This window comes from Rhinopithecus roxellana, chromosome 16 (genome assembly GCF_007565055.1).
Source record: "Rhinopithecus roxellana isolate Shanxi Qingling chromosome 16, ASM756505v1, whole genome shotgun sequence".
Lineage (NCBI taxonomy): Eukaryota > Metazoa > Chordata > Mammalia > Primates > Cercopithecidae > Rhinopithecus > Rhinopithecus roxellana.
The window spans coordinates 23127008-23248903 of record NC_044564.1 but is presented as its reverse complement, the minus strand read 5'-3'; the positions used below and the strand labels follow the sequence as shown (position 1 = coordinate 23248903).

The window sequence follows — 121896 nt, the reverse complement described above, 5'->3', positions numbered from 1 at the left end:
ACATAGATCCCCCGTTTGTAGCCTAGGATACAGGCCTTCAGCACGACCTAAGGTATCATCGTCATAGCGTATTACTTTATAGGCCTAAAAGAAATTTTATTTTTAGATTAGGGTGAGAAAGTTGGTGGCGTGAGAGAAAAACAAACCGTTTTGGGGCGTAACTTTCTAAGACTATAGGTTTCCAGGGGCATTGTGGCTAACAGAATAGCTTAATAGATAAGGAATGAGCAAATGCAGGAAAGCTGGAATGACACTATCTTATGCAAATATGGCCTGGCCCCGCCCAACGAGGAGTAGGCGCGGCCTCCCCGGGAGTCCCGCAGCGGGCCTGCTCGTGTGCGCGTGCGCATTGGGGCGGCCGGGCAACGCCGGATCGCTTAGGCGTCGCCCGCTTCATCCCTCCACCCGTGGGCCGGCAATGGCGGTCCCAGTTTCGCTTTTCGGTTTGGTGGGGCTGCTGCTTGTGTCTGCGCTGCCCGGGGTCCTAGGAGACCGCGCCAATCCCGACCTCCGGGCACACCCAGGTATCAGCGAGGGCTGCTGGAGAAGGGCCGGGCCTGCGCACGGGTCCCAGGCCCCACCCAGCTCGGCTGACTTCCCTATGTCCTCCCTCCGCAGGGAACGCAGCCCACCCCGGCTCTGGGGCCACGGAACCCCGACGGCGACCACCGCTCAAGGACCAGCGCGAGCGGGCCCGGGCCGGGTCGCTGCCTCTGGGGGCGCTTTACACCGCGGCCGTCGTGGCTTTTGTGCTGTACAAGTGTTTGCAGGTGCGGGACCGCCGGGGGTGGGGATGCCCTGAGCCCGAATCTCCCATGGGGGCGCCAGGGTACCAAGAGCAAGACACAGCTTCCCTCTCTGTAAAATAAAAACAAACAGTCTGTTGGCCTTCCAATATTATGAGGTTATGTTGAGGATCCAGGGAGGTAACGGATGTGAAGAGCGTATGGTGAATTGTAAATAAATAATGACCATCACATTTAGTTCTCCCACAATCCAGTGAAGAGTAGTCACTTGCTCGAGGTCACCCAGCGCTGGCAACTACTGGAGCTGGGATTTGAACCCAGCTAGTAGTGTCCATGCTACAAGAGTGGGGCCACCTTGGCACAGGAAGTTGATTGCTGCAGCGTGTTTCTAGAGTTCCAGATATGAAGTGGTCTTATGTTCTCCTTGAGAAGGAGGCCCTGAAATGTAAGTTGACAGTACATTTTGAAAAGTAGTACCTTCCACTGCTGTGTCTTTAGCCCTGAACCTATTACGCAGTTGCATTATAAAATAGAACCGATGGAACCAGTTTAGATGCATGAAACTAGAAGAAATAGCTAATAATGACCCCAGGTAGATGTGACAGGCTAGGATGAATGACTGAATTTAAAGATGAACTTTGAGGACAGACTAGTAAATTCTATTCTTGGACCTGAGTACAGTCTGGAAGAAACATAAAGTAGCAGCAACTCTTACGAGAGAGACTTAGGCATTCCAGTTGACTGAGTTCACTGTGGGATGTGACAAGCCACTTCCCAAATCAGTGCTGGGAACATGGCACTGTGCTTCACCTGTTGATCAGAATGCCCCTGGAGAATTATATTCGCCTCAGGGCACTGCTTTAAGAGCACTACATGTTCAGTAAACCACCAGAGAAAACCACTGTCAGTGAGCACTGACTGTAAAGACTGAAGTTACTAAACCAGAAAAGACTCAGGAAAGGGGGTGAGGGTGTGACCATTGTCTTCAAATTCGTGAGGGGCTGTCACATTGAGGAGACATTATTTTGGAAGGCTCCAGTAAGCACTATGGAAAGAAGATACATAAAGGACAAATTTTGGCTTTATGCATGAACTGTCTTAACAACCAGGGTTTTTGTTTTTTGAGACGGAGTCTCCCTGCGTCACCCAGGCTGGAGTGCAGCAGTGGGATCTCAGCTCACTGCAACCTCCGGCTCCCAGGTTCAAGCGATTCTCCTGCCTCAGCCTCTCAAGTAGCTGGGATTACAGGCACCTGCCACCACGCCGGCTAATTTTTGTATTTTTAGTAGAGACGGGTAGAGACGGGGTTTCACCATGTTGGCCAGGCTGGTCTCAAACTCCTGACCTCAGGTGATCCACCCACCTCGGCCTCCCAAAGTGCTGGGATTACAGGTGTGAGCCACCGCACCCAGCCACCAGAGCTATATTCAAACTGGAGAGAGTTGCTCATTCCTGGAGGTGTTTTTCAGCAAACTGAATGACCGTGTGTGGGACATAGGACATGTTGCTTCATGTGCTGGGTGAGGAGCTAGATAGACTACAATTGCTATTCTCTGAGCTAAAAACCCAGTCACTGTCTCCACCTCAAATTGCACTGTCTCCTGGCTGGCTCTGGAGACTGAGGTGGAGCAGAACCTTGTTGCTTCAGTACTGCCCTTTCCTTCTTCCACAACAGGGGAAAGATGAAACTGCGGTTCTCCACGAGGAGGCAAGCAAGCAGCAGCCACTGCAGTCAGGTGGGTCTAGCAGAAGTCTGTGCTGGGTAGGGGGAGATTAGGGGACAGCAGAAGATACGTAACCACTTCTGCCCCCCTTTTTTGCCTTATCCCCAGAGCAACAGCTGGCCCAGTTGACACAACAGCTGGCCCAGACAGAGCAGCACCTGAACAACCTGATGGCCCAGCTGGACCCCCTTTTTGAGCGGTGAGGAGAGCAATGATTCTGTTAATTTTTGGGGAATTTGTGGCAGGAGGGAGGAATGGGGACATAGGTTGGGAGCCACTGAGTGGACATTTCTTCAGTGTGACTACTCTGGCTGGAGCCCAGCAGGAGCTTCTGAACATGAAGCTACGGACCATCCATGAGCTGCTGCAAGACAGTAAGCCGGACAAGGGTATGGAGGCTTCAGAACCAGGTGAAGGCTTGGGAGGCGAGTCTGCTGGAGGTGGAGACAAAGTCTCTGAAACTGGAACATTCCTGATCTCTCCCCACACAGAGACCAGCAGATCTCTTCCTGAGGACTTTTGTTTAAAGGAGGACGAGGAGGAGGTTGGTGACAGTCAGGACTGGGAGGAGCCCACAAACTGGACCACAGAGACATGGAACCTATCTACTTCCCGGGAGGTGGAACGGGGGCTACGGAGAAGGTGCAGCCAGACTGTGGCAGAGGGCCCCAGTCACAGCCCTGGCTGGGAAGGAGGGACGACAGCTGAAGGTTGAGTAAAACAAAGTGTTTTTGTGATGGGGACGCTCCTATGTGTTTTTCCATCCTAGCTGGTTGTACACACCCATACTAGGTGCCTAAGGACAACTGAGCCTTCTTGAAGAGCTGTCCTTATTAGGACAAAAAGAGGCTGCCTTCCAGTGTGACAGCAGAGAAGATAGAGGGAGCTCCAGCTCTTTTCCTTGTATTCCTGAGGCCACCAGCATGCCGATGTTCAGGGCCCAAAAATCCCTTTTCTCATAGCAAAACTGAGACAGAAGGGTCTTTCCCCCCAAAAAGAAAAAAACTTTACTCAAATCCAGTGGAAAAATAAATGATAGAAACTATACACAACATAAAAATAGCCACATTTACAAAGCTGCAGCCTTGATAAATGATGGGCCATGGACACAGCATGGAGCTTATCAGTCCCAAATCCCCTCAGCTGTGATAGGGGCTGGTTCACTTGGGTCAGACTTGGTTTCCTGATTCTTCTTTTGTAATAAAATTTCTTAAATAGAGACAGGGTCTCACTCATTGTTGCCCAGGCTGGTCTTGAACTCCCGGGCTCAAATGATCCTCCCACCTCTGCTTCCCAAAGTGCTGGGATTACAGGCATGAGCCACTGTGCCTGGTCGTGATTTTTAAGAGTTGGTCAGGTGATCTTGAGTAGCTTGGTCCAGGCAAACACAAAGTGACCTTTGTCAAATCATGAAGGGTTCTATTTTGTTCAGTGCTGAAGAAGATTCCTTTGTAGTCCTGGCTGTGACCTATCCCTGAGGTATCCTGAGTTCTGGAATCTGTAAGACTCCTCTAGTTTTTCTGGCTGCTGTGGAGAGAAGACAGTCAGTTCAGGCACTGGCATGAGTGCTCTTTTCAGACAAAATCATCTGTGGGGTTGGTGGCTGGGGTGTGCCAGACCAATGTAGGGCATGAGACAGGAACTGCCTATTTCCTGCTTGTGGGCCTCATCACAGCACCCTTCCTGGGGGAAGACACAACTTACCTGATAGCCCAAGTCAGACTGTGGTACCAGCGTGACAGCTCCTCCTGGTCTGTGGACATAAGCAGTAGCTTCTCATGAGGGAAGGACAGCTAGAGAGAGACCACCTCTTAGCGCATGGCTCAGAAAGGTCCAGGCTAAAGCTGAAGCCCTTGCTGTTTCCATGGAGCTAATTCAGGGATGAGACAATTACTAGGTATAAAGCCTGAGCCCCAGCTATCCTCTCTCAATGTAGATGGCGCTGTTCCTATGAAAAGGGACCCAGACCAGGGAGATAAACCAGCCCATAAGCATCTGAGATATATTTTGGGTCTAGGGTTCCCACCTATTACTTACACTGAGCAGCCCACCACAAGGGCCTCCTGAGTGGCCAAAGACCCTGCTGAGTTGACACTGGGCCATGGGGTAGAGGGCCTTGCAGGCAAAGGTGCCACTCTGCAGCAGGTGCAGTGGAGGTCGAGGCTTGGCCATGAGGAGCACATCAGTGAAGAGGAAGAACATGCGGGGCCGAGGCTCCCCATGGGGAGGCACCACCAACAGCCAGCCCTGGCGTAGGAACCAGCGCCCTGGGGGATGGAAGCGCTGTTATTCTAGTGCAGCTTCAGGATCCATGGGAATAAGAGGAAAGGGAAGCTGAGAAAACAGGGGTTATGTGCTGGGTCAATACAGGAAGAAGGGTGAGTAAGAAAAGAGCAGCTGGTTGGCGTTTGGAGAGTTAGATAAAAATAAAAGACGGGGCAGTTGAGGTTTGAGGGGGAAGTAGGCAGGCTACCTGAGGTCAGCCCCTTTGCCTGGCGTCCACTGAGCAGAGCCTGGACACGCCGAAGGTGCTGGTCATTCTTCTGTTTCTGACCAATAGTGTGGACTCTCTGGGCAGTCTCACTTATCAGTCGGGCAGCCCCTGGAATAACATCTCCCACACCTTACTCCCCATATAACTGACTTTGGGTGGCATGGTTGTGAAAGAGGCTATTCTGGAGGGGATCAGGGTCAGGGTCTGACTTCTTGAAGAAAAGGCAGAGCAGTAGGGACACTGTATACATGTCACTGGAAGATAGGGTCATACCAGACATTGTTGGAGGTCAGAGTCAGAAAGGGATACAGGAAAGGAAGCCTCCAGCCTGCGTTGCAGAGGAGCAAGAACCTACGTGTGAGCTGTTGATGGTCAGGGCTGTTGGGACCTGTGTTTTCAGCCAAAGCAACGACGAGATTCTCATACCTGGAATTCAACAGTGGGAAGTCTGAGGGGAAGTACAGCCAGGCAAAATTCCCCCTGCCTGATGTGCAGATCACCCTCTACCCATACTTCAATTGCAAGGCCAGGAAAGATCTGCTTTTGGCTACTGTATCCCCTTCTTTCATGTAGGACTCAGAACCAGGGCTCACACCACACAGCCCTCTTCCATCCCGCACTGAAGAGTTAGTGGCAGACTAGCCATAGTTCAGGAGGCCAGACTGGAAGATGAAAGTTTATCAACCCAAGGAGGATGCTACAGACAGCCTGACTATAGCCCTTAACTCAGGCTTAACCCAGAGACAGAAATTCTAAGCCAGGCCAGCCCCTCATCTGAAACTTTTCCAGACACCGTGCCTCAGGCCCTAGTAGAGGCTCCCAATGTAAAGTTCCACAGTTCCCGCTGAGAGCCTCAGGCTGCAGACTCTCAGTACTCCAATGGGTTCACATTTACTCTTGCAAAAGGTTTTTAGAAGCAATTTGGCTCAGGGTCGAGGCAGGGCTTTGGGATCGACCCCAAGACATCCCACAAAGCTGAGGGCCGCAGTCATACAATCTCAAAGAGAGAGGTGGCTGGAATCAAGGGAAGTTCACTCACTGCTGGAGCCGCTGCAGAGGCAGAGGGAGTAGGTCCTGGAGCTGAAGGCCCCCAAACTCAGGGCGGCTTTCCTGAAGCCGCACAAACCTCCGGAAACCTTTATTTTTCTTTAGCTGCTCCTGGAGTGAGGGAGAAAGGATTGGAAGCAGGGAGACAAGCCACTCCTTATATTGCATTCATCTGTATCCACATTCCCAGCCTTCAGTAAGCTGTGCGCTCCTAAGAGAAACCCTGTCTCCCTACAGGGAACTTACCACAGAGCTGAGCACCCAGAGGGCTCTATAAATGCAGGAAATGTATAAAGTTTGGGTCTCCAGATGAAGGGGAAAAGTAAGGGGCAAGATTTGAGGTCATCTCCGGGTTACCTGCAGGGTGGTCTGGGATCTCTCTGAGTTGGCAGCAAATTGGTTATAGAGCTCCAAGTGGCGGCAGAAGCCCTCCAGCCCTTGGCCCCAGCATCCTCCTTCCAGGTAGGGAAGCAGCTCCCTGTGTGGGCGAGGACAGCAAAAGGGCAGCTATAGAGCCACTCAAGCACCACCTCATTTAGTTTTCATGAAAATTAATAGCACTAATAGTAGTGCTATTACCCCATTGTACAGATGGAGAACAAGGGCATGCTAAAGGCACTGGGCCAAGGTCACAGGTGAGGTAACTGGTGGATTCCAAATAGAACCTGATACAACATGAGTCTCTGACTCCAAGCTCTGTGCACGGCCACAGGCCAGGACTCTCCCTCCTTTCCTCTCCCTGTGCCCCTTCCACTTACTGGCTGGCGCCGCAGATGAGCTCCCAGGAGCCAAACAGGGCCTGGAGCTCAGGTGGTCGCAGGGTCCCCTTGGCTTTCAGGATCCCCAAAAAGTACTGCGGAAGGAGAGAATATGGGTTCCTAGCCTGGAGGAAGAGGAGGCTAACTAACGCCAAGCTCCCCCAGAAACCGCAGAAGTCTGCCCAGGCTCCCTACATGCAGAGGGATAGTCCAAGACCACCCTATTCCGGGTTACGGACCTCGCAGAGACCCTCCCACCCCCTGGGGTCCCTGTTCCATAATGGGAGTGTGTGCCAGGTACCGCACCGTGGTCACCAGCCCCAGCTGTTCTTGGTAGCGCCGCTCAGTCTCTAGCAGCTCCTGGGCGGTGCAAGCGCGTTTCCGCTCCCAGCGGGCACGCTGCTCTTGCACCGGGGACCGCACACCGGGGTAGTGGATCTCCATGCCTGGCTAGGGGTTCGACACTTCCGGCTGCAGCCCGCGGCAGATTCAAATCCCAACCGCTCTAGGGCGGGAGCCGCGGAGGCGGGGCCGGGGAGGGCAGCACGCAGGAAGGAGCATGCGCGGCGGCCGGCCGGACCGCGCAGGGTCGCTTTCGTCCTGCCCCACCGCCAGGGCGGCGCCTTAGGTGCGCGGCGCCGGCAGGGGCAGGGCGGGGTGGGGCAGCTGTGGGGCCCTCCTCTGAGTGGCACTATGTTGGAGCAGCAGCCTGAACTTTCAGTCAGGAGACGGGCTGCAGATGCTGGCAGGAACTTAGTGTCCTATCTGGAGAATTGGGATGGGGGGTGGGGCGCGATCATTACAGTACACATTCTGTCCTGGGCCCATGCCGAATGCCAGGGGGTCGGTTGTTCCCAGAATTGGCTAGGAAAAGGTATAGCCCTTTGAAGGAATGATATGAAAGTATTAAAAATGGTGTTGTGAAGAAGCTATTAATATGGGAAAACACACATAGTAAGTATATTGCTGAGAAGAAAAAAGCAGGCTACAAAGGTGTATAATATAATCCCCTTTGTATAAAATACATATAAAATGTTTGAAGGCGAAACAAGCAAAAGCTAACTGTGTGGCGGGCACGAGAGCTCACACCTGTAATTCCAGCACTTTGGGAGGCAGAGGCGGGAGCATCGCCTGAGCCCAGGAGTTCGAGACTTCATCTCTACAAAAAAAAAAAAGAAAGAAAAAAAAAAGTTAGCTGTGGTTTTTATCTCTGAGTAATGGAATTGAAGATAATTTGTTTAACAAATGTGTATTAAGTACCTAATCTGTATCTGTGCCAGGCACTGGATCACTGAAGCTAAAGGGATGAATGGGACAGACAGGGCGATTTTTTAAATTCCCTTATACTTCTGCCTTTCCCAAGTTTTCTACATTAAGCATGCATTACTTTGTAGTTAGAAAAAAAAATGTTATAAAAAAAAAAATGTCAGAAACTTTAGGCCCCCTCCCTACTGTTTGGGTCTCCTAGGAATCTGGACCCCAAGCCAAGAACCAGGGGATTGTCAAGGTTCTGAGGTCCCCACCACCTCCCCACCAGCTCTGACATTCTAAGAATTCTAAGAAAGAAATAATGCTGGGCTTAGACCAGGGAGGAATAACTTGAAGCGCTTGGTTGAAGGAAGGGGAGAGTTTGGATCAGACTGTACCTTGGGCTCATGTCCCAAGGAAACTGGTAGTGATACCAAATAGGTAGAGTACTGCTTACACTGTCTCAAGTGAATGTGGGACAGTCCACACACTAAGAGCTCGAACATAGAAGAGGAGAGATAATCCCGTGGTAATTGGTGTCACTGTGAGCCCAGGTAATGAGAGTAGACCACAACACCTGGGGTGCAGTTGGTGATGGGTATGTTTGTGAATGCTGCCAGTGTGTGTTAGTGCTTTGGGTGGGTGGGAGGGGGTGAAGAATAGAGCCTCCTGTAAGCATCAGTTGGGGAAGAGGGCAAAGCCAAGAGGACACACTGAAAACAGTTGGCGACAACTAATTCCCTGGGGACCAAGTCTCCCACAGAGCAAGTCAGGCATACCACACTCTACCTGGAACAGCTGCTAAACTCTTCTCCCACAGCCAAAGATAGGAGGGGCCAACAGGAGGAGGTTCAGAGGGTAGTCAGTAACCCCTTTATTCTTTATCCTCAAATTTTGCTTTCAATCCGATGGATGCTGGAGAAGCCCTAGGGATGCTTTGAACAACAATCATCAGTCATTCAACAAAATTAGGCTGAGTATGGTGCTTCACGCCTGTAATCCCAGCACTTTGGGAGGCCGAGGTAGGCAGATCACCTGAGGTCAGTAGTTACAGTTACAATGACTGTGTGCTTCTTTATGTGTTGTCGGAGACCAGCCTGACCAACATGGTGAAACTCCGTCTCTACTAAAAATACAAAATTAACCAGGCATGGTGGCACATGCCTGTAATCCCAGCTACTTGGGAGGCCGAGGCAGGAGAATCTCTTGAACCCGGGAGGCAGAGGTTGCAGTGAGCTGAGATTGTGCCATTGCACTCCAGCCTGAGTAACAAGAGCGAAACTCCATCTCAGAAAAAAAAAAAAAATGAAATGCCAATCATGTGCCAGGTCCTGTGCTAGGCATGAAGATGAAATGGTGGACAAGAGAAATATGACTCCTGCCCATAAGGAGCTTACACTCCAGCATGGCAGATACAGTAAGGAGTCACCATAAAATGAGGAAACATTACAAGGGACATGTAGGCTTCTACACAATCATGTAGTGAGGGGACTGATCCTAGTGTAGGAGTCAGGGAAGGCTTCTCAAAGGAAGTGATATGTGAACTGATGACCTGAAGGATGAATAAAACCTGGCTAGGCAGAGCTGGGCGCTGGCAGCAGGGGAAGTGGAAAAAAGAGTCAAACAGCACAGACAAAGGCCTGGACACACACATATACAAGCAAATGATGAATTTAAGGAACTGCTAGACGTTCTGTAAGATGAGAGCATAGACTGCGAGGGAGAGAGTGATGACAAAGGAGACTGGAGAGGTAGACAGAGGCCAAACTTAGAAGGAATTTATATCAGTAAAATTGTGATATAAGTAATAATAAATTCAAAGTGGCTAAACATTAAGATAATTTATTAACTCATGCAACTGAAAAGTCCAGAAGCAGGTGGGCCCTAGTGTTGGCCTAATCCAGCAGCTCAATCATGTTACCAAGGACATCTTTCCACCACTCCACCGTGCCTTCCATGGTTTTACCTTCATCTTAAGGCTGGCTTCCATTGTGGATACAAGATGGCTGCCCACAGTTACAATGACTGTGTGCTTCTTTATGTGTTGTCCACAGAGTTGGTTCCCTTAGCCATCAAATACTTCAGACAGAGAGCTTCACTGATTGGACCCCCCTAGGTCACAAGCCCGCCATGGAAACCAGGGCAATGGTGGCCCGCTGAAGGCCACGTCAGTTACTGTGAACCTTATCCTAAGAGCAATGGGAAACCATTGAAAAGCCTTAAACAGGGAGTGAGATCATGAGATGTGCCATTTTAGAAACATCACTCTGGTTAGCTGGACTCACTCAGCAAGACCTATCAGGAGGCAGTTGCAGTCATCCAGGTAAAAGCTGACGTAAGTGTGAGCAAAGATGAAAAATGTGGATGAAAAATTTAGAAGGTAGAATCTATAGGGCATGGTTACTGAATGCTAGGGTGAAGGAAAAGATGAAAGTAGAGATGGTGCCGGGCGAGGTGGCTCAAGCCTGTAATCCCAGCACTTTGGGAGGCTGAGACGGGTGGATCACGAGGTCAGGAGATCGATACCATCCTGGCTAACGCGGTGAAACCCCGTCTCTACTAAAAAACGCAAAAACTAGCTGGGCGAGGTGGCGGGCCCCTGTAGTCCCAGCTACTCGGGAGGCTGAGGCAGGAGAATGGCGTAAACCTGGGAGGCGGAGCTTGCAGTGAGCCGAGATCCGGCCACTGCACTCCAGCCTGGGTGACTGAGCCAGACTCTGTCTCAAAAAAAAAAAAAAAAAAGAAAGAAAGTAGAGATGGTACCAGGTTTCTGGCTTCTAGGCGGAGGGTCGTGCTATTCACTGAAGGAGAACGAAGAGAAGGTTTGTGGGGAAGACAAATTCAACCTGGGGCCTGTTAAACTTGAAATACTTGTGGGACATCCAAGTGGAGATGTCTTGGGTCTTGTCTATTAGGCAGATGGTTATGGGTCTGACATGGGGAGAGAGTCTAGACTGGGAATACTTGGGTGTCATCAATTTATAGGAGCCATGGGAGTGGATGGCACTGCCTTGCAAAGATAAGGAGCAGGATAAGGGCAAAAGCATGAGAGTCTTCAATATGAACTCATCCCTTCCCATCCTGTGCATCCACTTCAGTTACGCTGTACTGATGGTGGACTAAATGGTGGCCCCATAAAGACACATCCATGTCCTAATCCCCAAGACCTGCATATGTGACCTTGTTTGGAAAAAGTGTCTTTGCAGATATAATTAGTAAAGGATCTTTTTCTTTTTTTTTGAGACGGAGTCACTCTGTCGTCCAGGCTGGAGTGCAGTGGCGCAATCTCGGCTCACTGCAAGCTCCACATTCCGGGTTCGTGCCATTCTCCTCCCTCAGACTCCCAAGTAGCTGGGACTACAGGTGCCCACCACCACGCCCAGCTAATTTTTTGTATTTTTAGTAGAGACGGGGTTTCACCGTGTTAGCCAGGATGGTCTCGACCTCCTGACCTCGTGATCTGTCCACCTCGGCCTCCCAATAGTTAAGGATCTTGAGATGAGATCATTCTGGATTATGTTGGTGGGCCCTAAATACAATGACAAGTGTCTCAGTGAGAAACACCCAGTGGAGACACAGGGGCAAGAGAAGGCCATGCGAAGTTGGAGGCAGACATAGAGTAATGCAGCTACAAGTCAAGGAATGCCTGGAGACGCCAGAAGTTAAGAAAAGGTTGGCCGGGTGTGGTGGCTCAAGCCTGTAATCCCAGCACTTTGGGAGGCCAAGACGGGCGGATCACGAGGTCAGGAGATCGAGACCATCCTGGCTAACACGGTGAAACCCCGTCTCTACTAAAAAATATGAAAAATTAGCCGGGCGAGGTGGCGGGCGCCTATAGTCCCAGCTACTCGGGAGGCTGAGGCAGGAGAATGGCGTGAACCCGGGAGGCGGAGCTTGCAGTGAGCTGAGATCTGGCCACAGCACTCCAGCCTGGGCGACAAAGCGAGACTCTGTCTCAAAAAAAAAAAAAAAAAAAAAAAAGAAAAGGCAAGGAAGGATTCTTTCCCAGAGCCTTCAGAGAGAGTCCAGCCCTGCCAAAACCTTGATTTCAGACTTCTGGCCTCCACAACTGTGAGAAAATCCATTTCTGTTGTTTTAAGCCACCCAGTTGGTGGTAATTTGTTACAGCAGCCCTTGGAAATGAATAAAGATGGGGAGGTGGCCAGAACTACAAGTCAGCCTCAAGGTTCTATAAGGAATTTGATCAGTCTTTGCCCCCAAGCCATGACTTGGGAGAGGGAGCATTTTCCCTTCTACCCAACCAGTGAATAGTTTCCTCCTCTGCCATGCTGAGATAGGCAGAGACATGTTTTGGTAACATGACCCTTCAGTGTTTGAAAACACAAACCCTCATGAACAAACACTTGGCCTATAATAACCTGGATCAGAGAGGTCCTGATCAAGGTGTGGGGTGCCCTCGTCAGTCAGTCCTGAGTACACTCTGTCCCAACCTGGGGAGACTCAGGAAACAATAACTCAAACCTGTTTGAGGGTTTGGCAGGCTCCCAGCATGATCCAGGATCAGAGTCCACATTCTCCACTCAGATCAGAGACGAGAGAGACAAGGAGAGAAACGGAGCCATAGGGAATCGCATTTGGAAAATGAGTGAGCTGTAACAGAGAGCTGGATTAGTCTTTACCACATTCTGTCTTGTATAGGCCTGTCCAATTCAGATATTACCATGTACTTACATGTGTCAGGGGCCAAGCAAGGTCCAAGCTAAAGACAGAGCTGACCAAGACAATCAGCTGGCCATTCAGAGTGCACCCTGGACCACACTGCCATGGAGAGCTCTGAATTTGGCTCCAGAAATGGCACCCTAGAATCTTAGGCTGATTACATCTGAGGATGACCATTTGGAGGACAACTGTTATTCAGCCATATATATTTTGGTGTACAATATGACAGTCATCTGACCACACAGATGATTTGGAGTGCCACAAAAATGTGGTGTGAGGCCAGGCATGGCGGCTTACGCCTATAATCCCAACCTTTTGGAGGCTGAGGTGGGAGGATCACTTGAGGTCAGAGGATCACTTGAGGTCAAGAGTTCAAGACCAACCTGGGCAATATAGCAAAACCCCGTCTCTGCAAAACAAATTAAAAAATTAGCCAGGGGTGGTGGCTTGTGCCTGTGGTCCTAGCTACTCAGGAGGCTGAGGTGGGGGGATCACTTGAGCCTGGGAGATTGAGCCTGCAGTGAGCTATGATGACTCCACTGTACTCCAGTCTGGGTGACAGAGTAAGACCTTGTCTCAAAAACAATAATAATGTAAAAAGTTATGTCCTGTTTATGGGATAGCTGTGGTTTGACATGCACAGGTCATTGACAATGAGCTCCTTGAGGGCAGAGACTATATCTTAGTCAATTTGGTATTTCTCAAGCACCTGGCAAGGTAATCTACAAACAGAAAATGCTCAATAATGGCTGTTGAATAAAAGACTGACTCAATCAAGTACTGAGCCCTGCCCTTATGGAGCTGAAGGCCGTTAGAGCAGATAAAATGTCATAAATCACCCTTATATGAGTTAGATGGTGGACAAGGTTATTATTGAAGGCAGGTAAAGAACTGGGTTGGCTCAAAGATGACAGGGATCTTTTCTAGTCTAATGGTAGAGGGTTGGTTAAGGAGTTTCCTGAAGGAGGTGGCCTTTCATCTGAGTCTCAAAGAATAGAAGGGATTAGACAGGGAGAACAGTAAAACTTTTTTTTTTTTTTTTTTTTTTTTTTGAGATAGAGTCTCCCTTTGTTGTCCAGGTTGCAGTGCAGTGGTGCGATCTCGGCTCACTGCAAGCTCCGCCTCCCGGGTTCACACCATTCTCCTGCCTCAGCCACCCAAGTAGCTGGGACTACAGGTGCCCGCCACCACACCCAGCTAATTTTTTTTTTTTTTTTTTTGTATTTTCAGTAGACACGGGGTTTCACTGTGTTAGCCAGGATTTTTTAAAAAATTATTTTCTTTTTTATTTTTATTTTGAGACAGAGTCTCACTCTGTCTACCAGGCTGGATTGCAGTGGTGCGATCTCGGCTCCCTGCAAACTCCACCTCCCAGGTTCAAGTGATTCTCCTGCCTCAGCCTCCTGAGTAGCTGACATTACAGGTGCCTGCCACCATGCCCAGCTAATTTTTGTATTTTTAGTAGAGATGGGGTTTCGCCATTTTGGCCAGGCTGGTCTTGAACTCCTGACCTCATGTGATCTGCCTGCCTTGGCCTCCCAAAGTGCTGGTATTAGAGGCATAAGTCACCACACCCAGCCAGTAAAACTATTTGCAACACAGCAGCAAGTGCACAAGCACTGACCCATCAGAGTTGAAGGTGGCTGAGGCACTCAAGTGGGCTCCTGGGGACTCTGTTATGCCAGGCAATACCTCTTTAGATAAGGGATCAGGAGGTCTAGAGGCTCCCTAAGGAAGAGCTAGGGTAGCAGGGGCACCCTGGAGCTAGGGACCATGGCTATATGCCAACAGGATTAGAAATATCTTAATATATTTAATTAACCTACTCAACCATATTGGTGTGTACTTACTGAATATTAGCCCTAGATGGACCTGAAATGGCCTTATTCTCTTGTGGTTTATTGAAGCCAATGGAGCCTTACTAGAATGTGAGCTACAAAACAGTAGAGCTGTTCTCTATTCAATGCTGCATATGTAGGGCCTAGAACAGCACCTGGAGGACTAGAGGAGGCTTAATAAATTGTTAAAAGGGCAGACTAGCCAGGGGTGATGGCACGTGCCTGTAGTTCCAGCTACTTGGGAGGCTGAGGCAGGAGGATCACTTGATCCCAGGAGTTCTGGGCTGTAGTGTAGTATACCAGTCAGGTGTCTGCACTAAGTTGTGCATCAACCTGATTGCCTAAGGATAGTTGAACTGACCCAGGTGGAATTGGAGCAGGTCAAAACTCCAGTAGCAGGGTCACACCTATAAATAGGCACTGCCCTCCAGCCTGGGCAACATAGTGAGATCCCATCTCTAAAATAAATTTTATTTTATTTTATTTTATTTTATTTTATTTTTTTTTTTTTTTTTGAGATGGAGTCTGGCTCTGTCGCCCAGGCTGGAGTGCGGTGGTCGGATCTCAGCTCACTGCAAGCTCCGCCTCCCAGGTTCACGCCATTCTCCTGCCTTCGCCTCCCAAGTAGCTGGGACTACAGGCGCCCGCCTCGTCGCCCGGCTAGTTTTTTTTTTTTTTTTGTATTCTTTAGTAGAGACGGGGTTTCACCGTATTAGCCAGGATAGTCTCGATCTCCTGACCTTGTGATCCGCCCGTCTCGGCCTCCCAAAGTGCTGGGATTACAGGCTTGAGCCACCGCGCCCGGCCTAAAATAAATTTTAAAAATAATTAGAAAAAAAAAAACAGCCTGTAATCCCAGCACTTTGGGAGACCAAGGTGGGCAGTTCAAGACTAGCCTGGCCAACATGGCGAAACCCAATCTCTACCAAAAATACAAAACTTAGCTGGGCATGGTGGCAGGCACCTGTAGTCCCAGCTATTAGGGAGGCTGAGGCAGGAGAATCGCTTGAACCTGGGAGGTGGAGATTGCAGTGAGCCGAGATCACACCACTGCACTCTAGCCTGGGCAGCAGAGTAAGCAGCAGAGTGAGACTCTGTCAAAAAAAAAAAAAAAAAAAAAAAAAAAAAAAAAAAAAAAAGAAAAAAAGAAAAGAAAAGAAAAAAGGAAAGAAAAGAAAAAAACCTGCGAGGCCTAAGCCCATCCTTGGGGTCCTCACACTCTTCTACCCCATCTCCTTGCACCCAGTCTTCCCCTGCAATCTCTGCTCCATACCAGCCTTCAAGCCCTCAACATGACCTAGTATGAGAATTGGATTCTGTCACTCTCCTGCTCATAATATTTTATGCCTCCCCTTCGCCCAGAATATCATTCTCCCTATTGTTTTTACCAATTGAACTGGTATTTCTTCAAGGATATGAACAAATTTGCCTACTTCTATATTATCTTCTAAAGCAGAATTCATCTCTCTTCCCTCAATATTATGATATTGACAGGGTTTGCCCTCACTCACTAGACTGCGAGCTCCTCAGGGCAGGTAGTTAGTTTTTTGGTTTTTTTGTTTTGTTTTGTTTTTTGTTTTTTTTTGAGACAGAGTCTTGCTCTGACACCCAGGCCAGAGTGCAATGGTACAGTCTCAGCTCACTGCAGCCTCAACCGCCTCGGCTCAAGCAATCATCCCATTTCAGCCTCCTGAGTAGCTGGGACTACGGGCACATGCCATTACACCTGGCTAATTTTTTGTATTTCTAGTAGAGACAGGGTTTGGCTATGTTGCCCAGGCTGGTCCGAACTCCTGGACTCAAGCAATCCACCTACCTCAGCCTCCCAAAACGAGGGACTGTGTCTTATTCATTTCCGAGTCCCTAGTCCATAGCCCAGTGCTGGACCTGTGGTGGTACTAAATACATATTTGTTGGATGCAATAGTAAATAGCATTTCAGGGAGCAAGAACTAGATTAATAAAGGTGGTAAAAGGTTTGGAGAAAAAAAATAATAGTTTAATTTGGCTAGAGTATGAGGGAGAGTAGTAGGAGACAAGACGGAAAGGTCTCCTGGGCAAGGCTTTGAAGGGACTTGGAAGTCAGAAGTACACAATGTGCATATTGTGGTAGGTACTGGGGAGCCAATGAAGACTTTTGAGCAATTGAGTAACATGATGAAGAATAAATATAGGTTAAACCTATCAGAGCCCCTCTGACACATACACTTGCTTTTGATTCAAGCTCAAATTTGTCTCCCACATACCCATTACTTAACTCACCCTCGGGCTCCCCTAGCAGCCTGCCCTACCCCTTTACCTGCTTCCTAGTGGAGTCAGGGATGTATACATAAGCTGCTTTCCCTCTCAGCCAGAGGACATGGGGGCCCCAGCTCCCCTGCCTTTCCCCTTCTGTGCCTGGAGCTGGGAAGCAGGCCAGGGTTAGCTGAGGCTGGCTGGTAAGCAGCTGGGTGGTGCCAGGGAGAGCCTGCATAGTGCCAGGTGGTGCCTTGGGTTCCAAGCTGAGTCCATGGCCCCAATAACCTTCTGCCTGTGCACACACCTGACCCTCACTCCACCCCCATCCTGGCTTTGGTATGGGGGAGGGGGCACAGGGCCAGACAAACCTGTGAGACTTTGGCTCCATCTCTGCAAAAGGGCGCTCTGTGAGTCAGCCTGCTCCCCTCCAGGCTTGCTCCTCCCCCACCCAGCTCTTGTTTCCAATGCACGTACAGCCCGTACACACCGTGTGCTGGGACACCCCACAGTCAGCCGCATGGCTCCCCTGTGCCCCAGCCCCTGGCTCCCTCTGTTGATCCCAGCCCCTGCTCCAGGCCTCACTGTGCAACTGCTGCTGTCACTGCTGCTTCTGGTGCCTGCCCATCCCCAGAGGCTGCCCCGGATGCAGGAGGATTCCCCGCTGGGAGGAGGCTCTTCTGGGGAAGATGACCCACTATATGAGGAGGATCTGCCCAGAGAAAAGGATCCACCCAGAGAGGAGGATCCACCCAGAGAGGAGGATCTACCTGGAGGGGAAGATCTACCCGGAGACGAGGATCTACCTGAAGTTAAGCCTAAATCAGAAGAGGGCTCCCTGAAGTTAGAGGATCTACCTACTGTTGAGGCTCCTGGAGATCCTCAAGAATCCCAGAATAATGCCCACAGGGACAAAGAAGGTAAGTGGTCAACAGTCTCCAAATCCAGGTTTCAGGAGGTTCATGCCTCTCCACCCACACCCCAGCCTAGGCTCTGGTCACTTAGCGAAGGAGGGCTACTCCCTTGTGTACTCCCTTGTGTACTCCCACAGAGGCCCTTCCAGAGGTCCCATACCAATATCCCCATCCCCACTCTTGGAGGTAGAAAGGGACAGATGTGGAGAGAAAATAAAAAGGGCGCAAAAGGAGAGAAGTGAGTTGGATAAGATGGGAGAGAAGGGGGAGGCTGGAGAAGAGAAAGGGATGAGAAGTGCAGATGAGAGAAAAAATGTGCAGACAGAGAAAAAATAGGTGAAGGAGAGCCAGAGAGTTTGAGAGCAAGAGAAAAGGAGGTGAAATGGGTACCAGAGGACAAGCAAGAAGAGCTTGTAGAAGTCATCTCATCTTCAGTCTACAATGAGGAAATTGAGGCCTAGGAAAAGGACACAGCAGGTAGAGAAATGTGGCGTCTTGACTCCCAAGCCAGGAATTTGGGGAAAGGGGTTGGAGAGCAGACAAGGCAGAGGGATGAGTTGGGAGAAGAAAGAAGGGAGAAAGGAAAGATGGTGTACTCACTCATTTGGGACTCAGGACTTAAGTGCCCACTCACTTTTTTTTTTTTTTTTTTTGAGATGTACTTTCTTTTTTTTTTGAGACGGAGTCTCGCTCTGTTGCCCGGGCTGGAGTGCTGTGGCTGGATCTCAGCTCACTGCAAGCTCTGCCTCCCGGGTTTACGCCATTCTCCTGCCTCCGCCTCCCGAGTGGCTGGGACTACAGGCGCCCGCCACCTCGCCCGGCTAGTTTTTTTGTATTTTTTTAGTAGAGACGGGGTTTCACCATGTTAGCCAGGATGGTCTCGATCTCCTGACCTCGTGATCTGCCCGTCTCGGCCTCCCAAAGTGCTGGGATTACAGGCTTGAGCCACCGCGCCCGGCGAGACGAACTTTCACTTTTGTTGCCCAGGCTGGAGTGCAACGGCGCGATCTCGGCTCACTGCAACCTCCACCTCATGGGTTCAAGCGATTCTCCTGCTTCAGCCTCTTGCCAAGTAGCTGGGATTACTGGCATGCGCCACCACGCCCGGCTATTAGTAGAGACGGGGTTTCGCCATGTTGGTCAGGCTGGTCTCCAACTCCTGATCTCAGATGATCTACCCGCCCTGGCCTCCCAAAGTGCTGGGATTACAGGCGTGAGCCACAGCGCCTGGCCTGAAGCAGCCACTCAGTTTTACAGACCCTAAGACAATGACTGCAAACTGGTAGGATAGCTGTTTGGCCCACCCAGCTGCGGTGTTGAGTTTGAGTGCGGTCTCGAGCTTTGCACCTGGCCTGCTTAAGGCATTTATTACCCGTAATGCCCCTGTAGGGCATCTGAGTTTGTGACATCGTTTTGGCCGCCAGGAAGGGATTGGGCTCTAAGCTTGGGCGGTTCACCCTTTTCATTTATACAGGGGATGACCAGAGACACTGGCGCTATGGAGGTGAGACACCCACCCGCTGCACAGACCCAATCTGGGAACCCAGCTCTATGGATCTCCCGTCCCACCCCCTCACCTTTTCTACACGGGCTCCCTGAGTTCCTGACCTAGGCGTCAGACTTCCTCACTAAACTCTCCCACCCCAGGCGACCCGCCCTGGCCCCAGGTGTCCCCAGCCTGCGCGGGCCGCTTCCAGTCCCCGGTAGATATCCGCCCCCAGCTCGCCGCCTTCTGCCCCGCCCTGCGCCCCCTGGAACTCCTGGGCTTCGAGCTCCCGCTGCTTCCAGAACTGCGCCTGCGCAACAATGGCCACAGTGGTGAGGGGGTCTCCCCGCCAAGACTTGGGGATGGGGCGGGGCGCAGGGAAGGGAACCTTCGTTGCGATGCCTGCCCGGGGATTGGGCTGGCCCTCCCGGGCGGGGCCGGCTCACTTGCCTCTCCCTACGCAGTGCAACTGACCCTGCCTTCCGGGCTAGAGATGGCTCTGGGTCCCGGGCGGGAGTACCGAGCTCTGCAGCTGCATCTGCACTGGGGGGCTGCAGGTCGTCCGGGCTCGGAGCACACTGTGGAAGGCCACCGTTTCCCTGCCGAGGTGAGCGCGGAGCTGGCCGAGAAGGGGCAAAGGAGTGGGGCGGGGCGGGGCGGGGCCAGGCCAGAGACGTAGCCCTCTGCTGCCCTCGTGCCCTCTCCAGATCCACGTGGTTCACCTCAGCACCGCCTATGCCAGAGTTGACGAGGCCTTGGGGCGCCCCGGAGGCCTGGCCGTGCTGGCCGCTTTTCTGGAGGTACCAGATCCTGGACACCCCCTACTCCCCGCTTTCCCATCCCATGCTCCCTCCCGGACTCTGTATCGTGGCGCCGGAGACCCCATCACAGCATGCTCACCCTGGCCCCTGGCTGACAAACTCATTCACGCACTGTTCCTTCATTTAACACCCACTGTGAACCAGGCACCAGTCCACAACAAGGATTCTGAAGCTGTAGGTCCTTGCCTCTAAGGAGCCCACAGCCAGTGGGGGAGGCTGACATGACAGACACATAGGAAGGACATAGTAAAAATGGTGGTCACAGAGGAGGTGACACTTAAAGCCTTCACTAGTAGGAAAGAAAAGGAAGTGTTCATTGCAGAGGGAACAGAATATGCAAAGTCTCAGAATATGGCCTATTTAGAGAATGGCTCCTGCAGTGCATTAGATATCAGGAAGAGTAATTTCTCTAATACTCCAATGACCCATCATTTCCCCTTTGTGAAATGCAGTGTTTAGTGACCTCTTTGGACCCATAATAATCAAGGCTACATCCACTATGATTAGAGGAGGCCATTAAAGGGAAGGGATGGTGAGATGCCTGCTAGGTTCACTCATTCACTGATTTTTGTTTTTTGGACAGAGTCTCTCTCTGTCGCCCAGGCTGGAGTGCAGTGGTGTGATCTTGGGGCACTGCAGCCTCCGTCTCCCGGGTTTCCTCCTGCCTCAGCCTCCTGAGTAGCTGGGATTACAGGTTTGTGCCACCATGCCCAGCTAATTTTTTTTTTTTTTTTTGTATTTTTAGTAGACGGGGTTTCACCATGTTGGTCAGGCTGGTCTCAAACTCCTGGCCTCAAGTGATCCACCTGCCTCAGCCTCCCAAAGTGCTAGGATTACAAGCATGAGCCACCGTGCCCAGCCACACTCACTGATTCTTTAACGCCAGCCACACAACACAAAGTTCAGAGAAATGCCTCTGACATAGCATGTCAATATGTTCATACTCTTAGGTTTATAATGTTCTTAACATGAGGTTCATAAGCAAAATAAAAAAGAATAATAAATAAAAGAAGTGGCACGTCAGGACCTCACCTGAAAAGCCAAACACAGAATCATGAAGGTGAATGCAGAGGTGACACCAAGACAAAGGTGTATATATGGTTTCCTGTGAGGGGTATGTATGGAGGCCGCAGTGAGTGAGACTGCAAACATTAGAAGGGCCCAGGTCACTGAGAGCCTAGTATCCTTGTAAAGTGGCCTCTCTCCCTCCCTCTCCAGCTTGTCATTGAAAACCAGTCCACCAAGCTTGTTGGTTCGCACAGCAAGAGTACATAGAGTTTGAGTACTAATACATAAGATTTTAAGAGGGAGACCCTGTCTCTAAAACAACAACAACAACAAAAATCAACCACCATTACAGTTTTACGTTTCCTCAGCATTTTCAGAGCTGAGGAATGGGAGAAGATCATGGGAACCCCCATGATGTTCCGGCCTTCAGCTATGGCCCTTGATACATGCACTCATCTGTCTTACAATGTCATCCCCCAGGAGGGCCCAGAAGAAAACAGTGCCTATGAGCAGTTGCTGTCTCACTTGGAAGACATCGCTGAGGAAGGTCAGTTTGTTGGTCTGGCCACTAATCTCTGTGGCCTACTTCATAAAGAATCACCTTTGGGAGCTTCATGTCTGAGGCTGGAGATGGGCTCTCTCCAGTGCAGGAGGGATTGAAGCATGAGCCAGTGCTCATCTTGATAATAACCATGAAGCTGACAGACGCAGTTACCTGCAAACGGCTGCCTACAGATTGAAAACCAAGCAAAAACGGCCAGGTGCGGTGGCTCACGCCTGTAATCCCAGCACGTTGGGAGGCCGAGGCGGGTGGATCACGAGGTCAAGAGATCGAGACCATACTGGCCAACATGGTGAAACCCCATCTCTACTAAAAATACAAAAAAATAGTTGGGCATGGTGGCAGGTGCCTGTAGTCCCAGCTACTCAGGAGGCTGAGGCAGAAGAATGGCATGAACCCGGGAGGCAGAAGTTGCAGTGAGCCAAGATTGCGCCACTGCACTCCAGCCTGGGTGACAGAGCGAGACTCTGTCTAAAAAAATGAGACCAAAAAAACATAAAAAACAAAAAAAAAACAAGACCAAAAAATGGTGTTTGGAATTGTCAAGGTCAAGTCTGGAGAGCTAAACTTTTTCTGAGAACTGTTTATCTTTAATAAGCATCAAATGTTTTAACTTTGTAAATACTTTTGTTGGAAATCTTTCCCTTCTTAGGCCATCTTTCACTCTTGGGCCATTTTAAATCTCACTTACTCTACTAGACTTTTAGGTTTCTGCTAGACTAGGTAGAACTCTGCCTTTGCAATTCTTGTGTCTGTTTTGTATCAATATTCATATTTATTTACAAGTTATTCAGATCATTTTTTATTTTATTTTTTATTTTTTTGTATTTTTAGTAGGGACAGAGTTTCACCATATTGGCCAGGCTGGTCTCAAACTCCTGACCTTGTGATCCACATGCCTCAGCCTCTCAAAGTGCTAGGATTCATTTTTTTTCTTTTTAATTCGCTCTGGGCTTAAACTTGTGACCCAGCACTTTATGATGGTACACAGAGTTAAGAGTGTAGACTCAGATGGTCTTTCTTCTTTCCTTCTCTTCCTTCCTCCCTTCCCTCCCGCCTTCCCTTCTCTCCTTCCTTTCTTTCTCCCTCTCTTGCTCCCTCAGGCCTCTTCCAGTTGCCCCAAAGCCCAGTACTTTTTTTGAGTTATGTCTTATGGGAAGGGCCTGCACTTAGTGAAGAAGTGGTCTCAGAGAGTTGAGTTACCTTGGCTTCTGGGAGGTGAAACTGTATCTCTATACCCTGAAGCTTTAAGGGAGTGCAGTGTAGGTGAGACCCCAACATAGATCCTCTTCACAGGCTCAGAAACTCAGGTCCCAGGACTGGACGTATCTGCACTCCTGCCCTCTGACCTCAGCCGCTACTTCCGATATGAGGGGTCTCTGACTACACCGCCCTGTGCCCAGGGTGTCATCTGGACTGTGTTTAACCAGACGGTGATGCTGAGTGCTAAGCAGGTGGGCCTGGGGTGTGTGTGTGGACACAGTGGGTGTGGCAGAAAGAGGATGTAAGATAAGAAAGAGGAGAAGAAAGAAATCAAGGCTGGGCTTTGTGGCTCACGCCTATAATCCCAGCATGTTGGGAGGCTGAGGTGGGAGAATGGTTTGAGCCCAGGAGTTCAAGACAAGGCGGGGAAACATAGTGTGACCCCATCTCTACCAAAAAAACCCCAACAAAACCAAAAATAGCCGGGGATGGTGGTGTGCGCCTAGTCCCAGCTACTCAGGAGGCTGAGATGGGAAGATCGCTTGAGTCCAGGAGTTTGAGGCTGCAGTGAGCTGCGATCCCACTGCTGCCTACCATCTTTAGGATACATTAATTTACTTATAAAAGAAACCAAGGGGCCGGGTGGGGAATACAGGAGATGGAGGGTGGAGCCCTGAGGTGCTGGTTGTGAGCTGGCCTGGGACCCTTGTTTCCTGTCATGCCATGAACCCACCCACACTGTCTACTGACCTCCCTAGCTCCACACCCTCTCTGACGCCCTGTGGGGACCTGGTGACTCTCGGCTACAGCTGAACTTCCGAGCAACGCAGCCTTTGAATGGGCGAGTGATTGAGGCCTCCTTCCCTGCTGGAGTGGACAGCAGTCCTCGGGCTGCTGAGCCAGGTACAGCTTTGTCTGGTGTCCCCCCAGCCCTTATCCTCCCATGTGTGTGCCAGTGTCTGTCACTGGTTGTCACAGCCCGCCTCTCACATCTCCCTTTTTCTCTCCAGTCCAGCTGAATTCCTGCCTGGCTGCTGGTGAGTCTGTGCCCCTCCTCTTGGTCCTGATGCCAGGAGACTCCTCATCACCATTCAGCCTCAGGGCTGCTCAGGACCGCCTCTGCTCCCTCTCCTTTTCTGCAGAACACACTCTAATCCCAATATTAGAGGCAGATCATGGTGGGGATTTCCCCATTGTCCCCAGGGCCTAATTGATTAGAATGAAGCTTGAGAAATCTCCTAGTATCCCTCTCCCCAACCTCCCCCCGCTTTTTTTAAAGATAGGGTCTCACTCTTGTCCAGGCTGGGGTGTTGTGGCACGATCATAGCTCACTGCAGCCTCGAACTCCTAGGCTCAGGCAATCCTTTCACCTAAGCCTCTCAAAACACTGGGACTGTAGGCATGAGCCACTGTGCCTGGCCCCAAACAGCCCTTTTACTTGGCTTTTAGGAAGGAAAAACGGTGCTTATCTTTACCCCTTCTCGTGTATCCACCCTCATCCCTTGGCTGGCCTCTTCTGGAGACTGAGGCACTGGGGGCTGCCTGAGAACTCGGGGCAGGGGTGGTGGAGTGCACTGAGGCAGGTGTTGAGGAATTCTGCAGACCCCTCTTCCTTCCCAAAGCAGCCCTCTCCGCTCTCCATTCCAGGTGACATCCTAGCCCTGGTTTTTGGCCTCCTTTTTGCTGTCACCAGCGTCGCCTTCCTTGTGCAGATGAGAAGGCAACACAGGTATTACACTGACCCTTTCCTCAGGCACAACCTTCCCCAACCCCGTGTGGAGTCGCTTCATGCAAAGTGCATGCAAATGAGCTGCTCCTGGGCCAGTTTTCTGATTAGTCTTCCCTGTTGTGTACACACAGAAGGGGAACCAAAGGGGGTGTGAGCTACCACCCAGCAGAGGTAGCCGAGACTGGAGCCTAGAGGCTGGATCTTGGAGAATGTGAGAAGCCAGCCAGAGGCATCTGAGGGGGAGCCGGTAACTGTCCTGTCCTGCTCATTATGCCACTACTTCCTTTTAACTGCCAAGTAATTTTTTTTAAAGTAAATATTTATAATAAAATATGTGTTCGTCACCTTTTTCCCCCAAATCAGAAGGATGGTATTTGAATTTCCTATTATTATTGGCACGAACTTAGTGGTAATGCATTTATTATCTTACAGTTCGGAGGTCAGCAGTCAGATGTCAGTAGGCCTTGCTCGTCCTGGATGCTCTAAAAATAGAATGTTTCCTTGCCCTTTTCAGATTCTAGGAACCACCTGCATTCCTTGGCTCCCGGCCACTTCCACACATCACTCCAATCTCTTGCTCCCATTGTCACAACTCCTACCTCTACATTTGACCTCCTTGTCTCCTTAAGAACCCTTGGGATTATACTGGGCCTATCTAGATAACCAAGGATAATCACCCCATCTCAAAATCTTAATCACCAAGTTTCTTCCCATGTAAGGTTAAGAACAATGCACAGGATTAGAACATGGACATTTTGGAGAAGGAGAATTATTCTGCCTACCACAGATGCTATCAGGAAGAGGACAGAAATGACTGATACTGTTGGGATGGCTGTGTGTACGTGTGTGTGCAGTGTATGTGTTGAGGGGTAGGGCAGACAGCAGCCCTAGGCTTAACATCACACTCAGGCTTTTGGGTTTTCACCCTGCTCAAGGAAAATGTGTCACCTCTTGCAGTTTTTGCTTCAGGATGTGCTGTCTGGCCCAGCTGGCTGCTGGAACAGGGCGGTGCTATGGATGGCAGCTTCTCTGCCTATAGGGTACAAGGCCTACGATGTTCCCCAGTTCTGTCAGACTTTCTGCTTCACACAGCCTGTTCACAGCCCCTCCTCAATGAGCCCAGGCCCCCCATCCCAGTTTCCCCTGAAAAGGAAGTCCCAATGCAGAGCAAGAACCCAGGCCCTGCTCATTCAGGGGTCCTTCAAACTCCATTGCCAACACCAAAGAAAGGCTTAAAGGGCCTTGAGAAGCTGGTAACATCAGTTTTATTGGGTTGGGGCGGCAACCACAGCCTGGCTGGGGGTGGGGCTGGCCCTCACAGGTTGTTGAGTTCCAGCAGGGTCTGGTCCAAGGTCTGGTGAATCTCGACGTTCTCCTCCTTGGCACTGGCCAAGGTCTCTGTGAGGGGAAGCAGCAGGTGAGGAAGGAGGGAGACACAAGGGGGATACGTGGGGGGGCAGGGCCAGGGGAAGGTGACATATAGACATTGAGTGGGTCAGGAAACACAGGAAGACACATGCATTCAGGGACTTCAGGGCCCCATGGCAGGGACAAACGGATGGACTGACCAGGATGAGGGCAACAGGACGGACGTGGATGCCTCACTCAAGGCCTTAGGGTCATGGAGGTGGGGTGAGGAGGCCTGAGTCATAAATTACTTTATCCTCCTCTTTAGAAGGTTTAAGAAAATTGGAGACAGAAGGTAAGACAAAGACTGCGCCAGGAAAGGAAGGGCCAGACAGAGAGACTTGAGGTAGAAAACAGACCTGCCACTGCAGTGAAAGCCCCATGTTGCTGATATCCAACATTTTTTCCAAGCTCCATTCCAGACCTTTTGCAACCTTCTTGCCCCTGTCCTGCACCTCACCACGCTACTTCCTTTCCAGTCACTCTGTTTGATCCTGGAACCCCAGCTAAGTGCTCTGAGGTCAGTGATTGGCACCAGAGGGGGTCATGGTTTGATGGGGCTACACGTGCCCACATGCAGCGGTGAGTCAGAGAGCGACAGCCAGGGAGTGTCTGTGCAGAGGGGTTTCAGCGTGGGCCATGGTGTTTTGTGGGTGGGCTCAGTGCAGGGGCTGGGGGTGTCAGTAAGAGTCAGGGTGTCAGGAGTGAACCAGTGCTCTGTGGTGGCGATAGAGGTGCTCTCTGGAGGGCAGGAAAACAGCATGGAGACCAAGTTCAGAGTTTATTAAGCAGCAAAGGGGGGTGGAGGGGACAGGTAAGGGATGAAGCCAGTGCCAGAGTGGGTGGTGGGCATGATAGGGGCTCTCCCTAGGCTGCTCCCAGCCTGGCTGTGCAATGTTGGCAATTTCTGCTCCTCCTGCCTGCTCCCCTCCCCATAGAGAGAACAGAAAGGAGAGGAGAGAAGAGGGCTGAGGTGGCCACGCTGGCGTGGGGCTCAGAGGGAGGTGATATCATTGAGTGCGTTGTCCAGTTCCTCGCTAATGGCCTTGTACTTCATCTTCTGGGCATAGACTTCATCTGGGGGGTCCAGGGAGGGGAACAGGTGGGAGTGTGGGAAAGGGAGTGGAGGGAAAGAGGAAAGGAAGGAGAGAGGGCAATGGAAAGAAAAACAGAATCAGAGGTGCACAAAGACAGAGTGAGAGAGGGAGGCCAGGGAACAGGTTGGAGAGCTGTCGGGAACTCCTTCTCCCCATCTCTACCCCATCTCTTTTCTGTCCTTCTCTGTACCCCAAATTGGCTCAACCCACAGAAGCTCCTGTCTCCCCAGGGAGCTGTGGGCACAGTGCTCTCGACAAGCAGAAGTGCTTGCTTTGCAGGGAGAGGGAGGGTGCTGGAGCCAGAAAGGGCAAACCTCCTAAAGCTGGAGGTAAAACTGCAGCTTGCCTGAGAAGGCTGGAAGCGAAAGAAGTGGGAAAGTGAAAGGGTTATCACAGAATAAAAAGGAAAGGCAACTTTAGCCACAACACCGTTCACAATAGAAATAGCCACAGACTCACAAGTATCTGGATGTTTGCTTTTGCCAAATCTAGCTTAAAATAGTGTTTTCTATGAGTGTTGTCATGCAGACCTAGATGTTCAGTCCAATAGCTCTCTAGTTAATAAGCCAGTCTCTGAGCTAGAACTCTACTGCGTTACACTTGGGGACGCAATTGTCTATATGGGTCCACTCAGAGTGTGGCATGAGGACCAGCAGCATCGGCAGTACCAGAGAACTAGCTAGAAATGTAAATCCTCCGGCCCAAAGTCAGCAATCTCTTCGGGGCAGAGCCAAGGAATCTGTTTTTAAAAATCTCCCAGTGATTCTCATGCATGCTGAAGTTTGAGAAGCACTGGAGTTGTTGTGCCATGGGCAGCTACAATTACTTGAATTGTAGACATGGCCCACAGAGTTGGGGAGTTGGTAGGGTCCTAGGTGGTCCAATCCTAGTTTACTGGTAGCAAATAAAATGGGATGAGAAGGTACGGGACAGACTGATAATCACGGCAGGTGTGGACCTACTTATAAAGGCTTCTTTTACCTTCTAGGTCATCGATGGTTTTCTCCAACTTTGCCACAGACCTCTCAGCAAACTCTGCTCGGGTCTCAGCCTGGGGGTAAAGGCAGGGTGGGAGAAATGGCAAAGAATTAGGCCTTGCCACAGACCACTGCCTGAGTCAAGCTTCTTGCCCATCCCAACCCTCAAGTGTCCTGCCACAGGCTGTCTCTGGCAAGGACTAGGGTGGCTTGAGGGGAGACTGGGAACTGGAAGAGGACTCTCACCTCCTTCAGCTTCTCCTCCAACAGTTTGATCTCCTCTTCATATTTATCTTCTTTGGTGGAATACTTTTGGGGACACACACACGCCATCAGTACAGCACCACCACAGATCCTTCATTTCTCCATTGTACCCCGTAGGCTCCTGGCCATCTTGCCTCTGTTGAACACCCAGCCCCTCCCTGCCTTGGGCCCCTCACCTCCCTCCCCTGTGGGACCCCATCCTCACTGCCCCTCTGCTCCCCTCTACCTTGTCCGCCTGGGCCTCCAGGGATTTCAAGTTGTTGGTAACAATTTTCAGCTCCTCCTCTAGGTCCCCACATTTACTGCAGGGGGTGTGTGGCGGGGGGGGCGGGGTGTGAGGGCACAGCGAAGCCAGACAGTGGAGATGGCACAGCGGGGGATGGGTGGAGGAGAGAAGAGAAGAGCAAAGTTGTGAGAGTGACAGCAGGCAGGGCTCAGAAGCCCCAGGCCCTTCCTGATCCCCAGCAGCTGAGAAAGAGCAGTCTGCGGTGCTGAGACGGAGGGAAGGTGAGCTGAGAGAAGGTGCCATTGCCCAGAAAGGTTCAGAGGGGTTGCTACCTCCTCCTCTGAGGCCATCAGGGACTTGAGGGCCTGGTCCATGGTTCGAAGTTCCTCCTCCAGCTGTCTGGCTCGGCTAGGGGCAGCGGGCAGGGGTCAGAGAACAGGGCCTGTCCCTACAGCCCCAAGCCTAGGACGCTACCTCCCCACCATGTGGAAGGCCCCAGGGCCAATGGGCCCACTTGCCACCCCCGGGTATCTTTACCTCTCAGCCACCTCAGCTCTCTCCTCTGAGCGCTCCAGCTCTCCTTCCAGGATCACCAGCTTCCTGGCCACCTGAGGGAAGTGAGAAAGAGAGGGTAGATCAGTGGAGAAGAACTGGGCATGTTGCAGGCTGGGCAGTGAGCAGGCAGAGGGGCAAGGGTGTCACCTCTTCGTATTTGCGGTCTGAATCCTCAGCGATGTGCTTGGCCTCCTTCAGCTGCATCTCCTGCAGCTCCATCTTCTCCTCGTCCTTCATGGCCCGGTTTTCGATGACCTTCATTCCTCTGAAAGACAGGGAGAGGGTGAGCGTGGGGTCAGGACCAGCAGAGACAGGCTCCCTCCTCCTTCCCGGACCGTCCTCTCCGAGGCCCCGACCACCTCTCGCTCTCATCAGCCGCCTTCTCGGCCTCCTCCAGCTTCTGCAGGGCTGTAGCCAGGCGCTCCTGGGCCCGGTCCAGCTCCTCCTCAACCAGCTGAATGCGGCGGTTCAGAGAGGCCACATCTGCCTCAGCCTGTGGGTCAGAGGTCAGGTGTCAAAAAAGCCTTGTTAGCCTTGGATAAGGATCAGAGAGGCTCCAGAGGATGGCAAGATTCTTCTCAGAAAGAACTGAGGCTTCCTGGTTTCTAGACATTCTATGTAATTTTTTCCCAACCAATCATCTTCTGCCCAGACTCTGCTCCAGTAAAAATGTGCATTCAGGCCGGGGATGGTGGCTTACGCCTGTAATCCCCACACTCTGGGAGGCCGAGGCAGGTGGATCACCTGAGGTCAGGAGTTTGAGAGCCGCCTGGCCAACATGGTGAAACCCTGTCTTTTAAAAATAAAAAATTAGCCAGGCATGGTGGTGGGCACCTGTAATCCCAGCTACTTGGGAGGCTGAGGCACAAGAATCACTTGAATCCAGGAGGCGGAAAGAGTTGCAGTGAGCTGAGGTCATGCCACTGCACTCCAGCCTGGGTAAAAAGAACGAAACTCCATCTCAAAAAAACAAAACAAAAAAACCCTGCATTCCTTGCTTGACGAGCTCTGCTCCCCTGCTGCAGGGCCTCTCCTGCACCGTGCAGTTTCCCGAAGGCTACCTGCACATGAGTCCTCCTATTCCCTGTGAGAGCACTTCAAGCGCTGGGACCAGGTCTGATGCAGCTCTGATTCCTACACAGCAAAGCCTGGCCCAGGTAAGGGGATGGGGAAAGAATCAGGCCAACCAGACGTCACTGCTGCTAAGGAACAGCCCGTCACAGAATCAAGCTCAGTGATGCTGGGCATGGTGGTGCACGCCTGTCATCCCAGCTACTCTGGAGGCTAAGGCGGGAGTTCAGCTTGACCCTAGGAGCCCAGCCTGGGCAACATAGCAAGATCCCATCTCAAAAAAGAAAAAAAAAAAGAATCAAGCTCAGTGATGTCATCTGTTATCAGCTGCAAGGCAGACTCCCAGCAAGAAGCCCAAGAGCAGGCCTATAAGGGATACCCGTGGCTGTAGCAAGGGGCTCCCTGCCAAGGCCAGCAGAGAGCTGGGGGCAATGCAGGGGCAGTGTGAGAGATGTCTACTCAGCCCCTGGGCTTGCAGTAGGAGGCAAAACCATAGAGGTTTTGGAAAAAATTCATAAAAACTGGTCAAACACTGAGAAAAAGGGCAGAGCAAGGTGAGTGCCAATAAAGGAAAATGAGAGGAGCAGTGCAGCCTGGTGTTAAGAGCATTGGCTCTGAGTCAGACTTGTCTTTGAGCCACAGCTCAGTCACTCAACACTTGTGTAACTGTGGGCAACTTATTTAGCCTCTCTAAGCCTCAGTTTCCTCCTTCACAAGTTGGAGTTAACAATAATAGTTCCTTCTTCTTAAGGCTGTTCTGAGATAATCCAGTGTTTTTGATATTCAATTAATCAACAGGACCCCCAGTGAGGCCCATCACACTAAACAGGTTCTCTTACTCCATGCTACATTCACTGAATTGGGATGTGTAGGGTGGGGGCTTGGGAATCTTCTCTTTTTTTTAAAGCCCCCTAGTGATTCTGATGATAAACCAAGTTTGGGAAATCGTAAAATAACATGCAGAAAGCACTGAATACATTGCCTGCACAGGGTCCACATTCCATACATATTAGATTATCCCAAAAAAAAAAAAAAAAACATATTAGAGTATCCCCTTTCTCTGTCAAAAACAAGGACACAGAGACCCTGAGATTTCAGAGTGGAGAGGAGAGAGGACCTGTGTAGGGGAAGGAGGTGGAGGGAGGGGCTGGGGGCAGCACTTGGACAGAGCATAGGAAGCAGGTCCTTGGTAGGACTGTAGGGCAGGAGAAACACCACCATATATAGAGAGTAGATGGTAGCTTGTCTTCCAGGTGCTGAAGGCACCTGGAGCTTGGCCACCTAGAGTGACAAGGGCCCATCATGGGCATAGGGCCGGATGACTCAGTGTGGAAGGATTCTGGGGACAGCACTGGGGGTTGGGAAGAATCACTGTGGGGAACATTGGAGGACTACCCTAGAGAGAGGTGAGACTGTAAAAGAAAAACTCTTCATGACGGTGGAGCGACAAAAGACTGGAAAGTTTGGGAAGTCCTGAGGTCCTCATCATGGGACTGATATGTGCCATTTCCTGCCCCTCAAGCTCTTCCCAGTTACGGGGGCTGCTCTCTAGCCACAGGACAGGCACTACTGTCCCCATTAGAAAAATGGGAAGCAAGAAAGAGGGAGAAACTGAGGCACCATGTAAGTTGAGTGCTGTGTTCAAGGTCACCAATAAGCTTGGGCAGTCTTTCCTATCTGCTCCTGGTGCCGTGGCTCTGCCTCCCCAGCTCTGTCCCTGTCGCCCCCGCCCCTCCAGCCCCAACCAGCTCCTTGGGTTTCCAATCCTGCCTCCAGCTGCACTGGGCCTTGGTTATTTATAGAGTGTCAGATGCCCAGGGTCGTCTGTGCTAGCAGCTGCAGGTCAGCTCCCTCCCAAGTGCCAGGACTGGTGGATAACCAAAACTGGAGGCTGGAGGTTACAGAAGCCCAACCCTGGGGGGCTGGGAACATGAGCAGTTGACACAAACAGCAATGTCATCTCTGATGTTCAGACCATGCTTTATGTTAATCCAACCATAGGTTCATCTTAAAACAATCCTGGGTGGAAGGAAGATGGGGAAACTGAGGCAGAGAATGGGGAAACTACCATGTCCAAAGCCATATGGCCATTCTCCTACCTTAAGGAGGGGGTTGGGAATGGCAGGAAGTGAAGTCTGGTTGGGGTTGTGGGTGGGCAGAGAAATCTCAGGGTAAATAACCTGTCCAGGTAGCTGCTTTGGCATCTGTGGCCCTGTCCCTCTGCATTGTGGCCTGGCGTGGTCTCTAGGCTGACAGCTTAATGAGGGTAAATGAGGAGCCCTTAGAACCTGAGCTGCCGGGGGCCCCAGGGCACAGCAGGGCTGCTGAAGCCAGAGGTCAAGGCCAGGGAATTTCTAATGGCCCCTTAGGGTTGTAACTCAAGTGAGGCCTCATCTCTGGATCCCTCTCCCTCCTCCTGCCTGCTAGTACCTCACACCCACATCCCCCCACCCCCAAATGGCTGCAGTCTCCTCTCCAATTTCAGCTGGAGGATTAATTGAGGTAGATGGTAAATTCTTATACCTTCCACCCCCACAATGACTCACTGCTTGATCATTGTACATTCTAAAAGCTGGAACCAAACAGAATTACAGGGCTAAGTCCTCTGCGGGGAGTGGTAGGTGGTTTTGATTTATCCACTGTCTTGAATTACTTGTGTAAGGTTACCCTAACCCTGGTTACTGAGATGAAACCACTTCTTTCCTGGTGCTGGGGACATAAGGGGATAAGGTGCCCCTAATCCCCTTATTCCCATACCTGGGGGGGCCCCTCCCTTGTGCCCTAACTCCTCCCATTGTCCCCCAAGTCCACACTCACATCAGTGGCCTTCTTCTCGGCCTGCTCCAGTTTCTCCTGGGCCTCCTTCACGGATTCAGAATACTTTTCCACCTCATCCTCTGTCCCCTTCAGCTTCTTCTGGAGGGCCTGCTGCTCCTCCTCCAGCTGGGACAGAGGGGACTTGGTCAGCCAGGCTGGGAGGGGGCCCAGGCCCAGAATGGAGACGCGGTGTGTGTAGGGGCGCTACTAAGATTTGGAGGCTACTGAGATGGAAGCAGAATAACAGAAGAGGGGCAGTCCAGTCAAGGGTGCTGGTGGGACTTGTTGGGGGTACAGAGAAAAAACTTCAAGCTCCAAGGAGCAGGACCAACCACGCTCTGCAAGGGCCGGAGTGGAAATCAGGGTCCTGGGGCTTCCCTAGGCTATGGGTAGGGGAGATAAGCGGCTCTGACGAAGGCCCTGAGGGTAATGTGAAGGCCCAGCCCGCTCACTGGTGGGAGAGAGCCCTGGCGGGCAGGCCCGGGGCTGGGGGACCCATGGCAGCGGCCCACCCCTGCCCTCGGCGGCGGGGAGAGCAGGCTGCATTGGGCCCGGCCCTAACCTGCTTGCAACGGTCCTCAGCTTGCTTCTTGTCAGCTTCGGCCTGCTCGGCGCGGTCGATGGCGTTCTCCTTGTCCAGCTTCAGCATCTGCATCTTCTTCTTGATGGCGTCCATGGCTGCGGTGGGGGGTGGGCAGGCCGGCAGGCGGTGAGGACCGGACGGACTGGGCTGGCTGAGCGGACTGGGTGCACGGGTGGAAGGCGAGGAGGGCCAAGCGAGGCTGGGACGTCCCGGCCGCGCGGGCGCCTAAAAGCCGGGGAGGGACCGGGCGGGGCCGGCAACCAGGACCCTCCCCCACTTCGGCCCAAACCTTGTAGGGGCAGAAGCACTGCCCGGCCGGGGGGCGCGCCCGCCCCCTTCGCCCACCCACTGGGGACCGCCTCCCTTGGGGTCCCGCCCCCATTCCCCTCTTCCCCGCCAGCCGTCGGAGGAAAATGTAGCAGACGGTCGGTTGGAAAAACTCCGGCGCTGCGGAGGGGAGGGGACCCTTGGGCTGGGGGCTCCGTGCTTCCTCTGAGTGACAGCCGGACCCAGTGGCAGCTGCGGCTGGGGCCCCTGGGGCTATTTCGGGGCGTGAGCTCAAGGCAGCTGCCCGGGCGCAGCGACCGGCGTGCCCCCCCTCAGCTGCAGCAGCCGCTACCCTTAATTTAGAAGTTTCCTGCAAATCCCCCCGGATTAAATGTCTCTTGGGAGGCGGAGCTCCTCGACAATTTGAGTGCCTCAGTTTACCGAGTCCCCCTAAGTTTGCGTTATCGACGTGGTGGTAATAGCGGAGTCTCATCGGGGGCTTGGGGAAACTGAGGCAGGAGGCGAGCCCAGAGCCCCGGTCGCGGTGCGGAGTGTGGCCGGGCTTGCTGCCCCCAGAACCGGCCTGACCTCTCATCCCCTCGCCTCCCCTCCCAGCCCCCGTCCCTGGAGCCAGGCCCGCCCTGCGAGCGCCCGGCGACTCAGGACCCAGCTCCCCGCCCAGCCCCCCACGTGCCCCGCATATTTTCCACGCGGTTGCCCGGGCTGGTCACCGCGCGTTCCCCGCCCCCGCTACCACCCGGACGCGTCCCGAACCCCTCCGCTCCCCGCCCCCGGCTCGCCTGGCCCCACTCCCCTCCGCGCGCCCTCCCTCTCTTCCCCCACTCCCCGCGGACGCTCCCCTCTTTCCCAGTGGGCCAACTTTATGCTGAAATTTCTTTTCTGCCCTTTTTTGGGATGTTTCCCCATTGGGAGGCGGAGTCGGGCTGGGGCGGGGAATGCGGAGGGCGAGGCGAAGAGTCACTGAGCTGCGGGGCGTAGGGGGTCCAGGGCGAGGTGCCTTCTCCGACCCAGGCCGCCAAAGCAGTTCCGGAGCCGGGTCGTGGGGTCCGGGAGTCGGAGGTGCGGGGCGCAAGGGTGTTTGTTTTCGTTTTTCCCTGGGGTGGGGGTGGGGGGAGAGGAAGTGGAGAGCCGCCCAGAGGAGGGGGAAGGGGAGGAGAAAACCAGCGGAGGAAGCCGGGAGGGAGCTGCTAGCCTCGCCCCTACCCTCCAGTCGTAGAGGGGCGGGAAGCTTGGATTTTGCAGTGGACTGGGGACCGTGGGAACCCGAGGCCGCGGGCCGGGGCGGTAGGGAGGAGGCGTGGAAATGCATTCAGATCTGTTTAGCTGCCTGCTAGCCGCACGGAGAGCAACCCTGGCCTGACCTCGCAGTGTTCCTCTAACTCCGTGGAAGACCCCTCATCCACCAGTAGCCTATGCTGGACCACTGGGTTTCCCCTGCCCTTCGCGTCTCACATCCACCTAATCCTGGAGAGGCTGCTTCTACCAATGAGGTTCCTCCTCGGGTCGGTCTGGGCTGGCCTCTGGCCGCTCCTTATGCATTCTCCAGTCTAAGTGTTTTGTAGTTTTACTTCTGGTTCCTCCATTCATTCTTTGATTCGACTGTCCCATGACATTGTTGTCAAATATCTTTTTAAAAGTTAATGCGAATATTATCTAAAATCCTCCAAACCCCTCCCTAATCCCTGTCCCCCCACCTTTTTTGAGACGGGAGCTTGCTAGATTGCCCAGGCTGGTCTTGAATTTATGGGCTCAAGTGATCCTCCCGACTCGGCCTCCTGAGTAGCTGGGATTACAGGCGTGCGGGCACCCTGCCTGTTTTGAGGAGAAAAAAACAATCCACATTTCTTAATATGGTATAGAAGCCCCGTTGTTTTGGCTCTTGCCTGCCTCTCTGGCCTCATCTCCTTCCATGCCCAACCTCACCCCCAGTATTCAGACTTGTACCTCATGCTGCATTCGTAATGAGCTACGTGCACGAGCTGGAAATAGCCATACTTTTCTTAAAGCTTCCACAGTTTATGCATTCTGTTCCCTCTCCCTAAAATGCCCTTCCCCTTGGCTGATTCCTAGCGGCCTTTAAGACTCAGATCAAATGTCAGCTTTTCTGGGAAGCCTTCCCTGGCCACTTCTCTTCCCACTGCCTCACCTAATAGGTGCGTGTCCTTGGTGCGGGCTCTCACCCTCATCCTAGTCCCATGGTATAACAGTTCTTATACCGGTTTGGCGCCTCCGCCGGTCTGTGAGTCCTCAACAGAAACGATTGTTCTCAATTCTGAATCCCCAAGGCCTAGCACAGCACCAGGCATAGAGTTGGCACTTCATAAACATTTGCCAGATGAGTTTTTTATGTACCAGGTTCTGGGTACATTTCAAATACACTAATATGGTGTGGGTCTTTTGGTCTTAGAACCCTTCACACTCTTAAAAATCATTGAAGACCCCCAAACAGCTTTTTTGTTGAAGTGGGTTATATCTACCAATAGTTGCCATATTAAAATGAAACTTGAGAAAACTTTTAAATATGTATCAATTCGTTAAAAATAACAAAAATAAACTCATTACACATTAACCATTTTAACATAATGTTCTAAATGAAAGGTAACTGTATTCCCATTCCCCGAATGAATGAGAGTATGGAAATTATTTTACATTTTTACAAATCTCTTTACTCTCTGGCTTCCAAGGGGACAGCTGGATTCTCAATATCTCCTTCATATTTGATCTGTTGCTATATGTTGGTTACTGAGACATATGAAGAAAATCCGGTCTCACAACAGGTAAACAGTTGGAAAGATTTATTTATTTATTTATTTATTTTATTTACTTTGAGACAGAGTCTCGCTTGGTCACCCAGGCTGGAGTGCAGTGGTGCGATCTTGGCTCACTGCAACCTCCGCCTCCCAGGTTCAAGCAATTCTCCTATCTCAGCCTCCTGAGTAGCTGGGACTACAGGCATGAACCACCATGCCTAACTAATTTTTGTATTTTTAATAGAGACGGGCTTTCACCATGTTGGCCAGGCTGGTCTTCAACTCCTAACCTCAAGTGATCCATCTGACTTGGCCTCCCAAAGTGCTGGGAATAATAAATAGACCACCAAGCCTGGTCTATTTATTATTATGATTATTATTTGTTTTTTATTTTTTTGAGACAGAGTCTTGTGCTGTCACCCAGGCTGGAGTGCGGCGGGGCGATCTCAGCTCACTGCAACCTCCGCCTCCGAGGTTCAAGTGATTCTCCTGCCTCAGCCTCCCGAGTAGCTGGGACTACAGGCATAAGCCACCACACCCAGCTAACTGTTGTAATTTTGTTTGTTTGTTTTGTTTTTTTGAGACGGAGTCTCGCTCTGTCGCCCAGGCTGGAGTGCAGTGACACAATCTCGGCTCACTGCAACCTCCGCCTCCCAGGTTCACACCATTCTTCTGCCTCAGCCTCCCGAGTAACTGGGACTACAGCCGCCAGCCACCATGCCCAGATAATTTTTTATATTTTTAGTAGAGTTGGGGTTTCACTGTGTTAGCTAGGCTGGTCTCGAACTCCTGAACTCAAGTAATCTGCCTGCCTTGGCCTCCCAAAGTGCTGGGATTACAGGTGCGAGCCACCATGCCAGGCCTGGCCTATTTATGATTTTTTTGAGACAAGGTCTGGCTCTATCACCCAGGCTGTAGTGCAGTGACACAATCACAGCTTGGCTCACTGCAGCCTTGACCTTCTGGGCTCAAGTGTTCTCTCCGCCTCAGTCTCCTCCAGTAGCTGGGACTACACATGTGCACCATCATACCTGGCCTTTTATTTTATTTTTTAAAATAGAGATGGAGTCCCACTATGTTGCCTAGCCACTGTGCCTGGCTGATAATTGGCATTTTCTTAAGGGGCAGTTGCAATGTAGAACCTGAAACGATATCAATGACCTTTTTGTACTGTTAAACTAAAATCCATTGTTTTGGCCAAGTGCGGCGGCTCACGCCTGTAATCCCAGTACTTTGGGAGGCCAAGGTGGGTGGATCACCTGAGGTCAGGAGTTTGAGACCACCCTGGCCAACATGGTGAAACCCTGTCTCTACTAAACCTACAAAAATTAGTCGGGGCCGGGCACGGTGGCTCAAGCCTGTAATCCCAGCACTTTGGGAGGCCGAGACGGGCGGATCACGAGGTCAGGAGTTCGAGACCATCCTGGCTAACACGGTGAAACCCTGTCTCTACTAAAAAATACAAAAAAAGCTAGCCGGGCGAGGTGGCTGGCGCCTGTAGTCCCAGCTACTTGGGAGGCTGAGGCAGGAGAATGGCGTAAACCCGGGAGGCGGAGCTTGCAGTGAGCTGAGATCCGGCCACTGCACTCCAGCCGGGGCGACAGAGCGAGACTCCGTCTCAAAAAAAAAAAAAAAAAAAAAAAATTAGTCGGGTGTGGTGGTGGCACACGCCTGTAATCCCAGCTACTCGGGAGGCTGAGGCAGGGGAATCACTTGAACCTGCGAGGCGAAGGTTGCAGTGAGCCGAGATTGCACCACTGCACTCCAGCCTGGGTGACAGAGCAAGACTCTGTCTCAAAAAAAAAAAAAAAAATCCGTTTTTCTGAACTGCACCTTCATCGGATCTTTTACCCATGCATGATTTTGTAACATCGTGCATTGGTCATATGGAAAATAATTGATTCACTGAGCTATGCAAATCTTCCAAATATTAATGTTTCATTATACATTATTTTAAAAATCACAATAGGTTTCAGGCCAGGCGCGGTGGCTCATGCCTTTAATCCCAGCACTTTAGGAGGCCGAGGTGGGTGGATTTCCTGAGCTCAGGAGTTCGAGACCAGCCTGGGCAACATGGCAAAACCCTGTCTCTACTAAAAATACAAAAACTTAGCTGAGTGTGATGGTGGGCACCTGTAGTCCCAGCTACTCAGGAGGCTGAGGCAGGAGAATTGCTTGAACCCAGGAGGTGGAGGTTGCAGTGAGCTGAGATTATACCACTGCATTCCAGCCTGGGCAACAGAGTAAGACTCTGTCTCAAATAAATAAATAAATAAAATTAAATAAAAAATCACAATAGGTTTCAACAGTAAAGTCTTTGTTTTTCTTCATAGTATTATATTGGAGAACAGTAAAGTCTTTAAGTTTTAAATTTTGGAAAGCTGTGAAGCTCATGTAGCAAATACAAGTGTTCCAAAATTCGATTTTTCACTTGAAAGCCTGAACTGTATCATTGGCAACAAACACTGTCAGATTTTTCCCTGAAGTGACAGATTCACTTTGTTCCTTTTTATAAAAGTTCTGCCAGCTACCTAAGTCTGATAACCAGTTTGTCGGTCATTCTTTTGAGTAAACGTGGCATTCCACAAACAAGCGGCTAGTTCAGCTCAGAACTCAAAGAATGGTCTAAGTTATTTCCTCCTGAAAACCATCATACCTTGGTATGCAAAATGCCTTACGCATACTTACTTCCCACTTTATCAGACAGAAAGTTGAAAAGACTTTTCCTGCAGGATTAAGGTTTAATTAAATTAATACATTTAGGCTGGGCGTGGTGGCTCACGCCTGTAATCCCAGCACTTTGGGAGGCTGAGGCAGGCAGATCACGAGGTCAGGAGTTTAAGACCAGTCTGGCCAACATGGTGAAACCCCGTCTCTACTAAAAATACAAAAATTAGCTGGGCATGGTGGCATGTGCCTGTAATCCCAGCTTCTCAGGAGGCTAAGGCAGAATTTCTTGAACGGGGACCCAGGAGGTGGAGGTTGCAGTGAGCCGAGATCATGCCACTACACTCCAGCCTGGGCTACAGACCGAGACTCCGTCTCAAAAAAAAAAAAAAAAATTTTTTTTTTTTACTTCATCAAGTACATTTTTTTTGAGTCTTGCTCTGTTGCCCAGGCTGGAGTGCAGTGGCGTGTTCTCGGCTCACTGCAACTCTGTGTCCCAGGTTCAAGCAATTCTGGTGCCTCAGCCTACCGAGTAGCTGGGATTACACGTGTGCGCTACCATCCCCAGTTAAGAAAAATAATGTCGGCCGGGCGCGGTGGCTCAAGCCTATAATCCCAGCACTTTGGGAGGCCGAGATGGGCGGATCACGAGGTCAGGAGATTGAGACCATCCTGGCTAACATGGTGAAACCCCGTCTCTACTGAAACCCCGTCTCTACTAAAAAATACAAAAAACTAGCCGGGCGAGGTGGCGGGCGCCTGTAGTCCCAGCTACTCCGGAGGCTGAGGCAGGAGAATGGCGTAAACCCGGGAGGCGGAGCTTGCAGTGAGCTGAGATCCGGCCACTGTACTCCAGCCTGGGTGACAGAGCAAGACTCCGTCTCCAAAAAAAAAAAAAAAAAAAAAAAAGAAAAATAATGTCTTGGTATTGTTATGAAAATAATTTTGACCTATGGACCCCTGAAAAGGTCTTAGGGAACCCTAGGGGTCTGAGGACCACATTTGAAGAGTTGCTGGTCTAATGGGTTTTAAAGCCTCTCCCCAGACGGCTCCCAAGTTATCACTAGTGAGAAGTACGTGATTGGTCCCAGTTCCTGAGGACATGACAAGGAAATGGTAACAGGAGTAAGCAGCTGTCCTGGGCTCATAGCTGGAGTTCAGAGTCTGGACTACCACTTGTCAGGGAGGTTGTAGAAGGGATTTGATCTCCAAGGCCCTCAACTCATACTATGACATTGAATCTAGGATTAGGGAGCCCCTGCAGTATGTACTGGAGTTGCCAGTCCTCTGCGTCAGAGAAGTGATAATACATCTAAATTTTCCAGTGCTTAGCACAAGCATGGCTTAGTAAATATTAAATGAATGAATCACAGGTGATAGGAGTGACGGTAGGAAGTTGGCACCATCTCTAATGGGCTGTCCTAGAGTTTCATCTACTTTATTTCTTAGAGAAGGGCTCTCACTCCGTCACCCAGGCCGGCACACAGTGGCACCATCATAGCTCACTGCAGCCTTGAACTCCTGGTCTCAAGCAGTCCTCCTGCCTCAGCCTTTTAAGTAGCTGGGATTAGAGGCTCGAGCCACTGTACCAGCTACATTCCACCTACTTCAAACTTTCCCTAATGTGGTGGGAGCAGAAGGTGTTAGTAGCAGATAGGTGGTGTTTGTGTTCTACTTGAGGAAATAATGTACTGGGCAGTAGTGTTGACTAAAGAATCATTCATGAAAATAGAGGCCAACCTAAGACGACTGTCAGTGAGTCCATGCATTGTGGGCAGAGTGGGTGGATGAGGACGTGGAAGCACACAGCATCCATCTTCCGGACTGCCTCCTTCCACTGACCCACCAGATCAGCAGGGCGGCTGGAACAGGGTTGCTAGCACCTGCCTGACCACTAGGGGAGCTCTGCCCCTCTAACAATAAATTCTCACACCTGGGTCAAGCTTTTCCCTTTTAGTGATTCTCTAGGCAGGAGTGCCCCAGCCCAATCAAGAGTGGCGCCTACCCGAGGCAGCCTCAAGTTGGGATTTTTTTGTTTGCTAATGGCTTCAATCAATTTTGTGGCCACAGTTCTCTTAGGCTCAGACACTTACAGGCTTATTATTTTTAGCAAAGCTTGTTTTGAAAATTTGAATTTGGTCAAGGACTGGATTTGTTGACATACCCTGAGTAGTCATGAAGAACAGAATGTCCTGGTAGCCACAAGGAGCTGTAGTAGCTGCTGTCTCAGCAGGAGCAGAATGACACTTTGTGAGGCTTAGGTGCTGGCCAGTGAGGTGAGGATAACAGGAGTATGACTTCTCAGGCACAGCTTCCCCAATGGATAACTTTAGGGGTCCAGGTGCAAGGAGGAAGGGACCTCAGGGGCAGACTGCCAGTCTTCTCTCCCATTTCAAGCCAGATCAAGGAGGGTGACAGAACTCAACCCCACCACTCTCTCCCCTACTGCCCTGGGAGAAATCTTCTGTCTCCCTTGAAGCCAGGCAGAGGTTGTAGGTAGAATCATTTTTATTGGAACATGACCTGTTTGGGGCTTACAACTCTGCAGCCCCCATGGGTAGCTGGGGGTGGGGGAAGGTAGTATCAAAAAACGATGAAGAGAGCTGATGAGGCTGTGGGGACTGGCTGGAAGCTGCTGGCAGGGTGAAGTGGGCTGGGGCCCTGGCAGGTTCAGATCGAGGTACAGCAGCGTTAATAATACTTTTGGAGCGTTAATACTCTGGGGAGGGGCAGGCACTTGGGGGGCCCTAGGGCATGAAGGCACTTGGGGTTAGGGAGGGGACAGGGGATGTGCTGCGGGATTGGGCGGGGCCAGGCCCTGGGGTTTGGCAGGCACTTTGGGGAGTGCTGGGGTTGGGCAGATTGGGCCCTGACAGCCCAGAAGGCTTTGGTAGTGGCAGGCACAGTCTCTGGGCTGGGTCTGCGTTAAATAGAAGCGGCTTCTCTAGTGCTCATCTCGAAGCTCTGAAGGCAGGAACTTGTACTGCTGCTGCCGGATCTGGGCCAGTTTCTTCCGTGCCTCTTCTAGCTCTCGTTCCTTCCGAAGCATCTCTTCCTGTGCTGCGATGATCTGAGGGTGGAGATCAGGGACTGAGTTCAGTGAGGATGTACAGCAGGGGCATAGGGAAGTTGGGACCAGTGCAGATAACGTGACTGCCCTCCTGACAGCATCCCTCAGTGTCTGGGGTGAAGCTCACCTGGGCAATGCCGCCGACCATCTTCTCTTTCACCACCACTGTCTCATTCTCCTGCTCTTCGAAGGCTGCAGCCTTTTGTGCTGCTTTCACCAGGTTATCTGAGGCTCGCTTCACTGCGTTGCCAGCAGCCTGGGCAGAGAGAAAGTGGCCTAAGTTGAGAACTCAGGTAGGGTCCCAGTTGAGACAGTCCCTCAATTCTCTCATAGAAACATACATCTCGGGAGTGACAGTTTGAAGCAGTATAGCCCAAGGGACAATGGGATGGGTCAGGGTTCTCACCTGAAGTCGTTTCATTGCCTCCGAGTCCTGGTCAGCCTTGACCTTGCAGGCCACAAGGAGCTGGGCTGTGGAGGCAGCTACCTGCTTGGCTGATGAGATGAGCTTCTCCTGGCTAGCGTGGCCTTGCACAGCTGCATTGGCTGCCTCACACAGATTGTTGGTGGCCGCAGCCACCATCCGGGCCTAAAGCAGGGAGAGTTTGCTTAAAAATATGTCCCTTGCCCTGGTCCATCCCCACTCTAGCCTTTTCAAGTCTCTCAAACTGAAAGAGACCTAGCGGGTATTGCACACTTACAGCAGAAATGAGGCCCTGGGACCACTGTCCATCGTCCAGTGCATTGGCTGGAATGGCACCCACCTGCAGGAAGGAGAAGAACCTGCTTAGACCTGCATTTTCCTCACTTAAAAGACTCGTTGGCTATGGATGTGGGTGTGGACATCAAAGTGCTGACCCGTCCCCATTCTTGTGGGTATTTAAGCACTCACCTTCCCTTGGGCCACTAGTTCTCTCTGGGCAGCCGACGCAGCCTTTACCAGTGCACTGGTGGCTGCTGCAATGGACTTGGCAGCTTCTAGTATCTGCTCCTCAAAGTTCAAGGACTCATCTGCCTCCTGCAATAGGCAAAGGTTGCAGAGAGAGATGTGAAGTCAGAGATGGGGCTGAAGGTGGGGACACTCTGCCATGGTGAGGGTGGAAAAGGAAGGGAGCAGGACTGACCTTGGGTTTGGCCCGGGGCTTCAGCTGCTCTAGCTTTTTAGCTGCAGCCTCAATGGCGGCTGCAGCTCCCAGGAGCTCATTCTCAGCAATGACTGTGGGGTCCTCTGGGTCCACCCATTCTGTTCCTAGTGGGATGAGGGAAGAGGAAAGAGACTAAGGCAGAGTGGAGAGGTCAAAAGCACCAGAGAGCATGGTTAGTCATCAGGCCCTGGCACCTGTGGGGACTATGGGCAGAGGCTAGCAAAGAGCTATCCAGCCAGGAAGCAGAGATCACACCATGATAAGGGTTTTCCATCCATCCCTGTCCCTGGTCACCCCTCACCCTTCATGGCTTCAGCAGCCTGGATGAGCTCAGTGACGGAACCAGCCACACGCTTTGAATGTCCTGTCAACTGCTGCTTCAGTTCTGGGCTTGGCTTCTGCAGGGTCTGGGCAAGAAGCGGGCAGGGGACAAAGAGCATCACATCTTAGGGTCTACCCTGATCTATGAAATAGGGCAGACCACGGCCTCCTCACCCCTATCCTTAGAGCACTCCACACCACAGCCCTCAAACACCACGCTGCCTATCCAAGCACACATCATGCATCACACCTCACACATGATGGAGACAGTGGGGCTGTGTCACTCACCGGCTGCAAGGAGCAAGGAGAATGATGAGATGAAAGAAAAGATGACGAAGGTAGAGAAGGGGGTGATCAGGTGGGAAGGGAGGAGAAAAAAGAGGAAGAGGAAGAGGTGACTGGGAGAACCAAAGATGATAAGAAGGATGGGGCCTGGGAGAAAGGGAGACTTGGAAAGGAGAACAGATTTGGGAAACAGAAGGTGGGGCAGGGAGGAGATCTGAGCAAAACGGAGAGCAGGGTGTGAGGCCTGCAGGAAGAGGCCTGTGTATTCAGAGGCTGGTATGAGGAGCAAGCTACGCCCTCCCTTACCAGCAGCACATGGTCCAGCAGTTCCAGGTAGCCATTGGCACACTCCCGGCCATAGTGCAGGGCTCGAAGCCGCACATCAGGGGCTACTTCCGGGTGGTAAGCTGCTTCCTGTCCCCAGAGTAATATGTTAGTTTTAGGATCCCAGATCCCTACAGTTTCTTTCCCACTATGTTCTGCCCCAAAGCTGCCTCACGGAAATGCCTCAAGGATTTCTACCTTGCAAGCCCGAAGCATATCTGCAATAGCACGGCGGCTCAGATTGGCTGTGGCAATGACATCTTCTTGGCGACAGGAATTGCCAGCGGCAACAGCCTTGGCTGTTGCCATGGTGATACCCTTGGTCATTCGGATGAAGTCTTCTGGGGTAGAGGTCTTGGCAGGTGGCTCTGGGGAACAGAAAACCTGTGGGGGCAGAACAAGAAGAAAGATTTTACAGTGGCTGAGACGATGAGACAGTGTAGAACTCTGTGTGCATGTGACTTGGTGCAGACATTCACACATCACAGTGAATGTAACAGAAGGCAGCTGGTTATCATTTCTGACTGAAGCAACTGCGGAGTTTGTTTGAAATCACAAAAGTAATTACAAAAGTGGCTTTTGGCTGGGTTTTCATTCCCAAAATAGAGAGAACCCTTGAAGGGGTGAGAGGCAGAGCTGGGCCGTAAAAGATATGCATAAAAGATGATAGGAGGGCATTTTAGGTACATGGTAGGACATGAACAACCAAGATGTCAAGTGGGAAAGTATCAAGGAATGTTCTGGAATATAGGAATGGTGAAGAAAAGGTTATTGGGGCCTTGAATATCACACTGAGGAACTTGGAATTTTACATAATATGTGAAAGTCATAAAATATTTTGAGGTATGGGTTCAATCTGTAAACATTTATTAAAGAAAAGCTAGGTGGCAGATTCTATGCAAAGGGCTAGGGATGCTCCTTGTTCTCACGGAGCTTACATTCTGGTTTTGGACACAGGTAATAAGTAAACAAGCAGTAAAACTGAGGACTGTGATTTGGATTATGAGAGAATTTAAAAAGAGTGCTTGATGAGAACTGTTTCAGATAGGTGGTCAGGGAAGGGCCCTCTGAGGAGGTGACACTGAAGCTGAAGCCTGAGGAACTGGAAGGAGCACAATGTTCAAAAAGCTGGAGAAAAGTGAGTGGAAGAGCCTGCAACAGGTGAGAGCCTGGCATGTTCTCAGAACTGACAGGGCAGGGGGATGGGGCGCAAAAAGGAGGAGAGTAGGATGAGATTGGAGAAGCAAGCAGGGTCATCACTGATGGGTTTTAAGTAGTGAAGTGACATAATCTAATATATATTTAAGACAGGGTCTTGCTCCGTCACCCAGGCTGGAGTGCCCTGGAGTGATCATAGTTCACTGTAGCCTTGAACCCCTGGGCGTGAGGGATCCTCCTGCCTCCAGACTCATGAGTAGCTGGGACAGTCGTGGGCCACCTTGCCTAGCTAATCTTTAAATTTTTTTGTAGAGACAGTATCTTGCTATGTTGTCCAGACTAGTCTTGAACTCACTGAAGTGATCCTCCCATCTCAGTCTCCCAAAGCGCTGGGATTTTACAGGCATCACCCACCATGTCCAGCTCTAATTTCTATTTTAAAAACATAATTCTGGCTAATGTGTACAAAGGAGGGGGCAAGTGTTGAAGCACGGTGATTGGATAGAGACTACTGTATAAATCCAATTAAGGACTGATGACGGTTTGGACAGTGTGGTAGTGGTGGGAGATAAAAAGAGAAAATGAGCTGTATTTGGAAGGGGCACTAACAAAACTTAGATGTAGGGAATGAGAGAAAGAGAGAAGTCTAATATATTGAAGCTGGGTTTCTGGCTTTAGGAACCGAGTTACTATAAGGTGCCATTTACTGTGATGGCGGAAGACCAGGAAAGGACCAGGTATGGGAGGCAGAAAGTCAAGAGTTCCAACTTGGACATCTTCAAGTAAAGGTGAAAACAGAACCTTAGAAAGATGAATTTAGAAATCAGAAAGATGGGCCGGGCGCGGTGGCTCAAGCCTGTAATCCCAGCACTTTGGGAGGCCGAGACGGGCAGATCACAAGGTCAGGAGATCGAGACCATCCTGGCTAACACGGTGAAACCCCGTCTCTACTAAAAATACAAAAACTAGCCGGGCGAGGTGGCGGGTGCCTGTAGTCCCAGCTACTCGGGAGGCTGAGGCAGGAGAATGGCATGAACCCGGGAGGCGGAGCTTGCAGTGAGCTGAGATCCGGCCACTGCACTCCAGTCCGGGCGACAGAGCGAGACTCCGCCTCAAAAAAAAAAAAAAAAAAAAGAAATCAGAAAGATGACTAGGGAGAGAGGAGAGTGGCAGGGACCAGAATCAGGGAGACCAGGGAGAAAGCTGGTGCCACAGCCAAAGTGCAGTAGAGTATGGAAGTGTGAACCAGAGTGCGGACAGGGCACCAGGGAGGAAGAATGAAGGAACATGGCAATAGCCTGGATATAGTGGCTAAGATGGTGAAGTCCAAGATGCCTGAGATGGAATCTTCATGATTGCAAGGGTGTTCCCACCATTAGGAGGACCATGTCATGGTTCAGAGGCACTGTGTCTAGGTGGTGATGTCAAACAGGCAGTTGAAAATAACTCAACTCAGAACTGGATGTCTGCTTCTTACAGAATAATAATGAAAGTGGTTAAACTTGCCAAAGAAGAGAAGAGAGAAAGAAGGCTATTTGTACAACCCTGGGAAGGCCTCTACATTTACTAGGTTAAAGGTGATTCAATAATGTTCGAGAAACAAGAGAGAAGCCAGTATCTAGGCCAAGGGAAAAAATAATTTTTTTTTTCTTTTTTTGAGATGGAGTCTCGCTTTGTTGCCCAGGCTGGAGTGCAGTGGCGCCATCTTGGCTCACTGCCACCTCCGCCTCCTGGGTTCTAGCGATTCTCCTGCCTTAGCCTCCCAAGCAGCTGGGACTACAGGCGCGCACCACTATGCCCCGCTAATTTTTGTATTTTTAGTAGAGATGGGGTTTCGCCATGTTGGCCAGGCTGGTCTCGAACTCCTGACCTTATAATGCACCTGCCTCAACCTCGCAAAGTGCTGGGATTACAGGCATAAGCCACCGTGCCTGGCAGAAGAAAGAATTTCAAAGAGAGGGTTGTTAACAGAGTCAGATGCTTTGGAAATGTTTGAAGAGGACGAAGGCCAAGAAGTGGCCACTGAATGTGGCAATTAAGAGGCCACTAGTGACTGGAGAAAGAGGGAGGGTGGTCAAATGCTAAAGAATAAACAAGTGGGGGCCGGGCGCGGTGGCTCAAGCCTGTAATCCCAGCACTTTGGGAGGCCGAGACGGGCGGATCACGAGGTCAGGAGATCGAGACCATCCTGGCTAACACGGTGAAACCCCGTCTCTACTAAAAAATACAAAAAACTAGCCGGGTGACGTGGCGGCGCCTGTAGTCCCAGCTACCTGGGAGGCTGAGACAGGAGAATGGCGTGAACCCGGGAGGCGGAGCTTGCAGTGAGCTGAGATCCGGCCATAGCACTCCAGCCTGGGTGACAGAGCGAGACTCCGTCTCAAAAAAAAAAAAAAAAGAAAAGAATAAACAAGTGGGTAGGGGACAGACATGAGTGTAGCTCACTGGTACAGTGGCTCGAGTGTAATCCCAGCACTTTGGGAGGCCAAGGCGGGAGGATCACTTGAGGCCAGGAGTTCGAGACCAGCCTGGTCAACATGGTGAAACCCCATCTCTACTAAAAATACAAAAACTAGCCAGCATGGTATGCACCTGTAGTCCCAGTGACTCAGAAAGTTGAGGCATGAGAATTGCTTGAACCTGGGAGGTGGAGGTTGCAGTGAGCCGAGATCACGCCACTGCACTCTAGAAGGAGGGTGTGGGAGACCTGGGGTAGGGAAAGTTACATGGTGATTGAGGAAGATGCCATGTGAAATGGAAAGGTTACCCACACCTGGGAGAAGTGACAAGAGGAGAGGGCTGAGAAGGCTGGAGGAGGATGGCTACAGAGCGAGACCCTTCTCAAAAAAAAAAAAAAAAAGTCTGGCGATAGATGAGAGAGAAGACTGTGTGTGACTCCGTCTGTGAGTATATGTGTGGTACAGGTTCATAGGCTTTCAGGATCCCTCTCTCTGACCCTAGTCCCTGATGCCCCAGACTCTCTCTCACCGCCAGTTCCTGCCGTATGTGTTCGGTGGTTGCTTCCAGGGCCCGAGTGCCTTTGGTGGCCTCATCTTCCACGGCTTTTACTGTCTTAAGCAATGATGTCACATTGGTCACCATCACCTGGAGGTATCAGAGGAGTGTAGAGGAATGATTTTAAGGAATAGGAGGAAATACATTAATCCAGTGCCCCTCCTGATGTTGCTCTCATTCTCTCCAACCTTGGCAGAGTTCTTTAGCTGCCACACAGCAGGGTCATCTCCAACTTTGCCAGCTGCAGCCTTCGTTGCACTGATGAGGTCTCCCAGGGCCTTGGCTACATCTTTCACTGCGTTGATTAGTACCACCTGTATGGGAGAGGGTTGGCTCTGGTCTATGGGAGGAAGAAGTGGGACAGGAAGTAGTTCCAGCTGGAATTAGGGGCATCAGGTCGCTACCTGGGTCTCAGGGTCCTCAGCTCCCAGGCTGGCTGCACCCAGCTTGACCACATCAGCGAGGCGGGTGATGGTCGCCACGGAGGACTGGGCAGCCTGCGCCAACTTCTCCTGGCTCCCGGCTGCGTTTTGCACCAGGACCTTGGTGTCCTCCACCAGCACCTTCGCAGTCTTCAGGATGCCCTCCCTGAAGGAGGTCCCAGCTTAGTCAGATCTCCCCTACCCACTCTAGCCTGTCCAAAGTGCCTGGTCCAGGTCTTCCCTATTCCAGCGAATGCTATCCTGCCTCTTCCAGCCCCATGCCCTGACCTGTCTGCCTCCCTTAAGCCCAGGTCCTGTCTTACCGGTGGTCAGCGAAAGTTTCAGTACCCTCGCGATTGAGTGTGCCAGCAGTGGCGAACATGATGGTGGTGTCGAGGTCAGCAATGATACCAGACACAGCACTGGCTGCTGTGATGCAGGCCTGGGTGCCACGATTCCCAGCCTGAAGCGCAGCTAGGACATGGGAGACCTGGGGTAGGGAAAGTCACATGGTGACTGTGGAAGGTGCCATGTGAAATAGAAAGGTTGCCCATGCCTGGGAGAAGTGACAAGAGGAGAGGGCTGAGAGGGCTGGAGGAGGATGGCCAAGGCTACAGAGTTTGGAGGCAGTCCCACCATCTGCAGGGATGAGCATTGTCACCTTCTCAGAGACTCTCCGGGCACACTCTATGAGCTCCTTCTTGGTATAGGCATCACTGGGGCTGCACTGCAGGGCGCCTGCCTTGGTGACCAGAGCGGCACAGCCATGGCCCAGCTCCTGTACCCGGTGTTTGATATGGGAACCTATCTGTGAGCCGAGGGAAAGAGAGATGGATTTTACAAGGGGCACTCAGGGTACCACTGTACTTGGAAAAGTCACTAAGGACATAGAAAAAACATGCCCTGTAGATTAAAGCAGCAGAGAGAGAAAGTTCCCAGCACAAGGATGTTTCTGGTTTCATGTCCTTTAGGCAGGAGGTAACCTTCTACACATGGAAAATAGTAGCACGCAGGCACTAAGTGGTGAGGATTGTGTTAAGCACAGTGGGGAGGAGGGGAGGAGCACTGTATGCTTGAGTGTTAGAATCAGAGGGCTGTGGATTACCATGTGGCCTGTATGGGGTTATGGAGGGTTTTGAGGATGGGGATTACATGTGTCCTACTAAGATCCAATTACTTGCTTTCTTGGAAAGCTAGAGGCTTAGGTAAGGAAGAGCTTCATGGCCTTGCAGCAAGAAAGAACAAGAACATGGACTGGCAGCACAGCAGAGCAGTAGCCGTAGGCCCAGATGAGGGTCAGCAGAAGCCAGAGAGGCAGGTCCGGGAAGGCTCCAGATTCTCAGCTGTCTCCTTTGTACCCGTGACTGAAGAAGGCTTTGATCCTGTCCCTACCCAGAGCCTCACTAGTCTTCAGCAGAGTGGCCCTGAGGCTGTTCCCCTTTCTATGAAAGACCAGAGAGCGTGGGGGTGGGACAGCCCTAGACGCTGACACATCAGGAACAAGGGGCAGGGGGCAGGGCAGAGCTGTCTCCATGTTTACCTCTTCGTTTTCAGCAGCCACCGCTGCAGGCTTGGCCTCCGAGGCCAGACGGCCATAGTCACTGGTCAGCTGGTTAGCAAGAGGGCCCAGCTCCTCTGGGCTGGTGTTTGACTTGGTAACCTGGTGATAATGGAAGGAGTGAAGTTATATCCGAAGTCAGCTCTCCGAGGGCAGTCCTCTGGCACTCTCCCAAACTCACCATCTCCTGAACGGTCACTGCAATGGCCTTGGCTGTCCGCACCATAGTTGTTTGGTAATCCACGAAGGAACCTTCTGGTTCACCCATTGGTCCTTCATCTAGCTGAGGGGGGAGGACAGGGAAAGGGAAAGACTGTTAGGGTCTCTGCCACTGTGCTTGCAGGCTCTGGCCCAGGGTAGCCTCAATGTCCACAGGCACCCCAAGACTCTAACCTGGTTGATGGCCTGGGTGATGGAGTCCACCATGCCACCCACAACCCCGGCAGCACTGGCTGCCTCATTGAGAGTTGTTGTCAGGTCCTCTACGGCCTCTGTCATCATCTGCACAGCCTCCTCCAGGGCTTCCTGGGTGTGAGCTGCTTGCTGTGGGGAGAGGAGAGGAGCTCTGTTGTTCCTGTTTCTCCAGCCTCTTGCTAGTAACAGTTCCTCCCTCCCAACCCTCAATACCTTTGGGTTACCACCAGCCTCCTTGGCAGTGTATAGCAACTGCAGGGCAGATTCTGCCAATGTTTTAGTCTGGTCCAGGAGCGCCATCTGCTGTGGGTGGCTCAGGGTCTTGGAGGCAGCACCCACTGCAGCCAGGGTGAGCGGCTCAAAGTACTGGGCCATCTGGGACACCTGAGGCAAGGGGTTGGACTAGGGGTCAGGTCCCCTTTCTCACCCTACTCCCTGGGATTTCCCATGAGTCTCCATAGGTACCTTGTGTCCCAGCTGGGAGGCTTCAGCCCGGGCAGCATTGGCCAGTGGCTCAATGAGATGGGAGATCTCTTGTACTGCAGTGAGCATCTGAGTGTGCAAGGCCTGGGGAGGAAGTGGACTTTAGCCCTGATCGTGACCTGCAATAGGACCCTCTGGCTACACAGAACTGCTCTTCCTTTCATACCGAATACCCTAACTCTCCTTGGCACATCCTAGCCCTTTGATGTCCCTAAGAAGCCACTCCATGATCCCCCAGCTTCTTTGAGTCTGACATTTCTCTTCCTAGACACATCTTTCCATATAACCCTCTCCCCCTCACCTCTTGAGAGATTCCCTCACGGGGAGCAAGCTGCTGGCTGACTGCAGCGAGGGAAGCCTGGTCTAGGTCCCGTAGACAACTGTTCAGACCTGCAATGGCCGCTTCACACTCCAGCTGCCCTGGAGCCTTGTCCCTGCAGACACATCAGGGGCTCCAACACCAAGAACATCCCCTAGTGCAAGGCCAGCCTATCCTTCCCCTGTATCCTCCCAACACCATCCCATCTAATTGCACTTAAGTGCCCATCCTCCATTCTGCCACAATGTGTGCCCCCCAGCCACAATGGTTCTCCACCCCTTAGTACCTCATGCTTGTAATTAGCTTCTTGATGGAGTCTGAGACAGTACGGGAGTGGCCAGCCAGCACTGACCAGCTCGGGGGGTCCCGGGGATTGACTGCGAGGGCCCGGGCTGTCTGAATGAGTCCCCCAGCACTCTCTAACATTGTCTTGGCAGATATCACAATGGGCTCCATGGCAGCCCGACCCTGGGGAGAGGGGAGGCAGGAAGGTAAGTCTCAGGATTCCCTGGAAGATGAGGTGATAAGCTGGCCCGTCAGATCCCCCTTCACATCGCCTCACCTCAGGGCTGATCTGGGCAGGAATGCTGGAGAACTCAGGGTTGGACGCAAAGGCACTCAGATTATCCACAGCCTCCAGCAGAGGGGCTGTTGCTGCTCGGCACTGGGCACGGTTCTCCTCTGTGAAGGCCCCATCTAGTGCCTAGAAGTGACAGAGAGGCTCTTAGGACTTGGGATGCAGGCATAGGGGGTATAGGAAGTGAAGTCCAGGTCTCCTTCCCGGGACTTAAAGGATTTGGGGAGAGGCTAGGTGGTCAGTCTGGACAGAAAGAGTTTGGGCTCAGGCAGAGGGGATTTGGTAGAAGGCCTCAGAGAATAACTGGGGCACTCGGGAGAGAAGATGGGACAGGTCAGGGAGAGGCTGGGAATTCAAGCACTGGGAACCTTGATGGTCTTGACAAGATTAGCTGTGCTGTTGGCCACCTCCTTGGCTGACTGTACAAACTGGCGCTTGGCAGTAGGATTGGCGGTACGGGCAGAAGCCAGGCGACAGCTGTTACACAGTGCAGAGGTGTGTTTGGCCACAATGGTGGCTGCGGAGAGCACCTGAGGAGACAAGTGGAAGAGCCACGATGAGGGCAGGAAGGAGATGTACATACCCAAGGAGGAGCCATTTTAGGGTCAGAGGATGGAGAGCAATACCCTGGGGAGTCAAAACAGGAAAAACAGAGTCACCTGAAAAGTCAAGATCTAGGAGACAGAGACACCCAAAGATGAACTGGGCATGGGAGAGGAAAGACATACTAACGGAGAAGCCATAAGAGGGCCGGTGGGAGAGTAAGCTCGAACATCTACAGAGAAGTTGTGAATTTAGCAGTAACTGAAAAATGATGAGACCCATGGCAGAAAAAGACAGTTACTCAAAGAGAAGCGTGTGTGCAAGGTCAGAGATAGGTCCCTGCCTTCTATCCCACATGCCTCACCTCCCTCTACTCCACGGGGTTGGTCTGCCCTTTCCCAGACTTGCCTGTGGTCCCTATTCCCTTGAGTTACCTGGGCCTGGGTACAGCCAGGCTCTCCCAAACTGTGGCAGGCCATCTGAATTGCCTGGTTTGCACGGGCAAACTGTGTGGGCTCCACCAGCCCTTGCTGTCCAGCTTGACTATTGGGGTCAGAGACACCAACCAGATATGCAGCCTAGGAAGAAAAAAGGGGGTTGGGGTGAGGAATAAAGATTGCAGGTGGGAGGCCGGGCGCGGTGGCTCAAGCCTGTAATCCCAGCACTTTGGGAGGCCGAGACGGGCGGATCATGAGGTCAGGAGATCGAGACCATCCTGGCTAATACGGTGAAACCCCGTCTCTACTAAAAAATACAAAAAACTAGCCGGGCGACGAGGCGGGCGCCTGTAGTCCCAGCTACTCGGGAGGCTGAGGCAGGAGAATGGCGTGAACCCGGGAGGCGGAGCTTGCAGTGAGCTGAGATCCGGCCACTGCACTCCAGCCTGGGTGACAGAGCAAGACTCCGTCTCAAAAAAAAAAAAAAAAAAAGATTGCAGGTGGGAAATGAACAGTGATAGCAGGGCCAAAGACAGCAGAGGTAAGTTTAGAGAACAGGGCTTATTTTCCAGAGTTCTCCATGAGTGGAGATACATTAGCAAACTATGGTTATACTGTAAAGAAGAAAAAAATACTCTCCTGTTTCATTAAGTATATTCCAGCATTTCAGAAGATTAAAAAAGTTAATCAAAAGGAAAACTATATAACAAGGGTTTTTATCAAATCTCTATTTAGATATGTTTGTGTATGCTGGGCCTTAGAGTAGAAAGTATGGCTTACTTTAAGTAGTAGTAAAAAGTTTAAGAGTGAAATACAAATATACACCTTTGTGCACACAAGCAAAGCCTCTTTTAAAGACAGTTCAAAACTGATGAAGGTTATTAGGCTAATTCACTTTTTTTTTTTTTTTTTTTGAGACGGAGTCTCGCTCTGTCGCCCAGGCTGGAGTGCAGTGGCCGGATCTCAGCTCACTGCAAGCTCCGCCTCCCGGGTTTACGCCATTCTCCTGCCTCAGCCTCCTAAGTAGCTGGGACTACAGGCGCCCACCAACTCGCCCGGCTAGTTTTTTGTATTTTTTAGTAGAGACGGGGTTTCGCCGTGTTAGCTAGGTTGGTCTCGATCTCCTGACCTCGCGATCCACCCGTCTCGGCCTCCCAAAGTGCTGGGATTATAGGCTTGAGCCACCGCGCCCGGCCTAATTCACATTTACAGCACCTCCATGCATCAGGTAGTTTTGGAAAGGGAAGGGAGGGATTAAAAAGCCATTTTTATGATGGAAACAACATCCTAATGTTTGATTCATACTTCAATCAATACACATTAGCTTTGCTTTTTCCTCTATGCATTTTCAGAAGTTGGGGGGAAAAAACAAACAAACAACAAAGAGGTTTAGTGAAACCCCCTCTTACTAAAAATACAAAAATTAGGCGGGTGTGGTGGCGCACACCTGTAGTCCCAACTACTTGGGAGGCTGAGGTAGGAGAATCTCTTGAACCCGGGAGGCGGAGGTTGTAGTGAGCTGAGATTGTGCCTCTGCACTCCAGCCTGGCGACAGAGTGAGACTCCATCTCAAAAAGCAAACAAACAAAAACAAACAAACAAAAAACCAAAAAAAAAAAACAACTCAAGCCACTTAGAGCAAGGCGCCCATTCTGACAGGGCACAGGGAGGTGGTGGAGATGGAGAGCTAGGATGGTAGGCTTTCAGGGAAAACAGTCTGAGGCGAACTCTCACGCCAGTTTAAGGATTCATATACTAAAGCAAAATACTTTAGAGTTAGTAGGTAGTTTTATACTTGATAACGTGGAAAAAGGCAAAAAATTAGCCAGGCGTGGTGGCGGGTGCCTGTAGTCCCAGCTACTTGGGAGGCTGAGGCAGGAGAATGGCATGAACCTGGGAGGCGGAGCTTGCAGTGAGCCGAGATCTGGCCACTGCACTCCAGCCTGGGTGACAGAGCCAGACTCTGTCTCAAAAACAAAAAGAAAGAAAGTAGTAATTACAGAATTACAGGCCAGGTGTGGTGGCTCACGCCTGTAATCCCAGCACTTTGGGAGGCCGAGGCAGGCGGATCATGAGGTCAGGAGATCAAAACCATCCTGGTTGACATGGTGAAACCCTGTCTCTACTAAAAAAAAAAAAAAAAAAAAAAAATCAGCCAGGCGTGGTGGCAAGTGCCTCTAGTCCCAGCTACTCAGGAGGCTGGGGCAGGAGAATGGCGTGAACTCGGGAGGCGGAGCTTGCAGTGGGCAGAGATCATGCCACTGCACTCCAGCCTGGCAACAGAGTGAGACTCCGTCTCAAAAAAATAAAAAAAAGTAGTAATTACACGAAAAAATGGTTTGTATAAGCTAATTAGTATATTTTGAGAAAGCCAGCTGGAAAAGGCCTCATGGCTGGGCAGTGTAATCCTAACCAAAGTACCAGGGTTCAGGAATTACAGCAATCAGAACTGTTGATGTTCAGTAATTGCTGACAAGTGTCTCCACCTCAGGAGGACAACCCAGATACCACAGAGCTGGCTTTGCAAACATTAACTTCTTGATTTATCTACAGGTATGTCAGGCTGAGAGGAGAAGGGGTAAAGAAAGTAGGGGCCATTCAAGGAACCCATCTCAGGAAAATAACCTGTGCAGCTGCCTCGGTGAAGCCACAAAGTGCCTTTGAGGCTGTGGAAATGGCCTCTCCAAACTCTGGCAGATTTCCATTCTTGGCATTTTGGGAGATGCCAGTCATAGCCTCGCCCAGCACCTGAGGAACAGAGAACATCAGGGGAGTCAGAGCGTGTTCTCAGAACCCCAGGGCAGCATCTGGTTAGCTCCATCCTACTGCCCTCTCTCCTCCGAGTTCCTGGCTGTGCTGACCTTTGAGTTCTCCATTACACTGTCCAGGCAACCAAAGTAGGACATGTCATTGATGGGCTGGACTGGGTTCTCCAGGAGTTCCCGGACTGTCTGTGTAGGGGGAGGGCAAAGTGAGATCCAAGACACCTCCCTCAGACCCAAAACCAGAACACTTCCCTCAACCTCAATGCCATCAGCCTGCCATGGGCCTACCTCCAACTCCCGCAGGGCATTATCACACTCCTTCTGGCCGGGTGCCTGCTGGGTGCACATAGTGATGAGCTGATTGATACTGTCAGTTACTGCCCTGGGAGGGACAGAAAGTTGAGTGAATAGGTGAATAGGTCATCATTTCTGGGTCCTATATATTTATCTTTTGCCTATAGCCACTCTTTTTTTTTTTTTTGAGATGGAGTCTCGCTCTGTCGCCCAGGCTGGAGTGCAGTGGCCAGATCTCAGCTCACTGCAAGCTCCGCCTCCCGGGTTCACGCCATTCTCCTGCCTCAGCCTCCTGAGTAGCTGGGACTACAGGCGCCCGCCACCTCACCCGGCTAGTTTTTTGTGATTTTTTTTAGTTGAGACGGAGTTTCACCGTGTTAGCCAGGATGGTCTCGATCTCCTGACCTTGTGATCCGCCTGTCTCAGCCTCCCAAAGTGCTGGGATTATAGGCTTGAGCCACCGCGCCCGGCCTGCCTATAGCCACTCTTAAGCCAGGAAGCTCTCATGAACTGCCTGCTCCCCAGTCTCTCTCACACAGTCCAGGGCTGGGCATGTCAGCAACTATTTACCTGGCAGCTGCAGCCAGCTGACTCTTGAGGTTAGGGGCAGCAGGGTCCGTGGACAGGGCCTTGGCAGCCAGAAGAAGTTTGCTTGAAGACATGGAGATGCCCTTCAAGTTGGACACAACTTGGGCTCGGTCCTCCTGGCTCTGTTGAAGTTGACAAGGTCAATGCATTGTCCTGTCCTTCCTTATCTGTCTCTAAAAGGGATCTTCTTTCCCAGACACTCAAGTAGTGCTAGAGACTGGGGAGGGAAGGGAGCCAGGAGCAAGTCAGGACTGGTCACCCAACTGCCTCCTATCTAACCCTTAGTGGGAACCATTCAACCACTAAGACCCTCTGCCTCTTCATACCGGAGCCTGGCCTGCCATCTCTACACCAGCTTCCAGGAAGGTGCTGAAGTCCTGTCCAAATCGGCCTGAGGCTCGAGCCAGGTCCTGAGGGGTTCCCCGAGAGGCCTGCACCAGTTCTGTGGCTGCCTGATTCAGCCCAGCAGCAGCTTCATTCAATCGGCTCTGAGCTTCTTGAAATGTCCCAGTGCTAGGAGGAAGCTGCAGGGTGAGAGGGGAAGTCAGACAGAAGAATGGGGAATGATGCAGGGAGAAGTTTCATAAAGGAGGGCTGAAAAGGTGGGCACATAGACTGGGAGTAATGAAAGGGGACAGATCTGGGAAGTCAGGGTCAAAGGACAACCAAGAGGGAGGAAGGAGAGGCCTGGCATTCTTTGACTCCTATGTTCCCCCACCCCCCCACCGTCCTCCTACCGAGTCACTCAGGAGTCGCTTGCTGGCATCTCCAACTGCCCTCAGGGCATTATCCACATCGCGCTGGCCAGGTAGGCAGCTGACACAGCGGTTCAGAGCCTGGGTCACTGCTTTAGCCACCTGGGGTGAGAAAGGAGACAGGGTTGCCCAAGTGAAAAGAATTTGAGTGATCGCCTCCATTCATGCGACCTGGGAGATGACTAGCTCTGCTGCCTCTGAAAGTGAAAAAAGCATTGTAGGTGAACAGGCTGAGGTTAGGGTTTCAAGTGACAGTAATTAAACTTCCCCAGACTTGTGTTTAGCTCGGCCCATGACTGAATCCAACTGAGACACTTCTACAAGACCAAGAGGGCTGGGTACGGTGGCTGAAGCCTGTAATTTCGGCACTATGTGAGGTCGAGGCAGGTGGGTCACGAGGTCAAGAGATTGAGACCATCCTGACCAACATGGTGAAGCCCTTTCTCTACTAAAAAAAATACAAAAATTAGCTGGGTGTGGTGGTACGTGCCTGCAGTCCCAGCTACTAGGGAGGCTGAGGCAAGAGAATCACTTGAACCCAGGAGGTGGATTGAAGTGAGCCAAGATTGCGCCATTGCACTCCAGCCTGGGCAACAGCGAAACTCCATCTCAAAAAAATAACATAACATAACATAACATAACATAACATAACATAACATAACATAACATAATATAACATAACATAACATAACATAACCTAACATAACGACCAAGAGAACATAAGGATGGAATCCACAGAGGGGCTCTCAAGAGCAGACACGAGAAGACATCACTCTGTCAGTGTGGACGAGGCTTAGAAGCTTTGGTGTCAATCAGGGTGGGCCTTATGAAGGAATCTGGGGGAGAGGGAGAGGGAGGGAGTGGCCCCTTCCCAATACCTGACCTGGGCAAGCCGCTGCTGGCTCTCAGGGTCCCCTGGATGGCCAGCTGCCTTTTTCGCCTCCTCAATAAGGCTGCTAGCTTTGTCTAGCACATCACTGGCCGTGTCAAGTACAATGGCCTGCACTGCAGGATCTGACGTCAGTGCAGCAACTCCCCTAGCGGCCTGGGCCAGTGACCGCAGCCCACCTGCCACATCCCGAGCTGCAATACCTGGGGAGATGAGGAGAAAGAGGGAAGGGAAGGTGCCTTCATTGCCAGGCCCTGATTCCAGTGGTTTCCTCTGTCAGTCCCATCCCTCATCCAGCTCCCATTTTCCTACCTCCCTCACAATATGCCCCATGCCTGGCCCTCTGCCCACATACCTGCATAATTCTCATTGCCCTGGGCAACCTCTCCCAGTAGCTGGGCGATGGCAGAGCTCACAGCTTTGGTGCTGTTGCCCAGGTCCTGGGCACACTTCTCCATCTAAGGATGAACGGGGAAGAACTGGACTTGAGAAAGGAGGAGGTGAGAAGAAGGAACCTGAGAAGGTACTTGGGGACAGGTGGCAATTTAAATAAAGGTTTTGGGCTGGGTGCGATGGCTCACACCTATAATCCTAGCACTTTGGGAGGCCAAGGCAGGTGGATCAGCTGAGGTCAGGAGTTCAAGACCAGCCTGGGCAACATGGCGAAACCCCATCTCTACTAAAAATACAAAAATTAGCCAGGCATGGTGGCGCATGCCTGTAATCCCAGCTACTCAAGAGGCTAAGGCAGGAGAATGGCTTGAACCCAGGAGGTGGAGGTTGCAGTGAGCTGAGACTGCACAACTGCAGTACAGTTTAGGCGACAGAGCGAGACTCCATCAAGAAAAAAAAAGAAATAAAAGAAAGAAAAAGCAATGAGAAAAGGAAAGAGGAAAGGAAAGGAAAGAAGGGAAAGGAAAGGAAATGAAGAAAAGAGGAAGGAAGAAAGAAAGGAAGGAAGAAACAAGGAAGGAAGGAGAAACAAGAGAAAGAATGAGAGAAAGAAAGAGAAGGAAGGAAGGAGAGAGAAATAAAAGAAAAAGAAACGAGAGAAAGAGGATATAAAAAAGGAAAGAAGGAAGAAAGGAAGGAAGGGAGGGAGGGAGGAAATGTTTTGAGTAGATCTGGGGCACGGAAGGGAAGGAAGACTTTAGGATTTGAGTAAGAATGAGGTCTTAAACATACTTACTGTCTCCCCAGGTAAGGGTTTAAGCTTGCCATCTCGAGCCGCTGCCTTCACTTCCTGTAGATCTTTCTCTAGATTCTGTACCAAACTCAGGGCAGAATCCATCTCCAAAGGTCCACATGCTTCCTGAGCCTATAAGAAAGGGGTTTTGGGTGTAGGAGGTCCTGCTGTGTCTCACCAATGCCTCTGATCACACAATTATCCACCTATCGGGTTATTCTGCACAGATTTCCTCTCATTACAGGACTCCAACCTCATCTTCCAAAGCCACAACCAGCTTCCATACCTTCTGGGCAGCTGTCCGGAGTTCAGCCAGCGCGGTGCCCAGGTTCTTGGCACACTGACTCAGCTGCATGGCTGAAGCCTGGTCCTGAATCGTTGGCACTGAGGCCTTTGCAGCTGCCACCATCTTCCCACCTGGCTGTTGGGGAATAAGCAGGTGGATGAAGTGTGCCATCCTCCCTCTGGGCTTGGGTACAAGGACTGATGATGATCAAGACGTAGGGAACACTGGGGCTTGGTATTGCAAAAGAGGCTGTTTGCAGAGATTCAAACTATGGGAGATGGAGGCTTAGAAAGGTGGGAAGGTCAGGTAGAGAAGTGTAGAGAGGGTGCCTTGCCTGCAGGAAGCTCTGGCTGGCAGCAATGAGGGCAAGCTGAGTGCTGGGGCTGTCAGGCTGGGCTTGGCTTCCTCGGACACCCTGCACCAGCAGCGGAATCTGCTCTGCCACTGCCTGTAGGTGAAAAATGTCATAAGAGACGCACAAGTCTCCCTCTTCCTACTCCCACATGCTTCCTAGAGTCTTACCTTGCAGCTCTGCGCCAGCAGGGGCTGGGGGCCGGCAGAGGCCTTGGGGGTAGAGGCTGCGTGCTGAGCTGCAGCGATGGTCTGTGTGGCTGAGGCTGCAGCCTGCTTGGCTGCATGCTGTGAAGACAGAGTAGTCAGACCAAGCCCATGGATTCCCATGCCCAGTCCCTGGCCTACCTTGCCCAGGCTATGCCCCAAGGACGTATGAACTTACTCTCTGAACCTCCCTTCCAGTTAATTCCTCCCACAGCACCCACACTCTCTCTTGCTCATGGTGAAACTCCCAGCCTCACCTCCAGGCGCTGCACCAGCTTTTTCTTGATGGCATTCTGCGCGGCTGCATTGGTGGCCATGCGCAGCCCCTCAGCTGCCTCCCGCAGCCGCTGCTGCTGCTCCTCACTGTCAGGGTAGGCGGCTGCTCCCTGCGGGAGAGGTGGAAAGACAGTCATCACCCAGCTCTCCTGTGGATCCTAAAGAAGCTCCTCTCTCACTTCTCTAGACTTGGTTTAAATTTCACGTATTTTCCTGAAGTTATCTCTAATTGGCCCCACCAAAAAACAAACACCTTTGAGAGGAGCTGCCTCATGAAGGTCAATGGGAAATCTCAGGGGGCTAGGATTCCCACTGGATGCTGAAATCCTTTCTTAAGGTGAAATTGTTTTGCCTTCCCCTCCTTGGGGGAATACCACACATGAGTGAGGTGAGTAGGGCTCCCTGGGCAAAGGAGGACTCAGTTTAGAGCAGGCATCTCAGGAAGACTAAAGCAGGGGACCTGCTTACTCCTGCCAACTGAAAAGCCCCAGAGCCCAGGGGGCCTAGGAATCATCTGCACTTCTTTCTGATGGTTCTCTGCATCCTGGTGTCTCAGTGTCCTACTGCCTTGTCCTTCTCTGTAAGGGTGGCAGCAGAGGCCCCAGAGACTGAATGCCTATGTGTATTCACAGGGGAGACCAGGAAGGAGAGGAATCCCAGGCAGGGTAGCAGCAAAGAAGGTAAAAATAGGAATAGAAGACCTTGGACTTAAAGAAAAAGGATCTGGTTGCCTACTACAGAGGAATGGGAGAGATTCATTAAAGGACACAAAATTATACCTAGATAGGAGTAAGTTCTAGCGTTCTACACCACTGTAGAATGACTAAAGTTAAGAATAATATATTATATAGTTTCAAATAGTTGGAGAATACTGAATGTTCCCAACACAAATGATAAATATTTGGATAAATGATGGCTATGTTAATTACTCTGATCTGATTACTATATATGTATTTAAATGTCACTTTGTACCTCATGAATATGTAAAATTATGTCAATTAAAAAATAATTTTAGGCCAGGTGCGCCTGTAATCCCAACACTTTGGGAGTCCAAGGTGGGAGGATCACTTGAGTCCAAGAGTTTGAGACAAGCCTGGGCAACATAGTGAGACTACCTCTTTTTTCTAAAAAAAAAAAAAAAAAAAAAAAAACAAAAAAACCTGGGCCATGGCTCACCTGCAGCCTTAGGGCTCATTCACTTCCTGAGTGCTCCTATACTTGTCCTCTTGTATTTTCTGCTTTTCCTGGGTCTCCCCTATCAGATGAGGGTGACCATCTGGACCTCTCTACTTCCCTCCAGGGCCCAGTCTGGGGGTGTGCACAGACTTTGTACCTTGGCAGCCTCTACCATCTTGGCTGTGGCATCAGCTAGGATCTTGGCAGCACTTAAGAGCTTGCGGGAGTTCTCCAGATCACTTTCCCCCTCAGCATCAGCCTTGATGGCATTGACCAAGTCAGATGTGGCTTGGGCCAGGATGCGGGCCTGTCGCACCATCTCCCCTGAGAGCACAGGGCATAGTCAGGCAAGGAAGCCAGAGATACTGAGGTGTCAGGGGTGGGGACAAAGGTGGGGAAAAGTGGTGTAGACAAGGTAGATGGGGGCTTTAGGGACAGAAAAGAGACTGGCAAAAGCTCTTGCATGATTTCTTTGGGGTTTTTTTTTTTCTGGGTTTAGGATCTTGAGAAAAACAGATTCTCCAGTGGGTTCTTATGGGAGGACAGTCTCCAATGGGTATTTTCAGCCAGTAGCCTTGAGCAGATGAGACACTCTCTGAAAACTTTTGGGGTCAGGGGTACAGTAGGGAAGGCTATACCACTTTCATGCCACTTTCTATATATTTTTGTGCATACTTTGGTATATTCTTTAAATGCTCCAGGGAAGGTAGAGGACTTAATATTCCTTTTACAGAAGAGGAAGCAGAGGGTTCAGAGAGCTTTAATGATGAGCCTATGGTTGTGTGCCTGGCAAGCCCACACTGTGCTGAGTTTCTTGGGGTGAAGTGGTTGGGTCCGCAAGGGGATGATGTCCAGTAGGCTTAGGGAACCCTAGCGGGGTTTTTTGTTTTCCTGGGGGTGGGTGTCTTACCAGCATCACCCATGGAGCTAAAGATGTTCTCAGTGACAGTAAGGATGGTGTCAGTGGCCTGGTCATAACGGCCAGCAGGCCCAGCCCCTGTGGCATGGGCCTTCACATGCTGCAGCAGCTCATTCAGGGCTTGGGTGACAGCTGTGGCTGCTGCTCCTACCCCTCGCAACAGTTGCCCATCCTCTGTAGCTGCCTGGGAGGCAGACACACAGCCCTCCACGGCTTTGGCTACCAGTCGTCCAGCCTCCACCAGTTGCTCTTGGCAGACAGGTGAGCTGATTGTAGGTGCCACCACCTGTAGGTAAAGTGAATGTCAGAGATGTAGGCAAGGGAAAGGAGGTAGAGTGTGCTGCTCATAGCAGTAACTGAGATGGGTGAGGAGACCTCCAGAGCCAAAGAAATAAAATGAAAGGCTCATGTGTGTGTGTGGTAGTATCATCCCTCAGCACAGACTAGAGCAACCTTTGGGGCTCACCTTAGTACAGGCCACCAGTTGGGAAGTGGACAGGGCACACTGTGTTGCTGCAGCAATAACTTGGGTCTGAAGTCCCGAGTCCTCTGTCCTCTGGGCCACACTCTTGGCCTTGAGGACCAGGGCAGCTGCAGCACTTGCCACAGCTTTGGCGAGCTGCATTAGCACATCCTATAAGAAAATAGCAGTTAGCATGACCTAAGATCAGGCTTGGGATTCACAGACACTTCTCAGAGGCATAAGCTGCTTCATTATTCCCATTAATCCAATCAAAGGAGAGCACACGCAGAAGCAACCAGAACCTACCCCGAGCCACTGCCCTGAGCACCCAGCAGGACAGAACCTCCACTGAAGAACAAACCCACACCGAGAGAAATACAGCCTACACCAAATGGAGACACACGAGGCGGATACACTCGATGATGACGGGGAAAGAACGGGGTGGTGCCGTTACAATGGGGTGAGGAGAGGAGGTATCTCCTGGGATCCCTTCACCCCCAGCTTCTTTACTCCACTTCTTGATCTTGGATTGGAAGTGGTCATCCTGGAATCTTGGGAGCAAGTCCCTGTACTACCCTACCTGATCCCATTTCCCAAAGCCTGCCTTCGCCAGGCCTCTTCATCTCCCACCAAGTTCTGGTCCCCTAGGAGGCTGAGGGAGAAGTACAGAAACGAGTGTATGCGGCTCAGAGAGGACAAAGCTGGGAAGGCCCAGGCCAGAGGCTGTTACCGTAGGGGAATCGGGGGGAGATCGAACCCCAGCCCCTCCGGATGCACATATCTGCACGGGAAATCCAGGGTGAAAAGTCAGCTGAGGATATTGGCATGGAGTGGGAAGGGGGAGAGCTAGAGGAACACTATCCTTAGGGTGGCATGGTCTATAGCATTGTGGGGGTCCTCAAGTTGGGGCAAGGGCTATGTATGGGGAAGAGAGGGAAAAGATGACAAGGGGTTAAAGAATAAATGAGGGCCAATAGTAAACCAGCAGGTTAAGTTTGGATTCAGGGGTTCTGAATTCTAACCCCTAAAAGAGAGATCAGAAGCTACCAGTATCATCCCCTGGAAATAGAGGATCATATTGGTTTTTAGGGGTCAATTCATAGAAGCCAGGACTAGGAACTGGATTCAGGAGCAGAAGTTACTTCCTAGATTCTGGGGTTCTGGGGGGTTGGGTAAGTCACCAACCTGGAAGTGGGGGTCAGTATCACTTTCCCCAATTTGTTGCAACAGCTCCCCACTGGCCTGGCCCACGTTCCCAGCTGCTTGCAGCAGGTTCTGACGGGGCTGTGGAGAGTGAACACCAGTCAGAAGCTGCCCAATCCCTGCCCACATGCCTGTGCATCTCACAGGCCCACGGGACCCAGGTTTCCATCCTGTGGCTTGGATTGTCCCTTCTCCTTGGGCTTGAACCCTGTCTCCACCCTAGCCCAACCCTGTGGCCCCTAACCTCAGCACTGGCTGGTTGGGCACTGCGCAGCAGTTCTGACACTGCCCCCGCAAGGCCCTTTGCTGCCTGCAACAGGGGCCGGCCACTGCCGCCTTCGTCCTCTAGCAAGGCAGCCAGCAGCTTCACCCCACGGGACATCTCCGTCAGGTTGGAGGAGATTGTGGTGACTGCACAGCCCACTGCGGTATAGTCTGTCTCAGCAGGGTCCCCTAAGGGGAAAAGGAGAAAGAGGAACATGAGAGACAGGGCAGGCCAGACGAAGGGCTGGGGAAGGAGCAAAGTCACACCCAGTTAGTCACACACACGTCCACGGAGAGACGCACACACACAGTCCCTTCCACAATGAGTCAAGGCACCGTCATACACGAAGCCAGTCACATGCATGCCTGTGCACACTCGCATCCTCTCTCCCCATCACACACCCGGAAGCTAGCATCCGGCCTACCTGCTGTCAGGTTCACCACAGACGCAGTACCAGCTGTGATGGCATCTACCTGAGAGTGGATCTCATGCTTTGATTCATCCATCTTGTTCTTACGCCAGGCCTTAGAGGCCTCAAAGAGAGAGGAAAAGACCTCAGGATCTGCCCTGGTTTGGTTCACCTCATCCCTATCCTTTGGAGTCTCAGCTTCAGTACCACGGGCTTCTCCTCCATCCCATACTTACAGCATCCTGGCCAAGAGGTGGCAGAGTGTCAAAGTCATCCAGGGTGGCCTGGGCAGCCTGCACGGCCTGCATGCTGGAGTTAATGGTTCCAGTGAGTGCTTGCTGGGCCGAAGTCTAAAGACAAATGGGGAGAAACAGGGACTAGAATGGATGTTTGGAGAAAACAGAAGGTAAAAGAGAACCATGGACTAGGGAGAGAATACAAATAGGGACCTGGGAAAAGACTGCCTAACTCCTGGCTCAGTCCAGCTGAGGGTGAGAGAAGGGCCCTGGTACCATGGTGGACATAGGACACTTACCAGAGGAGGCATGTGTCCTCGGTGCATCTGGCCGCTGGTAATCTGCTGCTGGGCAGGGGGCATGCTGCCCACCTGGAAATTCTCAGGACCAGAGGCTCCAGAGCGCATGATGGCAGGCAGGGCCACAGAGCCATGCTCCACTTTCCCCACCCGGTTGTACTGCTGCTGCAGGACTGTTGACCTGTACAGGGGTGAACTATTGAGCTCACAGAGGACTCCTCATCTCTACCCCTCCCACCCGGTTACACTACCTTTGCAGGTGTGTGAGGTTTCACTACAGCCTGCAACTATTTAAATAACCATTCTAAGGACTCCCCACCTCCCAAGAGTCCTTAGAGTCAGGCCTTGCCTTCTCTACCCCGGGAAATGGGATCAGCCTAACTCCCTTCGTACTTTTTGGGGGACACTGAGTCCTCCAGCATAGTAGACTCCTCATCTCCTTCCAGTCCAAAGTGATCCTTGCTTTTTTTCTGTAGGAAGAAAAAAGGCACAAGAGTTGGGATACTTAAAGAAGAGGGAAGTGGAGAAAAGGCAGCCTCTTGTTTCCACAACCAGCCATTTTCCAGAAGCTAAGTGCCCATTTCATTTTTTGTTTTTTTGACAAAAAAAGGCTCTGTCACCCAGGCTGAAGGGCAGAGGCATGATCTTGGCTTATTGCAACCTTCGCCTCCCAGGTTCAAGCATTCTGAGTGCCCATTTCTAAAGGACTGGCTTGTGGAGAGGGCAAGGGGAGATAAGGAGAAGGCTGGGGCAGGCAGTGCTCACCTTCTTCAGGATGATATCGATGTAGCCGGCAATGAGCTGTGCAATCTGCTCCCCTTCAGTTGTCTGTACTGAGTAGTAGCCATCTTGGTAATCTCCAAAATCCTAGGGTGACAAGGTGGGGGACTCAGTGGGAAAGCTCTAATCGATCCAGGATGGAAATGGCTAGGATGGGAGGCCCAAGGTTGAGCTAATAAGATGCCTTCCCATGGCAACAGCCCTCTTGGAAGATGCCCACCTTTCTTGAACCTCTTCTTTATTTTCCTCCTTGGAGGGAAATTTTTTACTTCTGAGGAGTGGCCTCTACACTACACGGTTTCAAATACATATTTAGGAAGTCTCTTATTTTTACTCTGATGATAAAATTGGGAGGATATAATATTTGGCATTAAATGGCCACACTTTAAGGTTGGCTGTAGTATCCAAAAGGGAAAAAACAGCATTTCCTATAATTTCTATTTCTGTCATTGGGGTACTTTATCAAGTTGATACCAGTTTTCAATTCATAACCCTATAATATAAAGTCAAAAATTCACTGTACATAGCTGCTGCTGAAACAGGGAGGTTATCACATTTTTCCTTTCACCAACCCCCCAAGAATTCCAGTGATCTGTTTGCTGATGAGATTTTTGTTCTGCTGATTTTAAAGAATAAGTCCATCACCCATTTCATTTAAGCCTCACACTCTCCCAGAGGAAGATTCTCCATCTACTCTAACCTCCTTTTTTCCTGGAGTAATACTCAGTATACTTACCCCAAGAGAGGGAAAAGACCTCTGCAGCTGCCCCTTTTCTGAAACTCCCAAAGCACTTTCTTGTTGGAGTCCCCAGACTCACCAGGGTGAAGCTTTTGGGAGAGGCAGCCCAGCGTTTGATGTTGGTGAGGTTCCACTCCTGGATCACTTCCTTGGTCTTCTCATCCACTCGCATCACACACTCCTTGGTGATGCCCAGAAGCCTGGGCACTAGCTTGTTCTTCCCTTTCATTTTTTCCTATGAGGCAGAGGTTGGTGCTGGTGTTACAGGTCAGAGGTCAAATGAGAGGTGAACGATCAGATCAGCTTGCAGCCATAGGGGATGCTGAGGTGGCCCGGAGGACTAATGGACAAGGGAAAATGCAGGGTAGGGAGGGAAATGGTGGTGGAGGGCTGATGACAGGCAGGTTTTCATGAGGTCAGAGCAAGGAAGAGAATGGGAATCTTAGGGAATGGTGGGAAATGTGACTGAGGGCAAGGTCAGAGACTTTCAGAGACAGAAAAGGGCAAGAGTGGGAAACAAGGAGGGCAGTGAAAAGGGTCTATAACCTACCTTCACCAGGAAGAAGGAGACACCGTAAGTCTTGAGAGAACGGGCTAGCTTCACGTAGCGGACCTTGGCCTCAATCTCACTCATCTGCCCACAATTCTTGTGTGCCTGAGCATAAAATGGGGAAGAATTTAGCAAATAGTTTAATATCACAGCTAAGGAATTAAGGTTGGATGCTAACTATAACAAGAGAGAATTATGGGGAGACTGGAAAGGTTGAGGAGTGCAAGATATGAGAATGAGAGAGTAACGGGATGGAGACTGATAAGGGCTATGCAGAAGCAATGAGTCGAGGGATACAGTCAAGGAACTTGTAGACATTCTGGAGATATGAACAGAGAGTTTGGAAGTAGAAGGGCAAAGAGAAGGCCTTTTGGGCTGAGTATTCAGACTAGGGGGTAACACCTTATTTGTGGACAAAGACTGTACTCTTCCACAGTAATTTCAGATTATGCTACCTCATTTGATCCTCCTATCAGTCCTACACAGGGCAAATACTGTTATCCCAAATTAGAGGGAAATAAAATAATACAAGAATATTGAACTGAATTACACAGCAAAAGCAGGGATGGAGCTGAGACTAAAAGCCCAGGTTATCTTCTTTCTTGGCAGAGGTGAGGTGGGATAACAGTCTGGTGGGTGAAAGCTGAGTTAGGGGAGACAGGGAGGAGGCGGGGGGCCATTTAGTCAGTAAGATGAAGCAGCAAAGCTCCGCGGTCATCCCAAATACTTTCCCCTACCCACATTCACCTGGAAGATCTTACGCTCTCCCTTCTGCTTCACATACTCCTTGGGCAGGAAGTCCTTCAGGCTACACCAGAAAAGGGAGGGTCAGCATGTGGTAGACAGCATCAGGGGACATGTGGGCCATGAACTGTGGGCCTGGGGGTATGAGGAAATACCTAGGACAGTGTTATCTTTGGGGAGAAAACAGACTCTGAGGGAATAGAGTCTAGATTATCTTCTGAAATAGAGGTGACTTAGTGTAAACTCTTTTTTTTTTTTTTTGAGATGGAGTTTTGCTCTTGTTGCCCAGGCTGGAGAGCAATGGCATGATCTCATCTCACCAAAACCTCTGCTTCCCAGGTTCAAGTGATTCTTCTGCCTCAGCCTCCTGAGTAGCTGGGATTACAGTCATGCACCACCAAGCCCAGCTAATTTTGTATTTTTAGTAGAGATGGGGTTTCTCCATGTTGGTCAGGCTGGTCTCGAACTCCCGACCTCAGGTGATCTGCCCGCCTCGGTCTCCCAAAGTGCTGGTATTACAGGCATGAGCCACTGCGCCTGGCCAGTATGAATTCTTAACGTGACCTGTGTCTCTCCCTGTAGGGAAAGGGACTGAGGAAAATTAAGTTAGAGGCTCAGTCCTTGAGGGAAAGTGGGTCTAGAGCACCATTTTAGGGAACCAAGACGAGAAAGAGCTTTCCAGAAGGATGACCATGCACTTAGGAAGCTGAGAAAGCCACGCCAAACTCTGCATTCCAAGAAACACCAGCAGATGAGGCTTGTGAGACTTTTAACCCATGCTCCCTATAGGGAAAATTTTACCCTGTTTCCCTCTGGCTACTGCAGCAAAATTCTTCAGACAATCTCAAAAAAAAGTGACATGCTTGCTTCAGAGATGGGGGTAGGGGCAGAGATACTGAACTACATTCATATTCCAGAGGTAGAGAAGAGACAGTGGATGATGGCAACTAAAAGGGTAACTACGTCAGTCAAACCCTGGTACCTTGGCAGAAGAAATAGGGGGAGCAGGCTTGGAATGGAGACAGGCCCACTGGGGTCACAATGGCAGGGAGTGCTGGGCCCTAACAGGGTGTAGAATGTGGGTCACTCACTCGAGGAAGCCAGCCTTGTGCTTCTGCTCATTGTGGGGCCCAAACTGGATCTGGCATTGGAAGCCAGCAAACTCACAGGCCTTGTCAAAGGAGACAGGGTGGGAGCCATTCAAGATGTCATCTCGTGCCTGGAGAGCACAGGGCAAGGAGGCGAATGTTGTGTGTGGGTAATGCACACTGTGCTTCCGACCCCTCCTTATTCCTGCCCCACCCCAGCCAAGTCCTCTGCATACCTGCACATACAGGAGGTTCAGCTGTACAGGGTCCCGGGAATCCACATTCTGGTCTGAGTAAAAGAACTTCCTCCGCAGCAGCAGCGTCTCATGCTCCTCTACACCCTGCTCCCTCAGTGTCCGGCCATGGTCCAGCCAGTTCACTGGGATACAGACAGTCCCCTCAGTGCCAAACCCCCATGGCCCCTGTGTTGTCTGGTCTCTGTTTATTTCTCCACTTCCTACCTCTCCTTACTTAAATGTAAGTTCTGTGAATGTAGGACTTTGTTTTCTTACTGACGTATCCCCAGGGTGTAAAACAGTGCCTGGCAGAAGCAGATGCTAAAGCTCCTTCCCACCCTTCCCATTTCAAAAGCCCTCTTTTTTCTAGTTCTGCTTACACTCGTCATCTGTGTGCAATTTCTGCTTTAGTTTCTCCATCTTCTTTTCATCTCGCAGCAATGTCTTGTCTTTTCTTAAGGTCCCTGTCACTTCCTCCTTTTTCTCTTCCATCAGCTCTCGAACCAATGAATATTCATCATGGTTGGTGATGCCTGGGGAAGGAGATGGCTTGTTAGCTTCCCAGGTACTAGATCAATGCCTTTTGAGAGAGCTGAGGCCTTCTGGCCCAGGCCTTCAACTGTACTGGGGCCCCTTACCAATGCGGGCACAGATGGTCATGAGCATGTCAGTGACAGTCTTAGAGTCATCCACCATGATCGTCTTCACAGTTCCATCCAGCATACGGATCTTCAGGGGTCTCTGTTTCTTCCTGTACTCCATAGTGTCCTGTTAGGGTAGGAAGAAGAGACAGGGGCCTACTCTGAGCTACGGATATTATTTCCTCTTTACACAGCCTGAGGGGAGAGCGTGGAGCACTGAAAGGAAGACTATGGTGGTTCATTCAAAAGCAGGGAATTATGACTGTCTGTTAGTAGGAAGAAAGCATGGGGAGGGCTAAGAGACAACAGATGTGGGTGCTGAAAACAGGTGGTGGAACAGGGAGAAGCTGATGGAAGGGGATGCGGTGGTCCTTGATGAAGGGATACTTACCCCATTTCGGAGCATGTAGTAGTCCAAAGCTTTCCCAGCCTCCAGCCATATACCCTTTTTGGGGTCATCATCTGACAGAAAGAGCCCAAAGTCGCTGGCTAAAAGAGAGGATGGATCACCTTAGGCTTATGAAGACTCCAATGTGGCTGAACAGCTTGTACCATGTTGCCCCTATTTCTCCCATGAACTTGGGCCTAAAGAAGAAGGGAACCATGGAACATAGCCCTGAGGGGTGAGTAGTCTTAGGGGACAAAGGGGTCAACTCTTAAGGCCGAGAGCCTGGGAACAAGAAGGGACTGAAGACTCCCACTCCAGCCACCTGGGGAGTCAGACTCACGAGGACCAGCCGGGGCCTCTGGGATCCGCTCACGAATGATGCGGCAGGCGTCGTACACCATGGTAGACGGCTCAAACTGCATTGTCTTCACCACATTCCCAATGCTGATCTTCAGCGAAAGTGCAACCATGGTGGCAGCTTTTCTCCAGCCTGGCTATACCTGGCCCATGGCATCAGGGCATTAGAATACACTCTTCTGGTGGGAGAAGAGGCCCCCCAGATGGTGGAGTCCCAGGGAAGAGTGTTTTTGAAAGGGACTCACCAAAGTAGATAGTAATAAGGTTGTTTTCACTGTATTTAACAATTTTAAAGAATGAAAAATTATTTACATCAAAAGAATGAATCCTGACATTTTTTTTTTTTTTGAGACAGAGTTTCGCTCCGTTGCCCAGGCTAGAGTACAGTGGCGCGATCTCGGCTCACTGCAAGCTCCACCTCCTGGGTTCGTGCCATTCTCCTGCCTCAGCCTCCCGAGTAGCTGGGACTACAGGCGCCTGCTGCCACGCCCCGCTAATTTTTTGTATTTTTAGTAGAGACAGGGTTTCACCGTGTTAGCCAGGATGGTCTCCATCTCCTGACCTCGTGATCCACCCACCTTGGCCTCCCAAAGTGCTGAGATTACAGGCGTAAGCCACTGCGCCTGGCCAAGTCCTGACAATTTAAGACATCTGAGGGAAAGGAGAAGCTGGTCTGCAAGGTACAACAGCAGGTCTGAAATGTAGTGCTACCTGAGGACACTGCCCTGCCCCACCACTGGAATTTGTACCTCCCTACTTTCATCCAAGTGTCTCTCTTGCCCCTTGTCCCTGATCACCTTTCTTAGCCCTACTCCTGCCTTGTTTTCATTTTTGCCTGGTTCAGTATTTTTCTCTCTTTGTCTCCTGCTGTGTCCTGCTGGCTCTTCCCTGTCTGGGATTTTCAGAGCTCTCTTCTCACCACGTGACCTTCCTTCTCATGGCTTTAGCTGCCTTCTCTGCAAAATGAAGATGTTATAATTCCCTAGGGCTCCCTGTCAGGGAGACCAAATACTGGTTGCTCAAGCCATCCCGAGGTCCGCTCTTGCCCCAGCTTTTCTCTAACCTGAGATGCTGAGGATCTTCTCAAGGAGCCTAGCCCTGTACTGGGCTTCCCAGGCAGTCAAGCTAGAAATGTGATTCTCTAACTCAAAAGGGTCTATCTCAGAAGTTATCTGATCAACTCTTGTGTTTTGGAGAAGGGGAAATAGACTCTGGGTGGCCAGGAAACATTTTCAAGGCAGGCCAGAGAAAGGACCCAGTTCCTGTAACTCAGTCCTTGCTTGTTCCAAGTCACCAATACTCAGTCCTGCAACTCCTCCTATGCTTTCTCCTCTTCAGCAAGTCTGTCTCAAATTCTGCTCTGTCTCACCCACTTCCCCTGACAGTATTTTCAGTGCAGCTCAGAATACTAGTCCTACCCCACCTTGTTCCACCCTCCTGGCACCCCCTCTCAGCGGCTAGAGGAGACACTGGAGGCAGCAGGTGGCGCACAGGCTGCAAGAGGACAAGTCTGCCCAGCAGCTGATGATGTGCCCCAGCTTGGTACAGGGATTGGGTGCCTCTTAACTAAGAGAATGAGCAAATACAAGCTGCCCATTCCCCTCCTGGCAAACTACAAGCCTCAAGTGGGGAAAAGCAGGGTGAGAGGGGAAGGCTGGAAAGCAGAGATGGGGGTGTTAGGATACAGAAGGCATTTGAAAGCCAGGGAAGTTAAGGGGTAGAGGGTAAAGAAGTTAGCAGAGATGGGATGAGGAGAACTGAAAATCTAAGTAGAAACAAGAGACAGGATGCAGGTGTGAAAAAGGTGTAGATCAGGGGTCTGGTACCGAGCGGCAGATAGACCATTTCTGACCTTACAAGCAGTCCAGAGTCTCAGAACCACAGCTCTCTGTCTTTACTCCCAAATAAGTGAGGACCCTCCCAGTCTCCCCAGTTCCAGCTCTCTGCCCCCCTCCCCACTCCTGGGGCACTTTGCCCAACCTTATTACTATCCGCTTTGGTGTCCCAGCTGGACAGACCTGGCTATGGGGTTGCTGACCATGAAAGAATGAGGACTGGGCTGGAGGATCCGAGAAGCTGGAGGAGTCTGTGGAGCCGAGAAGCAGGACTGAAGGGACCCTTCACACTAAGCTGAAACTGCATGTCTCTCCCCATTTCCTCCGGACACTTACACACCCCCTCTTCCTCAAGCACGGAAGCCTCTGGTGAGACCCCGATAAGGGAGCTGAGTCATGCCTACCCTTACTCCCGAGCTGGTCCAGAGTGGATATTCACACAGCTACAAGAGGGTGAGTGGATGTGAAGAACTGATCAGTGAATTGGGGGTGGTGGTGGCAAATAACAAGGCTGCTACAAGTATGAGTAGAAGCTAGCTCATTCCTGCTTTGGCCTGAGAACTTTGCTCCCCTTTCCATCGTGTTTTATGGAACAGCAACTCCCCACCACAGTGTCCCCCTCCCAGGGAACTCCTCCTCCCTCAATACATTCCTGAGATGCATTCCAAAGGAGTTGGGCAATTGGAGAGGGGGAATGGAGGACAGGAGGTCAAATCCCAGCAAGGAATGGAATGTAAGGGTATTGGGGCTAAGAAAGTTGGGGTACTTGGAGAATACAGGCAGAGCAGATACCCACAAGGGGAACTGCAGAAAGATAGGGAGTTACAAAGAGGGACAAAAGGAAAGAGCCTAAGACAGTCAGAATATAAGAGGGATGGGGGAGTAACACTCAGTCTGTTACCAAATTTGGCCTCTGAGTCCGCAACCACTGGCAGCGGGGGAGGGCTGTGGGTGAGACTGACATATCCGGCCTCAGGCTGCTGGAGGCTCATTTAAAGCTGGACTGGGCAGCTAGTTGAAGGGCTGCACAGAACTTCCCCCAGTACAGCCCCTCCACACCCACACGCACATTCATTCTCCCCAAATGTACCCCAGCCTATGCAGAGCTCTTTCCCACAAAGCTACCTTACTGTCTCTACATACACATTATCTCAATCACACAGCCCCTATACAGATCCCATCAGGACTGCGTTACCTTCTTTTAGGGAGCCCATCCTACGCACACGGCGTTCGCACAGATAACCTCCATAACAAGCACACCCGGCACCCAGAGTCTCTCCTCCTATTATGTAGACATTCTCCATTCACCCAGCAAGCATTCCTTGAGGGCCAGTTGTGGGGAAGACCCTGGGCCAAACTTTCAGTGGCTGGGGACCAAGATCAGTAAGACCTAGCCTTTGTATTCAAAGGGCTCCCAGTCCATAAGGTGAGTGAATAAGGCAAGTACAGCATCACAACAGAGGGCAGGATGTGGTAAGAGCCAAACGGTGTGTGCTCAGAGAGATCCCTTTAGGTTAGGGAAGGGGAACCAAAAAGTCTCCATGATAGGTATCATTTGAGGTTAGAATTTTAAAAAATAGAGATAATAAAAAATAATAGTGATCTGCCATTTATTGACTCTATGTCACTTGTACTGTATACATAATTTCATTTAATCCTTACAGTAGGTGCCATTATTTCCATTTTTACAGATCAGAAAACAGAACTCAAAGATGTTACATACTTGTTCAAATACTTCTCCAAGTAATAAGTTGTGAAGCCAGTATCCGAACCCAGGTTTCTGACTGCAAAACCCAAGCTCTCTCCACTACGCCAGCCAGCTGGAGATGTGTCAGGGGCAGTTTTCACTCCAGGCAGAGAAATAGTATAAGCAAAGATGGAGAAGCAGTAAATCATGGAGGAGCATTCAGGGAAGTGAGCAGGCAGGCTGGTTGAAGCACAGGGTACCTGCAAGGGAGCAGTGGTGGGGAAGTCAGGGTTAGGATGGAAAGGCAGAGGAAGGCTAGAGAGGGGTATGAGGAATTTTACTTATTGGAGGACAAAAGGAGGCCAAGGGAGTCTTTGAGCAGAGAAGAGACATAACCAGAACTGGATTTTAGGAAAATAACTCTGGCAGTTACCTGGGAGATTAGTTAGAAGGACACTGTATTAGTACAAATTAAAGGTAACAAAGCCGGAGTTCGAATGGCATTGAGGAAGATGTCACTCAGAAGAAGTTTGGGGAATTAGAATTGACAGGACCCGATATTTACTAAGGTAGTCGGGTTAGGGTCCCATAGCTTCCTATCATCAGCAGCCACCTTAGTGGCTGGGGCAGCTTGAGTTTAGGTGAGGAACTGGGAAGAGGGGAAAGGATCTGGTTGGGCAGAGAATGTGAGCATGAGGCTATGGTTAGGGGATGTGGTCAGGCTTTGGGAAAAAGGGGATGAGTATATGATTAGTAGCCACTAGGGGCAGATGGGGTTGGGTTAGTGACTGTATCGGGCTGGGAATAGGGAAGACAGGATGTAGAAAAAGGATGGGAAGACAGGGTGTAGAAAAAGGATGCTGGTGATGATGGTGTTGGGAAAAATACATATACATAAGATACATATATGACCAGTCATTGGATCAGGTTGGGGGAAGGGGAATGATTACATAGATGGTGGCTAAGTCAGGGAATGATGGGGTGAGGTCAGAGGCCAGGTCAGGCTATAGGAGGTTGAGAAGAGATAGGCCTGTGGTCAGTGGCTAAATGAGACTGGGGTGGGGGTGGGAAAGTGAAGGGACATTGACAATGTCTAAGTAAACTGGAGCTGGGATGGGGGATAGGGTATAGCCAGTGGCTGGGTCAGGCTGAGTAGAGGACAGTGCTGTGGTTAGTGGCAGGGTCAGGCTGGGAGTGAAATGGGGGTGTGGTCAGTGGCCTGGCTGGGCGTGGGATCAGCAAGACCCAGTTTCCTCTTTGGGTCTCGTTTCCTCTTTTCTGTTGGGGAGTGGGGGAAGGGGATCTAAAAATGGTCCAAGAAATTAAATGAGGCTTAGACCTAGGGGGTGGCACACAGCAGGGGCTGGGAGTAGGGTATTCAGCTGATGACCAGGTGGAATGTAAGTACATGACTGGGTGAAAATGGTAGGAGAGTAATTTAAAATGATGGGAAAGCTCAGGTTATGATGAGGCTAAATTCAGGTAGGATGTGCGGATTAAGGGTTGGTGAGGCAGGTAGAACTGAGGATGGGAACGGATGATAAGATGAGCATGGGACAGTTAAAGGCAAGGGAAGTATTTTGTAAGGGAATAGTCAGGATGGGTATGAAATGCAGAGTCAGGGATGAGAGTTGGAGAGGAGGGCTTAATACCTAGAGAACAAGTGAAGTGGGAGACAGCAAAGCTAAACTTTCAGGGGATTCAGTTATTCCCTTCTCCCGTGGCAACAGTGATTCCTTGGTCAGCTTCCCCCATAGTCAACAGCTCCTTCTTCCCTAGGCAGTCTCCAACTTGTGACTAGGCCTTCTACATCCTGGGTCCCTATTTCCCACCTATGTTGTATGTAAACAACATAGTTCAGAATCTCTGTCCCCTAACTGTGGTGGCCACAGCAAGAGTCTTAGGCTTAGAGAATGGAATAAAGATGCTGGAATCCCAGATGCCTGCAATTTAAGCTAAAGCCAGAACACTAGCCTGAAATTAGTTTGTTATCTCTCTGGGTGAAAAGTAGCCCCTGTAACTACACAGGAATAAAGGACTTCCCTACAAAAGAAGGGCATTTACCTACTGCCAACCTCTTAAATTTCATCTGCTCAAGGCCAACTATGCTAGCCTCAACCACAACCCCTAAAGCTGCCCCAAATTCCTAACATTAACCCCACCTCTAATTTGTTTTCTGATTCCCAGTACCGGCTTGGACATTCATCCCTTTCCCAGCAGAGACTCATATCCAATCCCTGATCCCTGATACTGATCTAAGTTTTACCTTTAGCACCAAATCGCCTGATGTTAACCCTAAATGTTGACCCCTAAGCCTAAAGTTCATTTGTAACTTGATTCCTAACTCACGCTTTCACTGTTTATCCTTAATACCGACCATGTCAACATTCTTTAATCCCTCAAACAGGCTCCAACCTGATTCCTGTTGTTGACCCTTAACCCGACCCTGAACTCAAATTATGACGTATGATGGCCATCCCGGCAAACAAAATAATGACCTTAATCTAAACCTTACCTACCTAAAACGGACCTGACTCACACTACTAACTCTTAAGTTTTAACCCCAGCTTTTAACTCCTATAGCGACCCTTGATTCCTAAACCGACCCCACCTAATCCCCAACTCACCCAAAGCTTTCCTGCCCACATGGCCGCTATCAGCTAACACCAAAGCCCGTCCCCGCCCTGCGCTCCGCTGCCACCCGACTCCTCACGCTCCCCAAAGCCTGTCCCAGGCAGAGGACTGCCCCCAGGAGAGGCCTGTCTCCCCCAAGACGGCCTACTGCACGACGAGCCCAAGCCGAGATGCGCTGGACGCTGACCTCTCCAACTAACAGGACCCGAACCGGACACGCAGGGGAGGCAGGGCCCCGCCCGCCCCTGGGGCCAGGCTCCGCGGCCCCACCCTAAGGCCCCCGCCCGGCCCGGTCTGGCCTACCTGCGCTGCCCGGCTCTGCGCCCCGCCTGCCGGCCCGCCGGCCCGCCGCCCTGCCGCTTCTCGGGTCGCCCTCTGGGTCCGGTCTCGCCCTCCCTTCGACACTCTCTCGGCCACTTCCGTCCTGGGAACGTCCCCCACCCGCGGGCGGCGCCCTGGGGCAGCGCTCTATGGTCGCGGGGGGCAGGCAGGAAGCTGCTCTGGCCCCGTTCTCGATGCTCGGGGGCCGCCAAAGGCCGGCAGCCCCTCCCTGGCAGGAAGCTAGGGTGCGGCGCAATCCGGAGAGAACGCCAAGACGACGCCCGAGTTCCCCTTCAGGCCAGAACTCTTCCTTTTTCTAGCTTGGGGGAGAAGGCGGAGCCGGAGCCCCGGAACCCCCGCCCTCGGGGTGCGAGGCGACAGCAGGGCCGTCCCCTACATTTGCATAGCCCCTGGGACGTGGCGCGGCACCCAGGCCTCTTCTCAGTTGGAGGGAACTCCAAGTCCCACAGTGCCACGGGGTGGGGTGCGTCACTTTCGCTGCGTTGGAGGCTGAGGAGAATTGAGCCTGGGAGGCGGGTCCGGAGAGGGCTACGGAAAGCCCCTGGCGGGGAAGCCCGGCCGTAGAGGGACAGTGGGTAGGTGCCCGAGGCCTACAGCTGGCCTGGGGCTCGTGTCTGGGCTTCGGACGTTGGGGCCTGGTGGCCCAACCCTTTCCGTAGTTGTCCCAAATGGAGCTGGAATTGGACGCTGGTGACCAAGACCTGCTGGGCTTTCTGCTAGAGGGAAGTGGAGATTTGGGGACGGCGCCCGATGAGTCCGTGAGGGCCCCACTGGACTGGGAGCTGCCGCTTTCTGAGGTGCGTTGGGGTTCTGACTGGGGAAAGCGTGGGATGTCCACGAGGTCAGGGGATGGTGATAGGTCAAGGTCTGTTCATTGGAACCCTGCGCAGGTACCGAGCGACTGGGAGATAGATGATTTGTTGAGCTCCCTGCTGAGTTCCCCAGCGTCGTCGTTGAACGTTCTCAGCTCCTCCAACCCCTGCCTTGTCCACCATGACCACACCTACTCCCTCCCACGGGAACCTATCTCTATGGATCTAGGTTAGTCTGAAATAAGTTTGCGGGGAGGACAGGGTTCATGGGCCTGGCTATTCATACTTTCCCTTTTGCAGAGAGTGAGAGCTGTAGAAAAGAGGGGACCCAGATGACTCCACAGCATATGGAGGAGCTGGCAGAGCAGGTACTTGACTTGATTTTCAGGAAGATTACTCTGACATTCCTCAGGTGGGGGCAGGATTCCCCATTCCTCTGTGTCATCCCCATGCAACTGCCGCCCACTTTCTGGTTACCCTAGGAGATTGCTAGGCTGGTACTGACAGATGAGGAGAAGAGTCTATTGGAGAAGGAGGGGCTTATTCTGCCTGAGACACTTCCTCTCACTAAGGTAAGACTCTGGTTAGTTGAGCAAAGGCTGAAAAGGGATTAAAAGTCCCAAGTAGGCCAATTCTGTTAACTTTATATCAATAACTTTAAAAAAGGATTGAGGTGAGAAACTTAGCAGATTTATTGCTAATAGGAAGTTGAGGCAGGTACCCAGTATGCTAGATGCAAGGCAGATCCTCGTTTTCGTTGGGCTTACACAAATTTTGGTGTTCCGTTAAAAAAAAACCCTCAAAATTATCAGTGCAACATTAGTATTGGGCCTTGGAAAGGATTGTGTAAGTGAAGAGCCTTGACACTCCATTGGCTTCATAGTAATCCACCTCTTGCTGAATGGTAGAACTGTTGAGAGAGTTCAACAGGGTTGGACTAAGCAGTACATGAATAAATGTAAAATCCTTAGTTTCCAGTTTTAAGCAATCAGTGGCAACTTCACAAGCAGAGTACTGGGATACTATGATGAAATCAGTGCTCATTAATAGAAAGGTTCCAGGAATTTTTTTTTTTTTTTTTTTTTTTGACAAGGTCTTGCTCTGTTGCACAGGCTGGAGTGATGTGATCATGGCACACTGCAGACTTGACTTTCTGGGCTTAGGTGATTCTCCCACCTCAGCCTCCTGAGTAGCTGAGACTACAGGTGCACACTACCCTGCCCGGCAAATTTTTTTTTGGTGTTTTTAGTAGAGATGGGGTTTTGCCTTGTTGCCAGGCTGGTCTTGAATGCCTGTGCTCAAGTGATCTACCCACCTTGGCCTCCAAAAGTAAAGAATTCCTTCAAAGTACAAGATGAGTCAGCAGTGCAATGTGGCTACTAGGAAAGTTAATGGGATTTGGAAACTGTAGCAAGAGTTATTGTCTCCACAAGTCACTATCTTGCTTTCCTGTATACTGGCTAGAGCACATCTTTGACAGATATTAAGAAGATGCAGTCTATCTTGAGAAGATGAGTTAAAATTTTTGTCTAAGTCGTTTTTTTCTTGAACTTTTTTTCTCTGAGGAAATGTTAGGTGCCTGAAAATAGCTAAACAGGGTTCATTCTATTTGGCCCCAGAGATACTAGGTAAGTCCAACGGATAGAAATTATAAGGAGACAGCTGTTGGTTCAGGATAAGGAAGTTTTTGTTTGAAGACAGATTCTTGCTTTACTGCCCAGGTTGGAGAATAGTGGTGAGATCATGGCTCACTACAGCTTCGACCCCTCAGGCTCAAGCGATTGTCCTTCCTCAGCCTCCTGAGGAGCAGGGACCACAGGCATGTGCCACCACACCCGGCTAATTTATTTTTAGTAGAGACAAGGTCTCACTGTGTTGCTCAGGCTGGTCTCAAACTCCTGGGCTCAAGCGGTCCTCCTGCCTTAGCTCCCCAAAGTATTGGGATTACAGGCATGAGCCATGTCACCTGAATATTGCCTGACCAATTTTTTTTTTAATAGTTTAAAATAGTCTGGCTTGTTAGGGTTAACACCTGGTCCGTGGAGGCATTCAGAAAGAATCTGAACGCCTGTTGATCAGGGAAGCTGTAGAAGGGATTTCTGTATTGGAAAGAGATGGATCTCAGTTGCCTTTCAACTTCTTGTTCTAGAGTTCCTCTAATGATACCCCTTTCCCTGTTTCCTTTCAGATGGAGGAACAAATTCTGAAACGTGTGCGGAGGAAGATTCGAAATAAAAGATCTGCTCAAGAGAGCCGCAGGAAAAAGAAGGTGTATGTTGGGGGTTTAGAGAGCAGGTATGAAAGGGAGAGGGACTCAGTTGTAAGTGTTAGGTTTTTGAAGGGAGGACACAGGCCATATCCCCATATCTTTGTTATTTCCCCCAGGGTCTTGAAATATACAGCCCAGAATATGGAGCTTCAGAACAAAGTACAGCTTCTGGAGGAACAGAATTTGTAAGTATCCCTCCAAACCATTCCCTTCCTATGCCCCTCATTTAATGCTTTCTCACTCTTTCCCCTGCCCTACACTTGATTTCTAACAGGGCAGCTGCCTTCACTAGGTCTCTGATTCCAAGAAGCTCACAGTAGTGGGGAATACATTTACAAGTGAGAATAAGCTAAGTACCTAGAAAAAGAAAGGGGGTAAGAAAGACCTCATGGGCTTTCATAGGATTCTGGGGTTGGGTTGGGAAACCATTCTAGGCAGAGAGAAAGCATCCTAGGCAAAAGGATTAGCCCAGCGTAGTCCTCTTGGGCTGGAACACATGTGAGCTGGGACAGAAGGTAGAGAACATAGAGAATGCCCGGTGAGGATTATGTGCATAGCTGATCAGACAATGGGGAACTACTGATGATATCTGCAAAGGAGGTTAAGTCCTGGAAGAGTTTGTTTTGTTTTGGTTTTGCTTTTTTGTTTGTTTTAATGAGGAACTTCAGGCATTTTTTCCAGAGTGGAAGAAGTCGTTTGCAAAAATAGAATGAAAAGTAAGAGAGAGGATCCAGTGCAGAGATGGAGGAGGTGGCCTGAACAGGAGTTTCATTGTGTCTCAGGGTGCTAGGCCAGGGGATGCTCACGATTGGCCCCTCTCTTCCTCTAGGTCCCTTCTACATCAACTGAGGAAACTCCAGGCCATGGTGATTGAGATATCAAACAAAACGAGCAGTAGCAGCACCTGCATCTTGGTGAGGATAGTGATGAGGGGAGAAATTCTTTTCTCAGTTGCTGGGGACAGGAGTGCAATCCAGAGCCCTTCTTCATCTCCTTTTTCCCCTGCTGTAGGTCCTACTAGTCTCCTTCTGCCTCCTCCTTGTACCTGCTATGTACTCCTCTGACACAAGGGGGAGCCTGCCATCTGAGCATGGAGGTAAGAGGCTTAAGGATCGCTCTCAGACATGGGCAAGGGGAGAGGCCTGGGTTGGCCTCTGAAGATTCTTTGTCTCCTCAGTGTTGTCCCGCCAGCTTCGTGCCCTCCCCAGTGAGAACCCTTACCAGCTGGAGTTGCCTGCCCTGCAGTCAGAGGTGCCAAAAGACAGCACACACCAGTGGCTGGACAGCTCAGACCACGTACTCCAGGCTCCTGGCAACTCTTCCTGCCTACTGTACTACATGCCTCAGGCTCCCAGTGCAGAGCCTCCCCTGGAGTGGCCATTCCTTGACCTCTTCTCAGAGTCTCTCTGCCGAGGTCCCATCCTCCCCCTGCAGGCAAATCTCACAAGGAAGGGGGGATGGCTTCCTACCGGTAGCCCCTCTGTCATCTTGCAGGACAGATACTCAGGCTAGATATGAGGATATGTGGGGGGGTCTCAGCAAAAGCTTGTGGGGCTCCCCATCTGTGTCCAAATAAAAAGGGGTGGGCGAGGGCTGGCCGCAGCTCCTATGCCCTATCAGGAGGACTGAGGGCTCAAACACACCACACTTACTGGCTTTCTGGGTCTTTTATTTGTACCCATGTGTCTGTCACCCCATGAATGTACCTGGGGAAATCAACTGACCTCCCTGAACATTTCATGCAGTGAGGGAATGGGTGAGGAAAGAAATAAATAAGTGATTCTAATGCTGCCTAGGTCACCCTCAACCCCCATTTACTGGCACAGCTGGGTGGGGAGAAGGGAAGGGGTATGATTGTCCTGATGGCTCAGGGTTGCAGGAGGTTCAGAGGGGAAGGAGGAAAGGCCAGGCTGGAGGCTGGGCTGTTAGCGCTTTCCTCCCACAGTTCAGACGGTTCACTCTGGGCTCACGTTTGCCATGGCTTCCTTTGGTCCAAACATAGGCCCTGTCCTTAGTCCTGTGCCCTGTTCGACTTTTGGCCTAGAGTCCTTTTTGTGCTGCTGCTGTTGCAGGGCTAGCTGCATGGCCCAGATGCTCAGTGGCCGCATGTAAGCCAGTGAGCGGAACACCCGCTGCTGGCAGTATGCCTCTGGGGTCTGGAAGGCCAGACCCAGGCGCTCCCACACGGTACGGTAGCAGCCTTCAGCTGTCTGGAAGCCCTCCCAAGTCAGGCCCTGTTGGGAGAGATGACAGTCATACATACTAACTTGGCACCCTCTGAATAGCCATTTCCACTGGATAGATGGAGGCAGTAGAGTCTTTGCCTTCAGGGAGCTCCCAGCAAGTAGAGGAGATAACTGTGACCACAGGCAAGCCTGAAGGCAGGAGCTGGAATGCATACCAGGGAAAAACGGGAGGCTATAGATGGATAAGATGGCATTGGGTTAGGCCTTGAAGAAATTTGGTGGCTGAGGAAGTTTTCTGGGCCAGGATACAGATGGTAGAGAGATGGGAAAGGGAGTGCATTACCTCTTGGATCATGGTAGCTGCCAATCCGTAGACCACACCCACCCAGACTTCATCAGACTGCACACTGGATTTATCAGGGACACCATGGGGCTGCATCCCATTCACAGCCCCCATGGCCCCTCCTGCAAAGGCCTGGACGTTCAGCTCAAAGATAGTTTGGAGAGCACGGACCACATGTGGGGTAGGAAACACCTGGAGGGGCAATGGCAGGAACATAGTCTCATATACTTACTTCCCACTTTCAGGGAAAACCCAGTTTTTCTCTCTGGCTCCTCCTCCTAGTCTCTCTCACCTCAGTCTCCCCTTCTCCTAGGCCACAGGCCTTCAGGAACCACTGTCCAGCACACTGGTCAGACATAACACTACGAGACTGAGGCTGAGAGCTGCTGTCATAGTTGTAATAGCGGCCTGGAGTCGAGAAAGAGAAAATAAGGCTCCTGGTGTCCCCTCAGCTGCTTTAACACTACTTAGGCTCCCTGAACTCACCATTCCACAGCAGTCTCTCATAGGCTTCTTGGCCCCGGTGGAGGATGGAAGAAAACTTATCCTGAATGTCCTGTGCCCCACACAGAGCAGCCATCTGGACCATCACAGCCACAGCTGCCAGCCACAGCCCTCCACAGTAAGCACTGATCAGGGACATGGGTTTGGGGGTCAGACTGGCAGCTCCAGCTACTCCCATGCAGTGTAACAGACAATGAGTCATTTTTTCTTGAGCCCTACAATCCCTCGGTGCCCAGTTTCCCACTTCAGGCCTCCTGGAAACCCCTACCCGCTAACCTGGGGCCTGTGGTCACCCATCCATCATAGGTCTGGTCTGCGTAGCCTCCATTTTCAATGAGTCCATCATGGTCCTTGTCAAACTTCATTTCAGACTCCATCACAGCCTAGAGAGGGGACCAAGATGCTGAAGACCTAGGTACCGAGGAAAGGCAACAACCAGCTAGGCTCTTCCCAGACACCAGCCATACCCCTGGCACACTGGTCACTGCATGTGCATCCCTTACTAGACACACAGGCCACATGTCCTTCAGGAAGTTTTGATCACCCGTCAGGTAATAGTCCCGATAAACCTGCAGCACAAACTTCAGGTTCAGGTCCTTCCAGTCAGCAGTATCGTGGATCAAATATGCATTGACCCGGAGCCATGGTTCATCATCTGTGGGAGAGACGGGGACCTGGGTCATTTGCATTGGTGGGTAGGGTAGAGGGTACAAAAGTTGAGGGAGGGAAGCTGACCTTGAGGTGGACTTTTACCTGGGTCCCCAATATCATGGGGGATGACGTTCCTCCTTTTTACAGGTGCCATCACCCCACTCATCAGGTACCGTCGCCGTGTCAGGTCCTCCCTGAGAGTGGCCAGAGCTGCGGGAGCAGACACAGAAGGGAGGCAGGGAATGGGCATGCTTGAGGAGGGGCACAGAGCTATGTGTGTGACTGCAGTGGGGAACCAGTAAGCAGCATGCAGATACGTATAAAGGGAAGGGAAAGAAGAGACAATCTGAGGGACCACAGAAGTTCGGGGGTATGGGGAGCCAAGAGGGCAGAAGAGGCACAAAAGAGATCCTCACCCATGTCATACTGTAGGCTAAGCTCAAGTTTGGGCCAGAGCATGATGAGAGCAAAGGAGGCATAAAAGTGGACATCATATGTGTTGTACATGCGGTACTCCTGGCCTGGAGGAACGAATGAGAAACACTGTTGCCAGAATTCCTGCTTCCCCTTCAAACCCCTCTGTAGCTTGTCCTCTATATTTGGAAGTGGGGCACTGTCACTAGTCCACACCCATCACCCCCTCACCCTAACCAATATCCTGGGGTAGGCAAATCCATCATCCTGGCTTGGGCATGGCCTGCCATATCCCAGCCCACCAGCATCCTGTACCCTCAAGGTAGCCAAATCGACCGTAGTCCCGTAGGGTGGGGCAGAGGTGACACATGTTTCTGCCCAGCTCCTCTGGTAGGGAGTCCTCACGAACTTCCAGCCATACTGTGCCTCCATCAGCCAGGAAGTATAGTTCATTGAACAGCGCAGATTTGTACCAGGCAGGCAGTGATCTGAGAAGTGAGGAGGAGGAAATGGTTTAAGGAACATGCACCTCCCAAGATGGAAAGGATTTGGGGGTTCAGCAGAGTGGGAGCATCAAATTAATCCGAGTGCAAGTCTACTGGCTTTGGTGGGTGGAGAGTAAATCAAGGAATCCCATTCACAGTGAGTGCCTAGGAGAAAGGCAAGAGATGGGCCCCATTGGCACCTGTCATCCAATACTGGGCTCTGCCAAGCTGAGATCCTCTCTTCCCACTCTGTGTATCGGCACAGTGCATAGTGGCTGAGGGCAGGTGCTGCATCTCCATCCTGGCCAAAGAACCTTGTATACCGCCTGGGGTGGGAAGGGTAAGGATGAACACAAGCCCCAGGTCAGAGCTTTGGATCCTTACACTTTCTTGCTCCCCTCACCTGTAGTGGACTTGGCCTTTAGCTCCAAACAGGATCCTGGGCATGTCCCAGGCCAGTGAAAACTCCAGGCGGCACTGGCCTCGAGGTTCCAACTTGCTGGAAACACACACAGCTCCAGCAATGCCTACTCCTTTCTGTGTAGGGGTGCTTTGGCCTGAGAGAAGCACAAGAGAATTCAGGACAGGAGCCCCTGCAACCCCAGGGATAGGGATCCCTAACAGGGAAACAAGGCCTACTTATTACCAGGCCTCCCACCCTTAGTCCCAAGACAGGGACAACCTCTCTTCCCACCATCTCCCAGTCAGACCCCCCATCACCAGCGGGAGAGTCCAGCTGTCCATCCTGAAGTAGATCCTGCCACACCTGCTGCCCCGTGCTGTCAGGGTCAAAGGCTGTGATGTGGGTTACCGTTGTATCTGCCTGTGAAGGGGCCAGGGACTGAGGGCAGGCACCAGTACACTGGGTCCCGGCTAGCTCCCCAGCTCCTCTTACTTACTCTTAACCTCCCAGACCCAGGGGCTTACGGGAGTATGATGAGGGTGGATGAAGAGACCATGCTGGGGTGGAGGTGGGGTTCAGGGGCTAAGGTATAGGGCAGGCTGTTTCCTTACCGTGACTCGTGCAGCCACAGCCATTGTGTAGGGGTTTGGAAGGGTTGGATGATGCAGCAGCAGCCCCTGGACAGTTTCCCCGCCATGCTCCAGACAGAAGGGCTCATTCCACAAACCCCCTGGGGCATCGTCTCCACCCCCCAGTCCATTCCGCATGGAGAACATGATGGACACATCTAGAGCTTCGTCCCCTTCATTTTCCACATCCCACACAAAGACTCCTACAGGCAGGCTGCTGTCCTGGGGGCAGAACATTAGACTCAGACGGTCCCAGTAGAGCCCCTCCTGACCCCACTCTCCTAGGATCAGTCCTGGGCGCACACAGGACCTGACTCAAATACTCCTCAGTGTACTCTTCTTTTGTCTACTTGCATCTCCCTGTATTCCCAGGCAAGCTGCCTATCGGGACATAGAAGACCAGAACCAACTGGGCGGTGGTTCTGGGAAGCCAGTGTGATGGCTTCAATCTCCCTTTCACAGGCCATGCAGTTTCTTTTCCTTTTTTTTTTGAGACGGAGTCTTGCTCTGTCACCCAGGCTGGAGTGCAGTGACATGATCTTGGCTTACTGCAAGCTCCGCCTCCTGGGTTCACACCATTCTCCTGCCTCAGCCTTCCGAGTAGCTGGGATTACAGGTGCCCGCCACGATACCCCGCTAATTTTTTTTGTATTTTTAGTAGAGACAGGGTTTCATGTGTTAGCCAGGATGGTTTCCATCTCCTGACCCCGTGATCCGCTTGCCTCGGCCTCCCAGTGTTGGGATTACAGGCGTGAGCCACCGCGCCTGGCAGGCCATGCAGTTTCTAGCAGAGGCAGGTCCTGGGGAAGGGAGGGCAATGGAAAATACAGACGTGGGGGCCTCACCTGGTAGTCATGGGGCAAGATGGGTGTGATCTGACGGCAGGTGAGGGTGACATTCTGGCCAGGAAGCTGATAGACAGTCCAGGCTCGGGGATAGAGGGCGTGGTAGAAAGCAAAGTACCCACACAGGCCCCAGTTCCAGCTGCGGAGGACACTTGGGCGCTCCAGGGACAGGACTTGCTGGTACACAGTCTGCCCTTCCCGACGTAGGCACACTGTGAACTTAAGAGGGCAGATAGGCTGGAATGGGGTAAGCCACAGGCACCACATACTAAGTCTTCCCTCTCCTCAAATCAGCTCCTCCCCTTTCAGAGCCTGCAGCTGTTACCACTGCACCATCAGCTTCAAGTCATCCCCCAGGCTCAGTGAATCACCAAGTCCTGCTACCTCCTCGTCCATCTATCTCCCAAGCTTTCTCTCCCTTCTCCACTATGGTGGTATTAGCACCTCATTTAAGCCCAAACAATCTCCTGCTTTTTCTGTAGCCCTTTTCATCTGGGTAGCAGAGTGATCTTTCTCACAGGCAAATCTAGATATGTCAGTCCTTGGTTAGAATGTTTCAGTGACTCCCCATGGCCCTCAGGCTAAAGTCTCAACTCTTGCCTGGCTTTCAAGGCCCTTCTTGAGCTGGCCACTCCCTGCCCATCAGACTCATCACCTCTTCAAGCACCTATATTCTGCTCATATAAAAATACTCACTGTTCCTTGAGCACACTACATTCCCTCCTCCATGCCTGTGCTCATGCTTATTCGCTATCTGGTGAAACCTCTCATCCTTCAAAGCCTACGTCAAAAGCCATCTCTTCCTCTTCCTCTACTTCCTCCAGCAGTGAGTCATTATATGTGCCCCCTCCCGCTCTATTCTAGCATTTGGTGTATTATAATGTATTGACTGACAATTCTGTGTCCCCGACTGCTCTATGGGTTCTTCTGAGGGTAGGGACATTTTCTAATTCACTGATGCACCATTCTTCAAAGTTGGTGTGTATGTGGAGGGAATGAGTGAAATCTGCAGCGCCGTCCCTTTTTCCGCAGTATGCTATCCACCCCTCTCCTTTTAGCACTGATGTGGTCCCTGTCTCCATTTCCCCTAAGTCTTGTTTTCTCAAAAAAAGTTTTAGCTCTTGGAGGGTAGGAGCTATGAGGGATTAATAGCCCTTTCCCTGGTTCAAACTATGCCAAATATTTTTATTGTATACAGTCGGCTCTCCGTATCTGTGCGTTCCGCATCAGTGGATTCAACCAACCAAATCTAAAATATGCGGAAAAAAAGTTGCATCTGTACCAAATATGTACACACTTTATTTCTTGTACAGTATGACAAGGGTTTATGTAACAATGTATGAGGTATTATAAGTAATCTACAGATGATTTAAAGTATATAGGAGGATGTGCAATGGTTATTTGCAAATACTATATGCCACTTCAAATCAAAGACTGAGCATCCTTGGATAGTGGGTCCTGGGCCCAACCCCCCATGGATACTGAGGGACAACTGTATAAAATACTTTTTCATTTTGTTGGAATGGTACATAAGGGTTAAGACCACAAGCTCTTCACCACAGAAAGAAATGGTTCTGAATCCCAACCTTTCCATTTACCAACCTTGTGACCTTGCACATGTTACTAAACCTCTCTGGATCTTAGTGTCCTCATCTGCAAAATGAGCATAATAGTGGTACTTCCCTTGTAGGATTGTTTTTAATATTAAACAGTATACAAAGAGCCTAGAACAGTGTCTAGCACATGTTAAGCATGCAATAATTACTTTAATTGTAGAGTCACAATTCTAGAAGCCATTCCCCTCAAGATACCTAAGGGATGAGGCAGAGAAGGATCTTGGAACATGGGCAGGGCTGGTAAACCTGAACCAGGAAGGGCATTGTCATTAATTGGACTAAAGATTTGCTAGTCATTTTTCCTTTGAAGATGAGGCTGAATGCTGGAGCCAGGAAAGAGGAACTTCCTAGACAACTCTAAAGGTGCGGTCAACTAGAGAGATATGATGAAAGGCAGGCCACATACTTCTGGCAATTTAAGGCCCAGATGTGATGCAAAAGCAAAAGGAAAAAAGTGAAGCTTCAGAAGAGGGAAGAAGGCTAGAGATCTAAGCCTGGGAGAGAAGGAGCTTTTTAGACCCTAAGCCAGAGAGACCTCCAGGGAAGTGATCAGCAGAGGAGCTGAACTTTGGTGAAGGTTCCTCAATCAGGGTGAGGAACCTTGCACTACATGTCTTTTTTTCCCATGAGTTTATAGACTTTGGGTTTTCTTCTCCCTTCCAGTCCTACCAAATGTTCTTTCAGCCAGGTTAAGTGATTTGGGAATTCTCTGCATTCTTTTTGGTTGGGGGCTGCCTCAGCTAGTTGGGTTGGGCCAGTGAGGTAGACAGGAGGCATTTGCTAGAGAAACGCCAAGTCTGTTTACTCTTTCAAGGAATGTGTGTTCTGTGTGTGTCTTATTCCTACAGTTTATCCTAGCACAGGGCTGGGCACACAGGAAGCATCCTGAGAGTACTTATTGGATTGAATCATATTCACATCTAACTGCTACCTCCTACACTAGCCAAGAGGTCCTTCCTTCTTGGCCTGGGGAGGTACTGTCCTGGCCTCTCCACCTCCTGGCTCTTACTTGGTCAGCGATGACTGTCCGGTGCTGATACATTCCAGGGTTAAGCTGCCAACGACAGAACTGGCCTCTCCAGCCACGGGTAATAGTGCCTCCCCCGATGCCACCCAAGGGACAACCTAGAGAAATCAGGATGGTTAGTGGGGTATTGGGAGAGGAAAATAAGCACATTTCTAACTTTCTAGACTATAAAGCCTGGTTCTTCTGAAAACCTAGGGAATGGAACAGTGCAATTTGCATAAACTGGAAGCCTCTGCCTAACTGTGGTAGACCTGGAGGCTGAGGCTTTTCTGAGCAGAGCACAGATGGGGTGAGGCTCACCATAAATCTGTCTTAGGGGTACAGAATTGATCATGTCGATGAAAGGTGTCTTCTTTTCCACCTGGGTCTTCCGGTACCACCACTGCAGGTACCTGAGGAGCAAGAGGCAATGTGAGTGGAAGGGGGCAGGTGGGCAGTTGTTCACAGGCTGAGTCACCTGCCTGTCTCTGTGACCTCCCATTAAATGTCCCAAGGACATCTGCTTTCAAATCTCTCTTCCTCTTGATTTCTAAACAGTTTAAGGTCCCTTCATCTTCCTAGTCACCCCAGCTGAAGTGTAGGAGTGGCTTTGTTTCTCTCCTTTGTTCTCCTCAGAAGGGGCTTTCAGATCTCTCCTTACCTCTCTAGTGCCACCACCACTGCTTTACTTCCAACATCAGGAGCTTCTGTCTGAGGTGCTGAAAGGACCATTTATGGTTTCCTGTCCTACAGCCTCCACCCCCAATCCCCTACCTCCAAAACAGGCATAGACTGCTGGGGATAACTTTCTTATTTTTATTTTTATTATTTATTTTATTTTTTTTTTGAGATAGAGTTTCATTCTTTGTTGTCCAGGCTAGAGTGCAGTGGTGCGCGGTCTTGGCTCACTGCAAACTCCACCTCCTGTGTTCAAGCAATTCTCCTGCCTCAGCCTCCCACGTAGCTGGGATTACAGGCGTCTGCCACCATGCCTGGCACATTTTTTTTTTTTTTTTTGTATTTTTAGTAGAGATGGGGTTTCACCATGTTAGCCAGGCTGGTCTTGAACTCCTGACCTCAAGTGATCTGCCTGCCTTGGCCTCCCAAAGTGCTGGGATTAGAGGCGTGAGCTACCGCTTCTGGCCTTTCTTCTTTTTAAAATGATCATTTTTCTTTCTAATTATGAAAGGTGAAAGGGGGAAAAAACCATCTCACCCACAGACAATCAGTGTTTATATTTATTTCTGGGCATTTCCTCTCAAGTCTTTTTTTTTTTTTTTTTTTTTTTTTTATTCAGCATTTAAACCTTGAAGCTTTCTGATTTTGCTCTCGGTAAAGCCTTCAAAAAATCCCAACATTTTCCTGGGCTTGCTACAGCCCTGTATTCAACAGGCAAATGATTGAGGCTGTTTTCAATAGGCAAATGATTCTGTTTTCAAGGCTCTGACATCTGTCCCAGCCTATCTTCTAATCTTATTTCCTACAAATTCTCATTCCAGATGGGTCCTCACTAGGTAGCCCCTGCCTTGCCAGACTCTTTTCCATTTCCACTGTCCTCACTACCTAACCACATTATGCCTACTGTTCAGTCACACCACTTCTAACCAAATAATTGGGTAAGTAACCCCTAAGTCCCAGTTTCTTCATCTACAAAATGGGGATAACACCTGCTCTAGCTAGCTAATAAAATGGTTGAAAGATCAAATGACATAATAGATAAGAAAGCCATAAACTACAGGTATGATTATTACTCATATATACGAACTGCCATCTCAATTCCTAATCAGACATTGCCTTGTTATTTCAGTGTTCCTCATGTGAGGCTGACATATTTTTAAGTTCCTTGGGGAAAGGGACAATGACAAAGACTAGTTGAATATTACCCTCAGGTCCAAGCACCGGGCAGGATATATGGTCTGCAGTCAATGCATATTTGCCAAATTTACAAATGAATGAACATACAAATGATGGGGCACAAGAGAGATAACAGACAGACTGGAGCAGAGGAGGAGAAATGTGATTAAAGAATAGGGATAGCGGCCAGGTGCGGTGGCTCACACCTGTAATCCTAGCACTTTGGGAGGCCGAGGTGGGCAGATTACCTGAGGTCAGGAGTTCAAGACCAGCCTGGCCAACATGGTGAAACCCCGTCTCTACTAAAAATACAAAAAAATTAGCCGGGGTGTGACGGCGGGCACCTGCACAGCTACTCGGGAGGCTGAGGCAGGAGAATCGCTTGAACCCAGGAGACAGAGGTTGCAGTGAGCTGAGATCGCGCCATTGCACTTCAGCCTGGGTGACAAAAGCCAAGACTGTCTCAAAAAAAAAAAAAAAAGACAGCACATTCTAGGGGTGGAAAGAAGAGGGAAGACAAAGGATGGGATGATAAGAAGGCAGAGAATCCTCTCTGCCAGCTTACAGAAAATTGGACTTTGAAACTAGAGGCCAGAAAGGACTGGTAGAGGGAGGGTGCGGCCGAGGATTAGGGCAACCAGGGAGAGTAACTGCAATCTATGAGGATAGGCAGAACAAAGGACTATCTGGCACAGAAGAAGCACTCAGTAAATATTTATTGAATGAGTGGACTCTGGCTGGAAGGGAGAACAATTGAAATTGAATTCTTACCGAGGTAAGGCCCAGAGAACTCTGTCTTGCGGGAGCTCCTGGTCAGAGTGTCCCCAGTTCAGCTCCATCTTAGGAGCTCTCTCACTCCCTTAGTATGGTAGCTGGCCATTCCTGACCTGTTTGGCCTTCTCCACAATTTCAACCTCAACTCAAGAGTTATCACTTAGAATTTTTGTCTCACCTGTGCTTTCTCCTCACAGGAACTCATCCTATTCCAAAAACCTTGTATCAGTACCCCCCACTCTATCCTGGAATGGGGAGCCAGGGTCCAGGGGGTTGAGCACAGCTTCAGGCCTCTATGACTCAGTTCATATTTAAGGGCTAAGCGGCTAGGATGCCCATCTTTTCTTGATCTCATTGTTCCCACCACATGCAACTCAAGTGTATTTCTCTCTGTACACTAGATCCTATTTTGACCCAAAAGCTTTTGGGGTCAAACTTGGACTGAATTGATTTCAGAAGCAGCCTGGAGGGATGATTCTTCTCTGCTACAGGCCACCCACAGGCACCAACAAAGCCAGATGTGCAGGCAGCATCAGGCCCTTCCCACTCCCCAGGGCTGGGGTTAGATAACTGACCTCCCCATCACAGCCCCACAGCACTTACTGGGGAAATGAAGGGTCTCCTACTCTAGAAGCTGTCAGGGCAGGATTTCCCAAGCTTTATGCCTCCCTCCACAGTTCTGTGTGTATTGTGTAGACTGAGTCAAGATGACCTCAGGGTGATGCTTTCTGTCCTCACATCCACCTGTTCCTGTTAGTGGGTCTGGCCTCTCATCACTAGTCTTTGAACTCAGTGGGGATCTAGACGGGTTCTACATCTATGGCAGTGCCTCCCTGATAAATGACTTTTAATATCAAGAGCTCTCTCTCCCAGAATAGAATGACAGCACCTTTTCATCACTTCAGAGTTGAGGGTGGGGAGGCTCTTACCTACTCCCTGGAGCTAAAGCTTGAGGAAAGAAGCAGTAGTGTTGGGACTCTAACAATGTGCCTAATGAGGTACAGAGAATGCCCCAGCTGCTTGCGGGAAGTAAGGGGTTGAGACCCCCCCACCCCCAAATAAAACAACATCGTGTTAGTATCACAGCAGCCAGATTATCCTTTCCTACCTTGCCACAAAGTATAGCTAATCCCAAAGGGAAGTCATTGGAAACCAGTATGTGAGAAGGAGCCTGAATGGGAAAGGCTGACTGCATGACCAAATGTTCCTACCGTTTCCTTCTGAAAAGACAAAACACTGGGAGGGAATGGTGTTGCAAAGAGATGTGACCTGGTCTCATGGTCCAAAACCATAGGCCTAAAATATGCTAGGGATAGGGGCCGCTTCACTGGGACAAGAAGCCCAACTGCTTTCTCACCCTTTCCCACCTCTGCTAGTTTTGAGCTGGAACAAAGTGAAGCCAAAGCATTCTAGGCAATGGGGTCTACTCACCTCAAGCCCATGCCTATATGCTTTATCATGTTCCTTAGGGAGACATTGTTAGCTTGAAAGGGTTTCCTCTTCTCTGTAAACTCATGAGCCAGACAGATGCGCCAGCCAAAGGGAGGCACCTGGTAGCCCATAGCTTTACCCTCATAGGAAGCCATCAGCTGCCCAGAGTCCTCCGGATTGCAGCAGCCCGTCTCTTTTTGGGGTCGGTTGTCTTCGGGACTCTTGCAGTCTGTAACCTGCACATCCTTGGTGCCTCCAGTCTCTTCAGGGCAATAAACCTGTGGATCCTCTTTGGCACAGCTTATCTGCTCCGAGGCTGGGACGCCAGTTCCCATGTTTCCTGGATCCTGGGTCCCCATGACCTCGATGGCCCCAAGTTCCGAGCCCTCGGATACTAAGTATCTCGCCAGCCTATTCCAGATGTGGGCGCCGGTGGTTGTTAGGTATCGTCCCGGAGGGCCGGGCGTTGGGGAAAGCTTAGATGAGCCGGTGTTTCAGTGGAGCCGGGGAGCTCTTGCTTCAGTGGCGGCGGCGACAGCAATGAAGCCGCCTTGGGCTCTCCTTCGGTTGTCTCTGTAGGTCCTGGACGGGAAGGGTCGGGCCTCGTCGTCATTGAGCCCCGATGATTAGCTCGCCCGGCCAAAGGGCGACTGGGCCCGCAGAGAGGGGAGGAGCCGCGGGGCCAGCCCACCAGGCACCGCCCCGGGACGGGCCCGCAAGGCACCGCCCCCGGGACGTCGGCCCGGCCCCTGGGCCACGGCACCGGGTCCCCCAGGATTGGGCGCCAGGTCCCGCAGGCCGGCTCCGGGGCAGCGCCCGCGCCCAGGTGCCAGCCCGTGGGAAGGTGACCCTGGGCGCCGGGACAACCGGAGCCCTTTCCGGTCTGGCCGGCCGGGCGCTTCCGGCCGGAAGGGACTCCGCGGAGGGTGGAGGACCGAAGGGAAGTCCCGCCTCTACCGCCCAGCGGACGCTGCCGCCGACGTCGCCGCCGCCGCTGCCGCGCACCTGACCGGGACCCTGAGTGGCGGGCAGGTGAGGCCTGGGGGTCCCGATCCCTAGTGTCGACTATGCGAGGTGACGGACGGCCGTGATCTTGGGCTGGGACGTGGAACTTTGAGGAAAGGGGGAGCGGAGGCCAGTTTGGGAACTCAGCGGGGGTGCCCAGGGAGAATAACCCGGCGCACAGGGGCGGGGGTCTAGGGCCCAGAGCTGCGTCCTCCCCCTGGGCAGTACTGAGTCTTCAGCCGCCTCCCTGCCACCCGCTTACCCCTCCTATATCCAGGCGCTCCGTCGGGCACCACGGTGCTGACCACCCCTGTCCTCAGCCCTGGGTGCTCACCGCAACGCCCCTCCCTGTCACGGTGCTGACCTCCGCCCCACCTTGTTTCCTTCTAGATCTGATTCCGGAGCTGCCATGATTGAAGTGGTAGCAGAGCTGAGCCGGGGTCCTGTATTTTTGGCTGGGGAGGCGCTGGAGTGTGTAGTGACCGTCACCAACCCCCTTCCCCCCACGGCCACTTCTGCATCCAGGTGGGGATGCTGGCACTGAAGGTGGTGGCCCTTCTGGGAAGAAGCCAGATTATCTCTGGGGCTGAGGCAGTGCTCAGGTTGTCCTGTAGCGACACTACCTCCTCTTGCTCATTGTGCTCTCATTGTAGGAGAGGGCTCTTTAACAGAAGATGTGGATGACGTAGCTGTGCGCTTTCCTTCCCCTCCCCCATTCCCCTTTTTACCCACAGTTTGCTGCTCTTTATTTAATGGTTTCTCTTTGGAGTTCTGGATTTCCTGATCACTAGGACAGCCATCTAACCTTGTTGGTTAAGACAGTGCGATAGGGAGCTTGGAAAAGCATTTGTGAGGTCGGGAACTACCTCGGATGCCTCCTTTTCCTCTTCCCACAGTGAGGCCCTGGCCTGGGCCAGTGCTCAAATCCACTGCCAGTTCCATGCCAGTGAGAGTCGAGTAGCACTGCCTCCCCCTGACTCTAGTCAGCCAGATGTCCAGCCGGACAGCCAGACCGTCTTTCTGCCACACCGAGGTTAAAGAGGGGCATTTGCCTGGGAGAGGGGGGGTGCGGGGGTGTGTGTGGAGGCATTGTCACCCATGAGTGAAGTTGTTAATTGTTCTTATAGTCCCTGTTGTGCTGGGGATGTTGAGCATGACTATTTCTTTGGGGATAGAAGACTATTCTCATTTCACAGCAGGGAAAGAGGGCCTGGCAGCTTTTCACTGTCTCCATTTGCCATGCTAGTCTTGTTCAGTACTGGACAGTGGGTCATTAAATTAGTCATTTTTACCTTTTTCAGGTGAGAGGGGTCAATGCATCCTTTCTACTCCACCAAAAATTCTATTCTGTGACCTGAGGCTAGATCCTGGAGAGTCCAAATCATGTGAGTGATTGTCCCCATCCCTGAATTGCCTTCTAAGCCTCCTGGAGGGAGAACTCCTCTGGTGCCTCTGGCTGCCCTGACAACTACTTCCCAACCAGACTCCTACAGTGAAGTGCTGCCCATAGAGGGACCACCCTCCTTTCGGGGTCAGTCAGTCAAGTACGTCTACAAACTGACCATTGGCTGCCAGCGTGTCAACTCCCCTATCACGTTACTCAGAGTCCCTCTGAGGGTTCTTGTGCTGACTGGTAAGCAAGGGCTCCTGGAGGGAAGGGCTGGGGAAGGACCATGCCAAAGCAGAAATTGTCTTAGAGGGCTTGCAAGAGGGACTGCAGGGAAACTTCCTGGTCTCAGTGATGGTGTTCGGGAGTTGGGAAGGAAGGGAGGGTTCTGGAGATAGAGATGTACACCTCAGCCCTGGCGCCCCTTACCTTCAGCCGTCTCACGTTGGAATCTAAAACCCTAATCTCTACTGTCATCTCTGTTCCCTCTCAGCGTTACCTCTCCACTCATTCTTTCTCTAGGCCTTCAGGATGTCCGGTTTCCCCAGGATGAGGCTGTAGCCCCATCCAGTCCATTCTTGGAGGAGGATGAAGGTGGGAAGAAGGATTCATGGCTAGCTGAGCTGGCTGGGGAGCGCCTAATGGCTGCCACATCCTGCCGCAGCCTCCGTGAGAATTCTTTCAGAATTGTCCTACCCCATCCTTCCCCTCATTGTATTCCCATCTCAGACAGTCTCCTAACCACCACACACTTCTGTGGATCCACTGATACCTCACACCTCCAATTATAAAGAAAAACCCCACTCTAGGTGCCCAGTCCTAGACGTTCCCCAGTGTGTAGACTCCAGGCTTATAGTGTCCTATTCTTCCCAGATCTATACAATATCAGTGATGGCCGAGGGAAAGTTGGGACGTTTGGCATCTTCAAATCTGTGTACAGACTTGGCGAGGACGTGGTGGGGACCTTAAACTTAGGGGAAGGAACGGTAGCTTGTTTGCAGGTAAGAAGGGAGCAGAGCTTATCTGCTGGGGTGCTGGAATTGAAGGGCTAGGGTGGAAGGCCTGTAGAAAGAGGGGTGGCATGTAGAAGGGGATAGTGGGGTCATCCAGGGTCCCTTTGTAAAACAGCTTGAGGTTGGGCTGTCCTCTCACCTACAGAGAGCACTTCCTGTTAGCACACATCTCTTGCTCCCAGTTTTCAGTCAGCTTACAGACCGAGGAGCGTGTACAGCCTGAGTACCAGCGGCGACGTGGGGCAGGGGGTGTCCCCTCTGTGTCACATGTGACTCATGCCCGGCACCAGGAATCCTGCCTGCATACAACCAGAACCAGCTTCTCCCTCCCAATCCCTCTCAGCTCCACCCCAGGCTTCTGTACAGCCATTGGTGAGACCCTCACTATTACTGGAGAAGGGAGAGGGGGACAGTAAAATGCTGTGCTAAGGGGGGGTGTAATGGATCCTGATTCCTTGTACACACTCCCAGACATACCCACATCTAGCCTCTGACCTTGAACAGTTTCTCAGACCTTCAGCCTCTTCCCGTTTCTTAGATGCACTGACCCCTAAACTCCTAACAGCTTGATAGAACTCCTTCCCCATGGCTACCTACTGGGAGCCTGTGATACACTGATTTTTGATTACTTCACACTACCTAGACTTCACTGCCTCACTCTTGGGTTGTTAGGTACTTCATTTTGCTATCTTCAGCTCACATCTATGGGAATACCCAATTGCTTCAGAAAAACCCCTAATCACAGCTGCCTGCTCTGTGACTTTTCCCTGTCTTCTTGAATACAGGTTGTTTTTTTCTCATTCACTAACTATATCCTGTCATTGGCTTTTACTCCCGCTGGCTTCTAATGCTTCTACCTTAATCTTTTTCTTCCGTAGTGTCCTTGAAGTGGAGATTGCATTTTGAATTTGTAACGTCCCGAGAACCAGGATTGGTACTCCTACCCCCTGTGGAACAGCCCGAACCTACTACCTGGACAGGTCCTGAGCAAGTACCTGTAGACACCTTCAGCTGGGACCTCCCCATCAAGGTGCTGCCTACCAGCCCCACCCTGGCCTCATATGCTGCCCCAGGCCCTAGCACCAGCACCATAACCATCTGAAACTGGTCCACCCTGGCGCTAGTTCCTTGCGAATACTGAGAACTCAGCACCTGGACTCTAGTGGGACCCACTTTTTCCACCTGGGGTCCAATGTCGTGGACAGTGAGAGTCAGGCTTTCAGCTATAGCATTAATTTATTTATTCAGAATACATTGGCAGCTGCTAGTGGTTTCCCTGGAAGTGGCAGCAGCAGTGAGCAGTCAGCAGATGGGTGATCAGTTGAGTTTAGCTGGAGTGGGGAGCAGAAGCCCCAGGAACAGGGGTGTTGGCTGAGCCCCATTCTGGGTCAGGCCCTCCCCCTTTGCAGGGCAGCCGAGGGTCAGATTTTTGCACCAAGGAGAACTGGCAGGTTCCTGCCTCCTGACGTACCTCACACCCAGCCGGAAAGTCGATGGGATGCTGGGACCTGGGGAACCAAGGATGGGGGAAGGAATCAGCACAGTGAAAGGCTGCCTTTATCCCTGCCCACATGTTCCCTCTCTCACAGCTTTCCCCGCTAGAGCCCCTTTCAGTGGCCGCTTGGTCCTCCTAAGCTCTCACCTACCATATGTGGGCCTTTTTGTTTTATAACAGGAGTATTTTCTCTCCAGGTACACCCCAACCTCCCCTGATTTATAGCCTGAGGCCTTATCTTTCACACTAGTGTTGGGCCCTTCATGTTCGGCCCATCTTGTACTGCTCTTCTGTTCATTCTTACATCACAGCAGTCTAGTCACTCCCTGGTCATCCCTCAGTCATTCACATCAGAGTCATTCTCAGGCCATCTTTGGTCACTCACGTGTCACAGCAGCCCACACCAACAGGATGCAGACAGGTGCAATGGAAACAGTCCTTGCGGAGCCAAGACTCACCCAGGGTGAAATATTTCCCCTCATAGTGACAGGGGGCTAGGGAAGAATGGGAAATGTTAGTGGGTGTAGGAGTGCTGATGAGAGGCAGAGTCTCTTCAGGTCTGGGGTGGAGACGGTAAGTACACACTATCCCCGTATTTAGTTTGTCTTTCCTCTTTCACAGCTGAAGGGAGCCTGGGTATTTTGACATGGGATCGTCTCTAAGGCCCCGTCCTCCCTGTGCCCTCTCTGCTGCTCCTTCATTCCTAATGCCTCACCCCACTTTACCTTGAGCTTGGAAGTAGCACTTGCTGTAGACCCCTGGGTGCTGGAGGAGTAGAGACATCACCAGGCAGACGATCCCCCAGCCTCCTAGGATCCCCTTGGCCCGTCCAGCCCAGAGCATCCTCAGGGCCATTACTGCTGCACAGCACTCTCGGACCTTTCTTGGCCTCTGCTCAGCTACTCTGGTCTTGACTGCTTGACTTTGCTTTGCGTTGCTCCTTGAGTCTTAGTTTCTTTCTTTCTCCCCTGGGCTCGTGTCTCACACTATCTCCCTGCCCTCTGCTCTCACAGGCTGGGGATGTTTATAAAGTGAGGACCCTGGCCCCCTGCTGAGTAGAGCTGGAAAAGCTGTAACTCTGTTTCCTGAGGTGAGGGCATGAAAACAAGAGGTCTAGCTTTAACAAGCTGTGAGAGCTGATTCATGCCCCGGCACAGCTAGAGGGAGGGAGGTGGCCATGGAACGGGCACTGGACTGGGCACTTCCCCAGCAAGGAGGCAGGAGGGGTGAGGGCCCCCAGGTGGTCCCCAGATCTCTTCCCTGACCTGGAGAGAAGGAAGCATTCCACCTTCCCCCTTTCTCCCCCACTGCCACCACCAGGGGTGTGTATGCTGGGATCCCTGCCTGAACCGGAGGGAGGCATTTCCTGGGGATGGTTAATCCTGTGCCCCAGCCAAACCCAGGAGCTGCAATAGGGTGCGACGGCCAGAGGCTCCAGGAGAGTGAGCAGGCACCTGGAATGGAGACTGTGTTTCCCTCAGATCCTGGGGCAGGGTTTCCCTAATGTATCCAAGAAATAGGGGTGCCCCTCAGAGATGGTGGGGACGGTCTCTTTTCCTCAGGCATTCCAGAGGTAAACTGTCCATTGCTTATCACCCTCAAACATACAGCAGATGTGGGATCACCCCACCTCTGGGGATGGTTCTTTCCCCCTTTCAAAAAGGAGCATCTCTACGTGCCCTGATAGGATGAATCACTCCAGGTTCACAGAGGTGTCCTCTCTTTCCTCCCATATGTAATGGAGTGTGGTTTTTAGGAATTTATCATTTGGCATCCTCTGAGTTTCCCTCAGGTTCTGGAGGAGCCCAGGATGGATGATTGAGAGCATAGGCTGCAGAGACAGTCTTCTTGGATTCAGATCCTGACTCCACTTAGCTATGTAACCTGGTCAGATTACTTCACCTCTCTGAGCCTGTTTCCTCATCTATAAATTGGGGATAGTAATGCCAACTCATTGGGCTGTTATGAGGATTAAATGAGATAATGCTTGCAGTGCTCTTATCACCATCTCTGGTGCGTAAGCATCAGGAAATAGCAGTTGCTGTGATTGGGGCTAAAGCTCAGAGGCAAAATGGGTGACATTCTTTTCTTTGAGTGACATTAAGCAGTTTGTGCATAGCTGAGGGCTTCTGTTGGGGATGGCTGTCTCCTGGCATAGACCTCTGCCCCTTTCACACTCATGCTCCATGTTAGCAGTCCCCAACCTTTTTGGTACCAGGGACAGGTTTTGTGGAAAACAATTTTTCCAGCAGTGGATAGAGGGGATAGCAGTGAGGGGATGATTTTGGGGTGAAACTGTTCCACCTCAGATCATCAGGCATTAGATTCTCATAAGGAGCGTGCAACCTAGATCCCTTGCATATGGAGTTCACAGTGGGGTTTGCACTTCTCTGAGAATCTAATGCCCCTGCTGATCTGCCAGGAGGAGGAGCTCAGGCGGTAATGCTCACTCGTCCGCCGACCACGTCCTGCTTTGTGCTCCCGCTTCCTAACAGGCCACAGACTGGTACTGGTCTGTGACCTGGGGGATAGAGACCCCGCTCCATGTCACCTTTCCCACCTCTTTCAAAAACAGGTACTTCCAGGAGCATTTTGGTTTTGGCCCTTGTATTGACTTCTGAATGTCTAGTTTGAGAAACTGTTCCCAATAAGCCTTCTTCCCCCAGATCTGCACCCTCACCTCTACCATGGGACAAGGTGTCCTTTTAAGTCTCCTGCTTTTTCTCACTGGGATTCGGATCCATTTCTTCCCATCTCCGCTCATGTGAACTCTCCAATTCTCCTTTCTCACTACTCTCCTGCTAGCCATCTCTTTGGCACTAAAGGCCCTGGTCAAACTGGATTTCTTTCATTTTCCATACTTCAAAGACCCATGTTCCACGTATTCCCCGTAAGGACAGTTTCTTTGGCGTTTATTTGTTTTTTCTAAGTTTTCAGTCCCATTTACTCCAAGACTCACTCCCTGCCATCTAGTGCATCAGATACTACTTCTGGCTGACTTTTCAAGGGGGGGGGGGGCGCCCTACCTGTCATCTCTTCACTGTTCAGAAATGACTGTATCAGTGCACCTCATACTGCCTTCCTGTCCTCTTCCAAGGAGACAGCTAAGGTGGATGGAGATGCAGAATGGACCTCACGTTCGCCCTAGTCAGGACTGATGCCCTTTCCCTTTCAGAGGAGTGCCAAGAAAAAACTCAGTTGAAGCAGGGTGCTCTGAGGTCGGCTGCAGTGTGGGAGGCACGGCCTGGGCCTGCTCTCTGGGCGGGAGCAGGTGGATTCGAAGGCCTGTCTAGCACGAGGACCCAAAGGTCTTGTCAGTGGCCAGTAGCTCTGCCGCCTTTCCCAGAGACGGGGTCCAGAGGACACCTTGGAAGGAAGCTGGGCTTTGGGCCATCTTCTGCAAACTAGAGCCAGCCCAATAGGGGGCGGACGTGAGTGGGTAGCTGGGGCGCATGAAGGTGGGGGTGATGCTAAAGGGGAAGGGAGCCCCAGTGGGGATTGGTGCGTGTGCGGAAACGGGGACAGAAGTGAGGGTTCATCGCCTGTAACGAAGATGAGGTAGGCATGCAGGGGCTTCGGGAAAGCTAGAGGCTGGGCTGAGCCATGAGTCCTCTCCCAGAAGTTGGGGAGCGGCGTAGAGGTGTGGGTCGAGGCCGCATGCGTGCCTGCTGGGGAGGGGGTGAGTCGTTAAGGACCAGGCCCGCTGGGTCCTGGGGGCTCGGTGGCTGGCGCGCAGGGCCTGGAGGGGGCGGCTGGCGCTCACTGCACGCATGGGGACAAGGAAAACATCCGCCGGAGGCCCGGCCGGGCGGCGCTCCAGCCTCGGGGCAGGTGCGTGGCGAGGAAGTGAGAGTATTCCGGCACCACCCCCAACCCCGGCGGCCCTCCGGTGAGTCACCGCCGACCCCCGCCGCCGGAGGGAGAGTAGAGCTGCGGGCCAGAGCCCCGGAGGGTCTGGAGGAGCCAGGAGGGTTTCTGGGAGCAGAGGGTCACTTAGTGGGCTTCTGTCCTGATGTCGCTACGGGCGCGAAACGGACACTGAACACAGTCTGACTGAATGGAGGCAGGTGGGGAGGGATCCCTTGGGAGAACTTGGCGGACCGAGAGCAGACCCCAGGGCAAGGAGGGGCCCCCGAGGGGGAAAGGGGAAACCGGCAGATGGCGAGGCCCAGAAAGGGAAGGGGAGCCGGGTTGATTGGGGTGACAGAGGAAGGAAGCACGCCAAGTTAGGCCTGGGAGAACTGAGGGACCTGAGGAGGGAGGAGGGAGACCAACATCAGGTGGGAAGGTGGAAATGGCTAAACCCCAGGCATCAGGTCTGCAGAGGCTGGCGTACACAGTGAAGGGTAGGTTTTAGGGAGTAGGGGGAGTTGTGATTTTTTGGGTACATTTTGGGATTATTTGGTCTCACAGGTAGAAGGGAGCCTGCTGGTCTCGTGTAACGGATGGTTTAAAAGCAAGGTTGTCTGCCTCTTGGATTACTGTCTGCCATTCAGCCTTGGCCAAAAAATTTGGCACTGATCTGCACATTTTTATAGTCATTTAAAATTGTATGACTCTATTTGTCAAACGATTTAGGTAATTTTGGTGGATTTTTTAAAAATAAAAAATTTAAAAATAAAAATAGAAGAGTTGCACAATCTAATTCAATATTTGACTTAAAATCCAAAGTGAGGCTCTCAGATTAATAATATGGTGTTGTTGAGCCTTTTTCTTGTTTGACTTTTCTGCCATTTTCCCCTCACTGACTTGATTGAATTCTTTGTGACTGATGCCTCAGTTTTTCTGGATCAGTAGTGCTGCACTTCCACTTTTCCTCTCCCTCATTTTACTGTCTTTATTTTTAACCTTTTTTCTGTGTAGCCCTCTAACCGGCCCTATATATTTTGAACCAAGTAAAACATTTCTTGGAATGGGAGCCTTGGACTACAGTATATAAAGACAAACAACTCACAGTTTTAGCATATATGTTAGGCTACTATCTTCTGTGGATGTGTATGTAACTATACAGTTTCTGTATTTATCCTGTGGCTGACAGAAAAAGTTAAAGCTGTTTAATTCACCATAGTATTTCTATAACACAGCAATTTATTAGCCTGACTTCCCTTCTAAAATCAGCACTGAAATGGTATTTTGTATTTGTCTCAGAGACACTAATTCTGTCATGATCCTTATGATCTGTGTTGGGCCAAAGGCGATTACTTTATAAATTATAAGGATCCTTAAACTCTGCATTGCCTTTGGTCCCAAACAAGCAAATCTGGGTCAATTAATAATTAAAAAAAAAAAAGAAAAAAGAAAAATGTCTTGCTTTGGGCCCTGTTGCTTTCTCCCATGCTGTTTTAGCCCCAGCCCTACCCTGTTCCCAGTGGCCTTTGCCTTCATTCCTTCTTTGCTCTGCTGGGCATCTTGAGAGGAAAACTTCACACTAACTTCCTCTACTATAAATTCTCTCCTTCTCTCAACTCTACACTTCTCTTCGCCAACATACACCATTACTGCTTCACTGATTTTTTTTTAAAGCCCACAGTCCTTTCTGGCTCTTTTCCACCTTTAACACTCTTATGTTGAAATCCTCCCTTTTCCTCCTTTCTCTTTAATAAGACCTCAGATTTTTTAAAAAGCTAGGCTTGATTGTTTATTCTGCATGGTCCACTTCTGCCTTCCTTCCTCTTCTATTACCCTTTTCTTATTCTAGACTGTTTTTAAACTCAGTTATGCTTGCTTTCACCAAAGCCTTAAACTTTCCTGTGATTAGAAAAAGATGCTTATGTTTCCATTACTTTTCCTACAATAAAACACATTCTCAAATTCATATCCACTTCAAACTCTCCCAGCGTTTTGCATCCAGAAGCATAAAGTGGCCATTATTGTGAAGTCCACTGAGTGACCATTTAAGCTTGGTGTTATGCCAGACACTGTATAGTGAATTTCATAATTCTGGTGCCAGATTTCTAAATTATTACAATAGATGATGGGCCGGGCACAGTGGCTCACACCTGTAATCCCAACACTTGGGGAGGCCAAGGCAGGCAGATTGCTTGAGACCAGGAGTTCAAGACCAGCCGGGCCAACATGGTGAAACCCTGTCTCTAAAAATACAAAAATTAACTGGGCGTGGTGGCGCGTGCCTGTAATCCCAGCTATTCTGGAGGCTGGGATGGGAGAATCACTGAAACCTGGGAGGCTGAGGCTCCAGTGAGCCAAGATTGCACCACTGCACTGCACTCCACCCGCCTGGGTGACAGAGTGAGACCCTGTCTCCAGAAAAAAAAAAAAAAAGAATTCTTTGATATGCAATTGCTTCTCCACTTTCCCTTCCCTCTCATGATCTCTGCTCAGTAAAACCAAGGTGCAGATTCTGGATCCACCTATCTTGGGGGTGATTAGGAGTAGAGGGTTGTAAATACTTAGAATTTTTTTCCTTTCTGATACAATTCTTGACCTCCTTCTAGAAGTCCTGTTGTCTTTGCTGTAGAATTTTTATTTAAGCATTCTTTTGCAGAAGAATCTCGAATGTCCTTTTTTCATCCAGATTTACACTTGACAAATTCTAAAGCTACTTCTACACAGTTCCTTTATCCATTTTTCCTTTTTTTCCTTTTTTTCCTTTTTTTTCATTTTTTGTGCCTATGTTATTTTTCATGGGTTTATCATCTCTTTACAAATGGGCTGCATTCACTAAGGGGCAACATTGATTTCCTGCTGCTGTCACCCAGTGCCTCAGCCTCTCTTGATTCCTTTTTTGGTTCACCCTTGTTGCCCGTACTTACTTTCCTTTATTGTCTGTTCTAATCTTCTCTTTATCTATCTGTTTAATGAAATTCACTATTTTGAAAAAGATTTCTGGGGTCTCAGAAGTTTTTCAGGGGATCTCACATAAGTCTCTGCATTGTGACCTAAACTGTGTAGCATTGATTTCCAATGGATTGAGGCTGATGAGCGAGGGGAGGGGGTGGTTGTTGGGAGAGCGGAATATCCTCATGTACAGAGTTTCTCAGCTATGACACTGTTAACATTTTGGAGGATAATCCTTTGTTGTGGGGTGCTGTCCTGTGCGCATTGTAGGATGCTTAGCAGCTACTCAGTAGGTAACAGTAATACTATCTCAATTGTGACAACCAAAATGTCTCCAAATCCTGCCAAATGTTCCTGAAAGACAAAATATGCCCTTTACCCCAGTGTTGAGAATTACTGTGCTAGAATATCAGCTTTTTGAAATTGATTAAATGGTTATACTTTCTCTTCCTAACTGCTGATTTGTAGCTGGAGTTTTAAAAGTGTGGTCTTTGACTTACTTGGTAGGTGGTAACTTCTTAAAATTGCAGGTTCCTGAGCTTATCCTAGATCTACTGAATCAGAAACACTGAAGGTAGAACCCAGATCTGATTTTTACAAGACACTACCTTCCCACCCCCAACCAGGTAATTCTTCTGCCCTAGGCTTGACCCTCCTGTGGCATAACTGCTGCATTATCTACATTTTTTTTTCCCTGCAAGTCTTCCTGGTGTTCCAGCTTTGCTTCTGCTTTTGGCCCCACGATGCCAACACAAATAAGGAGGCCTCAGGTTACCAAGACAACTGGAGCACAGGAAACTGTAAAGGCTCAGTGCTCCCACAGGCATCACGGACTGTGGCTATGCTGGCTTGCTTTATCCTTAGGGACTCAGTCATACTTCCTTTTCCCCATCCCCCAAACTACCCAGACTGGCAGATACTGAGGCCCAAGCCACAGATCCTGATTTCACAGACCTGGTAGTAGATTTATGGGGTGGGTGGGATAGGGAATGGTGAATGAAGCTTTCCTTCTAGTATTGATATTTCATGTCATTTTGGTGATAACTGAGTTTGTAATCATGAGAACTACATTTCTCTGGGAGTTGGTTGTTAGATGCAAGCTTTGAAATCAGGATGCTTCTCTTTATGTTATTTATGCCTACTTCACTGAACCTTGAGTCTTAGATGTTTTTGCATCCCTAGCTAAATGTCTTTACAATTTGCTTTGGGCCAAAAGGTTTGGCAATCTACTTCTAGGACACTGGAAGCAGCTAATGTTTAGCAAGAAAAGAATATTTTTAGGGCCAGGTGCAGTGGCTCATGCCTGTAATCCCAGCACTTTGGGAACATGAGGCAGGTGGATTGCCAGGAGTTCAAGACCTGCCTGGGTAACATGACAAAACCCTGTATCTACAAAAAAGAATACAGAAATTAGCCAGGTGTGGTGGTGCACTCCTGTAGTCTCAGCTACTCGGGAGCCTCAGGTGAGAGAATCACTTGAGCCTGGGAGGTTGATGCTGCAGTGAGCCATGATTGTGCCATTACACTTCAGCCTGGGTGACAGAGCAAGACCCTGTCTAAAAAACAACAACAACAACAACAAAAACAAATAATGAATTTGGGTTCTGTTTACACGTAGTTATCAAAGCTAGTCATTTTTTAAAGGAGGATCATCTGGCTTGATTAATTAAGTCTCTTTAAAGCCATGAATAAATGAAAACCTGCTTGCGCTTAGATGCTTAAAAATACTGACTCGGGCTGGGTGTGGTGGCTCACACCTGTAATCCTAGCACTTTGGGAGGCCAAGGCAGGCAGATCACTTGGGGTCAAGAGTTCGAGACCAGCCTGGTCAACATGGTGAAACCCCCGTCTCTACCAAAAATACAAAAAAGTAACCAGGCATGGTGGCACATGCCTGTAATCCCAGCTGAGGCAGGAGAATCACTTAAACCTGAGGTGGAGGTTGCAGTGAGCTGAGATCAGTGTGAGATTCTGTTAAAAAAAAAAATTCGACTTGATCCAAAACAGGAGCAGGCTGCCTCCCTGGGACATTCATGCCATGCCAGAGCAAGGGAGAGTACAGGGAAATAAGGCAGATGTGATAGCTCTCCTCAGACAATTGAAGGACTGTCATGATGAAGGAGCGATTAGATTTACTTGGTTTAGTTCCAGAAGATAAAGAACTTTTATTTAGTGATGGGGGACAAGTTTTGGCTTGATGAGGAAGAACTTTTGACTCATTTGAGGACCCCAAAGTGGAATGAGCTGAATTGTTAGGCAGTAAATTGTGGCCATATTGTTTATGTATGGGTTAGATGACCGTTTGCACAAGGGTTAGATGAGGTTTTAGACATTAAATTGGGTTCAACCTGCAAGAAGAAGCAGGCAGATTTAGGAAGAGTCAATTCGCCCTTTCTGTCATGTGATTCTGTGACACTATTAAATTCATTGTTACTTTTCTAGGCACCTCTGTCAATTTTACCCCCTTAAGTAAGTGATAATAGAGTTGATAGTAAAGTCTTTAGAGATTTCTCAAACTTTGTTCCTCAGCCGTCTGGAGATTTCTGAAGGATGCCTCAGAAGTGGCTGACAAGGTTGAAATGAAGGCTAGCTGAGGCTCTGAGCCCTTTACCTATGCTTCAACCAGAACAATCTTGCTTTTATTTGTTTTACAAATTAAATGTACTGGCTTCCTTGAAGATTTTCTTTTTAACTGAAAAAAAAAAAAAAGTTCTGCTGTTAAAGAAAAAAAAAAGTTAAAGACTCTGATATTTCAAGATGTTCCTTTTATTGACAGGGAAACTGAGATATGGAAGAAGTGTCTTGCCAAAGGTCACACAGCTAGTAAATTTCAGAGCTGGGACTCAAATCTAGCTCTTCTAGTTCAAATCTTTTGTTTCCTCTGCTCTACAAGTCTGCCTTGTTAGAATTCAGTAAAAGCTTTTCTCCATTCTACTGGCCACTACTGTAATCCAGAATCTCATTTTTTCTAATCTACTATTCTGTATTAGCCACTTAACTAGTCTCCTTGCTGTCTAATTCTGTTCTATATTATATATACTGTTGCCATTTTATTCTTCTTGGAACATTGTTTTCATCCTGAGATTTCCCTGTTTAAGAACCTTCTCCCTATCTCTTATAAGAACTTTTCAGGCTAGCCTTGTGTTAGCATTCTTTAGGATCCTCATTGTTCAGCTGAATGTGAGCCTAAATCCATCCTATTATGAGTAATTAATGAGCTATATAATAGTGAGATTAACTGAGTTCCTCCCTATTCCTAGACTTCACCTTTGGCAGGATTTTCATGTATACGGTTTTAATCAGGCATGACAAGAAGATACAAAAGAAATAGAAAATCACAGCCTATAAAAAGCAAGCTACATAATAATACCAATAATATAATCCTATTTATATCTCACATGCATGCATTTTTTTAAAACAAGAATGAATATATAGAAATTGCCTGGAAGAAAACACATCAGGCTGGGTGCGGTGGCTCATGCCTGTAATCCCAGCATGTTGGGAGGCCAAGGCAGGCAGATCACCTGAGGTCAGGAGTTTGAGACCAGCCTGGCCAACATGGCGAAACCCTGTCTCTACTAAAAATACAAAAATTAGCCGAGTGTGTTGGTGTATGCCTGTTATCCTAGCTGCTTGGGAGGCTGAGGCAGGAGAATCGCTTGAACCTGGGAGATGGAGATTGCAGTGAGTCAAGATCTTGCCACTGCACTTCAGTTTGGGCAACAGAGCAAGACTCCATCTCAAAAAAAAAAAAAAAAAAAAAAAAAAGAGAGAGAAAGAAAACACATCAGACTGATGACAGACATTAACTCTAATAAGAGAGATTGAGAAAGGAGAGGAGGTGAGGAAGAGAGACTTCCTTTTTTAACTCAGGAGGCTGAGGTGGGAGGATGGCTTGAGGCTAGGAGCTTGAGGCTGTAGTGAGCCATGATCACGCCACCACACTCAGCCTGGGAAACAGTGAGACTCTGTCTCAAAAATAAAATAAAATAAAATGAAAAGAAGAAAAAAGAAAAGAAGAAGAAGAAGAGAAGTGTTTAGTTTTCCCTCAATGGAAAAAGGTTAATTTTAATTCTTATTGCTTGGTCTGATTTTTTAAAATTTGACTTAAGCTAATGATGAGAAGTGTGCATATTCACACTCTTTAACCTCTGTGAATTGAGTAAGAAATTAACCTCCATTTCCACTGACAGAGAACTTGTTCTTCTGGTATGTTTCAGAAGGCTAATGGAGCAAGGATAACCTTATATTACCAATGAGCTGCTTAATCTCTATAATGATTTGTTGGCCAGCTACTATTGATAACAAAAAATACTTTTAAATAATCGTTTCAAAATACTTTTTTCAACTTTATTGAAATATAATTTATATACAAGAAGATGTACCCATTTAAAATGTACAATTCAGTGAGTTTTAACAGATGTATATACCTGTGTAATCATCTTCCCAATCAAGATATAGAACATCTCTGTCACCACCCCGCCACTGCCCCCAAATTTCCTTATTACCCTTTGCATTTACTCCCCACTCATTGGAATCCACACTGATCTGGTTTCTATCACTGTAGATTTGTAGAGTTTCATGCAAATGGAATCACAGAGTATGTATTCTGCATTCTGCGTTTGGCTTCTTTAACTCAGCACACTGTATTTGATATTTATTCTGTTTTTATGTATATTAATAGTTTGGCCAGCACGATGGCTCACTCCTGTAATCCCAGCACTTTGGGATGTGGAGGTGGGCAGATCATGGAATGTCAGGAGTTTGAGACCAGCCTGGCCAACATTGTGAAAATCTGTCTTGACTAAAAATACAAAAACTAGCTGGGCGTGGTGGTGTACGCCTGTAGTCCCAGCTACTCAGGAGGCTGAGGGAGGAGGATCTCTTGAACTCAGGAGACAGGTTGCAGTGAGCCAAGATGGCGCCACTGCACTCCAGCCTGGCAACAGAGCAAGACTCCGTCTCAAGAAAAAAAAAAAATTGTCCATTTTTACTGCTGAGCAATAATTCATTGTATGGACATACAGCAGTTTATTTATTCATTCATCTGATTATGGATATTTGGGCTGTTTTCCACTTTTTTGGAAGCTGCTATGAACACACTGAAGTCTTTGTGGACATATGTTTGCATTTTTTTAAGATCAATGCCTAGAAGTAAAATCTTGGGTCCTGTTGTAAGTGAATGTTTTACTTGATAAATAAAAACTGCCAGTTCGGTGCAGTGGCTCATGCCTGTAATCCCAGCACTTTGGGAGGCCAAGGCAGGCAGATTGCTTGAGTCCAGGAGTTTGAGACCAGCGTGGACAACATGGCGAAACCCCATCTCTACAAAAAATACAAAAATTAGCTGGGTGTGGTGGCCCAGGCCTGTAGTCCCAGCTACTCGGGAAGCTGAGGTGGGAGGATCATCTGTGTCTACAAGGCGGAGGTTGCAGTGAGTCATGATCTTGCTGCTGTACTCCAGCCTGGGTAACAGAGCATGACCCTGTCTCAAAAAAAAAAAAAAGAGGTTACTAATTTATTAATAAAATAAGATAGATTTTTTAAAAAGAGAAGTGCCATACTGTTTTCCAAAGCGTCTGTACAGTTTTCCACTTACTAGCATTATATGGGAGTTCCAGTTGCTTTGCATCCCTGTCAGCACTTAGTATTGTCAGTTTCTTTTTTATTTTTTTTGAGACAGAGTCTCGCTCTGTCGCCCAGGCTGGAGTGCAGTGTCATGATCTCGGCTCACTGCAAACTCCACCTCCCAGGTTCAGGCTATTCTCCTGCCTCAGCCTCCTGAGTAGCTGGGACTATGGGCGCCTGCCACCACGCCCGGCTAATTTTTTGTATTTTTAGTAGAGATGGGGTTTCACTGTGTTAGCCAGGATGGTCTTGATCTCCTGACCTTGTGATTCGCCTGCCTCGGCCTCCCAAAGTGCTGGGATTACAGGCGTGAGCCACTGCACCCGGCCTTAGTATCGTCAATTTCTCAAAAAAAAAAAAAAAAAAAAAAAAATCACTCTAGTAGATGTGTAGTGCTGCCTCATTGTGGTTTTAATTTGCATTTTCCTAATGTTTAATGACTTTGAGCATCTTTTTATGTGCTTTTATGTCATCAGTATCTCATATTTGGTGAAATCTATTGAAATTATTTGCCCATTTAAAAAACTGGAATGTTTGGCTTCTTACTGAGTTTTAAGAGTTCTTTATATATTCTGGATACAAGTCCTTTGTGAGTATATGAATTAAATTTTCCCCCACTTGGTGGCTTGCCTTTTTGTTTTCTTTATAGTGTCTTTTGAGGAGTGGAAGTTTTAAATTTTGGTGAAGTCTAATTTTTTGCTTTTTTCTTGTATGGCTAGTGTTTTTTGTATCCTGCATAAGAAATCTTCCCTTATACCAGGTCACAGAGATTTTTTTTTCCTACATTTTCTCCTATATCTAAAAGTTTTATGATTTCAGCTTTTACATTTAGGTCTTTTATGTCTATGATCCATTTTGATTGCATGCTTAATTTTGTTCTCACTGCACAAAAGACACAGTAGGAAAGGAAGAATCTGGAATAAAGATGACTACCTCTTTCAAATGACAGACAGGTTGTAGAATAGAAATATTAAACTTTTGTTCTGTGTATTATCTTCATCTAATATTTATTAAGTAGTACTGTTCAGTAGTAAAATATATATAGATTACCTACTATGAGTCAGGCACTGGAGTTACAGTAATGAAAACACTAGACAATGTCCTTGCTCCCTTGGAGTTTTTATTGGAGTGGGCAAAATCGTGTTTTTATTATAATAAGCATCCATTGTATATATTTAAAGTCAAGAAAAATGTTGTTGCCTCTCTGTGGTTTCTCAAATCCTCAACTGAAGGAAGCATTTTAGGTTGTTGGTAATCTTCTTAATATTGTGTTATAGAGCATGAACCTCTTTCCACGAAGAGTCACTGATCTGCAGAGAAAAGGAAATCTTGGGCTGCATACAGCCAACTATAATACAATGTGTCATGTGGTAGAGCAGTACTGGCTGCAGAATCATATCAAATGATCTCATGTTCCTGTTACTATTGAGGTGTAATGACCAGACTTAATGCTCTTTTCTTTGGTTTAAGCGAATTGGTTTTTTGTTTTTTTTTTTTCCAGAAGAGTTCATTAATACTACCTTTGGAGAACTCTTAGATCTCTTTTCTGATAGCCAGAGGACCAGATACCTTCTATAATTAGCCATTCATGTATTCCTTAAAACAAGTCATACTTTATGTTAATGATACCACCATTCTTCAAGCCATTTCAAGTATCAAAAATAAGTTCTATTTACTATTAACATTTATAAACTAATACCAGTATTAAATAGCCAAATAGTAAATGGTGTTAAGTCAGAGCAAGATGAGCTCTATGACCTAGTCTTGGATGATGAGTAGGATTTTAGTAGATACAAATAAAGAGGGCAGATTAATTTATATTGATGGATTTGAGGAAACAGATTATATCAGCAAATACACTATTCATGGCTTGACTCCTTTATCATCTGTCCATAGCAGACATCATTAAATTCATCATAGCATTCTTTCTTGCTGAGCCTGGACATAGCCTGGTAAGACTGGAACTAGATAATAGGAAAAGAAACGTAGACATTAAGTGGACATTTGTTGTTGTTGTTTTGCACTCTGTCGCCCAGGCTGGAGTGCAGTGGCATGATCTCAGCTCACTGCCATCTCCGCCTCCCAGGTTCAAGCAATTCTTGTGCCTCAGCCTGAGTAGCTGGGATTATAGGTGTCCACCATTATACCCGGCTAAGTTTTTATATTTTTAGTAGAGAGAGGGTTTCGCTATATTGGCCGGACTGGTCTCCAACTCCTGACCTCAGGTGATCTGCCTGCTTCAGCCTCCCAAATTGCTGGGATTACATGCATGAGCCACTGTGCCTGGCCAGATTTTTTTTTTTTTTTTTTTTTTTCAGACAAGGTCTGGCTCTGTCGCCCAAGTTGGAGTGCAGTGGCTCACTGCATCCTCCCACCTCACCCTCCCAAGTAGCTGGGACCACAAGCATGTGCCACCACTCCTGGCTAATTTTTGTCTTTTTTGTAGAGATGAGGTTTCACCATGATGCCCAGGCTGATCTTGAACTCCTGAGCTCAAGCGATCCACCCGCCTTGGCCTCCCAGAGTGATGGGATTACAGACATGAGCCACTGTGCCTGACCGTGGAGAGGTTATTTTGAAAGAGACATCAGTGAGACTTTATGGAGATGTCTGACCCTGGAGGTCAAGATGTGGGGCATTCCCTATGTGCAACAGGGAAGCCCTTGGCACAGAGACTATGAAGGGTTTCTGTTGCATGCGTCTGAGGGGTGCAATAGGATCACAACCGCACTCAGAAAAAATAGTGCCGGGGAAGACAGTGCAATTTATTCTGCCAGAGGGTACCACTCAGGCTGTCTCCAGGCTGAGAGAGACCCTAGAGTTACACTAGCACAGAGTTGGACCATGGTTGCCAGCAGAGTAAGCAGCAAACAGGGCAAAGGAACATTGGCCTGGAGATCTTAAGAAGCTGGAGGAGCACTTGCTTAAGGGTTGCAACTTTTTCCTGCTGCTATGAAGTCCCCTTCCCCTGATATATCCAGATCCATCTCAGGTAGATAAGCAAGAGAGGGGTTGCTATCTGAGAGACTGAGCAATTTTTATTCAAGAGAGTCTGAGCAGTACCTAAAAAGACATTAACTGATCAGATAGGACTATGTTAAACTGGTTTGGGGCTTATGAGGGACAATGTAGGCAATTATGAAGATGCACAAGACCTTCACGTGAGTAGAGGGTGCCCTCAGCTCACCCACCACTTTCGATAAAGTGAGACAGGACTGAATGTGGAATGAGGCATGCCTGTTTACAGTGTCCAACAGGGACTGATTGGGTCCATTTGAGGTAAGTTAGGTAGCAAGTGGCCTAGCTGAGCAGGGAGGTAGGTGCACTCAGCTGCAGGGGCACTGCGTGCCCATGTGTACCTGCCTCAGCACCACCAGTGTCACAGCCCTGGCTGCACCCATTGCCAAGGAAGAAAGAACCATGTGGTTGAAACACATCTACTGTACCTAGCCCTGTCAGACTTGGGAGGACAGGTTCTTGTCTTGTTGTCCTTGATGCTGTTTCCATCAGCATCCACCTGTTATCGCTCCTCACCCTAAGGAGCTCAACCCATCCTGATTTTGTCATTCATTTTTTTTTTCCTCATTCACTCATTCTGTTATTGAGTCTGTTATGCCATACACTGTGCTGAGCACTGAGGACACAGTATTTTGTAGAGGTAAGGGAATAAACACACACACAAATACAATGAAGTGTGAACAATATTAAGCTTCAGAAATGTTACTGAGAAAATACAGAGTCTTTTTGGAGTACACATTTTTGGGGGAACATAGTTTGTAAAGGAAGTAGGGAGGTTTGTGCTGTGACCTGAGAATGATTTTGAGGTAATCAGATGAAAAGTGCGAAGAAAGTTTCAGGCAGAGGGAACAACATGTGCAAAGATGAGAGAGATTAAAGGAACGAAAGTTCAGTGTGTCTAGAGTATAGAGGGTGAAGAAGAGGGATGTGACGTGAGACGAGGCTGAAGAGAGGCAGGGACCTGACCATGGGGCACCTTGAAATTCAGGATCAGTTTATATTTAATCCTAAGCACAATGGGAAGCTACTCAAGGGTTTTATGCAGAGGAGTGACTTTGCCAGCGTTGCATTTTAAAAAAAGGAATTAAAAAAATTTTAATATAGTTCAAATCTGCATGTCTGGTTCATTTCAGCTCTTTCAATGCCAAGCCTGGGGGCAGGGACTGCTTCAGTTTCTCTGCCTAAGATTCTTACCAGCACTGCATTTTGAATGTTTTATAGTGTGGATTGGAGTGGATCAACACTAGATGCTGGGAGACAAGTTAAGGTATTGTTACATTAGTCCAGATGAAGGATGATGGTGGTTTGAATTGCATAGGGTAGAGGTAGTAGAGAAGATAGATTTGGGGCTTATTTTGGAGATATGTCCAGTAAGGCTTAGATGTGGAGAGTAGTGAGGGAGATGGAGAATTCAAGGATAATTGAGGTTTTTGGCTGAGCACCTATGTGGATGATAGTGTCCTTTGCTGAGGAGGAGAATACTGGGTGGGAATATATTTTCGAGGGAAATCATGTGTCTGGTTTGGATGTTGAGTTCGAAGTTCTTGCAAGACCTTCTATCTATCTATCTTCACTTGATAGATATCAAGTGAAGATATCCTGTGGACAATTAGATATATGATTTGAAAGCTGATAGAAATGGACTAGCGATTCATTCTTGGCATATAGAAATTGGTTATTGGAGCAGCGGGCATAGGTATTACCATAGAGAGAGAGAGAGTTGAGTGGAAAAAAAATCTGGAATAGATCCCTGAGGATCATCAATCAACCCAGGGGCAGGTAGAGAAGGAAGAGTCGCTAAGAGACTGAGAAACAGCTGCCAGGTGGTTGGAAAAATCCTGGACAGTGTGGTGTCATGGAGGGTGTACCACCACAGTCAGCTGTAGGGGAGTGTCAGAGTGTTTGGCTGAACTCCTGGAGATGCTCAGGTTACTTATAATAATTGAATGAGTGGGTAGGCTACAGAGGATCAGAGGAGCACACCTGGAGCTCCCAGCCTCCCCTAAGCCTCTCCCTAATAAACACAGCAACCTTCTGCCTGTCAAATCAGAAGAAAATCTGAACTCCAGGAAGTAGCAGGGGTTCGGAGGAAAGAGCAGGTGCTCACACAGGTGTATTATACCTTCAAGGTAAACCTTTAACCTGGTGAGGTTTGGTAGGATCAGAGTGAATTTCAGCCTCTGGATCTGAAGCATCCCATTCATTTTATTGCCCTCTTATCACTTCCTAGAAGCTGACCTTACTTTTTTCTGTGTCTGTGCCTCTATCTTTGCCCCTCTGATTCTCTAGCCCAGTTGATTCTCCTTGGCTCTTGATCTTGGTTTAGTTTGGCTAGCACTCCTTTTCTGAGGAGTAACTTCCATAACAAATATTTATAGTAACCCCTCTGCTTGGCTGGCAAGTCCCGGAACCTGTGTCCTTACGCACTGCCCTAAAAAGCAGTCACCCCAGAACACAGCCCAGCTTTATTGGCCTAGATACGATTAGATGCTTCCTTTACCCCTTCTGGAGGTGTTAGTGGTTCTGAGCCTTGGAAGTTCTGTTCTCCTTAACCATCTCCTCTCCTGTTTTGCTTGTCTGAAACATATTTATTAGCTAGATGTTAAGGTTAGTAGTTCTACCCTTCAGTTAAGATTGATGAAAAAATAGCCCAAAATTGCTGTCTTCTAATTCCAAAAATCTATAATCTCTATGTTCTATGAATTGGGTCTGAGGCTAGCTCTTAGCTTATTTCAGGACCTAAATTTAACATACTCTGGGTTTAAGTGGTGGCTTGTAATTTATATATAGGAGAAGCTTAAGGGGAGAAATCTAATTGGAAGAGAAGGGAGGCAGTTAGATTTGCCTTAAAGCTGAGTACACGAGAGTAATCTGATCAGCTGGCTGGGACTGACTGCCAGAAAAATTAAAAAACAAAGATGTGATTGATAAAAATGTGTACTTTGTTCATGTAAGTGAGTTTTAAAAATGCAGACTCTAAGACCTTTTTTCTCTACCTTCCGTTGGCCAATTATTGCATTTACATAGTTTCTTCCTTCCTTCCCCAAACAAGGTATAACACCATTAACCTGAGAATTTTAAACACATGCTTTGCTCACTTTTTTTCTATTTATGTATTATTTTTATTTGATTTGCTTTTGGGGGAGGGGAGGCAGGAGTTGCCATTTGTGCCAACAACTCTTCCTCAAATCTTCCAAGCAGTCTTTTCCTTGGGGAGTTGTACTACAAAATTCTATTAATTACTGTTGTGCAATTTTGAGATACCTTACATATGTAGTGACAATGACACATATGCCCACACCCAGTGAAACAAGGTCATTTTCTACTGTCAGTTATATGCATCAAGGTGACAGGTGATGGCATGGTTATGGATGAACTCACCAAGGAAATGAGTGTGGAAAGAAGAATGCAGAAATCTGAGGACTAGAGCCTGGAGATTGGGAGCTTGGAGCTCAGAGGAAGAAGAGGATCTTCATCATGGGGAGACATCAGCTGGATATTGAGATGGAAGAATGACTACGAGTATGAGCTATTATAGAAATCATAGTAAGAGTTTTAAGTAGATGACAGTAACATCAAATGTGACTGATGTGTAACTGGAGGAACTTACTGTCATATGCAAACTAACAACTCCACTATATTCTTCTTCAGCTAGATCATTTGTAAACATTTTATACTAGACTACTCAATTCTATTCAACAAATATTTTTTGAGCTGCATACTAACTGTGGTGGGGTTGTATAAAAGAGCTATAAAGTTGTGTTTTAAAGTGATATTTCTTTATAAACAAATACACTGCAAATTTATATGTAAAACTCTCAGACTTCACTGGTGTATTCAGTAAGTGGAGACTACAGACCTATTTCAGTGACATTTACAAAAACTCCTTTGGTGTTCTTTCATCCTTGTGGCACCTTAAAAAACCCACATGTAGCTTCTTATTACAAAAGTAATACATAATTATTGAAAAATACAGCCAGGCATGGTGGCTCACACCTGTAATCCCAGCACTTTGGGAGGCTGAGGCAGGAGGATCACTGGAGCCCAGGAGTTCAAGACCAACCTGGGCAACATAGTGAGACCTTGTCTCTACAAAAAATAAAAAACAAATAGCCAGGTGTGATGGTGAATGCCCATAGTCCCAGCTACTTGGGAGGCTGAGACAGGAGGATTGCCTGAGCCCAGGAGGTTGAGCCTGCAGTGAGCCGAGATCGCACTACTGCCCCTCAGCCTGGGTGACAGAGCGAGACCCTGTCTTAAGTAAAAAGAAAGAAAACAAAAGAAAAGAAAAGAAAGAGAAAAAAAAATATATATATATATATATATTCTAACACATACTGTTCCTAAAGAGACAGTCACTCTTAACATTTTGATTTATACTGTTCCAGGTTTCCTTTTTCTTTTTTTTTGAGATGGAGGCTTGCTCTGTCACCCAGGCTGGAATGCAGTAGTGCTATCTTGGCTCACTATAACCTCTGCATCCTGGATTCAAGCGATTCTTCTGCCGCAGCCTCCCAAGTAGCTGCAACTATAGGCGCTTGGACCAGGCCTGGTTAATTTTTGTGTGTTTAGTAGAGATGGGATTTCACCATGTTGGCCAGGCTGGTCTTGAACTCCTGACCTCAGGTAATCCATCCACCTTGGGCCCCCAAAATGCTGGGATTACAGGCGTGAGCCACCAAGCCCAACCCCAGGTTTCTTTTTAAAAATTATTTATTTAATTTTTAAAATAAATAAAAGAGACGGGGTCTTGCTATTTGCCCAGGCTGGTCTTGAACTCCTGGGCTCAAGCAATCCTCCTGCCTTGGACTCCCAATGTTGGGGTTGCAGGTGTGAGCCACCACGCCTGGCCCATATTATTATTTCTGAAGATCTTTTTTTATGTGAAAAAATAGTCCATTGTTATTTCAGTTTTAAAGCCACTTTAAAAACATGTGTATTGGTGCAAAAACTTTATTCTTTGATGATAAATTTCATTGAAACAGAAAAAATTATTATAATTTGATTGAATGAAGTGAATGGTTAATCTGGGTTATTCTGGTTTTGGTTGAATGGACATGGGACTCTGAAGGGGTCATACCCCAGTTCTAACACTGCTGGGTCCTCAGGAGACTCAGCTTCAACACCTTGCTCCCCCTTGGCAGCAAACACCTCCCTCCCTGAGAGACTGACTGTGCTCAGTTCTGGTCAGGCCAGGCTGCACAGGCCTTTTGCTGGATGACCCGGTAGGCAGACTAAGTGTGTGCCTTTAGGGGCTCAGCAAAGCAGTGGTACTAAATAGATTTGGAGGAAAGGATGTTGATGTGTTTTTAAAAACGTGGAAGTAGTTGGCCAGGCGCAGTGGCTCACGCCTGTAATCCCAGCACTTTGGGAGGCCAAGGCGGGCGGATCACGAGGTCAGGAGATCAAGACCATCCTGGCTAACACGGTGAGACTCCCTCTCTCGGGAGGCTGAGGCAGGAGAATGGCGTGAACCTGGGAGGTGCAGCTTGCAGTGAGCCAAGATCGGGCCACTGCACTCCAGCCTGGGCGACAAAGCGAGACTCCTTCTCAAAAAACAAACAAAAAAACCCATGAAAAAACACAAAACAAAACAAAACAAACAAAAAACAAGGAAGTAGTTGCTATGGGGAAATTTGAATTTATTGATTTTATTTTTATTTCTTGTTTGGAGGAGGGGAGTACTATAATCTTTTTAGTGTTTTTGGTTTTTATATAGGTCAATTCCCCTCTTTGACTCATCCCAACTTTTGGTGGGAGGGGGGCTTCAGTCACATCCTTGTCTTTTTAAGTAACCCCCTCCTCATATTGTCCCAAGGATTGGGAAGCAGGAAATTTATAATGCCCTTTTCTCTCTCTGTTCTCCAAATTCATTTTCTCTCCTGTGTTCCTTTGGGAGAAAAGGGAAATTAGTTCTGTCTCTTCACTCCTCTATATTACTCCATCTGGATGGACCCACACTGATAGCAGTGAACCTTGAACTTGGCAGTTTTGGAGCCAGAGTCTTTGCTCTCAGTGCAGTAAATTCATTTTTTTTGTTTAGCTGCCAGATTTAGAGTCCAAACAGGAAAACAGAACTCACTCTGAGCATTTAAACCAGAGGGCATTTAATCCAGAGAATTAGCTGGCTGTGAATATGGTGGAAGAGCTGAGAAGCCTTTCAAGGGAAGGTGAGGCAATGCAGGGGAAGATTAGCAACCTTAGGAACTTTCTATCATCCCTAGGCTGCGGGAAGGAGGGGAAGTGCAAGGGTCAGGGTAACTTAGAAGCCAGAACTTTGGGGGCCTTTTTAAAGATGGGGTCTGTTGCCCAGGCTGGAGTGTAGTGTTGTGATCATGGCTCATTGCAGCCCCAATCTCTTGGGCACAAGTGATCCTCCTGCCTCAGCCTCCCAAGTATCTGGGACTGCAGGCATGTGCCACCACATTTGGCTAATTAAAAAAAAAATTGTTTTAGAGACAGGGTCTCCCTATGTTGCACAGGCTGGTCTCAAACTCCTGGGCTCAAGTCATCCTCCTGCCTCAGCCTTCCAATGCCTTGGGATTACAGGCATGAACCACCGTGCCCAAGAAAGATAGCATTTTGACATCTGCCAAACAACAGTTTGGCATGGACTGTCAGCAAACAGTGGTTTGTGATAACTATCTTGTTAAATAAAAAGAGAGTTGTTCTTTTCCTCCCTTCCCTCGTCTTAGTTCCCAACCACCAAGGAGCTAAAACCCTTCAGGAGAACCTTCCAGAGAACTAGAAGAGGAGGAGCAGAATCAATAGAAGGGATCATATTCTCCTCTCCACCACAGGTTCCTTAAGCCATGGCTTAAGATGAGTTCTGCACTGGACCTGAGACTGGAGTTTTAAGCCATATTGGACTGAGTTTTTAAATAACCAAAAGGGAGCAGAGTGTTATGGACTCTGACCATGATGTTGTGAAGAGGTACAGAGACATTTGTCATGGCACAGATGAAGACTGTGATGAGTGGCAAGTTATGTTTATACCTGACCAAGCTCAATGCTCAACAGATAAGTTCAATTTATCCATCACTAAATCTATCCCTGAATCCATTGTCCCACCTTTCCCTGAAGTCTCAGAGGAATTTCTTTTTCTTTTAAAGTGAATTCCTGGCTGGGCACAGTGGCTCACACCTGTGATCCCAGCACTTTGGGAGGCTAAGGAGGGTGGATCACTTGAGCTCAGGAGTTCAGGATCAGCTTGGGCAACATGGTGAAACTCCATCTCTACCAAAAATACAAAAATACCAAAAAAAAAAAAAAAAAAAAAAGCAACCAGGTGTGGTAGTGTGTGTCTGTGGTCCCAGCTACTTGGGAGGCTGAAGTGGGAGGATTGCTTGAGTCTCGGGGGATGGAGGTTGCAGTGAGCCGAGATGGCACCACTGCACTCCAGCCTGGGTGACAGAGTGAGACTCCATCTCAAAATACAAATAAAAAAATAAAAATAAAGTGAATCCCTTCATCCATA

General features: G+C 49.8%; 9 protein-coding genes across 30 annotated transcripts; 4 read left to right on the top strand and 5 right to left on the bottom strand.

Moving 5' to 3' along the window:
* Window positions 1–317: 317 nt before the first annotated feature.
* On the top strand, window positions 318–3207 carry CCDC107 (coiled-coil domain containing 107). 4 transcript variants are annotated; one of them, XM_010376321.2, is made up of 6 exons: window positions 318–524; window positions 619–770; window positions 2422–2482; window positions 2579–2669; window positions 2768–2844; window positions 2962–3207. In XM_010376321.2, the coding sequence occupies exons 1-6, from the start codon at window positions 419–421 to the stop codon at window positions 3183–3185; spliced, it is 711 nt and encodes a 236-aa protein (XP_010374623.2). In that variant the 5' UTR covers window positions 318–418; the 3' UTR covers window positions 3186–3207. The 4 variants fall into 4 exon arrangements, with proteins under 4 accessions (XP_010374623.2, XP_010374619.2, XP_030776028.1 ...); XM_010376317.2 differs by having other exon boundaries at window positions 2768–2859; XM_030920168.1 differs by having other exon boundaries at window positions 2768–2880.
* A 206-nt stretch (window positions 3208–3413) lies between these two features.
* ARHGEF39 (Rho guanine nucleotide exchange factor 39) lies at window positions 3414–7324 on the bottom strand. 5 transcript variants are annotated; one of them, XM_030920164.1, is made up of 9 exons: window positions 7076–7324; window positions 6770–6864; window positions 6369–6489; window positions 6004–6122; window positions 5320–5390; window positions 4944–5072; window positions 4508–4737; window positions 4175–4340; window positions 3414–3997 (listed from the first exon to the last, which is right to left on the bottom strand). In XM_030920164.1, exons 1-8 carry the CDS (start codon window positions 7211–7213, stop codon window positions 4188–4190), a joined length of 1056 nt encoding a protein of 351 aa, XP_030776024.1. In that variant the 5' UTR covers window positions 7214–7324; the 3' UTR covers window positions 3414–3997; window positions 4175–4187. The 5 variants fall into 5 exon arrangements, with proteins under 5 accessions (XP_030776024.1, XP_010374639.2, XP_030776025.1 ...); XM_010376337.2 differs by having other exon boundaries at window positions 4175–4263; XM_030920165.1 differs by having other exon boundaries at window positions 4175–4223.
* Window positions 7325–17191: 9867 nt separating this feature from the next.
* CA9 (carbonic anhydrase 9) lies at window positions 17192–24823 on the top strand. 2 transcript variants are annotated; one of them, XM_010376308.1, is made up of 11 exons: window positions 17192–17689; window positions 19158–19187; window positions 19331–19501; window positions 19634–19776; window positions 19877–19969; window positions 21479–21545; window positions 22857–23014; window positions 23522–23666; window positions 23774–23800; window positions 24411–24492; window positions 24624–24823. In XM_010376308.1, exons 1-11 carry the CDS (start codon window positions 17290–17292, stop codon window positions 24682–24684), a joined length of 1377 nt encoding a protein of 458 aa, XP_010374610.1. In that variant the 5' UTR covers window positions 17192–17289; the 3' UTR covers window positions 24685–24823. The 2 variants fall into 2 exon arrangements, with proteins under 2 accessions (XP_010374610.1, XP_030776023.1); XM_030920163.1 differs by lacking the exon at window positions 19877–19969 and having other exon boundaries at window positions 17255–17689.
* Window positions 24824–25734: 911 nt separating this feature from the next.
* TPM2 (tropomyosin 2) lies at window positions 25735–34893 on the bottom strand. Of its 6 annotated transcripts, none has more exons than XM_010376299.2 (9): window positions 33469–34893; window positions 32907–33032; window positions 29378–29511; window positions 29166–29283; window positions 29001–29071; window positions 28796–28871; window positions 28220–28282; window positions 27978–28047; window positions 25735–25890 (listed from the first exon to the last, which is right to left on the bottom strand). In XM_010376299.2, the coding sequence occupies exons 1-9, from the start codon at window positions 33580–33582 to the stop codon at window positions 25808–25810; spliced, it is 855 nt and encodes a 284-aa protein (XP_010374601.1). In that variant the 5' UTR covers window positions 33583–34893; the 3' UTR covers window positions 25735–25807. The 6 variants fall into 6 exon arrangements, 4 of the variants coding, with proteins under 4 accessions (XP_010374601.1, XP_010374586.1, XP_010374596.1 ...); XM_010376284.2 differs by lacking the exon at window positions 28796–28871 and adding an exon at window positions 28464–28539; XR_749399.2 differs by having other exon boundaries at window positions 25739–25890; window positions 28464–28871.
* Window positions 34894–41684: 6791 nt separating this feature from the next.
* TLN1 (talin 1) lies at window positions 41685–78118 on the bottom strand. 2 transcript variants are annotated; one of them, XM_010376243.2, is made up of 57 exons: window positions 77815–78118; window positions 71339–71498; window positions 71002–71099; window positions 70608–70737; window positions 70350–70502; window positions 69970–70112; window positions 69737–69864; window positions 68649–68709; window positions 67902–68006; window positions 67431–67586; window positions 66598–66699; window positions 66226–66302; window positions 65833–66013; window positions 65534–65647; window positions 65313–65421; window positions 64868–65076; window positions 64606–64704; window positions 63424–63591; window positions 62949–63243; window positions 62196–62362; window positions 60844–60972; window positions 60551–60667; window positions 60363–60476; window positions 60029–60163; window positions 59746–59874; window positions 58912–59014; window positions 58551–58759; window positions 57650–57769; window positions 57239–57436; window positions 56895–57034; window positions 56319–56412; window positions 56127–56216; window positions 55891–56013; window positions 53263–53406; window positions 52654–52815; window positions 52271–52411; window positions 51995–52176; window positions 51691–51823; window positions 51372–51473; window positions 51120–51290; window positions 50886–51035; window positions 50674–50775; window positions 50475–50594; window positions 49596–49742; window positions 49258–49424; window positions 48917–49100; window positions 48701–48826; window positions 48486–48602; window positions 44538–44723; window positions 44322–44429; window positions 43711–43816; window positions 43389–43513; window positions 43157–43282; window positions 42966–43028; window positions 42671–42853; window positions 42392–42520; window positions 41685–42264 (listed from the first exon to the last, which is right to left on the bottom strand). In XM_010376243.2, exons 2-57 carry the CDS (start codon window positions 71466–71468, stop codon window positions 42139–42141), a joined length of 7626 nt encoding a protein of 2541 aa, XP_010374545.1. In that variant the 5' UTR covers window positions 71469–71498; window positions 77815–78118; the 3' UTR covers window positions 41685–42138. The 2 variants fall into 2 exon arrangements, with proteins under 2 accessions (XP_010374545.1, XP_030775078.1); XM_030919218.1 differs by lacking the exon at window positions 77815–78118 and adding an exon at window positions 73374–73486 and having other exon boundaries at window positions 41812–42264.
* Window positions 78083–82590, top strand: CREB3 (cAMP responsive element binding protein 3). The gene is made up of 9 exons (XM_010376248.2): window positions 78083–78650; window positions 78744–78894; window positions 78966–79033; window positions 79148–79237; window positions 80854–80960; window positions 81051–81119; window positions 81764–81848; window positions 81946–82030; window positions 82112–82590. Exons 1-9 carry the CDS (start codon window positions 78522–78524, stop codon window positions 82444–82446), a joined length of 1119 nt encoding a protein of 372 aa, XP_010374550.1. The 5' UTR covers window positions 78083–78521; the 3' UTR covers window positions 82447–82590.
* Window positions 82587–94960, bottom strand: GBA2 (glucosylceramidase beta 2). 7 transcript variants are annotated; one of them, XM_010376262.2, is made up of 17 exons: window positions 94076–94960; window positions 90338–90429; window positions 90020–90135; window positions 87395–87613; window positions 86532–86771; window positions 86238–86340; window positions 85921–86074; window positions 85718–85843; window positions 85348–85520; window positions 85035–85139; window positions 84721–84828; window positions 84471–84622; window positions 84244–84350; window positions 83950–84092; window positions 83756–83871; window positions 83464–83655; window positions 82587–83168 (listed from the first exon to the last, which is right to left on the bottom strand). In XM_010376262.2, exons 1-17 carry the CDS (start codon window positions 94432–94434, stop codon window positions 82890–82892), a joined length of 2784 nt encoding a protein of 927 aa, XP_010374564.1. In that variant the 5' UTR covers window positions 94435–94960; the 3' UTR covers window positions 82587–82889. The 7 variants fall into 7 exon arrangements, with proteins under 7 accessions (XP_010374564.1, XP_010374559.1, XP_030775082.1 ...); XM_010376257.2 differs by having other exon boundaries at window positions 87395–87631; window positions 94076–94657; XM_030919222.1 differs by having other exon boundaries at window positions 82587–83322; window positions 84435–84622; window positions 87395–87631; window positions 94076–94642.
* Window positions 94961–94966: 6 nt separating this feature from the next.
* On the top strand, window positions 94967–118403 carry RGP1 (RGP1 homolog, RAB6A GEF complex partner 1). Of its 2 annotated transcripts, XM_030919227.1 has the most exons (10): window positions 94967–95107; window positions 95471–95605; window positions 95977–96113; window positions 96382–96465; window positions 96564–96713; window positions 96990–97136; window positions 97341–97468; window positions 97663–97852; window positions 98359–98510; window positions 117752–118403. In XM_030919227.1, the coding sequence occupies exons 2-10, from the start codon at window positions 95490–95492 to the stop codon at window positions 117767–117769; spliced, it is 1122 nt and encodes a 373-aa protein (XP_030775087.1). In that variant the 5' UTR covers window positions 94967–95107; window positions 95471–95489; the 3' UTR covers window positions 117770–118403. The 2 variants fall into 2 exon arrangements, with proteins under 2 accessions (XP_030775087.1, XP_010374530.1); XM_010376228.2 differs by lacking the exon at window positions 117752–118403 and having other exon boundaries at window positions 98359–103888.
* On the bottom strand, window positions 98698–99830 carry MSMP (microseminoprotein, prostate associated). Its single transcript, XM_030919228.1, has 3 exons — window positions 99701–99830; window positions 99361–99469; window positions 98698–98988 (listed from the first exon to the last, which is right to left on the bottom strand). Exons 1-3 carry the CDS (start codon window positions 99828–99830, stop codon window positions 98808–98810), a joined length of 420 nt encoding a protein of 139 aa, XP_030775088.1. The 3' UTR covers window positions 98698–98807.
* Window positions 118404–121896: the final 3493 nt, after the last annotated feature.

What these genes read in the sequence shown, in the direction of transcription:
- CCDC107 (XM_030920168.1), top strand. Translation starts at nt 419, where the DNA reads ATGGCGGTCCCAGTTTCGCTTTTCGGTTTGGTGGGGCTGCTGCTTGTG. An exon ending in CGACCTCCGGGCACACCCAG is followed by an intron (nt 525 to 618) that starts GTATCAGCGAGG and finishes CTCCCTCCGCAG; the next exon opens with GGAACGCAGCCCACCCCGGC. An exon ending in GCAGCAGCCACTGCAGTCAG is followed by an intron (nt 2,483 to 2,578) that starts GTGGGTCTAGCA and finishes CCTTATCCCCAG; the next exon opens with AGCAACAGCTGGCCCAGTTG.
- ARHGEF39 (XM_030920164.1), bottom strand. Translation starts at nt 7,213, where the DNA reads ATGGAGATCCACTACCCCGGTGTGCGGTCCCCGGTGCAAGAGCAGCGT. An exon ending in CTCATCTGCGGCGCCAGCCA is followed by an intron (nt 6,490 to 6,769) that starts GTAAGTGGAAGG and finishes TCGCCCACACAG; the next exon opens with GGAGCTGCTTCCCTACCTGG. An exon ending in CTTGTGGTGGGCTGCTCAGT is followed by an intron (nt 4,341 to 4,507) that starts GTAAGTAATAGG and finishes TCCCTGAATTAG; the next exon opens with CTCCATGGAAACAGCAAGGG.
- CA9 (XM_010376308.1), top strand. Translation starts at nt 17,290, where the DNA reads ATGGCTCCCCTGTGCCCCAGCCCCTGGCTCCCTCTGTTGATCCCAGCC. An exon ending in GAGACACTGGCGCTATGGAG is followed by an intron (nt 19,188 to 19,330) that starts GTGAGACACCCA and finishes CTCCCACCCCAG; the next exon opens with GCGACCCGCCCTGGCCCCAG. An exon ending in GAATTCCTGCCTGGCTGCTG is followed by an intron (nt 23,801 to 24,410) that starts GTGAGTCTGTGC and finishes TCTCCATTCCAG; the next exon opens with GTGACATCCTAGCCCTGGTT.
- TPM2 (XM_010376299.2), bottom strand. Translation starts at nt 33,582, where the DNA reads ATGGACGCCATCAAGAAGAAGATGCAGATGCTGAAGCTGGACAAGGAG. An exon ending in AGAGCTGAGGTGGCTGAGAG is followed by an intron (nt 28,872 to 29,000) that starts GTAAAGATACCC and finishes CGCTGCCCCTAG; the next exon opens with CCGAGCCAGACAGCTGGAGG. An exon ending in TGGAGGAGAAGCTGAAGGAG is followed by an intron (nt 28,048 to 28,219) that starts GTGAGAGTCCTC and finishes CTTTACCCCCAG; the next exon opens with GCTGAGACCCGAGCAGAGTT.
- TLN1 (XM_010376243.2), bottom strand. Translation starts at nt 71,468, where the DNA reads ATGGTTGCACTTTCGCTGAAGATCAGCATTGGGAATGTGGTGAAGACA. An exon ending in AGCGACTCCTGAGTGACTCG is followed by an intron (nt 57,437 to 57,649) that starts GTAGGAGGACGG and finishes CTCACCCTGCAG; the next exon opens with CTTCCTCCTAGCACTGGGAC. An exon ending in GGCTGCTGAAGCCATGAAGG is followed by an intron (nt 43,514 to 43,710) that starts GTGAGGGGTGAC and finishes TCATCCCACTAG; the next exon opens with GAACAGAATGGGTGGACCCA.
- CREB3 (XM_010376248.2), top strand. Translation starts at nt 78,522, where the DNA reads ATGGAGCTGGAATTGGACGCTGGTGACCAAGACCTGCTGGGCTTTCTG. An exon ending in ACCTATCTCTATGGATCTAG is followed by an intron (nt 78,895 to 78,965) that starts GTTAGTCTGAAA and finishes TCCCTTTTGCAG; the next exon opens with AGAGTGAGAGCTGTAGAAAA. An exon ending in GTTGGGGGTTTAGAGAGCAG is followed by an intron (nt 80,961 to 81,050) that starts GTATGAAAGGGA and finishes TATTTCCCCCAG; the next exon opens with GGTCTTGAAATATACAGCCC.
- GBA2 (XM_030919220.1), bottom strand. Translation starts at nt 94,434, where the DNA reads ATGGGGACCCAGGATCCAGGAAACATGGGAACTGGCGTCCCAGCCTCG. An exon ending in AGCCCAGTATTGGATGACAG is followed by an intron (nt 85,521 to 85,717) that starts GTGCCAATGGGG and finishes CTCACTTCTCAG; the next exon opens with ATCACTGCCTGCCTGGTACA. An exon ending in TCGATTTGGCTACCTTGAGG is followed by an intron (nt 85,140 to 85,347) that starts GTACAGGATGCT and finishes TCGTTCCTCCAG; the next exon opens with GCCAGGAGTACCGCATGTAC.
- RGP1 (XM_010376228.2), top strand. Translation starts at nt 95,490, where the DNA reads ATGATTGAAGTGGTAGCAGAGCTGAGCCGGGGTCCTGTATTTTTGGCT. An exon ending in TCCTGGAGAGTCCAAATCAT is followed by an intron (nt 96,466 to 96,563) that starts GTGAGTGATTGT and finishes CTTCCCAACCAG; the next exon opens with ACTCCTACAGTGAAGTGCTG. An exon ending in CACATCCTGCCGCAGCCTCC is followed by an intron (nt 97,137 to 97,340) that starts GTGAGAATTCTT and finishes TATTCTTCCCAG; the next exon opens with ATCTATACAATATCAGTGAT.
- MSMP (XM_030919228.1), bottom strand. Translation starts at nt 99,830, where the DNA reads ATGGCCCTGAGGATGCTCTGGGCTGGACGGGCCAAGGGGATCCTAGGA. An exon ending in GTGCTACTTCCAAGCTCAAG is followed by an intron (nt 99,470 to 99,700) that starts GTAAAGTGGGGT and finishes ATTCTTCCCTAG; the next exon opens with CCCCCTGTCACTATGAGGGG. An exon ending in GGTGTGGGCTGCTGTGACAC is followed by an intron (nt 98,989 to 99,360) that starts GTGAGTGACCAA and finishes TTGGTTCCCCAG; the next exon opens with GTCCCAGCATCCCATCGACT.